At 47.1% G+C, this 143,731-nt stretch overlaps 1 protein-coding gene across 1 annotated transcript; it reads left to right on the top strand.

Moving 5' to 3' along the window:
* The first annotated feature begins 56,348 nt into the window (after positions 1–56,348).
* On the top strand, positions 56,349–131,277 carry ZBTB40 (zinc finger and BTB domain containing 40). The gene is made up of 19 exons (XM_047725137.1): positions 56,349–56,518; positions 79,464–79,552; positions 93,229–93,985; positions 94,791–94,924; positions 103,070–103,262; positions 103,898–104,040; positions 107,917–108,109; positions 109,874–110,010; positions 110,841–111,042; positions 111,398–111,531; positions 113,130–113,298; positions 113,614–114,081; positions 114,849–115,055; positions 118,777–118,941; positions 121,524–121,738; positions 122,898–123,060; positions 123,749–123,835; positions 125,427–125,653; positions 127,328–131,277. Exons 3-19 carry the CDS (start codon positions 93,289–93,291, stop codon positions 127,520–127,522), a joined length of 3,729 nt encoding a protein of 1,242 aa, XP_047581093.1. The 5' UTR covers positions 56,349–56,518; positions 79,464–79,552; positions 93,229–93,288; the 3' UTR covers positions 127,523–131,277.
* The last annotated feature ends 12,454 nt before the right edge of the window (positions 131,278–143,731 follow it).

Genomic DNA, 143,731 nt, shown 5'->3' with positions numbered 1-143,731 from the left:
TCGTTATTACTATTATCTCCTGACATCAGCAGCTGGGATTCTGCTGACTTCATGGTGAGTCCCAGAGACGCCCAGAGAGATGGAGTCACCCCTTTTTTGTACTTCTCCTTCCCTTCCTCCACCCCCCACTACATTCTCTTGGGCCGTTGGATGGAAGGATGAGGACAGGCGATCTGAGTCAGAGTGCTTGTCATCTGGGTGGGGGGAGTGGGGGGGTGGGCCAGGAGCTGGAAGACCTCAGCTAGAGCCAGGGTGTGGCTGGGGAGGTCAGCCCTTGGCCTCACATCTCCACTGTATGGTGCAAAAATGCTGGGGCAGCCTCTCACCTCCAGCGTCGCTGATCTAGGCCTCCCTTGGCCCTCACAGTTGGCGAGGAAGGAGCACCCGACTTTGGCCTTTGCCCCTGTGCACATACGTGACTCTGGGCCCCGAATGCCTCATCTCCCAGACGAGGTTAATTTCTGCCTCGTGCACCTCAAAGGGATGTTATGTAGCTCAGAATAGTCTAGGGCCCGGAGGACTGAGTGGAGATCTGAACAGTGTAGACGATCCAACCAGGAGCTGCAGGAACGCTGGTCTGATCCAAACCCCACTGTGGCCAAGGCTCGGAAAACTCAAGTGGGACCTGAACCACTGCCCACGGGAGCCAAGCAGAACTTTCAGTCTGAACCCAGCCAGGTTATCTGGGTGTTAAAGAAAAACCTCAGTGCTCTCCGAAGATAGCAGCAATTGCAATCAGAATCTATATGGCATAACGTCATGGTGCCCAGAGCGCAATCCAAAATTAGCAACATACTAAGAGCCCTGAACATATGAAGGTTCTGAACCTGATAAAGGACATCTCTGAACAATTTGGGGCTAACGGTGTGCTTCATGGTGAAAGACTGAATGCTTTCTCCTGTGAGCTGTATCTTGCACCAAATAAAAATGAAATAAAAATGGACCATACACCTAAATATAACACATAAAAACATGAAAGTTCTAGAAGAAAAGATAGGAGGAAATTTTGTGATCTTGGGGTAGGGGAGGATTTCTTGGATCCAGTACCAAAAACGCTATCTTTAAAAGAGGAGACGGACGAACTGAACTGTATCGAAATGAAGAACTTACGCTTTTGGAAAGACTCTGTGAAGGCGCAGACTGAGGAAAGCCACTTGCAAATCACGTATCTGTTCAGAGACTTGCATCTGGAAAATATAAAGAATTTTCAAAAACAATAAGAGAACAAGCACCCAATAAAAAGGAAATGGGCAAAAGATTTGAACAGACACCTCACCTTCCCTTTTTGCCATAGGGATGGCAAAAAAGCACATGAAAAATGTTCAAAATAATTAATGACCTGAGAACAAGTCACTGAAACTACAGCGAGATACCATTCACATTGGTTAGAATGGCTAAAATTAGGAAGACTGGCCATACCTGGCCTACCTGGTCATACCTCTGGTGAAGATAAAATTCTCATGATCTACCGGCAGGAACGAGAAATAGTATAACTACTTTGGAAAAGAGCATGGCGGTTTTCATTTAATTAAGCATATACCTATCATTTGACCCAGCCATTCCCTCCCTAGGTACTTGCCCCAGAGAAGGGGAAGTATATGTGTTCCCAAAAACCTGGATGTGAATGTTCTTAGCAGCTTTATTTGGAATAGCTAAAAACCAAGACTAGCCCAAATGTTTATCGACAGATGAATGGACAAACAATGGTACAAGGGACAGCAGCTCACAATGGAATGGAAGACATCGGTGATACACGCAACGAAGCAGAGAAAGAAGTTGGTCAAGAAAGGACACCTGCCATCTGACTCCATATAAAACTTTAGGACGTACAAACAATTTCTAGTGACCAATGCAGATCCATGGTGTCAGGATAAGAAGGAAACGGGCCTTATCCCCATTACAGTGATGGTTTTATGATGCTCTGCATATGTCGAAACAGACCAAAATAGGACACTAAAGATAAGTGTAGGTTACAGCCCTTCAAACTCAATGAAGTTGGGGGATAAAATTCCTAGAGTACCCGAGTTGTACCCTGAGCCATCCAGGCCTCTCATGCCTCTCATTCTGGGATGTACTTCAAGTCACATGTTCAACGCGTGTGCCCTGCGGCCTCCCACAGTTGGCAAGTCGGAGGAAGGGGACGTAAAGCGCTGGCGGTAATGCTACTGTGAATTTAATTTGGACTGTAGGAGAAGTAAAAGCCAAGAGTTATGGGAGCACTGAGGAGGAACAAATCCTCTCCTCACCCAGCCCCATTCCCGCACCCGAAAGCAGAGCCTGAAGCAGAAAGCTCATGTGTTATCACTTTTTCCGGGGATAGAATCCCAGTGAGATGGCTCACTTTATATGCCAATTTAACTGGGTCACGGGATGCCCAGATAGCTAGCTGGTTAAATGCTTCTGGGGATGTCTGTGAGGATGCTTCCAGAAGATATGAACGTTTGGGTTGGCAGACTGATGGAGACGGCCTTCCCCAGTGTGAGCAGGCATCATCCAATCCACTGAGGTCCTCAACAGAACAAAAAGGCAAAGGGAGTTGAATTTTCTCTCTCTCTGACAGCCTGCTTGAGCTAACAAGTTGGTCTTCTGCTCTCGATCTGGGGCTCGCATCACCAGCCTACCTGGTTCTCAGACCTTCGGACCCGGGCTGAAATGATACCACCCACGGAGGGACTTCTCAGCTTCCGTGATTGTGGAGGTTTCCGTATCCAAATCCTTATACTAAATTTCATCCCAAAGGGGCACCTGGGCGGCTCAGTAGGTTAAGCATCTGACTCTTGATTTTTGCTCTGGTCATCATCTCAGGGTTGTGAGACCAAGCCCACGCTGGGCATGGAGCCTACTTAAGATTCTCTCTCCCTCTCCCTCTGCCCCCCGACCACTTGCACACATGCACTGTCTCTCAAAAAAAAATGATAATGATAATCAAAATAAATAAGGAAGTCTCATCCTAGATGTGTAAATGTCTATGAATACCAGTTGCCAATATAGATATCCTCTCTTCCTGATTCTGCTTCCCTGGAGAACGAATGCTGACTCAGATCCCTGGGGTTAGAAGCAGAGGACAAGAGCAAGAAGAGAACAAACAGGGAGGGAAGGGTCACAGATTTCGGGCTCTGCAACCTGTACTTGGAGAAGCTGTAGAAACCCCGTCTTGGGATACTCCTCGGGGTTGAGTGGCTGGGGGAAAAGCAGAAAATGAATCCACTGGCTTTTCTCTACCCCTGGTCAAAGGTACACCCACAGAGCAAGGGATCGACACCCTCTCCAACGCCCGCCCCAACGCCCGCACTCTGGGGTTGTGTGCACCTGGGGACAGGCACACATGTGCCCAGTGAAAGGCAGTTACAGGAAGTTGCAGGGTGGGCAAGGAGCTGTACCTGGGAGAAGCCTGTTGGGCCCAGGGAAAGCTGGAAGGACACATTGTCTGCAGGTGGTGGGGACAAGAGGAGCTAGAGTGGCATACAAGAGGGAGGCATCTGATTAAAAAACTCTGGGGTCACCAGGAAAAGCAGTGGAAGGGACAGGTGTGCTAAATAAAGCCAGGCCTTGGAGGATGAGTAGGAGAGTGTGTAAGCCAGGAAGGCTGTCCCGAATGAGGGAACAGAGTGGCCAAAGCCTGATATTAGTAACGTATTCATGACTCCTGAATCCATATCTCAAATTCATACTGCCATCTGAGCTCCAGGCCACTAGACAGCTCTGCTCCACGGGACCTAGACTGGCGTGTCCACCATCCCACCCCAAACCTCATCCCTGCTCAGCGTCGTCCAAAACTATGGTCAAAGCCCCACCTCCCCCCAGCTGCTTATGCCAGAAACCAGGAAATCTCCCTGGAACCCCTGGATCTCCTCCACATCCGGGCCTCATCAAGTCCTGCTGATTCTAGTTCCTCGGTATGATCTCCAGATCCTTGCTGCTCAAAGTGTGGGTGCAGGGACCAGCAGCATGGGCATCAGATTCTCAGCCCCAACCCAGACCTACAGACGAAAATCTGCGTTTTAACAGCATTGCCGGGTGAATTCATATGAATGTCCAAGGGTGAAAAACCCTACTCTCAAAATTCAAACTTTTGCAGCTTTGGGGGCACAAAAATGTCATCCGAGGGTCTTTAAAAAATACAGATGACGGGCGCCTGGGTGGCTCAGTGGGTTAAAGCCTCTGCCTTCGGCTCAGGTCATGATCCCAGGGTCCTGGCATCCGGCTGTCTGCTCAGCGGGGAGCCTGCTTCCTCCTCTCTCTTCTCTGCCTGCTTGTGATCTATCTGTTAAATAAATAAATAAAATCTTTAAAAAAAAAATACAGATGCCTGGGTTGCACCTCCAGGGATTCTGACTGAATTAGACCAGGCTGTGTCCTGAGTATCAGGGTGCTTAAAACCTCCTGGGCAGTTCTGCCGTCAAGGTTGAGACCCTCTCATCCTGGGCCCCCCACAGCCTCTCATTGACCTGCACCCTGGGCCGGGCCTCCTACAAGGACCATGTTGACAGCTTAGCTTCCAGGCCAGTCCCAGAGTCCAGTCCCCACACCGCAGCCAGAGCGGCCTTCCCCAGCAGGAAAAAACTGACACCCGCTACAAAGACATGTACCAAAAAGTATAGAAATAAATGTTTTTTTTTTCTAAGCGACCCTAACTTCTTGATAGGTCTTATCGTCCTGCTGAAGAAAGGAAAACGAGAGAACTCGAGTTTACCAATGAAAGGAGACTCTCTTTGACTCTCTTTGAGGTTAATAGGGTCTCTCTTCAGGAGATGCTCTTTTCAGGGCATCTTTCCACCTGCCAGCCCGGAGGGAAGCGCATGTCCTCGGGGTGACGCCGGAGTTGCTGCTGTCCACGTGTGTACTCTGACCTGCTTCGCCGGCCTCCGGTGTCCCGACTCACTCATCTCTGAGCTCCAGACTCTGCCTTCCCGTCACCGCTGCTGCTGTCCTTGGTCCCTCTGGCCAGCAGGTGTGTGCTTCTGAGGAACATCTCCTTGATGTCACCTCTCTGGGGTCCCTTTATCCTGAACTTCTCAGCTCCTCCAATGCCGCCTGCTGTGGGAAGCACCCGGGGACTTTGGGGACTCACGTTCAACACCCATGGGCCACAGGGAACCAGCAGGGCTCTTGCCATCTTCCTGGCTGGACACGTCCCGTGGTGTCCGCCTGAGCCAGAAAGGCCAGCGGGGGCAGGAACACTCCCCTCCACACCCCTGAAGAGTGTCTGTCCTCTTCCTCCCCTCAACCAACCCAGCAGAGCTTCTACCCCAGACCGGCCCCGCCCCATCTCCTCCCTCCCCATAGGAAGGACTCCCAGGCATACCCTCTCTAAGGCAGACATTTCTCTCACATCCCATATGGGGTCCCTCCATCTAAGACCCTCAGTAAAGTTCTCTGGTCTGAGTCGCTCAGGCCTGGCTTAGGAAAACAAGGAGCACCGAACATTTTTTTTTTTTTTTTTAGTTTTTATTTTTGCACCGAACATTTTTTAAAAACCCGTTTCTCTTTCTACAAGGCTGACTTTCAAGACTATTACCTCAAGGCAAACTTAAGAAAGCCAGTCTGGCCCCTTTGTTCTAAGGAGTTCTCGCTCTCTGTTTCCCCAGGCAACAAGCCCCTCGGACTGTCCCTCGCGGTGGGAAGGCTGCAAAGCAGCATGCTTTAGGGGGGAATTAAAAGCAACCTTCTTGCAACCTCACTGTCCGTCAATGATGAAAGAGTAACCGCACGGTAAAACCATGCAGCGGAATATTACTGTGTAGTGACAGGGAACCCGCCTTGATGCACAGCCTGGGAAATCTCCAAAGTACTGTGCCAAGCGAAAAAAACCAGACACAGAGGGTTACGTACTGTGTAATTCAATTTCTAAGAACGTCTAGACAAGCCGAACCTACAGATTTTAGATCAGTGGCTGCCTGGGGCTGGGTGGACAGAGGAGAGACTGCAAAGGGTTGAGTGGGAACTTTGGTGGGAGGGGATGAAAATGTTCTCCATCCTGATTGTGGTAGTTAACGACACACTTGGACGCCTTTGTCAAAAATGATTGACAAGTACCCTTAAAATTGGTGAATTTTATTAAAAGGAAATTATTTTTCAGTGCAGTTGATTAAAAAAAAAAACTTGAAAAATACCAGCTTTATATTTTAAAAAGGCAACCTCATTTCGTGTCTAAAATTGGCATCCTTTCATCTGACTCTCCATTCAAACTTTCCGCTGTCCTTGATATAAAGTTTAAAATCTGCCCCACTCTCTCTCTCCCCCTTTATCCACCAACTCAAATTATTCTCAGACACTCTGCTCAAACCTAATGCTGGCCCTTGCTGATCCCCAAGACTGGGCTAGGTCTCCATGCCCTGTGTCCCCACAGCAGCCTTCCCCTCTCCTTCGCACACTTGTGATCATTTAATTATTAGTTTGTTTTCCATGTTTCTCACTCGAGTATACATTTGGTGTCCCCGGGTCCCGGGGCAGTGTCCAGCATAGAGTAGGTCCTCAATAAACGTTTGCTGGGGGACTCTGTAGGCTCTTGGTGAATGTCTGCTGAGTGAGTGAACAGAAGAGTAATGAGCAGTGTGGTGGGTCTGGGGTGCTGTGGGCACAGAAGGGAAGCTGTCGAACAAACACTTGGCAGACATCTAGGGCATAGCGATGGGAACCGGGCTGGACCCTGAAGGATGGAGGGAACGTAGGAAAGAGAAGGGGGTGAAGAGGTTCTGTCTTGGGAGGCCCGCACCAGCAAAGACTGGGATGGACACATCACAGCATGCCAGGGGCTCAAGACAAGATTGGCTGCTCAAACCCAGGCTCAAACATGGTTCATGAGTCTTTCCTGGGGGTGGGTCACACGTCCAGGACCACGGTCCCCGCTCCACATTTCACCACTCCACGCATTAGTCTCTGCCTTGGAAGGATCGATTCTGTATTGACAGTTTCTGTCTGCACCCAAATAGGCAGAAAAAACAACCCCACCAGGGACCTGACAGCAGCTGGATTTATGACCGCGCCTCCGAGAACAGAGGCGGCCAAAGTGCGCCAGCTCTGCCTGGCTTCCAGCGCCAGGATCCAGGAGGACAGGATCTGTCTAGTAAACCTGCATTTACTGACGTCTATACCCTGCCAGCCTCTGAGGCTACAGAGAATAGTAAAACGTCATCTCTGCCATGTTGCCGACCTTAGACCAGCCGACAAGCATGACTCAATACCTTCCATGTGCATTCAATAATGTTTGTTGAGTTTTCGTTATTTAGCAAACACTTACATAGTGCTTACTGAGTGCCAGGAAATGTTCTAAGTATTTTACAAAGATCAACTCAGTGAATTCTCATCTCTTCTGATTCCCATTCTGGCGATGAGAAGATTGAGGCAGAGCCACGCAGCAGCTTCCAGAGGTCCCAGAGCTCTGGAGTTGGGGCTCACACGCCCCACGCCATGCTGCCCAATCTTTGTCGCTCTGGAGCCTCATTCATTCATTTGACAGATACCTTAATGAGCTTCTACTGTGCGTCAGACCCTAGGTAAGACGTTAGGGATACAGACAGTAGCACCTTCTGCTGACATCTAGGGAGCACCTGCTGTATGCCTCAAGGACAGGACCGAGTCTCACTCCCCTCTGCACCAGGCAGAGGGTTTGAGACATAGTCGGGGGCTTGATCATGTTTGTCGAGCGACTCAAAGTGCTGGAAAGAGTGCTGAGCTTGGAGCCTGAGAACTTGGATCCCTCCTGCAGAGAAGGGAAATGTTTTGACAAGCTCATCCATATTCAGGTATGTTATATATCCCCAGGGGCTTATATCGGAAGAATGGAACTGAGATAAGGCAGGAATATCCTCCAAAAGAATGAAGTATTAATGGTGGAATTTCAGGCATCCACAAAGGAGATAATTGGGCGGGTGGGTGGCCCCCATCACACCAGGTCATTGATCGCCTCCTCTAAAGGTCTGGGAATGGGACAAACATCATCCGCTGGAAGGTGCCAAGTGCTCCACGTGGGGCTGTGAGTCACTGGCTGGTCACACTGGAACCTGGCAGGGAGGGGAGAGCACATCCACCCTGCAGACAGCTCTGTCCTCAGGGACAAGGCAGGGTCTGCGGGAGCAGAGCAGGGGCCTGGCCCTCCAAACCATCAGAAGAGGAGGTTGCCAGCAGCCCCAGTCCTGCGCCTGGGCTGGAACTGGCATAGCTTCTCAGAGCCAGGGGAGGGACTCATGGAGGACCTGTGACAGGGGCTGGAGTCTGCTTTCCCTGAAACACCCCCAGGGGCCACTCCAGCCCCACTGGCAGCCAGCCGGGGTAGGAGCTTCCCACGTTGAGTTGGCTCATCTCGGGCTGGGCAGAGCCTGCTAGATGGGCCTCTTTTCCTTAAGAAAGCCACACCCACTGATCGAGAGAGGTGCCCAGTTATCCCCGACCCATGGCGTCTCCTCTGACTTAATTCTAGCCCCCATCTCTATGAGGGGGCTGTTCCTCTCCCCTTTCACAGAGGGAGCAGTGAGACCCAGAGAAGCCAAGGCAGTTGCCCAGGGCAGCTCAGGAGCAGTTAGGCTGCTTCCAAACCTGCTGCTTCTGAGTCTGGAGCCGGGAATAGAACCACAGTGCCATGCTACCACCTGCTGGGGATGGAGGCCGGCCCTCCCCTCCTCGCTGCCCTGCCCATCTGTGCCCTGGGCACCTGACTCTGGCATTCGCAGCGGCATCCACACCAATCCAGGGTGCAGCCATCATCTCTGACACGAAAATCTGCTAAAAGCCATTCTTGGATCAGAACGTTTAAGTGCAGCCCATAACAGACGTCAGTGAACGGGTACCCCCGATGTGCTCGGGGTCCATCCTGCCTTCTCCCCAGCTTCACCCATGCCAGGTGCCCTTCCGTCTACCCTGATCTGCCTTCTTACTCCCCAGCAAGCCGGCCTCACCTTCCCTGAGCTAGGACAGGTGATGCTTGTGGCGCGGACGTCTGCCGTTGGTGGTTCTGATACTTAGAGTTGAGTGTTGTCCCTTCTTGAAATATCCAGCACGTTGTTTTCCCTGCATGCACCTGGTGATAGCATCAGGAACAACCTCGGGGACAGCTTCTGCTCCCCAAGGTCAAGCAGGTCCTAGACAGTGGCCACGAGGGAGCCCCTGAGAGGCTGTGGAGACCAACTCTCTCATGAACAGATGAGGAGACGAAGCCCAGAGAGGGTCAGAGATTCGCCCTTAGTCACACAGCGACATCTACCTAGAATCCAGCTCTGTCCAACCCGCAGCCTGGTGGCCATATCTTAAAGTCAATTTCCCAGAAGTACCAAGAGACCTCTGACGACCTTCAGCACGGATGCCCATCCCTAGGATGCCGTTCCCGTGCCTGGGGTGAGGGTAGCTCCTGACAGCTGCTCCTCCTGTCCTGTCCTGTCCATGGCTGTTCCTGTTCCTGGAAGCCTGCCCCCTCCCCCACTCCTCTCCTCCCAGCCCTGTAACCAAAGCAAACACTTCCCCATACTTCATTTCATCACCAGACAATAGAAGCAGACCTTTTCCCCCTTAATGGGAGTGTTAATTTATTCTCTATCATGCAGCCCAGCCACATGGGGGTGGTGCCGCCGAGCTGAGGAAGCGCGGAAGGCCAGGTGGGCAGCGGCGCTCCGGAGAGTCCAAGGTGTCTCGGCCTTCACGGGGCGGGCCGCACTCCGTCTGCCAAGCGGGCAGGAGAGAAGCAGCTCAAACCACTTCCCCTGCTGGGCCAAAGCCAGCCGGGCCCCTGTCCTGACAGCCCTCTGGCTGGGAGGCCCGGCTTCTCTGTGGGGCTGGGGTGGAGGGCCCGTCCCAAGGCACCAAATTAAGACTGATAAAAAGTTCAAGGTCAGAAAAAAAAAAAAAAAAAAAAAAAACCTAACTAAAAACCTAGAGCACGCCTGGCTGGGCCAGCTGATCCGCATCCAGCTGTCCAGGGGTTGGTTGTCTGTCTTGGGGTTCCATCGTACATGGGCATGTCACAGAAGCATGGATCTCAGCAGAGAACACTCTTGGCTCCGAGAGCCCCCTTTTCAATTTGCCATTTCAATTGCTCTTCGGCTCACCCTGTCCAGCCTGCAATCCAACAGCACCACACCCCGGCCCTGGCTCTACCTTTAAAATACTGACCACTCCTTGGTCTGAGCCACCATCACCTCCCACGTGCATTATGACCACAGCCCCTTCCCAGCCTCTCCACTTGCACTGTTGCTTCCAGTGGTCTACCTTCCGTATAACAGTCAGAAGGGTCCCTTAAGACAGACATCAGATTTCTTTCCTACCCTACTTAAACCCTTCAGTGAAGTACAAGTTCAGGTCCTCAGTGTGGCCTACAAGGTCTTACTCAATCTGGCCACTGCTTGTCACTCGAACCTCATCTCCTATGGGTCTCCCCCTTGCTCATGTCACACCAGCCTCTTTGCCACTCTTCACTCCTGCCCAACACACTCCTGCCTCAGGGTCTTTGCACTTGCTAAGCCCTCAGATATTCCCAGAGCTCATTTACTCTCTTAATTTAAAATATTCCCTCCTCTGAAAGCCCATCTCTGATTCTTTTACCTGAGATAACACTCCTCACCCTGTCATTCTCTGTCTCTATACTTTTATTTCAAGCACTAATCACTTTCTAACATTGCATTTTACCATTTATGTGATGGTCCCCCCCGCCCCAGAATGTCAGTTCTATGAGCTCAGAGACTCTCTCTGTTCTTTTTATATTTTTATTTTTTTTAAGATTTTATTCATTTATTTGACAGAGAAAGATACAACGAGAAAGGGAACACAATCAGGGGGAGTGGGAGAGGAAGAAGCAGTCTTCCTGCTGAGCAGCCAGCCTGATGCGGGGCTCAATCCCGGGACGCTGGGATCATGACCTGAGCCGAAGGCAGACACTTAACGACTGAGCCACCCAGGAGCCCCTCTCTCTGTTCTTTTTCATCTCTGCATCCTCAGTGCCTAGAACAGCACCTAGTGCAGAACAGAGGCTCCGTAAATATTTGTCAAATGAGCCAGTGTTCTGTTTTGCATAGGGCTGTATTTGCACACGCAGCAACACCACCCACCTAGATGATATTCTTAAAGAGGGGAGGCATTCTATACCCCAAAAGCGATTTCCAAAGTGGCATCCAAACTGTCTTGGAGAATAGTTTTTGTTGGCATAACAGGGGAAGCAAGTAACAGTATCCTTGCTTCAATTCTGCCCTCCCACTCCCCTAACAGACATTATTTATGGATCATGGTTCACCAGGTTTTTCCCAAATGCAGGTTTGGAATCTTGGACAGGTGATGTTATGGACTGCAAGTCTGCGTCCCACCAAAGTTCATATGTTGAAATCCTAACCCGAGTGGGATGATATTGAGAGGTGGGGCGTATGGAAGGCAATTAAGTTTAGATGAGGTCCTGAGAGTAGAGCCCTGTCGATGGGATTAGTGCCCTTTTAGAGGAGAAAGAGATTAGAACTGTCTCTGTCCAGCAAGTGGGGACCCAGCCAGGAGGCAGCTGTCTGCAAACCAGGAAGAGGGTCCTTACCAGACACTGGATCTGTTGGCACCTTGATTGTGGACTTCCCAGCCTCCAGAACAGTAAGAAATCAATGTTGTTTAAGGTACCCAGTCTATGGCAATTTGTTAGAGCAGCCGGGGCTGACCAAGACCGGTGAGACACTGCTGGGGTCGCCTCATCACAGAAAGCACCCTGACCTTGAAAGTCTGGATGTTTTCTTTGACGCGACTCACAGCTAGGGGAGACCACAAATGTGGCCGAGGATAGAATGCCCAGAGGGGCCAGACTACCCATTTGAAATTGACATAATGAAAGTCAAGCAAGGTCAATGTTGTCCTTCCTTTAGTTCCCAAACATCAAGCATTGCAATGTCTCCTAAGGGGATCATGTAGAACATAGATTTTTTTGTGTCGAACTGTTTATCATGACCTTTTTTGTCTTAGTGAAAAATTGGAAGCAACTCCATTTCCAATAAGAGGGGGGATTGGATGAGTCAAATCTCATGGATCTACATGAAGGACTACTAGACAGCAGGGCTCTCAGCCTTGACACCTTCAGCTCTTAGGGCCAGAGAATTCTTTATCGTGGGGGCTGGCCTGTGCATTATCTGCGTGTGTGTTAGCCGCCACTAGCAATGCCACCTCTCCCGCCAGCTACGGGAGTCTTGAGACATTGCCAAATGCCTTGTAGGGGGCAAAACTACCCTCAGCTGAGAGCCACTGCTGTACAGTCAAGAAAAACAACCCTTCCTGATACCATGGGAAATGCTCATGTTATGAGGCTGGCTTAAGAAGAAAAAGACGTTATGGGACGCCTGGGTGGCTCAGTGGGTTAAGCCGCTGCCTTCGGCTCGGGTCATGATCCCAGCATCCTGGGATCGAGTCCCACATCAGGCTCCTTGTTCTGTAGGGAGCCTGCTTCTTCCTCTGCCTCTGCCTGCCACTCTGTCTGCCTGTGCTCGCTCTCTCTCTCTCTGACAAATAAATAAATAAATAAATAAATAAATAAGAAGAAAAAGACGTTATTTATGTTTTCAGCTATATTCATACATAAAATAGAAAGCAGTTCGGAAGGAAACCTACCAAGTTGCTAGCAATAATCTCTGAATCATAAAAGCTTTTCTTTAACTCTTTAAACATTCATTCATTCAGTTAATACTTCTCGAGTGCCTACCATACACCATATATTATTTGAGGCTCTGGGAGCAAGCTGTGTATGAGAGAGACACAGGCATGTGTATACAGTGAGCTCTGCCTTCACGAAGGTGAAGTTCTAAGGGGGGGTCTGACATCCAACCCAGAACCTATAAAGAATGATAGTCCAAGATAGTGGAGGGAGTGGTGAGATCCGATAAGAACAAGAGAGAACTGGCCTGGCGCTGTTGTGTTCAATGAATAGTTTTTAAATGAATGAAGAACACTTAGAGGATTTTAAGAAGGGGAGATAAATTATCCGATTTCCATTTAAAAATTAAATAAGTTAGTTTCAAAAGGTTAACACCTGTTTGTTCTTAGGAAAATTCAAACAGCCTCAAGGAAAAGCTATACGGAAAAAATAAAGATCCCGTTGAGGGCAGCAGCAGAGAACAGACCCCGCAAACGTGTTCGTGGCCGTCTTTTCAAGCATCCTTTTCGTTCCCTCTCTCTCTATTCCTGTCTATCTCTGCCTCACTTTATAAGTATATAAAAGCCTTTTTATGCAAGTGGATTCAAACCATTCATGCTGATTTGTAACCTGCTCTTTTCCTGCCCTTTGTAATTTTATGCTCATTGTAAACTTTCCACAGTGGGCATATATTACTTTTATAATCCGGAACATAAAAAAAGCAAAAGACCACAAAAAATAAAGTAAAGCCACAAACACAGGATGAGGGATTGCTGGCTGAGCAATACAGCTGTGAAGAAAGGCTCTGGGGTTTCGCTGACCACAAACTCAGCATGAGTTGACGGCATCATGTGGTTTCTAATTTCAGCTCAGTCCATTTTATCAGACAATCCCCCAGCTCCTAGTATGGGAAAAGCCAAGGGCAGTAGGAACAGGCTTCTTTGGGCTCAGCTCAGGGTAACTCAGTTCCACTCAATCCCCTGCCTTATAGGTTTTGAAACACCTACTATGTGTGAAATCGGGATGTTAATAACAGCTCCTGTTTACTGAGCACTGACCCTGTGCCAGACGTCGTCCTAAGACCTTTCCACATATTAACGCACTTAATCCTCGCAATAGCCCCAAGACATGGGCCTGATTCTTGTTTTCACATTATAGATGAAGAAACTGAAGCCCAAAGAGGTTACCTAAAACTTGCCTGAAGTCACGCAGCTCAGTAAAGTATCATGAGAAACACCAAGAGGACTATGTCATGGGTCTGTCTTCAAGGAGCTGATGGTCAAAAAGACAACTACAATACCCTCACGTTAATTCATTCGGCAAACATTCACAGCCCCAGGGGTCCCACAAACCTAGTCTCTCTCTTGAATACCCACCAAGGGTATTCATTATTCAATAATCCAACAGTTTTACTGAGCACCAACTATGTCCCAGGCACAGCGCTAGGCACTAAGGAAAGAGGAGTGAACAAGACAAAACCCCCACAGTTCAGCTTACAACTGAGTGGGAGAGAGAGACAAATGAGTAAGGACCTGGTCTAATTTAATTCTGTAAGGAAGCAAGTCTGATGAACAAAAAGAAGGCTCGGGCAGGGGCTGGAACCGACAGATGTGGGAGTCTGAGCAGAGAGCCAATGTAGGTCATTTAGAGAAGGCCGTCAGGGACAGCCTCTTAGATAAGGTAGCTTTGGAAAAGTGATCTGAGCAAAGAGAGGTAGCAGACTTGTGAACCTGTGGTCCAGCGCTTTCTGGGCATGAAGAATGGCATGTGCAAAGGCCCTGTGGCATGAACAAACTTAGAAAGGCCAAGAACACCAAGGAGGCTGATGTGTCTGGATCAGAGCAAGTGAGACAGAATTATAGGAAACTGAGAGGCAGTCAGGAGTCAACAACACACAAGTGGAGTTTGGCTGCCAGGTAGGACGGTATTACATCCAGGCCAGGAAGCCCCTGAGAGTTTCTAGCAGGGAAGCACCAAGATCTGATGTCCACTTTAGAAAGGTCACTGGACCACAGGGCAGCGAAGAGGGGAAGCAAGGCTAGTTCAGCAACAGGGACATAAACGGATGGGATAGACTAGGGTACCTATGGGAGTCAAGATTTCTCATTAAATTAGCACTGAGTGCTCCAGTGGCTAGATTGAATGCAGGATGTGAGGGAAATGGAGGAGGCAGGATGACTGTAGGAGTCTGGGCTGAAGCAACCAGGGTTGTCTTTGACCTAGGAGCAGGAGACAAAAGGGAGAGTGGGTTATGGGACCTCCATCTGGTTGTAGATGTGGTGGGCCTCCTCCAAATGGGAAGCTGGATAGAAGAGTCTGGAGATCAAGGGAAAGGCCTGTCCTGGAGCTAGATATTGGGGAGAAGTCAGGGTGTAGAGATTCCATCTACACTGTCAGACTGGATGAGCCTACCCAGGGAGGGGACAGAGAGCCCCGGGCTTCTTCAACATGTACACATTTGGAAGAACAGATAATCCCAGAAAGGAGCCTGAGAAAGAGTGTTGAGGGAAGAAGGAGGAAAACCAAGAAAGTGTGGTGTCCTGGGAGCCAAGGGCTTAAGGCAAGAGACAGAGATTAGCATCCAGAAACCCAGACTTCTTGATTCCCAGCTCCAGCCACGCACCCACCCACAGCCCAGTGACTTCTCGGCCCACACAGGTGTCTGGCAGAGGATTCCAGAAAACCCCAGCTAATATGCTGGCATGGCCCTCCAGACCCCAGCAACACTGACCATCCTCCCCAGAATAGCAGATGCACGCAGGGTGCGATTTCCCAGAGACCAGGAGCTCCCTCCTCCCGATGGCTGTGAGGGTCACAGAGCCTGGGAGGAACCATCGTCAACTCAAACACAAGGTAATGTGTCTGCCATAACAAGTTCTAATCATGGTCATCAGAAACTAACTCATCCTCCAATGCCATCCCCTTCTTTCCATTCCTCCCGGAGGTGACTCACCATCCCCAGAGTTCCCCTACCCCTCTAAGTTAGCCATCTCTTTCAGGGGTCTCTTTGGGCATGCAACTCGGAAAGATAGTAGCAAAAGTGGAGATGATGATGTTGCTGATGATGATGAAGCCTGACGCCCCCCCCCATTTCTCAACGCTGACCCAGTGTGACTTCTCATCTCCTGTCCCTGAAGCCACCGAGGGATGTGCTCTCCAAGTGACAGAGCTGTCCCTGGCACCAGCAGGACACATGCCTACTGTTCATTAGCTAATTCCCACATGCCAGTGTGGGACAGATACCCTCTGCTCACTCCTTCCTTCTGGTCTAACATCAATGGTAGGGGACAAACATTTAACCTTGGCAGGCTGAGTTGTTAAGTAAAAGAATTAATCTTGGATTTGAATTCAAAACTCATGGGGGGGGGACTGAGAGACTCCAGAAAAAAATGTTAAACATTGTATCAGCCTAAGTGCCCAGAGAAATGCAAGTGTGGGGTGTATTGTGTGACAGGGGAGCAGGGAAATGCACAGCCCCGCTTCCCTGGGGGTCCTGCCCAGAGGAAGGGACCCCTGGGTCCATAGCGAGTGAGAAGCACGGGCACCAGAGATGCCAGTGACTTGAGTGGGTCCCATGGGGGATTGTGGCGGTCTTTGCATTTTTGTGGCATGAGGTGGAAATTTGAAACAATAAGGAAAGGGGAGGGAAGAGACAGAAAGGAGAAAGAAAGAAAAAGCAAGGAAACAATAAAATGTTACCATCTTGCAGGCGCCAGCCCGGACGATGAAACCGCTAATGAGCCCAAGGTTCTGCAGAGCCCAGCGTCTAATTCAAACCAGACAGATAACCGCCCCAGACGCCCCTGTCCAAGTGCTGAGATTGTGCCCTCGAAGCAAGGCTGGGTGGGTGTCCCCGCCCCCAACCATGCTGCCCATCCATCCAGCAGCCCAGCCGTGGCCGGTCAGGGTGGAGGAGAGGGGACGAAATGTAGCTGGAAACAAGGTGAGAATACACCCACCTGTCAGGAGCTGTCCTGTTGTCTCCTTGACAAGAAGCATTCTGGAACATAACCCAAGGCCAGCTCTTCCCGCTCCCCATTTCAATCAGCGTTTCATGTTGGGAATGTACATCTTGCTAAACTTCTAGGGAGACTTTCCCCCTGATTGTCTACCTTTGAGTATTGTAATAATTTTTATGTTACTGCGCTTCTTCTCCTCCTCCTTCTCTTTCTTCTTCTCCTTCTTCCTCTTCCTCTTCTTCCTCTTCTCCTTCTTCTTCTTCAAGAGGGGAAGGACAGCAGAGGAGAAAGAATCTTAAGCAGGCTCCATGCTGGGCTTGGAGCCCAATGCAGGGCTCAGTTTCATGACCTGAGATCATGACCTGAGCTGAAATCAAGAGTTGGACAATTAACCGGCTGAGCCACCCAGGCGCCCTTACCTCAGTTTTTCTAAAAGCACTTGCTTATTTGAATAAGCAACTATACTGGTATCTTGATGGCTATACTGGGAGTTTACTCTTTTCCAAGACTTGTGACTACGTTTTAGGTGTCTTAGAAGCACAGTAGTGCAGTGATGCTGGAGTAGGGCTACCTGGGTTTGAGTCACAGCATCACCGGTACTAGCCGTGTGATCTTGGGCAAAGAATTAACCTCTCTGTGCCTCAGTTTCCCATCTTTAAAATGGAGATAGGGAGAGTCTCTACCTCCCACAGTGGTTGTCCAAACCTTAAATGAGAGCATTCAATGAAATGGTATACATGTAAAACACTTGTCACCAAGTACATATTGAGTGAACTGAGCTGTTTTGTCTACTCTGACACATTTTATTTGTTTAAGATTCAGTACTGACTGAGCATTTCCTGGAGCCAGATGCTGGTCTGGGAACTAGGGAGACAATAGTGAACATAACAAACAGGCCCCTGCCTTCACCGTGCTCCCTGTGCAGTAGGAAAGATGGACCAGCAAAGAGATGATTACAACACAGTGTATTAGGAGGGACAGGGCAGAGGGCTATGGCAGAACACAACAAAGGCTCCCAGCCAGCCAAGCAATCAGAGAGGGCTTCCTGGAGGAGGTGACATCCCAGTTAAGACTTAAAGGACATGCAGGCATCAGACAGCATAGAGGGGCTGGGCATCCTGGGTGGTGGGAATAGGGTTTGCAAAGGCTCAGAAGCATACCACACTGGGATGCTCTCGGAAAACAGCAAACAGCGCTGGAAAGTCCAGTAGGTGGACCAGGGAGCTGACCAGGTCATGGAAGGAGGCAGGAGCCAGACCCCAAGGGGCCTCCTAAGCTTCAAATGCTGGTCTAAGGAGCTTAAACACTTTTCTGAGGTTGGTTTGAACCTTATTTTTGAGCTCCTCCTTCCTCATCTATAAAACTGGGGGGTCTCACAAGCATTTGGGTGACATGACGCAAGCACCTTGCCTTGCCCAGGCCTGCCATGTAACCCCAGCATGACCATCCTAGTCTATCAGAATTATCAGGAGGCAAGTGAGATAACGTAGGCAAGATCTCAGCACAGCGTAAGAGAGCATGGTGGGGAGGAGTCCGAGCTCACAGCCAGGCTGCTTGGGCTCCCATCCTGGACCCTCCACCTAAGAGGGGGCGAGTTACCTCACCTCTCCGAGCCTCACCTCCTGGTGCCTTACACTGGGGCATTTACCCCCTCGTGATGTGCGGATGAAGAATGCAGCAGGGCCTGAAGTGTTTCTGGCAGATGACAAGGGCTTGACGAAATTAACAAGCTGGCAATTACAAGCCTTAACTCATCACCACCAGTATCTCCGCATCTTCCCCCCGTTACACACCACCTCTTCAACTTCCGATTGCACACAAGACCCTTTGAACCAATAGCTATTAGCCACCAGGTGTTTTGTTTTGTTTTGTTTTGTTTTAAGATGGTAGGAATAACTCCAACTCTAATTTCACTGCTTTTCCAATTTGGTGAGCCTCACAAACCCCTTAGGTCTTTGCAGAGTTGGCAGGTAACTGAGTACTAGTAATTGGTAGGTAGCTACAGGTTCCCTACTAAATGCTGAGCCCTGGACCTTCACATAAATGGTCCATGTTATTAACAAGGAGCACCCTCCTGGTGCCATACTTTTAACAAAGGACTTTCATATCCCGCACACTTTGAGGTAGGGCAGCGTCCCCACTTTGCTTTAAGGAGATGGAGATTCAGAGAGATCCCTTGGTAACCAGCACTTGGAACCCAAGCCTGTGCCCTGAGTCAGGCTATGATCTCTCCTTGGACAGGAGTGGGTGGGGTCTTAACCTCCTTTACCAGCCTCCCTATCTCCCTGTCCATTATGAAGCTTATCCAAGGCCCAGAATGGAGGAGACCTGTCCAAATCACACCGAAGAAAACAGCTGTCCAGAAGTGTAGCCAGAGCCTTCTGGCTCTGAAGGAGAAGGGCAGAGAACAGATGGGGGGATGGAGGGTAAGGTGAGGTCTCGAAGCTGGGAGGCTAGGGGAAGAGGGAGGCTGGGGAGAGGAAGGAGGCTGGAACTGAAAGGATAGAGGCTGGGGGAAAGGAGGGAGGCTGGAGAGGGGGAGGGGTGGGAGGAAGAGAGAAGCTAGGAGGAGGAGGAATCTTTCCCCTCTGCCCAAGGCAACGCTCCTATTCACTGATGTGTCTCCAGCACCTAGAAGAAGGCCTGGCACATGAAAGGTATTTAATAAATATTTGTTTCAGACCCTGAGGCAAAGGAAAGCCATCTGTTGACCTTTCTGCCCTCGAGCAGAGCAGACCACTGGCTGGCCTTGGGGCTCAGGCACGCTGGGGCTGAGGTTAGAGCTGGGAGCGGATTCAGGCCTGGTTAGGGTTGAGTGTTTGGACGGAGCTGCAATGCATCTGAGGTTAGCCCCAGAGTTGGCTGAACTTGAGCTGAGCTTGAGATAGAGTTGACGTCAGGTTGAACTGTGGACAGGGCTGGGGTGAGGGCAGCCACAGCGGTGCTCAGCGCTGGGTCCCTGATGAGGACAGTGCAGGGTTTTGAAGTGGGTGCTTATGTCCAGTCTGAATTCAGGATGGTCTGGGAATAGCCCTGGGATTTGGGCTAAAGCCAGTTTTGAGGGGCCTAGGAACAGGATCCTTCCCTCCACCGTGCTGGCCCCATGCCTCTCCCCACCAAGCCTGTCCCATGGGTCCTTCCTGGAGTCCTACCTGCAGGCCACTAGGACCCAAGCAAACACCATGTATTGACCTATGGCCTCTGATACAGACACAGACATACCCCAGTGGTGTCAGTCTGGGTCCCAGCTCCACGAGGACAGAACATCCTTATAGCGCCGCCGGACTGGCCCGAGGCAATGGGGCCCAGGACATGTGCTGCTTTTTCACAAATGAAATATACCAAGAGAACCTTTTTTAAGGCAACAGGAAATACATACCAGTGTGTGGCTTCCTTGGCCCCTGATTTATGGGGGACCTGGGCTGTGGGGCAGGGTTCCTAGCAGGGGACGGCCCCAACCCCGAAGGTCATGTGTTAATGGCTTGAGTCCAGTTTCTATGCCTTGGGGCTGGGCAGGGCGGTGCTGATGGGGCCAAGAGCAGCTCAGAACTCTGCCAGCTGGGAAGAGGGAGACCCGCCATCCAAGTCTCAGCTCCTACCTCCGCATATTAGCACAGGCTTTGCAGTCAAGCAAACCTCAGTTTCAGTCTCAGCTCTGGGACCTCTAAATCAGCTACCTCATCTCCCTGAGCCTCAGTTTTCATATCTCTAAAATAGGGGTAATGTCTCCCTCATCGAGCTGTTCAGAGAATATGCCCAGCTGTGTCTGGTCTATGACAAAGGTTTGCTGTCCCTTCTTTCTTACAGAGGTTGGGAGGTTAGGCTAGAGACTCGGACAGACCTGGGTTTAAACCTTGGCTTTGCCACTCATTATCTGGGGCCCCCGAGCCCTTTACCTTTCTGAGCCTCAGTTTCCTCCTCTGTAAAATGGGCAAAATAATAGCATCTATCTCATAGGGATATATTGGTCAGAGCAAATGGTTGCATGCAACAGAACCCAACTCTGTCTCTCATGAGTGCACAGGCGAATTTACTGGAAGCATAGACCTCTAACCGACAAACACCACACACAGAAAGTGGGTAGGAAGCAAGGAATGGTGAGGGGCAGGGCAATAGAGACCAGAGCAAGTGGGAGCAGCCCAGATGCAGGCCACTGTAGCTACGGGGATGACCAGGACTAGTGGTCCCTGGGCCATCCCCTGACTTGCTCAATGTTCATAGCCTAACCTGCATTATACGTCAATGCCCCATTTCTCTGGTTTCCATAGAGGACAGCAGGAATTATCTGGGTGCTCATGAGAGGGGGATTTGGAGGTAACTACAAAGGATCATAAGAGGCAGGGGTCTGTGACAATGAAATAAACACACGTGGTACCCCCCTTTCCAGCATCAAGTAATGCTCCTTGAACAGCGGCCATCAGCTGTCACTGCAGCCGTTCCCAGCACAGCCGCTGCCTCCAGAGACTCCTATATTTAAGTGACAAGTGTGGACAGAGCGAGGAGTTCGGCTCATGTCGACTCCTCAGGCAACTTGATGTGAAGGAAAGAGCACTTTACCAGGAGTCCCACTCGGTTTCTCGTCATCCCTCTGCCTCTAATCAGCAGTGCAGTCTTGACAGGCCCCTCGCCCTCCCTGAGCTCCCAGTTTCTCGGGAAACTGGGAAACACAGCATTACTGCCCCCTGCCCTAGTGGCTAGGGCACTGGAAGTCAGGGGGAGCATGTGTGATAGCCCATGGGAATTTTGTTTCATGTTTTCAAATAACTTTTACATATTTTTAAGTTAATAAATTAACTCATATACTATTAATTCCCCCCTGTTAGAGCATATGCTGCTTGGCATGTTATTATATTCATAAGGTTGTACAGCCATCACTACTAATTCCAGAAAATGTCATCACCCCCAAAGAAACTTTATACTCTAACAGCACCTGGTGACCACTGCTCTACTTTCTGTCTCTATGGATTGGCCTCTTCTGGACAGTTCCTGAAAATGGAATCATGTAATACGTGGTCTGTTGCGTTTGGCTTCTTTCACTCAGCATGGGTTCAAGTTCATCTGTATAGTATCATGTGTCAGTACTTGGTTCCTTTTCATGGCAGAATACTATTCATTGAATGGATATACCACATTCTGTTTACCCATTCATGTAGGGTATTCTTATTCACACTGGCCCACCAATGGGGACTTAGGTGTTCCAGAGGCAGCGGTGGGGTGGGGGTGGGGAGATCAACACAGAATGAGAAGAAGGGGCCACCTCCACATGGGGAGGTGTGTGCAGCCTGAGGAGCTCAGTCTCTGGCCTTATCTGTTCTTAAAGTGCCTCAAGGCATTCCAAAAATTCCCTGGAGTCCAAGCATGGAGAATTATCACTACCTAGAATCTGGGCTTGCTATCACACTTGTCTCAAGCTCCAGGTTGTTGTGAACACCAGCAAGGATTTCCTGGGGAAGGGGAGATAGGTGACACAGGGCCAAACCAGGCACATGGAAAGTGCTTAGCAAATACCTGGATGGATAAATGGATTGATAGAGATATATGGATGGGTGGTTGGATAGATGGGTGGTTGGATGGATGGGTGGATGGATGGATGGATGGATGGATAGATGGTTGGGTGGATGGATGGATGAATGGATGGATGGTTGGATGGTTGGGTGGGCAGGTGGATGGATGGATGGATGGATGGATGGATGGATGGATGGATGGATTGGTGGATAGAGCTGGCTCTACATCTTGCTAACACCTATTTTATGCAGAGGAGAGAGAAAAACTTTTCTACCTAGAAAGAAATCCTAGCCCAAGGCATTCTTGAACCAAAGGACCTATCATTTATGTACTAACTCCTATTCAGGAGTAGGAAGGATTGAATCTCAAGCCTTTGGAATTTCAAATTAAAATTATTTAGGGGAGCCTGCGTGGTTCAGTCAGTTGAACATCTGACTCTTGATCTTAGTTTGGGTCTTGATCTCAGGGTCATGGGTTCAGGCCCCATGTTGGGCTCAATGCTGGACATGAAGCCTACCTAAAAATAATTAAAAAAAAAAAAAAAAGATCTATGGGGCACCTGGGTGGCTCAGTGGGTTAAAACCTCTGCCTTCGGCTCAGGTCATGATCCCAGGGTCCTGGGATCGAACCCCACATCAGGCTCTCTGCCCGGCGGGGAGCCTGCTTCCTCCTCTCTCTCTGCCTGCTTCTCTGCCTACTTGTGATCTCTGTCTGTCAAATAAATAAATAAAATCTTAAAAAAAAAAGATCTAACTGTGCTCTGCTTGGTACATAGTAGGTTCTTCATATATCGTGAGTGAATGAATGATGTAAACAATGGAACAAACCTATTTCCCAACCATTTTATAAATTAGGAAAGTGACACTCATTTATGAATGAGGAAAGTAGCATCTAAGGTCACCTGGAGCCAGAGGCAGAGTGTTGTATGGAATCTAGGCCAACTGGAAGCCCACCATTCTTTCCCCCAAACCAGGCAGTTTTGTGGTTCCTGATCTCAGTGGGGACACGTACAAAGAGAGGAGTCATTTCCAGACCTTGAATTTTGTGTTCTCCTACCTGCAACAAGGAGATCACTGAGCTGACTACACTTCTGTTTGATGTTTGCTTGAGCACAGAGAGAGAGAGTATGCGTGTGTGTGTGTGTGTGTGTGTGTGTGTGTGTGTGTGCACATGCACATGTACACTCAAGAACGGAAAGGAAAATACGTCTTGTCGGCAGCTTCCACCTTTCCATTGCCCAGCTGTGGCATGTCAGGTGTATGGGACACTTGAGATAAGCTGGTTTTGACACACTGCAGATGCCTCCCTACCTCCCAGGGAGGTTGTGACAGCCACATGTGACAGCTACAATGACATTCAACATCTGGGTAGCAGGTTCTATGAGCTAATGACTGCCTGGCACGTGGTGAGTTCTCAGTGGAGGGTGGCAGCTTTCGTTAAATAATCACAGTCCCTCTGGCCCACACAGTCTTATCAGGCTTCATGCTTCTCAGTGCCACTGGACGGGGGATCAGGAGGCCTGGTTCTAATTCCAGCTCTGGCATGTACTTCTTGCGGGACCATGGATCTCTAACCTTCCTGGACCCCCAGTCTTCTCATCTGCAGAATGGAAATAACCATATCCTTCTCACAGGGCTGCTGGGAAGACAATAAGAGAGGCGGGTTATGAGGTTTCTTTGCACGCTGTAGGCTAGGCAAGGGGCAGCAGACTACCATAGGCCAAATCTGGCCCACTACTTGTTTTTGTAAATAAAGTTTTATTGGAACACGGTCACGATCATTCACATGTAAATTGGCTGGGGCTCCTTTTACACTACAACCACGGAGTTGAATAGTTGCCAAGAAGACTGTAAGACCTGCAAGGTCTCAAATATTTATTATCTATTCATTGGCAGATAAAGTTGGCAGACTCCTGCTATTGGGCAATTATTTCCAGGTCTTAGCAGCACTGACCTCCTCTTCTCCCTGGTTGCTTGTTGAAAGTACCACTCCCAGGGTCACCCCAAGTTTCTAATTCAGTAGATCTGGGGTGAGGCTTGGGAATCTCCTTTTTGACAGGTGTTCCTGGTGGTTCTGATAAAGAGAGGTCTCTAACCCAGATCTTGAAACACACCAAATGATAGACAGCCTGGACCAAAACCCCTCCCCCACTCAACTCTCATCTCTCTGAGTCTTGGCATCTCATCTAAAAAGTGAGGACAACAACGCCTGTCCCTTAGGGCTGCTGGGGACATTAAGTGAGAATCTCTATAAAGTGCTCAGGAAGGCCTGGGGACTCAGTACTCGACAGCTCTCTTATGGGACATGCATTCTCCGGTAAGCCCTGGGCAGGCCGCGTCTCCCAGTTCTCTCCAAACCATCCCAGCTGCCCCTTCAGCCTCACGGCAGCTGGCAGGTCCTGCTGCCCCAGCATGTGATTGGAGGCAGCATCGGGGGGCTGGTCCGTTAGAACCTGGAGTCCTCAGCCTGTTTCTGACACCAAAACTGCCACCAGCTCTGTGTTGACACATTTACTCTCATAATATTTGCTTTCCGTGGCCATTATTTGTCCAGGGGCTGATGTCAGATGAAGACAATCCACTCCCCATGAGAGCTTTCAAAGAGCAAGGTCAGCATGTCCCCGTCCCTGTCCACTGCCCCATCCCCTTTCCTTTTCTGTGTTTCCTAAACTGACCGCATTCTGGACAACAAGTGACTTGGCAAAATGTGTGGGTGTAAGACCAGGAGAATAGGCAGCTTCTGGTTCCAGCCTGTCAATGACCTTGGGACTACCTTGGGCAGGTCTGGACATCTCCCTGGGCCTCAGCTGCCTCATCTCAGCCATCTCAGCCAGCACCACGATTCCATGACTCTAGGACTCCAAGAACTCCCCAGCTTGGAGGATTCCAGAGTTCACCTTGCTGTCACTCCCCATCTTCACCCCTCCACCCTTCTCAAGTACAGGAAAGGTAAGGATACAGAGATCAGAAATTATGTAAAGCTATGTAAAACTGTGCAAATAGCACAATCTTTCTCTCCTTAAGCTAGAAAATAAGAACCAAGAAGAACTATAAACCCTTTGATCAGACCATCTTCTGGAGTTGTGTCCCTCTACCACCATAATTACCGTGCAAGCCTGGCCCATTGTGGGGTAAATACTCTGTCTCCCAGGAAGGACCAAGAATCCTGCCCAAGTCCGGGGGGAAGACAAGAAGGCTATCTGAATTCAGAGTCCCCTACCCTATTGAAAGGTACTACCATATCAAGGACATTGGTTTACGGGCAGGACATCGGGAGGGCACCCACACCTCCAAAGGACTAAATAAAGGGCATTCATCTGAAACCTCAGCCTGAGAGACTTTGGTGAGTTGTACCAAATTCCCATCTGCCTTGGCACAAGGTGGTGTGGGGTCGTGTCATGGTTGAAGGGAAGTCTGTGGCGTTAGACCGACTAAGGCCGCCCGGTGGCTGGGTGACTCTGGGCAAGCCAGGTCACCTTTCTGGGCCTTGGTGTTGCCAACTGTGAAATGGGCATGATAGTAATTTGCACCTCATGGGGCCATCGTGAGAATTTAAGGTGATCTAAGGAAAGTTACCAGATGTTATTCTCCTCCCCAGCAGTGGTTATGGAATGACTCTTTGGGGGTAATACTGCAACAAGAAGTACTTAGTTTGGCAGAGACAACATCCAAGTCCTTGCAAGCACTCCCAGGTGATCTGCCCTGGATAGCATTTCTCGCGACAAGCCCATAGACATCACTGTCCCCATTTTACAGCTGCTGAAACAGGCTCAGGGAGGGGAAGCAATTTGCCCAAAGCTTACCATGCATGAGTCAAAGGCAGACTGAAGCCCAGGGCTTCGTCCCCTGGTCAAAGCTCATTGATCTTCCTTCCACAGGGTCACGTCCTACTGGCCCCGCATGGCCTGCGTGCACCCAGCTGTGTCCGGAGGCCCCCCAGGTGCCCGCCCCAAGCCTCCCAAATTCTTTCCTGGCACAAGGGGACAGTCAGGGCCAGGGGAGGGAAGTTCACAGGGAACTGTGGGGACACAGCGCCCTCCAGTGGCTGCTTGCTGCAATGAGGGACACTGGAGTCAGGAAACCTCAATTTCCCAAGGGCGGCAACCCAAAAGAGAGAGGCACAAACCAGATGTACATTCCAGCTCCTACCCTCCAGTCCACTAAGAGCCAGGGTCACTGGCTCCTTTACACCCCAAATAGTGCCTCTGTCCAAGGCTCTTAGAATCACACCATTTTAATCTGGAAAGAAACTGCAACACCTCCTAAGCAAACTGTCTCTTTGCGCAAAGATTATGGAACCCCGGGTGGAGACAGCATGTCCAAGGTCACATAGGGAGTCAGGCAGAGTAGAGACCAGAGCCCGAATTGCTTGCCTCCCACTCCAGCTCCAACAGGAAGCTCAGGGAGGCTGGATCTAATACTGCTGCCCCTGTCCCTTCCCCAGCTTTCCCTCTGTCCCCTCCCCGTCACTGACTGCCAGACACGCCAGGTAGAGTGGGACAGGCTAAGGAGTAAGAGTGATACTCAAACTGTTGATGGCTGTATGACCTTGCACAGGTTACATAACCTCTCTGTGCCCCAGTTTCCTCCTCTTCGAAATGAGAAAAATAATAATACCTGTATTATTTATATTAATTATATTATATTTATATTATTATTATATAAATAATAATATAGGATTGCTGTGAGGACCAAAGAAGCTGCAAAGTAAGGGAGGTTGGGAGATAACAACCAGCCCCCAGACATGGTAACCCTTTTGCTACAGTGATTATTATTTGTGTAGTGTCTTTAATTCACTGGTTCACAAGCCCACTCAAGCACACTCCCTTCCCCTTCTCACATGCCATTTCCTCTCACCAACCCCCAAAGTGGCAAATGAATCCCTAGCCCCTACATGTGTCCCATGTCTATCCTGTCAGAGGACAGGGACTGGAGGGTCAACACCGTAGGCAGAGCCTCCTTGTGGTTCAGCAAGGCCTCTCTGGCCCAGGGTGCACTTGGCGAAGTTTGAGTCTTAGAGAATGGCTGAAACCCAAGAGGGCTTCTCTGGGACCAAGAGAAGAACAGGACGAAAGATGCCGTTAATACCTTCCTAGGCTTCTGGAATGATCCTGAGGGATGATCCTGAGGGTCCAGCTCTAACAGTTGGACATCACTAGGCTCAGGTCTCATGATGGAAACTTTGAAAATCCCTCCATGATTTCTTCTTTCCCACCAGGTTTGGAGCCAGGCAGATGGCCCCGCCACTCCTGAGCTGTGTGACCCCGGGTAAAGATCGGATGTCTCTGAACCTTAGTTTCCTCGTCTGTGAAGTAGGGATGATGATGGGCTTGTACAGAGCTGTTTCCTGGGTTTGCAATGACGTGCACAAAGCAGTGCCTGGAATGTGGCATTTGGGGCTGATTATTCATCAGCAACTCAAAATAAATTCACCATCCTTCTCCCCAGATTCTGCTCTTTCTCCTGGATTCCCTGTCCCAGTAGATGGCAGCATCTGCCCAGCCATCCATGGAAGAGCGGGGCCCCTGTTCTCCCTCGTGGCACCTCAGGAAGTGAGGCGGTCCATCCCATCACACCTGCTCCTCCCCACCCTCCTTCACCCCTGCTCTCGGTCCAGGACTGAGTTACGGCAAATCTATAGCAGTTTCCTCCTTCCGCCGTCCACATGGCTGCTGTGGGGGTCACACCACCCTCTCAACATTCACACACCTCCCTCCAAAACCACCCACTCCGCTGTAGTGTGGAGTCCAAACCGCTCAGCCGAACCAGGACAGCTGAGGCCCTCTGGGCTCTAGGCCCCATCTCCATCCACCTCCCCCGCATCGTCTAGTCCCACCCCTGCATTCTAGCTCTGACCTGTTCCTGTGCTCTGGTCCCCCGACAACACCCTGCTACCTCGTGCCTCCAAGCTTCTGCCCTGTGGCCACAGGCACCCAGAGCATCTCCCTCTGAGACCACATTTGTGAGCCCACTGGCTGCCCTGCCACCACCACCACACCTCCGTCTTCCCTTATGGAGCTGAACACCCCTCCTCTGGGGCCCCTGGTCTCTCTCAGACCACCGTGGGGGCCCTCCTCACCTGTAATTAGCACACATACCTGACCAATGGGTCCCAGAAGACCTGAGACAGCCACAGGTGAGACCAAGGCCTCTGGGGTCGTATCACTGGCTTGGGTTCAAGTCCCTGGGTTTTTGCAATGATTTGCTGAGAGGACATGTATAAAGCCCTCTACCACTGTACCTGTGGCCTAGCAGGTGCTCAATAAATGGAAATCATTCTTTTTAGTATGATTCCCCCACAAGATGATAAATTCCCGGAGGGCAAGAGTCAGACCTTATTCATTTCTGCATCCCCGGCAGCTAACATGGGATCTGACCCACAGGAGAAGTTGAATAGATGGAGGAGAGGGTGTGACTCGGAGGAAGAAGAAAAATGTCAGAGCGGCAGTTTGGCGATGAGGCAGGGACAGAAACACGCGGAGCGCTTTACAAAGTGGTGTCGCTTAATCTTCACTCCATCACAGAGATAAAATCTATTTCCATCCCCATTTCAAGGCAGAGAAACTGGTTCAGGGAGGTGAAGGCACCTGCCAGAGCCCCAGAGTGAGGATGTGGGCGGCAGAGCAGATCATCAAAGTCACTTCTCTCCGATTACAAAACACATGCCAATTCTGTTTTTGTGCACTGCTTCCTTCAGGGGGGTAGTTGGCATCCTAGCCAGCATCTGAAGGAAATAATCATCAGCATTTATTGAGAGTTTGCTAAAATTGCCGCATGTTTCCTACTTATGTCATTTAATCCTCACAAGAAACCAGGCTTCGCTCATCCCCATTATACAGATGAGGAAATCAAGGCATAGGGAGTGGGTGCCTTGCTGACAGACGCTCTTTGCCACCATGTGAGCCCTTCTGCCTCCCAGATGCTGGTGGTGCCTAATGCAGCAGAGAAGGCAGAAGCTGGCGGGGTGCATCCCGGGTCTGAAAGTCAGAGACAAACAGAGGTGAGGAGGCAGAGGTGTCTGCAGACGTTCAGGGCTTAGTATCAGGGTGTCCAGAAAATGTCACTGTTGTTACCATTACTGATAACATACTCTATGATTATAGATATTATATAAGACTATACTATTAAATCACTTACATTGTCAAGGCAATTGACAATTTTCAGAGCACTTTTGCATGCACCGCTAATTCTTCCTCATCAAAGTCCTTCGAGAGATGTGAGACAGGGGTTTTTTATCATAAACTTAAAAAGCAAATAGCTTAGAGGAGTTATGTGAGCCCTTCCAAGGCCCTAAAGCTAGCACGTGGTTCTCCCAGCATCCCAATCTGGGCTTTTCCGACTCCTGATCTGTGCTTTCAGGCACCTGCAGTCTCTCCAAGGACCTGGACAGTAGAGGGCGGGTGGCGGTCAGCAGGTTAGTGTGAGCATTGATGGAGACAGCAGAGATAGAGAAGAGAGGAAGCGGGGTCATTAGGAACTAAGAAGGGAGACTCTGCGGGGACAGGGAACAACTCTGATGGGACAGAGAAAACCCAGGCCTCTCCGGGCATCTCCCTGGGACCCAGCCTCTGCTCAGAGCCACATGCCAGGCTGGTCACCCAGATGCTGGCACAAGATGGCGCCCTTGGCTGGAGAACTGGCAGGGGAGGCGGAGCCTGTCAGAGCTGCTGGGGAGGTCGTGCTGGTTTCCACCTTCCCTCTGGTGACAAAGGGCATCTCAGCATCTCCCCTTGTCTCAGAAGAACCCTTTCAGGCCTCCTCTACTGAAATCCTACACCTGGACTCAAATCCACAGCCCTCGGAGCCACATGGTTAACCGAGGGTTCACAGTTTTTACCAGGCAGGTGCATCCGAACATGGGTGAATGCAGATTTTAACCATAGTCCAGGCCTCCAAAGTATGTCCCCGGGAAATGCAAAGTTGGGGGGTCTTAGGCAGAGATCTTTCTAAAGTTGGCTGAGTCCTTCTGATGGGACAGGCACTCTGCTAATTGCTTCCTCTGCATGTAAGGCTGTCAGATAAAATACAGGACACCCAGTTAACTTTGAATTTCAGACACACAGGGAATAAATTTTTTAGTAAGTATGTCCCAGATATCACGTGGGACATACTTATACTAAAAAAATTATTCCTTGCTTATCTGGAATTCAAAGTTAACTGAGCGTGTGGTATTTCTACTTGCTAAATCTGGCAACCTTCCCTGTACTGTATCATCCTTACAGTCACAGAGAAGGATTTTGAAACTCATCTGCATCTTAACAGGCATCATAAGTGAGGTTCCAAGAGGTGAAGAAACTTGCCGATGTTCAGATGTTCACAGCAGGTGGGCAGCGGGGGCTGCCTTACTCCTGAATCCAACACCCTCACCAGCCTCCTCCCTACCCAGCATGAGTGACTTAGAAAAGAGGCTGAATACCTCTGTTTTCTCAGGGAAGAGCCAGTTAAAACTGGACTGAAGCCATCTCATGTAAATACCTTCTATGTGAGAGTCATAGAGGTCCCACCAAAAATTAGGAACGGTCGGGCGCCTGGGTAGCTTAGTGGGTTAAGCTGCTGCCTTCCACTAGGTCATGATCTCAGGGTCCTGGGATCGAGTCCCACATCAGGCTCTCTGCTCAGCAAGAAGCCTGCTTCCCTCTCTCTCTCTCTCTGCCTGCCTCTCCATCTACTTGTGATCTCTCTCTGTCAAATAAATAAATAAATACATCTTTAAAAAAAAAATAGGAATGGTCTTACCAGTCATCCAGCCGGGAGGCAGCTCAGCTTTGGGGTTCAGAGGTGGGCTCTGGAAACAGGTTGTTGGTTAAAAGTCCCAGCTCCATTTGTCACTAGCTGTGAGACTGGGCAGATTTTGTGTAACCTTCTTGTGCCTCAGTTTCCCCATTGAGACTATGAGGAAAATGCAACCCATGTTGCAGGGTTGTTGTAAAGATTAAATGAGGTCATACATGCCCGGTACTCAGAACAGCACCTGGCACTTGTAAGGACCCCAAATTATATATATTAGCATCATATATGCAGCCGGACCCCTACTTCACGAAGGCAATACCGAAGCCCAGAGGGGAAACTGCCTGGCTCGAGGCCTCATAGTACATGAGTGGCTGAGTAGAGTCTCAATCCCAAGTCTCTGAGGTGAAGTTTGGGATGTCAGCTTGAAAAGAAAAAGAGAAAGGAATCAGTGTCCGTGGCAGGTCCGGTCCCTACTTCTACCACGTCAGTTGGTGCAAAGGAATCCTACTGCTTCTGAGGTCATTTATAGAATTGAGATCTTCTGGTTCCTTTTCTGCAGCACGATACTGTAAATTTCTTTCTTCTTTCCCTCCACAAACATCTCCTGGGGACCTGTCTCATGCCAGGCACTGTATTAGGCACATGGGATGAAAAAGCCAGTAGGTATCAAGAGACAACGGTGTGATTGGCACGAGGAGTGGAGAGACGGGAGCCCTAGAGGGACACCTGGCAAGGTGGTGGGAGTGACAGAGTAGTGATAGTTGATCTGAGCTCTTTGGGATGAGGGTAGTTGACCAGGTTAAGAAGGGGCAGAAAAGGTCTTCCAGGCTGAAAGAACAGTGTGTGTCAAACCCTAGAGGCCAAACAAGAAAATAGACCATCTAACACAGGGCTCATGACGAAGAAATGAGGGTTATATCTGGGTGAACCAAATGCTCCCTCCGACACCCCCAACCTGTGCAGGGTAGCCAGCTCCCTCCAGCAGGATGGCTGCCCCCTGGTCAAGAAGTAGCCAAACCAAAGAGGTGCTTGCATCATAAAGAAACCGCGGCTCGCAGAAACTGCTAAGCAGCACCCCCATCGGTGGCATTTACGGAGAGACTGTCTTGGGTTTGGCCTTCGTCCTGCTGTGAATATGAATTCATCCACCACTGGGTAACTGAACCTGGAATGGAGGCCAGGTGTTACTGCACCCCAAGGATCCCCAGTGTAAAGGCTGGGGTGTCCGCTGAAGGCAGACTTCGGCAAATCTCCATCTGTTTAATCTCGGCGCCCTCAAGGCAGAAGATGAATTCTAATTACTACCAGGCCAGCAAGGCGGGCAGCCATGCACTCTGGAGTCAGGGTGGCTCCAGGCCTGGATTGGACAGTGTCCTCCAACTGGCTTTGTGCTCGCTTGGATCTTCCTCTGAAGGTCATTACCACCAAGGTCATTGGCAGCACTGCATCTCTGGGAGGCCAGAGGTATTTGCTAGCTATTGGATGATATTTCTTCCAGGGTCCTAAGGGAGCCTCGGTTGTGTGAACGCCAGGAAGTCTGAAATGCCTGCATTGCTGAAACTGTTGACATCATCTATGCCCAGCTGCTTCCTCCGCGGCAGGTGCTCTCCCCTCTTCTCCTGGGAGTTATTCCCCACCCTCACCCCCACTCCCTAGAAGAAGATGGAAGCAGATTTAAAGGGGGCTTGAGTTGTTGAGTCAGTGAATTCTGGAATCATGGGAGCCTCCCCAACATCATTCTCATGGGCTTAAGGTCTCACTTCTGGCTGCAGGCAGGTTATAGCCACAAGCTATAAATGGCACCACAACCAGCCAGCTGGAAAAGTCTAAGCTATGGAGACCATCTTTTTTTTTTTTTTTTAAAGATTTTATTTATTTATTTGACAGAGAGAGATCACAAGTAGATGGAGAGGCAGGCAGAGAGAGAGAGAGAGGGAAGCAGGCTTCTTGCTGAGCAGAGAGCCCGATGTGGGACTCGATCCCAGGACCCTGAGATCATGACCTGAGCCGAAGGCAGCGGCTTAACCCACTGAGCCACCCAGGCGCCCCTATGGAGACCATCTTTGCCTCCTGTCCATCCTTCAACGCCCTGGGCTCAAGTCCTAGAGCTTTTCCACTCCCAAGCCCCTCTGTCCACTCTCTCCACCACCCCCCCACCCTGGTCAAATCCATGTCGTCTCAATTTTGGACACTGTTAGCGTACCTAACAGCCGGTCCAACAGCCTATAATCTTATCCTATGTGCTCTGTTTGCAGTTCTACAACTAGAGTGATATTTCTAAAGTTAGAATATGATCTTCCTGGGGCACCTGTGTGGCTCAGTGGGTTAAAGCCCCTGCCTTTGCCTCAGGTCATGATCCCAGGGTCCTGGGATCAAGCCCCGCATGGGGCTCTCTGCTTAGCAGGGAGCCTGCTTCCTCCTCTCTCTCTCTCTCTCTGCCTGCCTCTCTGCCTACTTGTGATCTCTGTCAAATAAATAAATAAAATCTTTAAAAAAAAAAAAGAATATGATCTTCCTGCCCCAAACCCTCCTGTTCATTCATGCATTTAATCAGTGAGTCATTCACTTTATACCATTAGTAAAACAAAGCCCCTGCCCTCATAGCGTTTACCTTCTCATGCATGTGCATCAGGCAATATACAACACAGGGGCACCTGGCTGGCTCAGTTGGTTGAACATCCAGCTCTTGATTTTGGCTCAGGTCATGATCTCAGGGTCTTGGGATCGAGCTCCATGTGGGGCTCCAAACTCGGCATGGACTCTTCTTGTCCATCTCTCCCTGCTCCCACTCACTCTCTCTCTCTCTCCCTCTCAAATAAATAAATGAATAAAATCTTTTTAAATAAAAACATTGAAAAAAAAGAAGCCTACATCTCAACATGTGATAGGAACAACAATAAAGTGGAGGAGATAGAGAATGACGGGGAGGATGGCCATTTTCTAAGTGTCGTAGGGGAAGGGCTCTCAGAGGACCATGTGAGTGGATACCTGAATGTAGTAGGGACCTGGCAGGGCAAAGCTCTGGAATCCTGGAGAACATGGAAAACACTTGCTCTACAGTACATCAAAACTTGTTATAAAGCTCTAGAAACGGAGATAGTGAAGTGTGGGCACAAAGACAGACAAAGAGAAATCTAGGATAGACTAGAGAAGCCAGAAACACGCCCTCACGTGTCTGGAGATTAGATTCTTGGGGAAAATTGAATATCTCTATAGAACCTCCCCCCCCAAAAAAAATCCAAGTGGGTTGTAGAGCTTAATGTGACAGACAAAATAATAAAACTTCCAGAAGACAGTATAGGAATATTTATACTCATGACTTAATGGTAGGAAAAGATCAAATTGCGTCCCCTCTGCTTGGGGACATTCTATCACTCTCTGAGGCCGGGTTTCCTCTTTAGGGGAGGGGGACAATATTACCACCCCGGTTCTTGTGAAGCTTAAAAAAATAGCAAATACTGTGCTTAAGACAGAACTTGAGGCAGAGCTGGAGAACATTACCTCGCTCGCTTCCTGTTACTCTTACTCCACCTTTCATAGCCGCGCCCTCTCTACAAAGGCTTCCCCTATGGAGGGAAATCAGGTGGTGGAATTTCATTACCAGAGCCTTCCAACCGCCATATACCCTCTTTCGCTAAAAAAAAAAAAAAAAAAAAAAAAAAAAATGCATACATACACCAGAGACCCTGGTTCAGATCAGAGGTGATCTGTAGCTTTCCATGTGATTCCAAGGTGAGGTGTCCAGACCAAATTTTGAAAAACACTGTCCTGGAGCTGGAGGGGGCATCGACACCCAGGCAGAGATCAAACTGGATAGCCCAGGAGGAACGAGGTCTCTGTGAGATGCATTCTAAGCAAAGCCTAGGTAAAAAGCACAACAATTTGAGTGCAAAATATCATAGTTAGTGAAACACAATATCCTGTAGGAGACAGTATGAAGTTTTCTGAGTATATAAAACTTAGCAAAAGAGCATAGGCTGGTGACTCGTAGAAAAAGCTAGGTATTTAGAAAAACATGTATTAGTTGTACATCCCTGAGCGACCGACTTAACTACTCTGTTCCTCTGTTTTTTCATCTGTGAAATGGACATCCTACTCTTAATACCTGTTCATCAGGTCGTTGTAAGGACAAAATGAGTTAAGGCGTATAAAGTGCTTTAGCGTGGCTCCTGGTACGTGTCAGCTATGACTGGGATCACCAGCAGCACCTTTTAATGGGACTCATGGACGGATGGATGAAAAACATGTACATGTACACACACGAATCAGCACACAACTTCGGAGGTTCACAGATTCCCTGAAACCCCTCCCTAGTGTGGGGGAGGGGCACATGGGCAGAGCTCAGAAGCCTCCAGCTCCAGATTCAACTAGAGAAGCTCTATGTTCACCTGTGTTACGTACCCACACGTCGTAATTCTATGTGTGACTTCATTTGAAGAAGAGTTCTTTTTCAAATACGAAAAATATGAATATGAAAAATGAAAAATGTTTGTCTTTCCCTTCTCGCTTTGTAGATGAGGACACGGTAGGTCAGAAGGGGGGAAGATACACAGCCCAAGGTCACATAGTAAATTAGAGACAGGCAGGACTAGGGTCTGAATCTCTTGTCTCCCAGGTTCACCACCCCACCCTCAGAGGGAAATATAAAAAGGAAATTGGTAGAGACCTCAATGGGTGCAAATGGTCCCATTGAAGTGGGCAGAGCTCAGTGGATGAGAACATAGCTCTGGCAGACAGGTCTGGGTATAAATCCTGAATCAGCCACTCACTCAAGTTTCTTAACCTCTCTGACCATCAATTTCCTTGTCTCTAAAATGATGTAAAAAAGGCTAAGGTGTATCAAAAGTCCTTTCTTGTGAAAGGGTTGTGTTGAGGGTCGACTGGAAGAGGGGTCTGTGATATAAACAGTTTGGCATCGCTTTCAAATATGCCTTAAAGCCCTCGTGACCCTGCATGTCTGTGTTCCTTCTGGATAAAAGCCTCGAGTGATAAGACAGTTGCTAAACAAATCTGTGAAGTTGAGGGCAAAGGTGTGCTTGATGGGAAAAGAGCATTGGGAGCCCCTGGGGAACAGGTGGGGGGAAGAGCGGGGAGGCTCTGCAGGGGCTCTGCACCTGTTCCACGTAGTTGTGCCCTGGATGCCACTCTCTGCAAGCCTCCATCTGGCTTTGACAAGATAATTCTGTTGTTTTATTTATTGCTCGTAAACCGCATGCTTCCGGGAAAGAAATTTTGAAACACTCTAATAATATCGACTTCGTAGGATCGTGGAGGGTGTAGAGAATTCATTCTGTGCTTAGCATGGAGTAAACTTTTAATATGCGTCTACCAATTTTAGAAAGGTGAGGTCGCTGTCATTGTGAAAGCAGAAAGAAGAATTTGGAGGCTTGGTCTGTTGTCATTTGCTTCAGAACCTCCGGCACTGAGCACAGAACCTGGCGCACAGTGGGAGCTCAATAAACCTCGGTGAATAAAGACAGAGCAGAAAGATGAACAGCGAAAGGGAGACATGCTTTTTGGGTTAATTATAAGAAATGCACTGAGACAAATAGCATCACGGGGAAGGTGTTTTTTTTTTTTTTATAAAGATTTTATTTATTTATTTGACACAGAGAGAGAGAGACATCACAAGTAGGCAGAGAGGCAGGCAGAGAGAGAGGGGGAAGCAGGCTCCCCGCCAAACAGAGAGCCTGATGTGGGGCTCGATCCCAGGACCCTGGGATCATGACCCGAGGCAAAGGCAGAGGTTTTAACCCACTGAGCCACCCAGGCGCCCCAACGGGGAAGTTTTGACAAAAACTTCAGAAAATTCCTCGTTCATGCAGTCCATGCACATTGAGCATGTTCTCTGTTCCAAGCACTTTCCCCAATATGGGGGTAGAGCAATTGAATGACAGAGACAAGGTGTCCTATCTCCTGGGGTTCATGTTCCTGGGGGTGGGGGTGGGGACAGATAATAAATGAATGAACCTTGAATAACCTATGAATAAACAAGGTGATAAAATAAGTCATGAAGAAAAATAAAGAAGAATCAAAAACTAAGGCGTAAGGGAAATGCTGTTATAAACAGTAAAAGCCTCTTGGAGAAAATGACATTTGACCAGACCTATGCGTGAAGCAGGCGGATATATCTGAGGGGAGAGATGGCCACCCTTGGAAACAGTTGAAAAGAGAGCAAATGCATTTCACCCAGTACTTAGGCCTCCTTTTCAATCGACTGAAACAAAATAGACTCTTTGTAGTGCCTCGCCTGAAAGTTGAACAGAAATATACTCAGCATGAAAGGCAAACCTTTAGTTAATCTGTTTTTGTTGTTATTGAAATCTTAAGTACCTCCTTTATCGCAGATGGCTCGAAACCTGCAGGGAAAGAGATACTTTCAAAACACAATTCCAAATGAAAAACAAAAAAGCCCTGCGATGATAATGGCCTCCCAAGAAATAACTTGAAATTGTGAGTGCACGGCTTGATGAGATTAAACAGTTGGAGGCAAATGATGCAAGCCCCAAAGAGGAAAATATTCCTATGAATCATTACACCAATCCCATGTTGTAGCACATCAGACTCAGCGATTTTATGCTTGGGGAAAAGTCATCCATTCATTCAAGAAACATGGCGGGACACCCGATTATTTGTAAAACTGGGTGTTTCGTGGCTTAAAAGATGAATCGAGCCCAGATCTACATGTAAGGAGCTTTCAGCTTATAAATGCATTTGCGTTTTAAATGCATATATGTCTATTTATATGATATATGGTATTGTTACATGTGTATATTTCATGTGCATAAATGATATTGTCATATATCTCATACTGCTTCTTTGAGATCAATTCATGCTGATTAATGGAAATCTAGTCTACTTCTTTTGACTGTTGCATTATATTCCGTTATCTACATGTATTATATTTCGTTAGTAATAGCTTATTGAATATTTAAGCTATTTCCTATTCTGTTATTATAAACTAATGCTGCAACAAACACCCTTGAACATATCGCTTTGTGTATTTCAGCAAGAATTTCTCTGGGGTTTATACATTAGACAGGATTTGCAGTATAAATTGATGAGCATGGGCGCCTGGGTGGCTCAGTTGGTTAAGCGACTGCCTTCGGCTCAGGTCATGATCCTGGAGTCCCGGGATCGAGTCCCGCATCAGGCTCCCAGCTCCATGGGGAGTCTGCTTCTCCCTCTGACCTTCTCCTCGCTCATGCTCTCTCTCACTGTCTCTCTCTCAAATAAATAAATAAAATGTTTAAAAAAAAATTGATGAGCATTTTGTCATTATCACTAAATACCTCCAAATGCAAAATTCTCCAATCTTCCCTCCCCGCAGCAGTGCATGAAAGTTGCATTTCACCCCGCATCTCTGACAGCTTGATATTATCACATGTTTTATCTTCGGATGCAAAGCAATATCTATTTCTCACTTTATTTTGCCTTTCTGTGATTATTAGTAAGGTTAAACATCACTTTATCTGTTTGGTAGCCATTTAGATCTCTGAGTTCCTCTTCTGTGAATTGCTTGCTTTTGTTTCCACATTTGTATATAGAAATCTTGTTTTTTCCCCCTGCTTTGCTGGTTTCAGATACCAATGACAGTCATATAATTTGGAAATATATTCACCCACTTTGTTAACTGCCAGTTAACTCTATGGTGTTTTTTCCGTTTTCATGTTTTTTTGTTTTTTTATTGTATAGCTACTAGCTATCTCCAGTAACTGCTCTCTTTTTCCTTGTTAATTAAAATAGACTAATTTTTAACTGGATACAAGGCTTTCTGGCATTAAGACTGTATTTCCCAGCATACCTTGCAGGGTGTGGCCATGTGACTAAGTTCAGCCAATACGACATAAGAAAAGATATTATGGGAAATTTGCAGGAAATATTCTTTAAAAAAAAAAAAGATTTTATTTATTTATTTGACAGAGAGAGACACAGCGAAAGAGGGAACACAAGCAGGAGGAGTGAGAGAGGAAGAAGCAGGCTTCCTGCGGAGCAGGGAGCCTGATGTGGGGGCTTGATCCCAGGACACTGGGATCATGACCTGAGCCAAAGGCAGACGCTTAACAACTGAGCCACCCAGGCGACCCTGCAGGAAATATTCCCAAGGAGAAACAGCTCCCTTGTTTCCCCCTTTTCTCCTCACTGGTTGGTCTATTGGATCATGAGTTGGGAGCCACGTGTTAAGGATAGGGAAACCATCATAGAAAGACTAGGTGCCTGATGCCAGGCATGGACCACTTATTTCCAGACTGCTTGTGTCTCTCAGAGCCCAACCTAAATCTAACTGATGGGAACAAAAGTGTTTCATTTTGAAATAATCTAATCCTTTTGTTTTCCTCTATAAAAAAATTTTTAACCGATTGCAAAGTCACAATGACATTTGCCAACGTTTTTCCTCTAATAATTTTTGTAGTTTTGCTTTAGGTCTTTCATCCATCTGGAGGTATTTTGACCTATTTTGTGTGTGTGTGTGTGTTTTAACAGCATATGAAAGGAGGCTATGTTAAGTTTTTCTACATAGTGAGTCAATTCTCCCACCACCACTTATTAAATAATTCATTCTTTCCTCACTGAGTTGTGATGCCATCTCTATCATATGCCAGTTCCCAGTATAGGGACATAGGATAGTAGTGGTATTGGGAAGTATACTTGTCTGGTTTCCATAATAACACTTTTTTTTTTTCCCATTATATATGAGGTGTGTTGTAAGTTTTTTTTTTTTAACATTTTATTTATTTATTTGACAGAGAGAGATCACAAGTAGGCAGAGAGGCAGGCAGAGAGAGAGGAAGAAGCAGGCTCTCCACAGAGCAGAAAGCCCGATGCGGGGCTCGATCCCAGAACACTGGGATTATGACCCGAGCCGAAGGCAGAGGCTTTAACCCACTGAGCCACCCAGGCGCCCCCCCTCTTTTTTGTAAGTTTTTAATAGAGGGTTGTTATCAGGCTAAGAATGCTACTTTAATCACAAATTGATCTTTTTCTCATATCTATTGAAATATTGTATTTTTTTCTTTAATCTGAAACACCTTGCTAGATTTATCTGATGCTAAATCATCCTTACATTTCTAAACTAAATCCCACGTGGGGTTGTTTGAATTAGGAATCTTGCATCTATAATTACAAATAAACCAGGCCTAAAATTATCTTTCCTCATACTGTCCCTATATCTACTATAATATCAAGGTTTAACTAGATTCATAAATTGCTTGGGTAAACTTTCCCTCCCCTCTTCTCTGGGAAAACTTGAATAATATAAGAAATAGCTGTCCTATAAAAGTTTGGTAGAATTTACCTGCAAAACGATGCTGGTCTGGTGACTTTTTTTAATTGGCAGGGTGAGGGAGGTAGGGAGGGGAGGTATGGGAGAGTCAGGAAGGGTGAGAGAGGGGGAGTGGTGGTGTTTATTAATCATAAGTACTTAATAATTATTTATGGAATGAACAGATGAATGGATAATTTATACAAATATTTTTCTTCTTATGCCAATTTAGACGTTTCATATTTTTCTAAGCACTTAATGGATTTTGCTTAGGGTTTTCCGAATGTTGTGGCATCAGGCTTTTCATTGCAACAGCAGACGTGCTGACCACAGTCATCTCCCTATACCTCCATTTTTCTCTGCTCAGTCACATACTTCAGGGGACTGTAGCCCCCTGCAGCCTCAGAGAGCCATTTGGACAGTGACCCAGATCTGGTCAATGCCAAACGCAGTGGTTCCCTGTTCCTTGTCAGGGATTAGCTTAGCTGTGAGTAAATGACGCCGTGAGGCAGAAGAGTACCGTTGACCCTTGACCAACACAGGTCTGAATTGCATAGATCCACTGACAGGACTTTTCACAATACGGTACTCTAAATGTATTTTCTCTTCCTTAGAATTTTCCTAATGATATTTTCTTTTTTTTTTTTTTTTTAATCTTTATTTATTTGACAGAGAGAGATCACAAGTAAGCAGAGAGCCAGGCAGAGAGAGAGAGGGGAAGCAGGCTCCCCGGTGAGCAGAGAGCCTGATGTGGGGCTTGATCCCAGGACCCTGAGATCATGACCTGAGCTGAAGGCAGAGGCTTAACCCACTGAGCCACCCAGGCGCCCCCCTAATGATATTTTCTTTTCTGTAGCTTACTTTACTATATAATGCATAGACATACAAAATACGTGTTGATCGATGATTTAGGCTATCAGTAAGGCTTCCTGTCAACAGTGGGTGATTAGTAGTTACATCTTGGGGGGAGTCAAAGTTATACACAGATTTCTGGGAGGCCTGGGGGACTCAGTCGGTTAGGTGGCCAACTCCTGATTTTGGCTCAGGTCATGATCTCAGGGTCGTGAGGTGGACTCCTGCGTCAGGCTCCGTGCTCAGCAAGGAGTCTGCTTGACATTGTCTCTCTCCCTCTGCTTGTCTCCCCCACCTCGTATGCACTCTTTCTCTCTCTAAAATAAACAAGTCTTTTTTTTTTTTTTTAAGATTTTATTTGTTTATTTGACAGAGAGAGAGATCACAAGTAGGCAGAGAGGCAGGCAGAGAGAGAGGGGGACGCAGGTTCCCTGTTGAGCAGAGAGCCTGATGCGGGGCTCGATCCCAGGACCCTGGGATCATGACCTGAGCCGTAAGCAGAAGCTTTAACCCACTGAGTCACCCAGGTACCCCTAAAATAAACAAATCTTAAAAAAAAAAGTATACACAGATTTCTGACTGCAGGGAGCTGGTGTCCTTAATGTCCTCATTGTTGAAGGGATAGGCTTTAACCCACTGAACCACCCAGGTGCCCCTAAAATAAACAAATCTTTGAAAAAAAAGCAGGGGGCGCCTGGGTGGTTCAGTGCGTTAAGCCTCTGCCTTCGGCTCAGGTCATGGTCTCAGGGTCCTGGGATCAAGCCCCACATCGGGCCCTCTGCTCAGCGGGGAGGCTGCTTCCCCTCTCTCTCTGCCTGCCTCTCTGCCTACTTGTGATCTCTCTCTCTGTCAAATAAATAAATAAAATATTTTAAAAAATAAATTTAAAAAAATTTTTAAAAAGTATACACAGATTTCTGACTGCACGGGGCTGCTGTCCTTAATGTCCCTATTGTTGAAGGGTCAACTGTGTACGGTAGAGGATGAGGGGCTTGGGGGAATGATTTTTTTTCTCTGACAAAATGGGAAGCCTGGAACCACTAAGCTATCTTGTGTCTAGGAGGGGAGCTGCTCTGTGGCTGAGTCGGCTGCCAGGATAGAAAAGTAGAAGGATGAAAAGAAACTTGACTTTGATGTCTCGATGAAGGTACAGTTAACCAGTCCCTGAATTATCCTACCTGTGCACTTCCTGTTCTATAAGATAATAAATCTCTTATTCTGAAAATCAGGTTAGATTGATTTCTTTTTCATTATTTGCAGCCCAAAGCATCCTGATACAGCAAAACTCTGTTTTTGTGTATTTTTTTAGTTTTATTTTATTTTATATATTTTTTTAGTATTATTTTGATAGCATCAAATTTAAATGAAAATTTCCATTTCTGCTGTAGCTACACTCATTTGTTCACTTTTATTATGCATTTTGTTTATTTGTTCTGTCTTTGCCAAGGGTTTGTGTATCTTAGTTTTAGGGATTTTTTTCCCCCCTTCAAAAAGCAACTTTTGGTTTTGTTCATTGTCTCCCCCCACCACCATTTCATTGGTACTTGCCCTTTATTATCTACTATTCCCTTTCTTCTTTGGGGAGATTTATTCTGTTATTTATTTTTTTATTTTTTAGCTTCTTTAAGATTAACTTCATTTTAGTTGTACTTTCTTTTTTTTTTCTAAGAAATGTATTCAAAGCTATAATTTTCCCTACAAGAAATGCTTTAGCAACATCTTGCTGATTTTTTAGATACCTTTCACTTTAATGATAAGGATTTCTTAATCTCCCTTATTATCTTTACCTCATGCATTATGTAGAAGTATGACTTGAAATTTTCAGACATATGGAGTTTTTTCAGCTCTCCTGTTTGTTACTGATTTCTACTTCTATTGAATTGGATTTAAGCAACTGACCAGAATGGTGCCAATTCTTAGGAATTTATTAATAATTATGTTGTAGCTTAGCATATGATTCATATTTACCTGTTTCATGTGATTTCGAGAATAGTTTATATTTGGGGTTTGAGGATGTATTCATCTACATTAGCTTATATTCATTCATTGTTCAAATGTTCTATATCCTTGGGGCACCTGGGTGGCTCAGTGGGTTAAAGCCTCTGCCTTCAGCTCAGGTCATGGTCCCAGGGTCCTGGGATCGAGTCCCGCATCGTGCTCTCTGCTCAGGGGGAAGCCTGCTTCCTCCTCTCTCTGCCTGCTTGTGATATCTGTCAAATAAATAAATAAAATTAAAAAAAAAGTTCTATTTCTATATCCTTGCTTTTTTTCCCTGCTTTATTTATTTCTGAGATGGGTGTGCTAATATTTCCAGCCACCCTGTAAATTCAGCTACTTGGCCTCATAATTCTATCCGTAGTTTAATGTATTTTTAAATTGTATTATTAGATGTTTATATGTTTATAATTTTCATATCTCCTTGGTATAACATTCTTTTATTTTAAGAATTTATTTATTTATTTGACAGAGAGAGATCACAAGTAGGTAGAGAGGCAGGCAGAGAGAGAGAGAGAGGAGGAAGGAGGCTTTTATTTATTTATCTGAGAGAGAGAAAGAGACCACAAGCGGGGGGGGGGAGCAGAGAGGGAGGATTGGTGACCAGCAGACACTGTGTTGAGCACAGAGCTGGATTCAGGGCTCAATCCTGGGCCCCAAGATCATGACCTGGCTAAAACCAAGAGTCGGACGGTTAACCCACTGAGCCACCCAAGCACCCCTTAGCTTCTGTCTTGAATTTGTTGAGTAAATCACATGTTTTCATGATCCAAACTCAGAATAATATTTAAAGGTACACAGCGAAAAGTTCTGCTCTTACCCAGTTTCCATCCACCCTGTGCCAGCTCTCATTTCTTCGCCTCTACACGTTAGACTGACTCTACTTCATGTTGCTTTGTGATACTGGAACTAGAGCCTGTAAACAATTGTCCTTTGGCAGATGGCATAATGCTGCCTTATCAGCAGAGGGTGCAGAGGGAAACTGCAAGAGGGAGAGAGACTTGTCTTCCAGTTCTGGAGCTTTGCTTTCTGGCTTCTAGAGTGTGGCAGTTTCCGTATTAGCAGGTGCTTCTCTGTCAAGGGTGTGCAGGGAACTGAGCGGTACGCACACACCAGCATCCCATGGGCTACAGTTGCACCATCTCCAGTGCCGTGCAGCTCTCAGTCTGGGGGGGAGGGGGGGAGGAGGGGCTCTTCCAAGTTTGTTCCTGCTTGGGTATGCTCCCTCCACCTTCGAGCTGGCAGCTTAGTACCCACACCTCTGCCCCTGCGGTAGCCACTAGACAAGTGTGGCTGCTTGAATTTAAATATACATTAAAGTAAGATCAAATAGAAAAATCCAGTTCCTCAGTCACAGTAGTTACATTTCAAGTGTTTAATATACAATGTGGGGCACCCGCATGGCTTAGTCGGTTAAGGGTCTGCCTTCGGCTCAGGTCATGATCCCAAAGTCCTGGGGTTGAGCCCCACATCAGGCTCCCTGCTCAGCAGGGAATCTGCTTCTCCTTCTCCCACTCCCCCTGCTCATGCTGTCTCTTTTTCTCTCACTCTCTCTCCCTTAAATTAATACATAAAATCTTAAAAAAAAAAAGCCAGTGTGGCTCATGACTACTACACTGGGCAGTGAAGGCAGAGGACATATCCAATGTTGCAGAACATTCTGTTGGACTCACTGCTTCAGAGGTCTCTCTATTGCTCTTAGGAGTTAATCTCTAATCAGCTAATAATTCTTTACATTCTACTAGTTAATATTATACTATTATATTACTAGCTAATAATTCTTTTTTTTTTTTATTTAATAAGTAGGTTCCATGCCCAGCACGGAGCCCAATGAGGGGCTTGAGCTCAATGCCCCGAGATCAAGACCTGAGCTGAGACCAAGAATCGGACACTTAACTGACTGAGCCACCCAGGCACTCCACTAGCTAATCATTCTTTATATTAAAGTTTCTCTGTTCAGATTTCTCTGGTTCCCTGTCTCCTCATTGGCCATTAACAGATACACACCCCATTTGTCATATGTATCTTTTCAATGTTTTTTAAGCAAATATAAGTAAATACAAATATATATTCTTATCTACACACACACACACACACAATCACTGACACAAAAGTAACAAACTATACATACAGTGCAGTGGTCTGACGAACTGCCAGCAGGCCAAATCCAGCCCAATCCGGATTGCTTTCCAGCAACAATGACAAGCCAGCAAGTAGAGCAGATCCAACAGAGATGACTTGGCCTGCAAAGCTGAAAATATTTAGTGTCTGGTCCTTCACCAAAAAAAAGCCTTGTTGATCCCTGTTCTAGCTCTTGCTTTTTCAGTTTAGCAGTATATACTGGAATTCTTTCCCTACCAGGATTTTAGAGCTTCCTCACCCTTTTTTTTAAAGCATAATACTCCATCGGATAAATGCATCACAATATACTGAAGCAAGTTTTTTTGGTTTAAATTCCATTTTGTTATTTCATGAATTATTTCAGTAAATAAGTTTGTATATGCATCATTTTGTACACACACAGGCACATATATAAAATAAATATTTAGAAGCAAAATTATTGGGTCAAAGGGAAAATGCATTTTTAAATGGTGATAAATATTGTTAATCTATTTTTTATTTTTTAAAAGATTTTATTTATTTATTTGACAGAGAGAGAGAGAGAGATAACAAGAAGGCAGAGAAGCAAGCAGAAAGAGAGGGGGAGGCAGACTCCCCACTGAGCAGAGAGCCCAGTGGCTCAATCCCAGGACCCTGAGATCATGACCTGAGACAAAGACAGAGGCTTAACCCACTGAGCCACCCAGGTGCCCCAAATATTGTTAATCTACATAGGAACTGTACTAATTTCTATTCCAGCCTGCAGTGTATGAGAGTGTCGTCTGTTTACCATCACACTATCAAATGCCAGAATTTTTCCCAATTTTATGTGTTAAAAAAAGATATTTCAGGGCGGTTTTAATTTGCACTGCTCATAGTATGAATGGGTTGAGCATCTTTTTGTATATTTATGGCCCATGTGTGTGTGATAGGTCTTTTCACGTCTTTGCCCATTTTTCCAAGATTTTCAAGGGAGTTTTGTTCTTGTTCTTATGAAGTTCTAGAAGTTCTTCATGTATTAGGGAAATTAATCCTCTTAATATGAGTTGCAAATATATTTTCCCAGGATGTCTTTTTTTTTTTTTTAAGATTTTATTTATTTATTTGACAGAGAGAGATCACAAGTAGATGGAGAGGCAGGCGGAGAGAGGGAGGGAGAGAGAGGGAAGCAGGCTCCCTGCTGAGCAGAGAGCCCGACGCGGGACTCGATCCAAGGGACCTGAGATCATGACCTGAGCCGAAGGCAGCAGGAGAAGTAGGCTTCCCACTGAGCCAGGAGCCTAATGCAGGGCTGGATTCCAGGACCCTGGGATTATGACCCAAGCCCCAGGCAGACGCTTAACTGACTGAGCCACTCAGTCACTTCTGTTCATGAGTTTTCTTAAAAATGTTAAATTGATCAGTCTTTTCTTATTTGGGTTTTGGATTTTGAGTCAATTAGAAAGAACTTCACCACCTCAAAGTTATAAAGAAATCTGCCCACCATTCCATAGTACTTTAATGTGTACAATTCTTTAGCTTTAAATCTTTGATCTATTTCTAGTTACTCTAACATAAGATGTGGGATATAGATAAAACATCTTTTTCAGGGGCGCCTGGGTGGCTCAGTGGGTTAAGCCGCTGCCTTCGGCTCAGGTCATGATCTCAGGGTCCTGGGATCGAGCCCCACATCGGGATCTCTGCTCAGCAGGGAGCCTGCTTCCTCCTCTCTCTCTGCCTGCCTCTCTGTCTACTTGTGATCTCTCTCTCTGTCAAATAAATAAATAAAATCTTAAAAAAAAAAAAAACAAAAAAAAACATCTTTTTCAAATGATTACCCAGTTATCCCTAAACCACTAATTATAAAATTTACTTTTTCTCTCTTATACTTTTAGCATATACTAAATTTCTATGTGTAATTTTGGTCTATGCTTGGACTTTGTATTTTGTTCCATTGATTTGTTTGTCTTTTCTTGTGCTAGTTGCCCACTATTTTAATTGCTGAGGCTTTAGAATATAGTTTAATATCTGGTAGGGCTGGTTCTCCACATTCTTTGTTGTCTATTTTTCCATTTAAAATTTATAATCAGCTTCTTTGCAGAAGAAAAAAAAACCCTGTTGGTGTGTTTGCTGAGAATTAACATTTTTATGATGTTTAGTTTAGTCTTCTTGCTATTTAAGAAATGGTATGTCTCCCCCGCCCTGCCTTTTTTTTTAAGAGAGCAGAGAGAGAGAGAGAGATGCAGAATCTCAAGCAGGCTCCATGCCCAGCAGGGAGTCTGGCACGGGGCTCAGTCTCACCACCCTGAGATGATGGCCAGAGCCAAAATCAAGAGCCAGACCCTTAACCAATTGCACCACCCACGTGCCCTGGTATATCTTTCTGTTCAGGTTTTCTGTTGTATCCTTCACTGACATTTTAAGTCAATACATTGGTATTTTTTTCTTTTGTTGCTATTGTAAATACAGTCTTTTCTTCCATTAACTCTTCTAACTGGGCTCTGTGTAAAGTTTACACATTGTTGCATTAGTGGTGGTTCTCCAGAGAAAAGGAGCCAATAGCATAGAGATCGAGATTGAGATAGAAATATATAAAAGGAGATGTACTTTGGGAATTGGCTCTCACAATTACAGAGGCTGAGATATGTACTGATAAGCCATCTGTAAGCTGAAGAACCGGGAAAGCTGGTGGTGTAATTCAGTCCAAGGCCAAAGGCCTGAGAACTAGAGGAGCTGATGGTGAGATTCCAAGTTCAAGGCAAGGGCCTTTGTCTTCTAGTTGGTTTCCTTATGTTTGTCTGATACATTACCACCTTACTTTCCCATCTTCTCCTTCCTCTCTCTTCCCACATCCCCTCCAGCTTTATCTCCCTTCTCTCTCATTCTTTTTTTTTTTTTAAGATTTTATTTATTTATTTGACAGACATAGATCACAGGTAGGCAGAGAGGGAGGCAGAGAGAGGAAGGGAAGCAGGCTCCCCGCTGAGGAGAGAGCCTGATGTGGGGCTCGATCCCAGGACCCTGGGATCATGACCTGAGCCGAAGGCAGAGGCTTTAACCCGCTGAGCCACCCAGGCGCCCCTCTTTTTTTTTTTTTTTTAAGATTTATTTATTTATTTGAGAGAGTGTATGTGTCTGTGCAAGGAGGGGGAGGGACAAAGGGAGAGAAAGACTCTCCAGCCGACTACTCTGAACGTGGAGCCAGACATGCAGGGCTGGATCTCCCAACACTGAGATCATGACCTGAGCCAAAGTCAGGAGTCGGGGGCTCAACCCACTGAGCCCCCAAGCACCCCTCTCTTTCTTTTTCTTATCATTGGTTATTCAGGAGATCCTTTAGGGTTTTCCAGGTATATAATCCTATTATCTCTCTTTTCTCTTATCTGATCGTGTTGAGTAATACAACCTACATAATGTTAAAAAAAATTAGGGGTGATGGCAACCTTACTTGTGTTGTTCCTAACTTTTAGAGAGGAATGTACCAGGGTTTCTCCATTAAGCAGATGCACTGTGCTAATAGTTTTCCTCTTTTTTTTTTTAAAGATTTTATTTATTTTTTTGACAGACAGACAGAGAGATCACAAGTAGGCAGAGAGGCAGACAAAGAGAGAGGGGGAAGGAGGCTCCCCACTGAGCAGAGAGCCCAATGTGGGGCTCAATCCCAGGACCTTGAGATCACGAACTGAGTCCAAGGCAGAGGCTTAACCCACTGAGCCACCCAGGTGCCCCTAGTTTTCTCTTAAAAGGAAAAATTGGATTTCATGAAAATTCAAAGCTTCTGCTCTTCAAATGATGCCATCAAAAAAAAAAAAAAATGAAAAGGCAAGGCAAGACCGAAATATTCATAAAGCATAGATCTGATAAAGACTTGTATCCCTGTATCCAAAATATGCAAGGAATTTCTATAACTCAATAATGAGAAAGACAACATGCAAAAGGAAATGAAAATGAAAACCAAAAGCAGATACCCACCTCACACCTATTACAACGACTACATTTATTTTTTTATTTTTTTTTTTTAAGATTTTTAATTTATTTATTTGACAGAGAGAGAGATCACAAGTAGACGGAGAGGCAGGCAGAGAGAGAGAGAGAGAGGGAAGCAGGCTTCTTGCCGAGCAGAGAGCCCGATGTGGGACTCGATCCCAGGACCCTGAGATCACGACCTGAGCCGAAGGCAGCGGCTTAACCCACTGAGCCACCCAGGCGCCCCGACAAGACTACATTTAAAATAACTGACAATACCAAACGTTGACAAGGAGGTGGATGAACTGGAACTCTCAGCATTGATGTTGGGAATATAAACGTCACCAGCGCTTTGGAGAACTCTTTGGTTGTTTCTCATAAAGGTAAATGAACAGCTACTGTATAACCTAGCCATTCCATTCCTAGGTGCATTACCCAGAAGAAATGAAAAACACACATCTGCACAAAGACTTGCACACAAATATTCATAGCAGCATTTTTCATAACACCCTAAAGCTGGAAACACCAAAGTTAACAGGCAAATGAACAGATGCATGGTAATCTATCAATACCAAAGGACCCAGAAATTAGAAAGAATAAAGTACTGATAAACTCGGCAATGTGGGGGCGCCTGGGTGGCTCAGTGGGTTAAAGCTTCTGCCTTCCGCTCAGGTCATGACCCCAGGGTCCTGGGATCAAGCCCCGCATCAGGCTCTCTGCTCGGCGGGGAGCCTGCTTCCTCCTCTCTCTCTGCCTGCCTCTGCCTACTTGTGATCTCTCTCTGTCAAATAAATAGATAAAATCTTTTAAAAAACAAAAACAAAAACAACTTAGCAATGTGGATGAAGCTCAGTGAATCTATGCTGAGTGAAAGAAGCTTGGCACAACATACTCCATGCTACATAATTTTAATATATGCAATTCTAGGATAGACCAGAGTCACTATACTGACAGCAAGTAGATCAGTTGTTGCTCTGGGCGGGAGCTGCAGAAGGGCAGTCGAACAGGAAAGGGGCACAGGGGAACTGCGCACGTTTTCAGGTGATGGACGTGTCTTAGGACTCTGGTTTCTAGTCTAGCATGAAAGAAACTTGGAAATAGCCATTCTGCTCCCAATAAGTAAAAATCTGAATAAACTGAAAATCAGGGGTGCCTGGGTGGCTCAGTGGGGTAAGCCTCTGCCTTTGGCTCAGGTCATGATCTCAGGGTCCTGGGATCAAGCCCTGCATCAGGCTCTCTGCTCAGTGGGGAGCCTGCTTCCCCCACTTTCTCTGCCCACCGCTCTGCCTACTTGTGATCTCTCTCTGTCAAATAAATAAATAAAATCTTAAAAAAAAAAAAAAAAGGAACCAGTGTAGGGACAGGGAAACCTGAACTGTGGTTGACAAGATGTTGGAGGCTCAGTGTGGACAAGTCTGAGAGTTAAAAACTGCAGAAGGGAGGCTAGTCTAGTTAGTTCTCGTTAGTTGTACCTCCTGGAGCTCCATTAATGAGTATCAAGAAAAATCCCTTGCTTTTGTCAGGGGTCGAGGAAAGGAACAATTTTGAAATACACCAGAGCCTTCTATTCTTTTTAAGAATAAGGTCTGCCCTCCTTAGGAAACCATTTAACCAGATTCTAATCTGTTGAGGTTTTATCTGAGCCTAACTGACCTGAGGGAAGGGAAATACCCAATTGTAACCCACTCTAGATATCCTATACCACTTAAGGGGTCAAAGGGATTCCAGAGTTTATATGGAAAGGCAAAAGACCCAGATTAGCCAACTAAATATTGAAGGAGGAAAACAAAGTTGGAGGACTGACAGGACTCGACTTCAGGACTTACTATAAAGCTACAGTAATCAAGTATGTGGTATTGGTAAAAGAATAGATCAATAGAACAGAATAGCCCAGAAAAAAAAACCTATATGAAGTCAACTCATGTTTGAAAAAAGCAGAGGCGATACAATAGAACAAAGATAGCTTCAACAAATGGTGCTGGGAAAACGGAACATCCTCATGCAAAAAAAAAAAAAAGAATGTAGACACAGACCTTATTCTTTATAAAACTAGCTTAAAGTGGATCACAGATCTAAATGGAAAATGCAGAACTATAAAATTCCTAGAAAATAACAGTGGAGAAAAATCTAGATGACCTTGAGTATGGTAATAATTTTTTGGATACAACACCAAAGGCGTGATTTGTGAAAGAAAGAATCAACAAGCTGGGCTCATGAAAATTAAACTTTCTGCTCTGCAAAGACACTTTCAAGAGAATGAGAAGATAAGATACATACTGCGAGAAACTATTTGCAAAAGACATACCTGCAAAAGGATTTTTATCTGACATACACAAAGAACTCTTAATCTCAACAATAAGAAAACAAACAACTTGTTTAAGAAATGGGTCAAAGGCCTTAACAGACACCTCACCGAAGGAGACAGACAGAGAGCAAGTCAGTGTTTCAAGAGATGCTCCCCATCATATGTCATCAGAGAAACACAAATTAAAACAACAATGAGATATCACTATACGCCTATTAAAATGGCCCAAATCGGGGGCGCCTGGGTGGCTCAGTGGGTTAAGCCGCTGCCTTCGGCTCAGGTCATGATCTCAGAGTCCTGGGATCGAGCCCCGCATCGGGCTCTCTGCTCAGCAGGGAGCCTGCTTCCTCCTCTCTCTCTGCCTGCCTCTCTGCCTGCTTGTGATCTCTCTGTCAAATAAATAAATAAAATCTTTAAAATAAAATAAAATAAAATAAAATGGCCCAAATCCAGAGCGATGGCAGCACCAAATGCTAATGAGGTTATGGAGCAGCAAGAAATCTCATTCATTGACGGTAGGCATACAAAATGGTACAGCCACTTCGGAAGACAATTTGGTGATTTCTTACAAAACGACACATCCTCTTACTGAATGCGCCAGTAACTGTGCTCCTTGGTATTTACGCAAATACAGAACTTAGGTCCGCACAAAGGTCTGCACACAGTTGTTTATTACAGTTCTGTTCATAGTTGCCCAAACTTGGAAGCAACCATGATATCCTTCGATAAGTGAATGGGTAAATATACTAAGGTCCATACTGATGATAGAATATTATTCAGTGCTAAAAAGAAATGAGCTGTCAAGCCATGGAAAGGCATGGTGGAAACTCCGATGCATATTACTAAGTGAAAGAAGCCAGTCTGGAAAAAACCACATACTGTATGATTTCCATTATATGACATCTTGGAAAAGACAAAACTATAGAGAGAGTCAAAAAGTCAATGGTTACCAGGGGTTGGAGGGAGGGAGAACGAGTAGGTGGAGCCCAGAAGATCTTGAAAACAGGGACACTCTTCTGTGTGATATTACAATGGTGGATCTATGCCATTCTACATTCGGCCAAACCCATAGAATGCACAGTGAGAAGAGCAAATCCTTACATGAACCGTGGACCTTGAGGGATAATGATGTGTCCACACAGACACATCAACTGCAGGAAATGTATCAGGAAATGGGGATATTGATGGTAGGGGAGGCTATGCATGTGTGTATAGGCAGGGGGAATATTGGAAACCTATGTATCTGCTTCTCAATTTTGCTGTGAATCTAAAGCTGCTCTAAAAAATAAAAATGTTCTGTATCTTGGTATAGTGGTGGTTACACAGGTGTATGTATTTGCTAAAACTCCACTTTAAATGAGTACAGTTTCTTGTACGTATGCTTGTTAAAGTTGATTCAAAGTGACGTGAAAAGCTATGCCGGCTTGCATCTGCAGAACAAAGTAAAGGATAGCAAAAGAGGTTGAAGAATGAGGACAGTATAGTCGGTGAGAGATAAAAGTCAATTGGACTTACATACTCTGCGGAAATGCAGAGTATATATTTAGAGGTAAAATCAGTCAGATTAGGGGACTGACTGAGGGTGAGCCACAGAAATGTCAAGGGCAACTTCCAGGTGTCCAACCTGAGCAACTGGGCAGAGAAGGGCGGGGTGGGTTGTCCTTTCTGGGCTAAGTTGCTGAGGAGGAGAAGCAGGTTTGGCTGGAAAATCTGAGCTTCTGTGGATCTCCATCTCCATGGAGATGTCAATTTCATTTCATCATTCTAAATGCAAAGCGTCTTTTGTTCAGGGGAAACCAAGGCAAGGGATTCATTCACAGTTTATGATACTGGTAGGACCAGACCCACAGAAGGGCTCCAGATTCCACTGGCTGGGCAGCCCCTTTTTCGGGGCAGCAGTCTCCCTCCTGTCATGCCGGATGGATGTGCAGGCAGCTGACCTTTCTGAGTCATTCGGCAAATTCCAACAGCTTTCTCATCTGAGACTCGCTGGTCTCCACTGGGCAAGATCTGAAGACCAAGCTTCATTTGGATTTGAGAAAAGGGTAGTGAAATTTGAACACTTAAAAAGCCAGGAAAAAAGAATGCCAAGGCCCAGATACCTACGCTAACAAATAAAAAGCATTATATGGAGCATCCAGCAAACTTCCCGTCTACAAATACCGCCACCGCCTGAGGGAACAGCAGAGACATTTGACCGGGCAGCAGCTGCGGAGAGGGTGCTATTTAAAGACTCAGCTTTTGCAGCCCAAGGACTCTGGGCTTGGGATTTGATTAGAAGGCGGAGAGGAGACAGCAGAGACTGAGAAAAGAACCAGATTTGGGGAAAAACATCACCGGGTGGTTGGCACCTGATGTGAACCCCAAATATGTGAAATGAGTTCATTTTAATAAAATTATGTCTCTCCGTCTCTCTCTGAGTAAATTAAATGTGTTAATTCATGGACAGCGCTTGGAGCAGTGTCTGGCACATAGTGCAATACTGGAGGGAAACTCATTATTATCATTATTATCCCTCCATCTACCCACCTACATACATATGCCCAGGGATGGAGAAATGCTCAGCTATAATGATATGTTACTGCTAAGTGCTAGGATTTATAGTGATTCTGTTTTAAGATCTCTAGGTTTTTTTTTTTTTTTCTGTAATCCTTGAACTCTTTTTATAATGGACACATATATTTTGTAAAACCCTCAAGTCATTATTCTGAGAGGAAAAAGTGAAGACTCTGGAGTCAAATTTCGCAGGTTTAAACCCCACTCCACTTCTTGGGAGCTGTGTCACCCTCTCTGAACCAGTTTTCTCTTTCATAAAAGAGGGTAATAATGTCATCTACCTCTTCAGAGGGTGATGAGAATCCAATGAGATAATCTATGTAGAGCTTGTCAGAGAATAAGGGCGAGGTAAATGATGCCTGGCTGTTACTAGCACTAGAAGTGGGGGCAGGCTGTGCGATTACTTATGGCAGGAACCATGCTCTACTCACCTCAATGTCCTTGGCATGTAATAATCACTCTAGAAACAACTGGTAGTTTAGCGGGAGCCCCTTAGGCATCAGCCTGGGAACATTCTCTGTCAAGGTACAAGAAAGGGTGAAAAGTTCTCATGTACCTTCCTCCTTTAGGTGAGGGATTGTGTCCTTCTGGCGATTGGGAAGCACAAGTTATTTCTAGAACAATCCTTGAGGCTCTCTAGAGAGAAGTCCTTAGAGGTCCCCATCCCTGTTTTCTTATTCTCCCATGTGATGGCCAGATGGAAGCTGGAGCCACTGTTTCCATGACCCCATGCTGTTCTTCATGAACTATAGGCGAGGCAGTCCTGTGGGAATTTCTAATAATGCAAAACCTCAAGTAAACAGTCATGGAGAAATTGCAGCCATTGACCCATGACTGTGAATGAGTGTGTGTTGAGGGATGGCATTCTTTGTTACAGCTAAAACAGTCCTTCAGAAAGGAAGAGTCCTTCCTATATTTTATAAACATACATTCCTTTTAAAATAAGAAATACAAAATTCAGAAATCCTATTCTTGTAACTGTGGTCCCAGGAATTCACGTATGTGGTAGCCACATTTCTTGTCTTTTCTCCTAATCCCTGTAGGATGCAGAACCTTGTTAAATGGAACACGGAGGACAGATCATGGCTGCAGACTTATTCCTATTGTTTGAGATGTTTGAACCACAAGCCATTCACATTTACATATAGTACATCGGCAATAATACTGTTTTGCAAAAAAAAAAAAAATCCACTAATTTGAGAAATATTTTTTGAGCACCTACTATGTGCCATGTGCCATTCTAGGTATTTGTGGCTTGCTTGCCAAATCTGGCAACCCTGTATGTTGGGGGCTCCTATTAAAGGAGACTGCAGAGATGGTGGAAATGAATTAGGGGGGACAACAGCTGTGGTGTGGCTCTAGTGACTACAAAAGTGACTGGATGTCAGCTGTAGTAAATCTGACCCCGAATGTGACAGTGGCATGAGAGTATAATAGTGAAAGTGACTAATTGGGCAGTAACGAGGACAGCTGTGTACCCAGTAGGGGCCTGCTAAATATTGGCTTCACTATGGGGCAGTGAAAGTAGCTGAATGACAATGACGGTGAAAACAACCGAAAGGGTGACAGCTGGGCACAGAGTCCAATTGCTACTATACTGTACAGAACTGCTTGAAGTTTGTGGTCATTGACAGTGGTCGCCTACTGGACAGTGACAGTAAACAATAATGAACCCAATGACAGCAACAATGCAAGTGACAGTTCTGCCCAGCAGATTGAATTTGTGATTAAAAACGGTGATGGAGTGGGAGTCAGTCTGACAATGACAGCTCTCAGAACGACCGAATATTGACATTGTGGATGTAACAGCTGTAACCACAGAGGGAACTCGGCATTGTACTGAGAGCGCTGGATTTGGGCGGCATGACTGGCAGTGACAGAAAAATTGGCTGTACGTCAGTGACAGAGTGACAGTGTGAGGTTCAGTGGGCCAGCAATGATGTGACTTAATTTGTCTGATACTGTCTGGATCTGACTTAATCTGTTTGGCTATATGAGGGTGGCAAGAGCATCTCCAACGAGGACAGCTCACTGTGCAACTAAGCGTGTTAAAGAGAAACTGAGCAAAAAAGCTATGATCACCGCCCCCCGCTAAACACCACCCTCTACATTCCTGAGGGGATCAGGGACAGGCGGGATCAAGATGTCTTCAAGACACCACAATTGGCTGACATGAACCTGTTAGCCTATCACCGCCGAGCAGTGCCAAGCCTGCCCACCAATGAGGATGCGTCTGGGGACGCGGCTCAGGTCACGTCTCCGCCTTGCACGTGAACATGTTTTGGAAAGATGTAGAGAAATCTTCCGTGTCTACTTATGTGCCATTCTTGAAATAAGATCCTAAGCCTAGAAGTGCCCCAGCAAGAGTCCGTGGAACCCCAGTCAAACTTTCAAAAGAGAGAGTGGGGAGGGGAGAGAGTGGCTAAGGGTCATGGGTCAGGGAACGAGCCTGCATCCCGCCAGCCCCAGCGTCCTAGCATTGGTGGAGGTCGCGGCGCGACGCAGGCCCCGCCCCTTGTGGCCCGCCCCTGGCACGTGACTGTGGCGCGCGGGGCAGGCCGGGCGGCCCCCTCGCCGCTCGTACTCCTTACACGCCGGCCTCAAAATGGCCGCCTTCTGGCGTCTCTGGCGCTGTTGAATGAAGAAAGCTTTATTGTTCCCTTCGGGCAGGAGTGTTCGTGTCCTCTATGGCGCTGTCAATAAAGAACGGCAGTTTGAATCGGTGCTGAACAGGTAACCATAGAAACGGGGCTGGGACTCAGCGTGGAGACCCCTTTAGCTGCTGAGGCCCGAGAGGCGCCCCAAATTAGGGGCGCGCTGAGACCCTTCGGCGTGCGAACTCGGCGGGGCTCTCTGCCAAGTCCCAAACACCTCCTCTCGCTTGGGACGCGGACCCCCGGGGGTGGCTCCCACCCCGAGCGCAGGCTCGGCTGTAAGTCTGCGGTGGGGGACAGGCCGCGGGGCCCCGTCGGGGCACACTCGGCTTGGCCCCAGCTTGGGGCCTGCCCTCGCCCCTTTCCGTCTGCCACTTGGCGCGATCTGAGGCCTCCTCGCCGCTGCTTCTCGAGTCTCCCCCACTCTCTTCTGCCAGGTGCACCAGGCGTCGGGAAACCCCGGTCTTGGGCCAGTCCCTACCCCACCCCGTTTTTGTCTGTCGGGAACAAATAGTGGTTTTTACATTTTTAAATGGCGGGGGTGGGGGGGGGACGGGGAGAAGACTTTCGGGTAATTTGTGAACCGTATATGAAATCAAATACCAGGGTCCACAAGTGAAGTTTTATTGGAGCACATTCGTGTTCATTGTTCTGTATCATCTGTGGCTCCTTTCTTGCTGCAAGGGCTGAGCTGAGTCGTTGCGACAGATACGGGCATAGCCCACAAAGCCGAAAATGCTTAGGCCTTGCCCTTCGCAAAGTGTGCCAGCCCCAGCCCTAGAGACAAACAGACTGGTCAGTGTTGTCCAGCGGTTCTTCTGATCACTTCTCACGGAATGGGAAACTCCAGTTAAAACTATACCGTACACCTAAAGCTCTAGCCTTACTGATCTGTTTGCTATTCAACATGGGGATTGTTTCCCCTATTTTTGTTAACAAAAATACGCCTACAGTAAGTCAGGTGTTTTATTTGTGTTCATGTCCAGAGGGTTTTTTCTTTGTTTGTTTGTTAACAACACTTCATAAGTAAGTGCCCATGTTTCCACCTAAGACAGATTCTGAGGTTAAGCTTCCTTAGGGTGCAGTATAGGTCTGGCAAATGGAGCTCACCCCAGCGAGCCCTCTGCTTGGTAACCCACCTCCTATGGCTTCAACTTCTTTCAAGTCTCAACCTGGGGCTCCTTGGTTCTGGCTTGAAATTGGAGCTGAGTCTGTGTTTGGCTTGTGAAGATATAATTACAACCTCAAAATGAAGTTTTTCTTTACTTAGCGAAATCGTCAAACTTCTGCCATACCCTGCTTTCTAATTTAGATGCCTTTCTTCTCTGGCAGTAGTTCCCAAACCTAGCTATTCATCACTAGTTTAACTAACAAATGATTTCAGAACACCCCATGCCTGCATGCATACTTTCATGAATCATTCAGTATTTATTGAGCACCTGCTATGTACTAGAAATGATTCAAATCCCTGGAAATACAGTGGTGAACAAGATCAACGTGATCTTTAGCCTCACAGAATTTAAATTCAGTAGGGTCTGGGACAGATGGTATATAGGTAAGCAAAGGTAATTTCAACTACAGCTGTCATAGCATCATAGTAAAATTAGTAGTTAATATTTATTAGATGTTTTCTGCATGCTGGTGCACTATGTGCTTTATTTACTTGGATTATCATTCAGTCTTCTCGCCAACACTATGACAAAGGTAGTATTAATATTTCCATTTTAAAGATGAGAGGACACTGAGACTCAGGAGAGATGTCTAGGGTTACATAGCTAATATTCAAGGGAACCTTAGCTGGTCACAGCACCCGGTATTGTCCCATGTGTTTATTATCTTTTCTACTGTCTTGAGATGCTCTCAAGGGCAGGACCACCCCTTCCCTGTTTTTGTATCAGCTGCTAGCCAGTGCCCACAGCCTGTAGTCTCCTAAGTATTAAATAAACAAATTCAGGCCATTGGTTGAGCAAATATTTGAGTTCCTGCTATGTACCAGATACCACTGTGCTAGGCCTTGTGATTACCAGGAGCGAGATGGACCTAACACCTCATATCTAAGACAAATAGTGGCATCTGTGATGAAGGTAGTCAAACAACGCTAACCTGGGAAAACCTGGGAAACCCCTCTTACCAGGATGGCCCAGCAAGCCGCTAGAGAAAGGTAATTTAAGCTGAATCTGAATCTCTCTGAGCGACAAGGGTCCAGTCCAGCAAGAAGGGAGAGGGGAGACAACTGGGAAGGAAGAAATTTTTAATAGGATCAGAGATGGTGAGGTGGCAAGAATTTGGGGTGTTGGAGGATTGGAAGAAGTGAGTAGTGGTGCTGTGATTCAGTCCCATGCTCTGAGTCTCTGGCTCTGAAGCCAGCTTTACTGCTGGGTGGCCTGCCCATGGGCCAGTTACAGATTAATGCTGAAAGGCAGATGATGGTACCTCCTCAAAGGGTTGTTGTATGGATTAAATAAGAGAAAATGTAATAACAGGTTGGGTGTTTTCTTTTTGTTGTTGTTACACATGTTGCTCAATTCCAGTTAGAGAAAGCAAACCACAATTTGGCCCCAAATGGAAATTTATTTGAAGTGCTAAATAATAACAAAAATCCAGGATTATGTTACCAACAGAATTGAGGGTGTATATGTATGTTTCTATCTTTGATGGGGTAGGGGGACAGGAACAGATCTTATTTTTTCTTAATGTTTCTGTTGAGAGAGAAACTCTTCCAAATGGCTTTTAATTTTTTTTTTTTGAACCAAATTATACAACAGTCAGTTCAGAGCACTTTTCATTATTTTAGTGTGTTCCTCCACTGAAGGCATGTGCATTTTCTTTTTCTTTTTTTTTTTTTTTTTTAAGATTTTATTTATTTCTTTGACAGACAGAGATCACAAGTAGGCAGAGAGGCAGGCAGAGAGAGAGAGGGAAGCAGGCTCCCTGCTGAGCAGAGAGCCCGATGCGGGACTCGATCCCAGGACCCTGAGATCATGACCTGAGCCGAAGGCAGCAGCTTAACCCACTGAGCCACCCAGGCGCCCCGGCATGTGCATTTTCTTAAGGCAGTCCAGGAAAATGATAGGTTTCTTCTAGTTGGTGGTCATTTCAAAGTTTGCTCGTAAATGATTTTGGGTTCCCCCCTAAAGTTTTCAAAATAGTGTTGCATACTTTATGCAAGGCATCAGATGCTTTAAAGCAAGTAGCAGACTTTTTGAATTGGTAAAAATCAGAAGGTGTTTGGGTTCATGAATGTGCAAATTGCAGAGGCAGTGAGAAATCCAGCGAACTGTATAAGAAGATCAGCAATGTCAAGTTTTGCTTTAAGCTGTAATGTAATCCGGTCCAGCAAATGGAGCAAAGAACTGGACAGGAGAGTGGCATGTTAATGCGATGTTAACAATAAGCCCTGCATGAAATTGCTATTTTAGGTTTGGGCGGGACCTTCACATTTCAAGTATTCCACTTTTACTCTGTGATTTGGGTCTGGTGGGTTCCAGTAAAGAGAACGTGCTAACACTAGTTTTGCAGGATAATATAAAGCTGCAGGAGGAGCGAGGGCATACGAATTGGTTTTTCAATCTATTTTATTTCAGTTCAAAGCATCATTGCAGACAGGCACTGCAGGAAAACGAGCCACACTTTGGCAACACTCAGCTGCTTTTGGAGATTGAAGGAGACTGAGTAGAACCAAAGTGTGGCTTGTTTTCTTGGGCTCTCTGTCTGCAAAGAAGCTTTGAACTGAAATAAAATAGATTGAAAAACAAATTGGTATGCCCTGTTGCCTTATACTGGGTGTTTACGATCCCCTTCTGGAGTACTGTGTGTACCAGCACCTGGAGGAAGGCAGTGACCCCTCAACCGCTTTCAACTCTTCAGGAGAGTGAGTTCTTTGATTTTCACAAGGAAATTGAATTGGAATTTATGGTTTTCCGGATCTCCAATGGGCTGCCTTCTAAAGCCATCATCCCGATAATGCGAAGAAAGCAAGCTGTGACCATGTAGAGGAAAAGAATTAAATATTAAGGGCACTTAAATTCAGAGATGAGATTGTCACTGTCTTCAAGCCATGGAGGGGGTGCGGTGTGTCATTTGCCAAGACCGTTGCAGTTTTGAGGCTTCTGCAGGCCTCAGCGGAAAGAAGGGTAAGGAAAGAGCGCTGGCTTTCCTTATACTTCCCCAGTGGTGGTGTTAACCCCGAATCCTCAAACTCATGACACCCAAGTATTTCATTACCTTCAATGAAGTAAATACATTATAGCTGATCCTGGCTTGTTAATCTGGGGTAAGTGGTTGAGTATCAGGGGACCCACAAATCCTTTAAATTTGTCTGAGTGTCATTTTTTCTGGGGAGTGAGCCCATTTCTCTAATCAGGTCTCAGAGGGATCCTTGACCTTCAAGGTGCAGAGCTGACAATGAAATGTCACATGTGATACCACTGGCCCAAAATAGTGTTGATCAACCCCCTGAAACCAGTTACTTCTTACCGCTGCATGGTCTTGACTGTAATTTTGAAAGTATCTTTTTGGGCCTTGTTTCCTGTCAAAAGTGGCCAAGTATATGAGTGAGCATGTCTGGTAGAGGTGATTTACCCAACGAGGTACTTTGGAAATGCCTCAGAGGTCATTGTCATGATTTTACAGGAGACAGCCACACTGGCGATGTGTTGCCTTGGCAACCTTGGTGGCAGTTGCCGTATTAGTCTCTTCTGACAGGCGGAAGGAAGAGTGGTTAGCAGCCCAAGACGTTGGCTCTAGGCATCGGCTTCTTGCAGATGGACTCGGTTCCTCAGGACTGTAGGAAAGTAGGGTTAGGAGGGAGAGAGGAGGAGAGGGATGGATTGAGGGAGGCAGAGACAGAGGAGTGATGGAGGGGAGATGCTCTCCCTCCTTTGTCCTGGCATCCCTATGTTGTCTGCGAAGGGAAACGGCTCTTTCTGAAACCAAACTTACCTCACTTACCTAAAAAAAAAAAAAAAAAAGTCAACTCGAAGATACAGTTTCTGGTTTATTAGTACTCAAATGGAAAGAAAAGAACTATCTTCAGGTGTTTATCTCGGAATGTTTGCAAACATGGGACCTCAGTAGAAAACTGCTGTGGGCCACGGTTGTTTGGCCCTTACGGTGTTTATCAGTGAGTGCTTACCTTTACAGAGAGAGATTTTTACGTCTATCTGACCCCTGGGTGTATTGGCATGAGTGACTTCTGCTTTTAGAAGAGTCTCATTTCGGGGCTCTCAATGTTTGATGAAGTAAATTCTTAAGAAGGAAAGGGCCCAAGAAGGATGAGGATGATGAGAAACAAAGGATTACTAGCTTTTGAGGATCTCAATATTGGTTACTTGAAATTTATTAAAATATAAAAACAAAGTGAACGGTATGTGGTTCTGTTTCTGATTTTGAGAAAATATTGCAAGAGGTCATCTAACCTGCTACTTTCATCTGTTTCTCAGCTTTCAAAGACTGCAGTCTGACTGGTGGATTTTTGTCCTTGACTCCTTGTCCCCACTCGCTCTGAAGGATGGTGTCAGGGGCTCCGGCAGCAGTGAACTTGACAGTTTTCTTCCATCTGCTACTTATCTTTGATTCCTAGTCTCAGTGGATGGCACCAGAGAGTTGCAAAAGGCAGAAAGTCCCCCCATGTTCTTCCCCTTCTGTCAACTCCCCACCCGCCTTCCACTCCCCACCCACAAATAGCACACATTTATTTAGGCTACAAGCCTATTGATGTCCCCTTTCTCTTTTGGTTAAAGCTACTATAATCTCTCGTCCTGAATTACTACAATAGCCTCCGAGCTGGCCAGCTGGCTTCTTCCTTTGTTCCTTTCTAATCTATTTTGTACACTGTTGCCAGTGATCTTTATAAAGCACAGCTCACATGTGATTGTTTCCCCCTTGCTTCAAACTCTCAGAGGGCTTGCCTGCACTTCCTTGGCTTGGCCTGTGCTGCCCTCAGCCTCTGTCTCAAGTCTCATCTTAACTCTTTTCCCTCCCTCCTCTCTCACCCTTCTACTTGAGCACCAGTCCGTCTTGCTCAATGGGCCCAGAACTTCATCCTTCCCGGGACAAGTAGGCTGTGCTCTGGGGCTTTGGAGTTTCCTGGCCATGTTACTTACCAGGCCGGTGGCAGTGCCACTCTCTGCACTGACCATTAGATCACTGAATGTTGTTTGAGCTTTTTATGTGGCTCCTTTGTCCCGGGACCATGTGCCGCTTCAAATATGTAGTCAAATACTGTCCCGAGGTCAGTATTTCCCGAGTATTTTCTCTGGTGCTCGTGCCACCAACTTGATAAGCTTTATCAACAGGCTCATTTGTTTTAAACTTTAAGATTTGCTTTTTAAAATCTAATTTTGTTTTTTTAACTATGTAAACCATTTATGTGTTTCCAAAATCAAAACTGTGTAACAAGGTACATTCACAGAAGATTTTATTGCATACCTGATCCTCCTCCTCTGTCTCTCTTGAGTCTTCTGTCAAAATTTTGGGGGTTTTGCCCATTTGTTAGGTCAGAAGTAATTTCAGTATAGTTTCAATTTGTTTTCTCCTTTAATGAGATATGGGATATCTGCCCAATGTCTGTGATATAAATTACAAAAATATTTTTTCCAATTTGTCATATGCCTAAATTTGCATATGTTGTTTTATTGCTGTACAAAAGTTCTTCATCTTTACATATTATATTTATGGCTTGTACAGTGTATTGCTCTAGATTTGGAGTCACAGTTAGGAATTTGCCCTGCTCTTAATTTATGGGGAATTCATTAGTGTTTTCTCTCAGTATATCTATGGTTTCACTCTTTATGTTTTAAACATCTAAGGTTCTTATCCTTTTGGAAGTTATCTTGACATTTGGTTTGAGGAAGGATCCAATTTTATCTTTTCCACAATAGCCAGCCAGGTATTCCAGCATCTCTTATGAAAAATTCTTTTTTTTTTTTTTTAAAGGTTTTATTTGTTTATTTGACAGAGAGAGATCACAAGTAGACAGAGAGGCAAGCAGAGAGAGAGAGGAGGAAGCAGGCTCCCTGCTGAGCAGAGAGCCCGATGCGGGACTCGATCCCAGGACCCTGAGATCATGACCTGAGCCGAAGGCAGCGGCTTAACCCACTGAGCCACCCAGGCGCCCTCTTATGAAAAATTCTTATCAGGGTACCTCCATGGCTCAGACAGTTAAGCACTGGCTCCTGATTTCAACTCAGGTCATGATCTTGGGATCATGAGGTTGGGCTCCACCTAGGCATGAAGCCCACTTAAGACTCTCTTTCTCCTCCTCCCTCCCACCTGCCCCGTTTTCTCTCTCTGAAAAGAAAGGAAGAAAGAAAGAAAAGTTCTTATTTTTTGCCTATTGATTTGAGATGCTGTTTTAATTGGATACTAAACTGTTGTATACATTTGGGTTTCTTACTGGATTTTCTATTTTGTTCCACTGGTTTGATTGTCAATTCACATGCTATTATCTTAACCATCTTAATTTTAGAGGCTTTATAATTTTTTTTAACATCTGGAAGGGCCAGTTTTTCCATATTGCTCTTTTTTAGTGTTTTTCTGGCTGCTTTTGCTTGTTTATTCTGCCATATAAACTTCATAACCAATTTGTTTAGTTTTAGGCAGCAACAAATGGATGGAATTTCTTTTGAGATTATGTTAAATTTATTATTTAGCTTAGAACTGACATCTTTATGATGTTGAGTCTTCTTATCCAAGATCTTGGCCCATCTTTCCATTTGCTCTGGGCTACTTTTGTGACCTTTCAAGAGTGTTTTATGTTTTTTCCTATAAATTTTGTATGCTTCTTGTTAAGTTTGTTACATTTTCAGTCTTAATTTTTTTTTTTTTTTAATAATTCCTTTTGGAATCCCTCCAGAACTACTCGAGGGGTGTTACACACCCATGTACTCAAAACTTTTTGTGTATCATTTCAGATGGTTCATAGATGTACCCCCAGCCCATCCTGTTATATTGTCCCCTCAAAGACCCTTCTCTTGTCTGACCTCCTCCTTTCTCAGTACATAGCTCTGTGTCCTACATACAGTAGGCAGTCTGTGCATATTTGTTGAATGGATGAATAAAGCAGGAAGGGAAAGATGAAAGTGGATAAAAGAGCGAGCCTATAAGACCCATATATGGAAAGATTGTCCTTGTACAGACATCCAGATACTCCTAAGTGTACAGTCTGCGGCTGTTAATTCACTGGTTTCTAGTATGTTGTTCTCCTTGACCTCATCCCGGAACTTTAAAAAATAGCATGTTGATAATGATAGTTACCATTTACTGAATACTACAAAGTTCCAGGCTCTGGCTAGGTATTTTCCATAATTATTTCTGGTAATCCTTACAGCCACTAAGCAATAGATATTAATATCTCCATGAAAATATGGACGTTTCATACACACAAAAGTGTGACTAGCATTGAACTCCCATATACATGTTACCTCCCTTTTACAGTAGAGGAGGCAGGTTTTGAAAAATTAAGTAGCTCAAGGTTGCAAAGTTAAAGTCAGGTTTGGAACCCAACTCTTTTTAGCTCTTTATTAAGGCTATTTTTCAAATTTTAAACTCCCAACTGGCCAGGGAAAAACGGAAACAAGGGAGATGGTCATGAGCCACTCCATTCTAAACTCCAACTCACAGTATCACTTTAGTCGTCCTTTCTAGTATCGCAAAGATTCCCCTTGCTTCCCTTTGCAAACACTAAGCCCTCCCGTCACCCCTCCCTCTTGCTTCCCTTATGCTCTGCTCTCACTTGCCTGCTCTTGGCCTAGTTTTATAAGTGGAGTCCAGTATTAGTTGACTTGTAAAGGCCTGCCAGTGTTTTGAGACCCAGCTCTCAGCATGATATTGGGAACATAGTAGGAACTTATGAATTTAAATAACAGTGAAATTTGCTGCTCTTATTCATTTAGCCCATAGGTTTAGTGTGGTACTGTAACTTGTGAATGATGCTCTGATGGCCTGGCAGTCATTAGATCTGACCCCCCCCCCCCCCCCCCCTAGATACTGGCTGCTCATATAGCCGGTGCTCTGCTGTCAGCGGCCCTCAGTTTCAGGCAGGTTCGAACCTTTTTAAGGTCAAAGTCCGAGACAGCAGAATAATTGGCCCCTGGAGTTCTGGGATTTTTTTCTCAGGCAGTGAAGTGTTGAGGATGAAATTTTCCATGTCTTCCTTTGAACATTTTTGAGCAAATGCTATGGAATCCCATAGTTCTTTCCCAAAGCTAGAAGCAATAGAGAAGTTACCCTCTTTTGCATTTTGTTGTTGTTGTTGTTAGCTCCCCAGGTTAACCCCTTGTTAGCCTCAAGCTAACTCCCTCGTTATAGACAAGAGAAAGCTAGAGATGAAAATTATTCCTGCTTCTTCAAAGACAGAAAACTTTCAGAACTCAAAGGAGAGGAGGCTGGAGCTCATCTGCCCAGTGTGCTCAGAGGTCTAGTGAAGGTTGGGTGAGCTGCATGGTGCCACAGTGCTCCAGTGCTGCTGATACTCAGCTGCTGAGGTGTCAGAAGAGTAGGATTCCAAGCTGAAGGTGATCTGTTCTTGCCTGTGCCATGTGTTCTCTGAGAGCAGGGTTATGCTGAATTTCTTCTCTCTATAAGGACAGCTTTAGTTAAGGGTGTTTGGCCGGGCTCAGTAAAGATTTGCTGGTTGGACAGGGACACACTGTCCCCTGACTAAGGAAATGGGGTCTTAGAGCCCTAGCCCTGCTCATGCTGCATGGGCTCTACCTTCCCCAGCAGCACCATCATGTGCCTCCTGGCCTTGACAAGGGTGGGTGGCACCTTATATAGCACAGAATAAGTAGCCTCTAAATTAATGGCATCTCTTCTTACTTTAAAAACACTTTATTTATGTACACTCTCAATGATGAGCACTGGGTAATGTACAGAATTGTTGAATCTCTATATTGTACACCTTGAAACTGACATAATGTTGTATGTTATTATACTGGAATTAGAAACAAACAAATAGCAGCAACAACACCCCCCCCCCCCCCCCCCCCCCGCTTTCTTTACTATGTATCTCTGCACTGCCTCTGAACAGAGACGTGACCAAAAAAGTAGGAGAAAGAATGAGGGATCAAGAGCTTCACTGCTTTTTCAGTTCCCACGCTTGGGCAGTATCCAGCGGGGAAGGTTCCGGCTCTGGAGTCAGACAGCGTGGGCTCATTTACCGACCCTAGTGCTCCCCAGCTTTGTGATTTGGGGCAAGCCATTTACTTTTGATAGGACTCTACTTTCTCGTTTGAAAGTGGAATTAATAATAGTAACTGCCTCACAGGTTTTGCAAAAATTATGTAAGGCTACCATGCAAAGTGCTTGGCATGGTGCCTGGGTTATAATAAACGTTTGCAAATGTGAGCTCCTATTGTTAGATCCCTACCTTAACCCTTCCGAACTGTGTCTTTTTCCCTTTCCAAAATGTGTTTTTCATTGCTGTCCCCTTGAAGTGGGTACCAAAAACATAGGTAACAGGAAGGGTCTCATTTCTGACCTGGAAGATCTTAAGACACTCGTCAGCACCTCCATTTCCTCATCTACACAATGTGGGAATTGGGCCAGGTGATTTCAGAACTTCCTGTTATCTCCTGCTAATTTTCAGTGAATTTAAGGCTTTCCGTTCTTTCAGATTATAGCCCAGTACTAGGCCGCTATGAGAGGCCTGACCCACCCCATTTCCTTACTGACTGCCATCTCAGACCAGCTGTTTGAAACTAGCAGTGTGGTTGTCTATAAAGTCTGTTCTTTAAAAAAAAAAAAATGCAGTATTTGACATTTGACATATAAGATACATACATAACTTATATAAGTGATATAGCAGAGTGATTTTAAAAAAGTCCATCTGTGAACTAGTTATCCAGCCTACGAACTATAAAATCAAAGTTTGGCAGGTGGATTTTTATGTTTCCTTTTGACATTTAATGAATGTTTACAGTGTTACAGGAGATGTCCTTTAAGTATATGGACTCATATACACACAGGCTTATTAGTGCTTATAAGCCACCCCACCAAAAAGTGCTAATATCCCCATTTTACCCACGAGGAAAGTGAGGCCTAGAGAGTTAGGTCTCTTGCCTAAGTCACACAGCTGTTGAGAGGGACAGAGCCGTGATTCGCCCCCTGGGCTCTCGGGTGGGCTCTCGAGCCTCTGACCCTTAGAGCTGGGCACCAGTCTCTCCAGTCACCAGGGCTGGTTTGGTATTATGTAGTTGCCTGAGCTCACTAATTTCTACATTAAATGGGTATCTCTGAATTTGAACTTTGGTATGGTGTTACTGTGTGTCTGGATTGATTATTCCCAGCTGAGCAAAAGCCTGTTCTCATAATTGAGTTGGTGAAACCTCAGAACTTACCCCCATCTTCAGATCACTGCAAGATGCTTGTAAGTACCAGTGACAAAGCCAAGAGCCTTTTCTTTTTTTTTAAGCACCTAAAAGGTTGGATATAAAAGCATCGGAGTGATGATTGCTTGTTGAGACTCTTGACTGCGGGATGGAGGAGTCGCAGTAGGTGGATGACAGTCGCAGCCCCCAGTCCCTCGCTGGACCACGGTGTTGCTCTAGAGATTTTGCAGTTTGGCCTGTGAAGAGGCATCTGAATCGGAGCAGCACGGCCCTCCCCTCCCGGCCCTCCCCTCCCGGAAAGGCAGGCAAAAGACAGATAAGCCTCTCAAAGCCTCCTTCCATTAGAATAGCCTTGAAAAATCACTTGTTTCTAGGAGTTCTAAGATAAGAGGCCACAAGCAGTTTGTTGTGCTGACCGTTTTGATGTTTTGTCTCACTGGGTTTTATAGAATGTCTCCAAAGAAGAGTTTCATTAGAAATTGAGAGAATCTGGAAAAAGAAATGAGTTTAATATAATGGTTATTATGGGCTTATCAAGAATCAGATGCTGTCAGTTTTGAGATGTGGAAAACCACTTTTCTAGTGGACTTTAGTCCGCTCTCTCTCCACCTCCTTGAGAATATAGTGGTGGGGTGGCAGCGGTGGTAGTGAGGCTAGTGGCTAGCAGCTGATGCATTTATTGAGCACTTACTGTGTCCTCAGTGCATACTGCGGTGCTTTAGGTGTATTAACTCATTTAATCTTCTAACCACCCAGTGAGAGAAGTACGAGTATTTCCCCTATTTTGTAGATGAGGCACCTGCGCCCCTCAAGCACACACTTTGTGATTGGATGTTCAAGCTCTACACCAGGTAGCCTGGCTCCAGCTCCATCCTTTACCACTAAGCTACACTGCCGCTCAGGACAGCCGTGGACCCTCTGCCCCGGGTAGTGTGCAGTTGGACAGCATTGTGTTGAATTTGGAGAACCCATGGACTCTTCTTTCCTTTCTCAGTCCATGAACTCAAGTTTAAACCCCATGCTAGACACGTGTAAATTCCCTGCAGGTAGAGATTCTATCTTACTTAATTTTGCTTGGTACATAGTAGGAACTGAATAAATGTTTAATGAATGACTAGGTTGTTGGAAATGACACTGGCTTTGAAGCCAGCCAGACCTATCTGGGTTTCTATTTTTAAATTTCCTTGTTATAAAAATAATACATGTTTACTCTAGAAAAATTCTGTAATGTATGAAGAAGAAAATAAATCCTCCATCATGACACTACTTAGGAACCCACTGGTAGCATTTTGATATATTTTCTGTCTTTAAATGCAAATGTGTACATGCATGTACATACATTTTCTCTTTTTTAAAAAGATTTTATTTATTTATTCGATAGAGATCACAAGTAGGCAGAGAGGCAGGCAGAGGGAGAGGGGGAAGCAGGCTCCCTGCTGAGCAGAGAGCCTGATGCAGGACTCTATCCCAGGACCCTGAGACCCTGACCTGAGCCTAAGGCTGAGGCTTAACCCACTGAACCACCCAGGCGTCCCATCAGTTTTAAACCAGATAGGAATTATATATACAATTGCATGCTAGTTTTTTTTCCTTTTAGTATATTGAGAGCATTCATCATGTTATTAAAAATCTTTAAGAGCCTTATTAAAAAATTTATTTAGATATAATTCGCATACCATACAGTTCATTGTTTTAACATACACAACTTAAAAGTCTGTGTAACCATCACCACTTTATAATTCTAGAACATTTCCGTCACTCCAGAAGAAAACCCCATACCCATTAGCATTCACTCCCCAACTCCCCCCTCCTGCCAGCCCCTGGCAACCACTAGTCCACTTCCTATCTCTATGGATTTTCCTGTTCTGGACAGTTCATATAAATGAACCCTCCAGTACGTAGCCTTTCGTGACTGACTTCTTTCACAGAGCATAGTGTTTCTAAATCTCACCCCTGTTGTACGTTTTCTATGTTCTATTCCTTTGTATGGCTGAAGAATATTCCATTGTATGGATATACAACATTTTGTTGGTTCATTACTCAGTGGTGGATGTTTGGGTTGTTTCCAGGTTTTGGCTGTTGTGTGTAATGTTCCATGTGTGGATATACATTTTCATTTCATTTGGGTTGGACCTAGAATTGGAATTGCTGGCTCATATAGTATCTGTTTCTTCCACAGTGGCTGTACATTTTCCATTCCCACCAACTGTGTGTGAGGCTTCGAATTTCTCCACATCCTCGTGACACCTGTACTTTCTGCCTGTGTGTGTGTGTTTTGTTAAGCATCCTACTGGGTGTGGGGTGGTAGCTCGCGGCAGTTTCGATGTCCATTTCCCGAACGACAACTGATACCGAACATCTTTTCATGTGCTTAGTGGCCATTTTGTATATCCTCTTTGGAGAGAGATTTATTCCAATCCTTTGCCTGATTTTAACGGGCTTGTCATTTTGCTGGTGAGTTGTAAGAGTTCTGGATACTGTATTCTGATATGCTATATTTATATATTCTGGATACTAGACATTTATCAGGTAAATGAGTTGAGAGTATTTGTTCCCATTCTGGGCTTCTCTTTTTGCTTTCATAACAGTATCCTTTAATACACAAAAGTTTTTGAAGATGATAAAGTCCAATTTGTTTATATATTTATTTATTTTTGGTTGCTTGTGCTATAGGTATCCTATAGAGTACCTAATTTTTACTGACTGCATATTTCATAATATGTCTGTATACCATATTTACTTAAAATCTTCATATGGTACAACTCAGTTTCCAGTTTTTTTTTTACCAGTGGTGCTATTCTTCTGAATTCAGTATACATAAATAATTCATTATATCTCTAATTAATTATTTCCATGTAGATGGGAGTCCTAGAAGTGGGTCTAAAGGTATAAATATTTAAAAAAATTTTCTTCTATTATGGGCTTATCATTTTTTTTCATTTATCTATAATTATACAACTGATATGTAAACATTCTGGTAAAACATTCAGACAGTGCATATAGAGTATATCCTTCCCAACCCCCCCAAATTCTCATGTCTCCCTCCAAAGATACTTTTTATAGCCCTAGATGAGCAGATTACTTACTGTATTACTTCTTGAAGGATTTTTACCAGTTTATACTTTCATTGGCATTGTGTAGGCACCTGTCTCAGTGCTCCCTCCCTTGTGTTATTAATACAAGTATTATTATTTTTTTTTAAAGATTTTTTCATTTATTTGATGGAGAGAGAGAGATCACAAGCAGGCAGAGAGGCAGACAGAGAGAGGGGGGGAGAAGCAGGCTCCCCGCTGAGCAGAGAGCCCGATGCGGGGCTCGATCCCAGGACCCTGAGATCATGACCCGAGCCGAAGGCAGAGAGGCTTAACCCACTGAGCCACCCAGGCGCCCCACAAGTATTATTTTTATAATAATAGCAGCTAACACTGAGCATTTACTGTTGACAGGAACTTTGCTAAAACAATTCAGATGCATTATCCCATTTCTTCTTCACACACACACACACACACACACACACACTGTAAAGATGTTAAGGTCACAGTGATTAAGGTGACTTGCTCAAGGTCACTAAGCGTTTGAGTTAGGCTTTAAATTGAAGTCTGCCAAATCAGAGTGCGTGGTCTAAAACTACTGCTTATCAATTAAATATTATTGTTGCAAAATTTTTCCAATTTGATCGCTTCAGAATAGCATCAGTGTTTTAATTTGCATTTCTTTAATTATTCATAAGGGTGAACTTTTTGAATCAGTTGGACTTTTTTATTTCGTTTGTGAGTTTTCTTTGTCCATTTAAAAAAATTTAAATGTTAATTTGTTTTCTTTATTGATTTGTATGAGCTTTCTATTCTGATATTAGCCACTCATTTTTCACTTCTTATGACACACTTATCATTTATCTTTTAGTTTTGTTGATACTGTTTTTTTGGAGGTTTATATTTTTATGTTATCACATCTTTTGGTTATTTGTGATTTATGTGTAAAAAAGCCTTTTCCATCATGACCTCAGTTACATATTCATTAAATGTATTATCTTTTAAATATCTTAATCACTTTAAAAATGTGGTTTTTCTATTATTTTTGTTAAGTCACAAATCTACCTTATAGTTCTACGAATAACAATGGATTGGGGAATTTGGAATCATATATTCTTTGAGACACTTTTGGGCAGTTTTCTGGCTTGGGGATAATTATTTTCTCATTGAAAGAGCTATCAGGGATTGATATTGAATCAACATCAAAGAAAAGAATAGTAAATGTGCTGTCTCCCACACTTAGTGCTAATGGCCACCAGTCTGTGAGATATGTGGGAAGCCCTCCCTGCTTAGCCCCTCCCCTGTTTTGTATATTTAGGAGTTTGGTATTTTGGCTCAAGTGCTGTCTTGAAAACCCAGAAATCTGGGTCCTGGGTTTGGCCATTATCTAGGTACATGACTTGGCAGGTCACTTAATTTCTATATCTTTTCATCTGTAGAAGGCCTGAATTACATAGTCTCTAAGGATAATTTTAGTTGCAAAATTCCCTGACTTTTATTATCCTTCTGATGAAGAGTCATTTCCCCTGTTTGGTATTGATAAATACTTTTTAAAAAGTTGTCATTAGTGATGTGTGGCAGAGTGGCTGAAGAGAGGCAGAGCGACAGGTGACAGAAGTGCATGGGGGGGGTGAGGGGGTGAGGAGCAGGGGGAAAGGGAGTGAGGACTGAATCTGGTAATAGCCAGGGAGAAGTTAGAGGGTTGCTGAGTTTGAAGTGAGCCTAGAGCTTCAGTGGGTGAAGCTGCTTGCCGGGAAAGTGGTTCTGATCCCATAGATGCTCAGAGCGCACCGAGTGGAAGCCCTGGGGCCGTGGCAACAGGAGCGCACTGCCTGCGTCTGTAGAGGGAGCAAAAACTCAGCACGTGGTCCGAGCTACTAAATACGTGCACAGGGTTACCTCAGAGACAAAGCTGAGTCCTGCTTTTTCAAAAGAGAGATGGGAACCACCGAAGAGTTCAGGCAATAGAAGGGACACGGCAGAGCACTTTGTGGGGCCGTGGTAGTGTACGCTGACGCTCAGGCTGTACCTGCCCGGGCCAAGGCAGATGCCCCCAGTTCCCACTGAATGTTGGTAGCACACAGTCTCTTCTGATGACACTTGACTTCGCTGCTGGAATTTTGTCGCATGTAACTGTAAAGAGTAGGCCTATTTCAATAATACATGAACTAATAAATTCACTTTCTAATTTATACTTCTTTTAGGAGTGAGACTGTGTTATCGAACCTCCAAAGTCCAATTAACTGTGAGACTTATATGGGACCGTGTTTTGTATCTGGAAGGTTGACAATCAGACTAGACCTTTTGGTAAATTAAGTTCAGGCCATCAAGGGAAGTCTCTTGGCAGGGAGAAGCCAACAGCCTGGCTGCTGCAAGGACACTCTTTCCGGATACACCTCTCCGTCCGTCTTTTCAGCAGAGACCGGCAGAAGGAAATAAGGCATCTCAAATTCAAGTGCTCCTGTCAGGCCAGCCTGCAGCACATCTCTGCCTGTGGAGAGGGGTTGAGGAATGCTAACACCCAGCCCAGAAATTCTGTCAAGACTAAGGTAGTAATTAAGAACTGGGGGCCAGCAGATCTGCATTTGAATGGTGCTCAGACTTTTTAGCTGTATGGTCTTGGGCATAACCTGTTAGACATTAGTTTCCTCATCTGTACATTAAGGGTAATAAGGGTATCTACCTCATAGAGATGTTAGGAAAATGAATGGAAAAGTATTTGGACAGCGCTTAGCACAAGGCTGGACGTTATTACCATCATGGAGCAGTTGGTGACCTTGCCAAAGGCCTTCAAGAGATTGAAGCATATGGAAAAGAGCAGAGACCGGGGGATTGGGCAGAAAGGGTGTTTTAATCACTTCTTACTCACCCTGTTGCTGAGGGAGGAATTCCTACCCTAGGGTTATGGGGATGGCTAACACATGACACCAGACACGGGCAGATGAGACTGGCCGCAGCTTTTATTAGTCACATAGACTCACAGCCCCAGAGGAGGACACAGTCTGCTGCTCAGGGCCACACAGGCTTGCCCTCAGGAGCAGAGTGAACCATCAGGGGCTGTGGGAGGTGGGCTTTGCAGGATCTAAAAGGTGGGGTGCCTCCTGGTTTCTGCCAGGGTATGTGATTGGCTTGCTAGAATAATCTTGGGGGCTGATAAGGAACTGAAACCCACTACTCGGGGTAGACAGGAGCTGGACCTTAGTCCCTTTGATAAGGAGGATTGTTTGGCTCAGGGACCTTGTCTACCAGAGCAGAATGGGTAGGAGAATTTGTAGTTAGGTCACTTGAGGCCTTCCTGATTTTACCAATTGTCAGGCGAGCACGTAATATTGAGCCTTGATTTTAGACTTTGTGCCACAAGAGAGAATGCAGGTCTTGAAACGCTGTTCCATACAGCTGTCGGGGAAACCCAGTAGAAGGCTATGGAAGATCAGTAGAGTTGCCTGATTCTGGGGAAGACAAATGGCGTAATGGCTGGAAAGGGAATCCACAGGGGTTCGTACGTAGTGTCATAAGCAGAGATCTCTTCATTGTTTGCAGTTAAGCGTATTCATGGATTGGCTCTACCATCCTAGGCCCTTCTAAGGCCTAACCAGGTTCGGCTGACCACGTTAGATCAGGAGCAGTTTGACTTTTGGTTACTTTGGCAGCAGCCAGGGAAGGAAGCCAGACTAACCGTGGAAGGCCAGACTGCTGAAATGTATTCTGCAGGAGCTAGGGTTGGGGCCAGGCCATAGAGCTATTCGCCTCAGCCGTGGTTATTGGAGTCCTCCACATCTTGTAGGTTTTATTCCCAGAGCTGTTAGGGAGTTTGCTTTTCTGACTGGAGCCAAAGACAAGTGCAAAAGGGAAGGATTTGAAGATGACTTGAGATTTTTTTAGAGGTACTTAAGACATAATAATTTGATATGAAAAAAGTGATTGGAGAACAGGGCTTTACGGTGCTTTGTTCCTCAGAGAGGGTTCTTGGACCGACAGTGTCCGTATCACCTGGAGCTTATTAGAAATGCAGAATTCAGGCCCTACCCCAGAACTTCTGGGTCAGATTCTTCTTTTCTTTGACAGGATCCCAAGTAAGAAGCCCTTTTAGTGGATAGAAGGGCAAGATATTTAGGTCGGGCCGCCTGGATTAAGATCTCAGTTCCTCTTCCGATTTGCTGTATGATCTTGGGCCTGTTCCTGAACCTATTAGGATTTATTGTGAATTGGGTTTACCTATCTTGCTGGATTGTTAGTATTAAAGGAGGGAACATAAGAAGTGCTTAGAAACACAGTAAGGTACTTAATTATTAGTAGCTCTTACTAGTAATTTGGTAAGATCTATAATTTGGCAGAATATGAAAAGAAAGAGCAGGGATATCATTCTGGCTAACTCTGTCATGAGACATGAGTTGATAATTGTGAAAAATACAGTCTCCTGGGCTAATGGGGCAGTGGATGTGGTTGGCTCGCTAACCAGTTCCCTCAGGCTGAGACCGTAAGTGTACTTGTTTAGTAACCAAGTCTCGACAGCTGTACTTCCTGATGGCTGCTGAGCTCTAGGAAGGGAACATTATCTGCAGAAGTGGTAGCTAAGTCTTGGCATCCAGCAAGGCCTTCGCATTATAGAGGACAGAACCGTGGCGTGAGAACAGAGACCCGGGCTTACTTCTGCCCCTTGGTAACTCATGACCCTTAGTGCATTTAATATCTCTGAGCCTTAGTCTTCATCTGTAAAATGAAGATTAATGGGATGAGGTGTAAATCCCAGCACACAAGCAGGTATCATCCCGGTGTCATCCTTGCTTGGTTTCTACCATTACTGCTCACTAGACAGCATCCAAAGCCCCAGAGGAGAAGTTTATCCTTGATGCCGCCAGCCACTTGAGAATCTTCACTCCTAGGCTTTTTCGGAGCTGTTCAGGTTACTTGGATTTCCCAGTGACCAGAACATACCATAGGAAAGCACATAGGCCATTCAGGTATTGCTGTAAGTCTCAAGGACTGAACCGTAGGAGACCAGACTTTGGAATGGAATGATGAGGATGATCATGATAATACCGTTTGTTAGAAACAACAATGGCAATACACAGGACAGGATACTACCATGAGCCCAGGGATGCCAAATACAGAGACCTTACCCCTTACTACATGTTGGTGCCTTTCAGGCCCTCCGTGTAAGACAGGACCAAATGACAGCTGTTTTTGAACTTGAGAAATCTGGGCCCACTAAAAGCTGCAGTCACCCTTTTCTGACCTCACCCATCCACCTTGTATTCTCAGAAATAATTGCTAGTGGTTCTCTTTTAACTTAGCTGATTCCTTAGATACCTTACATTTTAAATCATCTTTTTGTGTGTAGCAAATGCCCCATTTCTTGTCTCTGAATGTGTGATCTTTGCTCTAATTATGTGGAGCGTGCCTGTTACTTCACCTGACTCTGGTTGTTTGTGAGATACTAAATAGCCATGGGGTTAAAGCCGACTCGGATCAAAGAGCAACTCAGCCTCCCAGGACCTCAGTTTCCTCCCTTAAAAAGGGAAGAGATTGGACTAAGGTCATTTGGTCATGCGACAAGAGTACCAAGAGTACGTGATAGATAAAGTAATGAACTTCTGTTTGCTGAAAGCAATGAATAGGGCTCTCCAAGGTCTCTTCCAGCTCTCTGGTTCCAGCAGAGCCCAGGCATCAAGGTAGAAGTAAAGATTTTATTCAGGAGAAAGGGATTATCAACAGCAATGGAACAAAACAAAACAAAAAAGAAACAAACAAACAAAAACTTTAAGCAGATAAGGTTGCATTGAGCCAGACTGTAAGATATGTCTTGGACTGTGAGATAGATAGGCCCAAAGGAGAAGGCAGAATTGTTAGGGCAACCAGAATCGAAGACCCTTGATTAAGTAATAGAATGGCTTTTCTCTCGTGTATGTTGGAACACACAAATCCAGGCAGAAGTGGGCCCAGCTTCTCCATGGAACTCCATAATACAGGATGTCTGAGGCTACAGCCTGTATAGACAACGTAATAGAAGAGGCCTGTTTTTCCTTTCCATTGCCAGGCACTTTCCTTATTAGTCCAGCCCTCCTGTCACTGGGAAAGCTCTGCTTTCATTGTGCTATTCCTGCGTCAGAAGCTCCTCTCAAAGCAGGTGGGGGTTCCTCTGCTCATTTTCTGCCCCCCCCCCCCCCCCCCCGCCCACAACCTCTGTAGCCTTGTGCTCCCCCCATCCTCTTCCACCAGTGGTTTTGGAGACCCACCCTGGCCAGCCCAGTGTCCATAATAATGATGGCAGCTAGTTACTGCATGTCCTTCCAGAGCCGGGTGCACTGCCGGTGTCCTGGACACATACACGATTTCCAGCACACGGGCCAGATGTGCCTCTTCTGGAGCGGAGTTCCTCTTCGTGCCTCTTCTGCCTGCAGCTCTCCACCTTTCACCCTGGCCTGTTGGAGTTGTACCTCACTCGCGTTTCCCAGCTGCCGCTCTTGCCTTTTCGTTGCCACTCATGGGATCTCTCTCTGTTGTCTCTTCTTCCTGTCCTCCTTGTCTTGTACGGATTGAGTCCTTTTAAGAGATCTAGCATCGGATCAGCTTTATTACCAACTCCCTGTGGACAAAGATCTTGTTTTATATTTCCTTTGAATCCTTCACAGCACTTAGCATGTGCTAAGTAAATAACGGGCAAATGACCCATAATGGGGAATTGGATGACCTGTGTGTACAGTATAATAATGAGTGAATGGCAGGTCCAGTTCCTGAGGTACAGAAAAGAGCCTCCTATGCTCTCCAGTAGTGTCAGCAAAGGCCTTTGAGTGCTTTGCTGAGGACATCACCAGCACTTGTGGATTTCAGAACATCTATTGTATTTAAGTAAGCGGTGCACATCAAGAGTAAGGCTTCAGTGTTGTATCCCCCCTTGTTCATTAAAGGGGTTCCATGTTTCTGACCAACTATGACTTAGTTCTCACTTTTGCCTTTTCTGGTTTTTCTCTTGTTTCTTTTTAACTTAAACAATCCTTAAACTTTCAGATCCTTTTTGGAAGTAGACAGAATAAAAATGTAAATGAATAAATAAATAAATATTCTTTGTGCTCCTTTTAGAAAGCTGGCCTAGTTTCCACTTTGTGTTGAATCCCCATTTGTGTTTTGGGTCATTATGCAGCACTTGGTTCAGCCAATTAAGTTTTTTCTTCCTAAGTATCTTTAGTCTATATCAGTATAGTCTTTTCTTGAGGCTTTAATATTGTTCCTTTGAGGAACATCCATCTTTCTGGTGCTCTTTTGTTGCTTAAATGTTCTTCCCTTGGGACCTTTGACAATTTTCCCAAGCCTAGAAATTTCAGTAAGTGCTTAATAACATAATTTAGGTTGCCTCTATACAAGCATCTACAGGACTTCACTTAGAGATTCCAACACACAGCGCTCTAGCCCTGAAAGTTACACTTTCACAACGTTATATCCAGTGCTAAGTTCTCTCTCCTCAGTTTAACTTCCCTACAGAGGGCATTGGGGGAAACAGTAAAGTATGTTAGAAGCTCTAACATTTCAGTTGTGAGATCGGCAAAGTGTAGTTTAGCCTCTATAGTACATTTCAGTAGCCCCCAAATCACCAGTGTATCCCTTATGATTATATATTCGATTTATTTAATAACAGTGTTCTGTACCTGAAAGTGGTCTACAAAGATTATATAGTTTGATTGTTTATTTACAGATAGATACTTCAGCTGTCAAGTCAGATGGCTGGTTGCAAAACTAATGAGGATGATTCATAGTGTCTAGTAATAACTATCACATGTAGTTTCTATGAGCTGGGTACCGCTTTAAGTATAAACTCGCCCACTCACTAATTCTCTTGTAAGTAACAGCTGACTTTTTTTTTTTTTTAAGATTTTTTTATTTATTTACTTGACAGACAGAGACCACAAGTAGGCAGAGAGGCAGGCAGAGAGAGAGAGGAGGAAGCAGGCTCCCTGCTGAGCAGAGAGCCCGATGTGGGGCTCGATCCCAGGATCCTGAGATCATGACCTGAGCTGAAGGCAGCGGCTTTAACCCACTGAGCCACCCAGGTGCCCCGATAGCTGACTTTTTAAAAACCCAGAGAACCTCTCTGCGTTTTAAAGATTTATTTATTTATTTGAGAGAGGGAGAGAGCGTGTGCGTGTGTGTGTGTGCGTGTGTGCGTGCGTGTGTGCGTGTGTGTGCGCGTGTGTGTGCGTGTGTGTGCGAGCTGAACACAAAGCCTGACACAGGACTTGATCATAATCATGACTCTGAGATCCTGCGACCTGAGCTGAGACTAAGAGTCAGACACTTAACTGACTGTGCCACCCAGGGGTCCCATCTCTCCTTGCCTTTTAGCAAGAAGGTCCAATCTGTTTATTATGACTGTAAATACATTTGGACTTATTTCTGCCTTCTTCAGTTGCTTTCTATTTAATGCAATTTTCTTTTGCCTTTCTTTTTTCCTTTTCTCACTTGCTTTTGTATTAATCACATTTTCTTTCTTTTCTTTTGTACCTGAGTTTGCAATACTTGCTTCTATTCCCTTACAAGTGTGTTAACATACACAGTTCATTTAGGCTAAAGACTAAAGTCAGTCATTGTTTTTGTCTTCCTCTCAACTCTTGGGACACCCTGACTCTGGTCTCCTATCATCTTCCATGTTGTTGATTGTTCATTTCAGAGAGGCATTGGATTTCTACAAATACAGACTTTAGAGCCTGGCTGCCGGAGTTTGGACCCCAGCTCTGCCACACATTCGTGTTACCCTAGGTAAGTTATGTTACCTTGCTGTGTGACAGTTTTTTAATCTGTAAAATGTGGATAATAAGAGAACCTACTCCATGGAGTTGTTGAAAGGAGTAAGTGAGTTAATATATGCAGAGCATTTAGAACAGTGCGTGGCACATAGTAAGCTTTCAGTAAGTGCTAGCTACTATAGTTACCATTATTCTGTATTGTTTTTAACCTCTCCTTCCAGTACCCATTTTTAAACAGCCAGTGCATTTTGAGTATACCAACACATTTCTTAATTTCTTTTTTATTGAGGTATAATTAACAACGGAGCTTACATATTATACTTGAAGAGTTTTGACAGATATCTACTCTTCAGGGGCACGTGGGTGGCTCAGTGGATTAAGTCTTTGCCTTTGGCTCAGATCATGATCTTAGGGTCCTGGGATCAAGCCCCGCATGGGTCTCTCTTCTCAGCAGGGAGCCTTCTTCTCCCTCTCTCTCTGCCTGCCTCTCTGTCTACTTGTGATCTCTATCTCTCAAATAAATAAAATCTTAAAAAAAAAAAATCTACTCTTTAAACACCACCCCCCCCCCAAAAAATGTAGAACATGTCCATTCCCCAGGAAGTTCTTTTGTGTCTCTTTCCATTCATTTCCCTTCCCTACAGCATCCCAACAACCTCCACACTACTATCTGATTTTTTCAGATTAGTTTTTTTTTTTTTTAAAGATTTTTATTTATTTATTTGTTCCATCTGGAACACCTTCTCATTCTGTCTTCTGTGTCCTTTAACTTCCCTTTCATATTTCTGTTTTTATAAACTCTGCTACTTTCTGAGTAATTTCCTCAGACTTCTCTTCTTAATCACAAATTTTTCTTTAGCTGTTTTCTCATCTATTATTTAATTTATCAATGGGCGAATGTCAGTGACTTAGTTTTTTTTTTTTTTTTAAAGATTTTATTTATTTGACAGAGAGAAATCACAAGTAAGCAGAGAGGCAGGCAGAGAGAGAGGAGGAAGCAGGCTCCCCGCTGAGCAGAAAGCCCGAAGCGGGGCTCGAACCCAGGACCTGGGATCATGACCTGAGCCGAAGGCAGCGGCTTAACCCACTGAGCCACCCAGGTGCCCCAGTGACTTAGTTTTTTATAGCCAGAAGTTCTTTTTCACATCTGACTATCCTTTTTCCATATTATCTTGTTCTTTGATTCTGACTTCTTTCATTTTGCCTGTTTATTAAAATGAAATACAATTAATTTACAGCATTTTAAATTATATTCTATTGCTTTTATGGTTTTCAAATCTTGGGGCTGCTGTTTGTGCTCCTGCGTTTAATGACTTTCCTTCTTGTGGTTCTTATCTCCTCATGTGACTTTTCAAGTTGTACTTTTTGCCTTTTGGGGGTGGTGCGGGGAGCCCCCTCATCTGTGACACTAGCAGTTCTCTGTCTGAGCAAGTCTCCCCTTGTCTGATTCTGTTTTTCTTTCTCACCTCCTACACCTATTCTCATTCCCCTCCCACACTGTAGGCACCCACTCTAATATATTTGATGAAATATCTTTGGCTACACATGTGGCTTTATCAAGTAGATGGTATTGTTTTGATGGTATGTTTTTAACTTGTAGAAATGCTGTTACGCTCTAGAGCTGACTGTGGTTGTTACTTTTTCCCTCAATACTGGGCATCTATCCGTGTTTCTGTCCTGGTAGCTAGTTAGTTATTCCTTCTTTCTAATGCTCTATTTTCCATAGTATACCTCCTGAACCTTTACTTACACTCTTTTAGTGAGGGACATCTAAATTGCCTCTGATCTTCGTGCTACCAAAAACAGTGCCCCAGTGATCTTTCTCTCCATGCTTCCTTATGGACCCATGTAAGAATTTTTCTAGGATAGGTGTGGAGGATATGATCACTGGGTTATAAACAGATATATATACAGAAATTTTCACTAAATGTTAGCAGAATGTTTTTCAGAACAGCTGTATAATTTATATACCCACTAATGGTGCCCTAGATTCAAACTCAAGTTCTACTGTGTTACTGTGAGATCTTGGAGAAATTACTCAACCTCCTGGGCCTTAGTCTCTTCATCAGTAAAAGGGAATAATTACAACATCTGCCTCGTCAGGTTGTTGAGAGGACAAAATGAATTAGTACATGTAAAGCATATTCCTGAATATAATAAACATTTCCCGAATACAATAATCATCAGATAATTGCTAGCGGCTATTAATTTTTTTAAAGATTTTATTTATTTATTTGAGAGAGAGAGAACATGAGCTAGGCAGAGGGAGAGAAGGAGAAGCAGATTCCCCACTGAACAGGGAGCTCGATACTACGGGCTTGATCATAGGACCCAGGGATCATGACCTGAGCCAAAGGCAGATGCTTAACCCACTGAGTCACCCAGGTGCCCGGATTACTGCTATTATAACAACTACTATTACTCCTTGTTGATTAATTAAAAATAAGTTTTTCCATCTCTGAATTACATCATTTGCTGGTTACATCATTTGCTCCTTTTCCCCCTTGGATTTTAATTTTTTTCTCTAGATTTGCAGAAATTTCTTAAATCTTCTAGGTATTAATTTCGCATTGTCTTTAAACTTTACATAATTATCTCCTGAAAATTACATGTTATCTCCTGAATTTACCGTTTGTCCATTGTCTGTTATTCATGTCTTTGATAGAAACCTTTATTATCACTGCAGTCAGATTCATCATTCCCCTCCCCCCTTTTTTGGCATTTGGGGCATTGTTTAAGAAGTTTCCCTTCCTTGCTTCAAAGACACCTTCTGACATTTTCTACTGTTAGCCAGTATACGTTTACTTTTCATGTTTGTGTCTTCCTCATATGGTTTGTAATAGTGAGCTCTGTTCTATGTTTTTCTTCTTCACTATGTGAGTCCCTGTGCCTTGGGTTGTGGAAGTACTCTGTTTTTTTTCTGCTGCATGTCAGAGATCAGTTTTTATATTAATTTCTCAGCTCAGGATTCCTGTATGATATGAATTTGCATACCTACACATGCCTCTCTGTATCATAGGCCTGCATTTTAGATTTCCTGTGGGTGCTTTCCTGAGCCAGTGAGCAGGGTTTTTTAGACTGCATATCAAGGAAGGATAGGTATTTGAGGCTCTGGGCTTTGTGCAAGGGTCTCAGTTTCAACTTGCCCACCTTCTACCTGCCTGAAGCTGTATTTCTAGTATCCATGTGAGGATTAATGCTTTTCCTCCAAACCTAGAGTCTGTATTGGAGTTTGAAACCCCTGTGGGCCACCATGGTCTCAACACCCACTTAATGTTCCAGTTTTGATTTTTATGTCTCTTTCATTTTAGGTGCCTGAGGATTTCCTTTTTTTTTTTTTTTAAAGCTTGACTATATATTTTAAAAGCATTTTTAAAATGTTTTATCCAGCATTTCTGTATGAAGTGGGAGAAAAGGTCCATTTACATCAGCTTGACATGCCATTTTGCCAAAAGTTTGCTTTTCAATTAGTATTCCTATTAATCTTAGTAAAATTTCAACTTTCAACATTGCCAACTTACATTACATAAGTAGCCCTTGATTACCCTTGAACATCTTCTTCCTTACCTGTATCTCTTTTCTCCCTTTATTGCAAGTTTATAACCGTGTTTTTAATATCTGTGTTTTGGTAAGCCACATAATTTAGTTCAGTTTTTTTGGACCTTGTTCAGTTGCTTATTCTGCTATAGTTATTCAATTATTTCCCCATCTAATTTATTTTTCTTAAAGATTGTATTTATTTATTTCAGAGAGAGAGAGAGAGAGCGCCCACAAGCGTGATCCAGGGGAGGGGCCAAGGGAGTAGCAGACTCCCTGCTGAGCAGGGGGCTCAGCTCAATGCCGGGCTTGATGCGAGGCTCCATCCCAGGACCTGGGATCATGACCTGAGCCGAAGGCAGCCTCTTAACTGACTGAGCCACCCAGGTGCCCCCCACCCCATCTAATTTATTTGTTAACAAAATATGAAATAGTTCTGACCACAAGTTTCTGTAGTTAATGCTCAAAATACCTCTGGATCATTGCTAGATCTTTTTTTTTTTTTTAATCTGATGAAAGACATAGATAACTTCCCCAGAAAAATGACCAAAAAACATCTTAAGCCCGTCCTGAGAATAAAATCCCAATTATTTGTTTCATTTTGTATTATAAAAATATTTAAAAAGATCTAATATATGTCCAGAGAAGTGTTTTTGCTTTATTGAATTCATAAGGCTTATGGCTTCTCTTTGGGGAAAAAAAATCACATTCTGCTGATACAATTCATTCTTTAGAAAAACCTCAGCGCCTGTTGAGAAGTTTATAGTTTGTGGTATTTGCACATTGAATTCTTGTTCTTCTGGTTTTTTTCCTCAGTTATTAAAATAAGTTAATTTACAAATTTTAAGAATTATCTTTTAAAAAAAAAAGATAGTCCCTACTTTTGCCTGTTTTAAATCTTACAGAATCTGTTTTGTTTTGTTTTCCACCAGTACCAGGAGATGGGCATTCCGGTCCTGCCCCTGCCCCTTCTACTAGTAGAGCTAGTTGACTAGCTCCTGGGCTGCAGTTTATTTGTTTTTAAAAAGTACGCGTTGTTATAATGCAGGTATTAAGACAAATTGTATTCAAACAGTAGGGCTAGATGTTCTTAAAGATATTCTGAGTAAACTAAAAATATTACATGAATTCATGAATGTTCCATAATAATAAATATCATGGTACAGATAGGTCTTTGGGTGATTAGAACTGAAAATTTCACATTCATTTTATGAAGTTTTATAAATAACTATTTTTTAGAGCAGTTTTAGGTTTACAAAAAATTGGGAGTACAGAGTACAGTAGAGGGTTTTCCACACCCACCCCACTGTCCCACACCACAGTGATACGTTTGTTACGGTCAGTGAACCTATGTTAACATACCATTATCACTCGAAGTCCATTGTTTTCATTAGGGTCACTTTTGGTATTGTACATTCTGTGGATTTTGAAAAACGTATAACACGTGAATCTACCATTGTGGTGTCATAAAGAATAATTTCGCTGCCCTAAAAATCCTCTGTTCTCACCTGTTTATCCCTGCCTTCCTTTAGCCACTGACAACCACTGATCTTTTGGCTGTCTCCATAGTTTTGCCTTTTCTAGAATGTCATATAGTTGGATTCATTTTATAGCCTTTTCAGATTGGCTTCTTTCACTGAACAATATGCTTTTATGTTTCCTCCATGTCATTCTATGGCTTGTTAGCTCATTTCTTTCTAGTGTAGAATAATATTCTATTATCTGAACGGACCACAGTTTATTTATCCATTTACCTACTGAAAGACATTTTGATTGCTTCCCAGTTTGGGCAGTTATTAGTAGAGCTGCTCTAAATATCTGCGTGTTGTTGTGAAGACAGTTCATTTAGGCAGATATCAAGAGCACAATTGTTGGAGCATATGGTAAGGATATGTTTAGTTTTATAAGAAACTGCTAATCTGTCTTCCAAAGCAGCTGTACCGTTTTGCATTCTCATTAGCAATATATAGGAGATCCTGTTACTATAAATCCTCACCGCATTTGGTATTGTCAGTGTTGTGGATTTTGGCCATTGTAATATGTTGTTTTAATTTGCAATTCTCTTATCACATGTGTTGCACATTTTTTATACTTGCTTTTTATACTTGCTATCTGTATCTCCTCTTTGGTGAGATGTCTGGTAAGGTTTGGCACATTTTTTATCAGATTGTTTGTTTTCTTATTGTTGAGTTTTCAGAATTCTCTGTATATTTTGGATAGTAGTCTTTTAATAGCTGTGTCTTTTGCAAATATTTTATCCCAGTCTGTGGCTTGTTTTCTCATTTTGTTGACATGACCTTTCACAGAACAAAAGTTTTTTAAAATTTTAATGGAATCTAACTTAGCGGTTATTTCATTTAAGGATCATGCCTTTGGTGTTAGACTGAAAAAATGTCATCACTGTACTCAAGTTCATTTGGGTTTTCTCCTATGTTATTTTCTAGTTTTATAATCTAACATTTCACATTTAGGTCTGTGACCCATTTTGAGTGAAATTTGTGAAAGTTTTGAGGTCTGTGTCTAGATTCATACTTTTACATGTGGATGTCCAGTTGTTCCAGCGCCATTTCTTGAAATACTATCTTTGCTGCTTTGTATTGTCTTTGCTTCTTTGTCAAAGATTAATTGACTGTTTTCTTGAGCTAATTTTTATCTATTTTTTCACCAATACCACGTTGTCTTGGTTACTCTAGCTTTGTAGTAAATCTTGAAGTTGAATAGTGTTAGTCCTCCAGCTTTGTTACTCTTCTTCCATACTGAGTTGGCTAACCTGCCTCTCCATAAACACTTTAGAAAGAGTTTCTCTGTATCCACACAATAACTTGCTGGGATTTTTTTTTTTTTTTAAGATTTTATTTATTTATTTGTCAGAGAGAGAGAGGGAGAGAGAGCAAGCACAGGCAGACAGAATGGCAGGCAGAGGCAGAGGGAGAAGCAGGCTCCCTGATGAGCAAGGAGCCCGATGTGGGACTCGATCCCAGGACGCTGGGATCATGACCTGAGCCGAAGGCAGCTGCTTAACCAACTGAGCCACCCAGGCGTCCCAACTTGCTGGGATTTTGATTAGGATTGTGTCGAATCTATAGATCAAGTTGGGAAAAGTTGAAATTTTGACAGTACTGAATCTTCCTATCCATGAATAGGATAGGAACGTCTCACCATTTACTTGATTTTTCTTTGATATTGCTCATCAGAGTTTGGTAGTTTTCCTCATATAACTCTGGTACATATTTTGTTAGACTTATCCATACATATTTTTTATATTTCAATTTTAGGCGCTAATTAAATGCTAATTTTATTTATTTATTTATTTATTTTTTTCCCAAGATTTTTATTTATTTATTTGACAGAGATCACAAGTAGGCAGAGAGGCAGGCAGAGAAAGAGAGGAAGAGAAGCAGGCCTCCTGCTGAGCAGAGAGCCCGATGCGGGGCTCGATTCCAGAACCCTGGGATCATGACCTGAGCCGAAAGCAGTGACTTTTACCCACTGAGCCACCCAGGCGCCCCAAATGCTAATTTTTAAAAGATTATTTATTAGAGAGCGAGAGAGAGAGCATGCAAGTGTGAGGTGTGATGGGGAGGAGTAGAGGGAGAGGGAGAGAAAAAAAAATTTTTTTTTTTAAAGATTTTATTTATTTGATAGAGATTACAAGTATGCAGAGAGGCAGGCAGAGAGAGAGAGGGGAAAGCAGGCTCCCCGCTGAGCAGAGAGCCTGATGCAGGGCTCGATCCCAAGACCCTGAGACCATGACCTGAGCCGAAGGCAGAGGCTTAACCCACTGAGCCACCCAGGTGCCCCGAGGGAGAAAAAAATCTTAAGCAGACTTCATGCTCAGCACAGAGCCCAGTGTGGGGCTCAATCTCATGACCCTGAGATCATGACCTGAGCCGAAACCAAGAGTTGGATATTTAATGATACCACCCAGACTCCCCTTAAATGGTAATGTTTTAATTTCAAGTTCTAGTTCATTGCCGATATGTAGGAAAGTGATTAATGTTTGTATATTTATCTCGTATCCTGCATTCTTGCTGTAATTGCATATTAGGGTTTTTTTGTTGTTGATTCTTTTGGATTTTCTACATAGACAAACATATCATCTGTGAACAAGACCGCCTTATTCTTTTCTTCCCAACCTATATACCTTTTATTTCCTTTTCTTGTTTCATTAATTAGCTAGAAGTTCCAGTATAATATTGCAAAGCTGTGGTAAGAGGGGACATCCTTACATTATTCCTGATTTTAGCAAGAAAGCTTCAAGCTTTTCTCTACCAACTGTAACATTAACTGTTAGGTTTTTTTTTTTTTGTAGCTGTTCTTTATCAAATTGAAGAAGTTTCTCTCTATTCCTAGTTTGCTGAGAGTTTTTTTTAATCATAAATGCCTTTTGAATTTTGTCTAGTGTTTTTTTCTGCATCTGTTAATAAGATAATGTGATTTTTCTTTAGCCCTTTGATGTAATGGATTAACATTTATTGATTTTCAAATGTTGAGTCAGCCTTGGATACCTGGGATAGATCCCACTTGGTCATGGTATGTCATTCTTTGTATACATAGTTGGATTTGGTTTGCTAATATTTTGTTGAAGATCTCTTTATCTTGGTTGATGAGAGATGTTGGTCTGTAGTTTTTTTTGTTTTTTTCTTCTTATATCTGTTTGGTTTTGGTGGTGGTAAAATTTGGTTTCATAGAATGAGTTAGAAGTATCCTCTGTTCTTCTGTCTAATGGAAGAGAGTGTAGATACTTGGTGTAATTTCTTCCTTAAATGTTTGGAAGAATTCACCAGAGAACCCATCCAGCCCTGGTGCTTCCACTATTGGAAAGTTATTAATTGTTGAAATCTCTTTGATAGATTTAGGTCTTTTCAGATTGGTCTGAAATAATAAATTTTTTTTTTTAAGATTTTTATTTATTTATTTGACAGACAGAGATCACAATAGGCAGAGAGGCAGGCAGAGAGAGAGGAGGAAGCAGGCTCCCCGCTGAGTAGAGAGCCCGATGCAGGGCTCGATCTCAGGACCCTGAGATCATGACCTGAGCCGAAGGCAGAGGCTTCAACCCACTGAGCCACCCAGGCGCCCCTGAAATAATAAATTTTTCAAAATTTATTTGACAGGCAGGAATAACAAGTAGGCAGAGAGGCGGGTGGGTGGGGGGAGCAGGCTCCCTGCTGAGCAGAGAGCCAGATGCAGGGCTTGATCTCAGGACCTTGGGAACGTGACCTGAGCCAAAGGCAGAGGCTTTAACCCTCTGAGCCACCCAGGGCGCCCCCATCCCACAAATTTTGATAAGTTGTATTTACATTTTTATTTAGTTTAGAACATATATATTTTTAAATTTCTACACCCAGCATGGGGCTCAAACTCATAACCCTGAAATCAAGAGTCTCATACTCCACTGACTGAACCAGTCGGGCATCCCTTAGTTTTGAATATTTTTAAATTCCTCTTGAGATTTCTTCCTTGACCTGTGTATTATTTAGAAAAATGTGTGTTTAACCTCCACATATTTTCCAGCTATCTTCTTGTCATTTTTTTTTTTTAAGATTTTATTTACTTAGAAATAGAGAGAGAGCACGAGCAGGGGTGTAGGAGCAGAGGGAGAAGGATAAGCAGATTCCTTGCTGAGTGGGGAGCTTGACACGGAGCTCAATGCCAGGACCTCGAGGTTATGACCTGAGCCGAAGTCAGATGCTTAACAGACTCAGCCACCCAGGCACCCTGTCATTGATTTTGAGTTTAAGTCCATTCTTGTCTGAGAGCAAAGATTGTATGATTTCTGTTTTTTTTTTTTTTTTTTTTTAATTTGTTAAGGGTATTTTTGGTTAATTTTGCAAGGTACAGAATTCTAGGTTGGCTGGGCTTCTTTTTTTTTTTTTTTTTTTCCTTCTCAACACTTCAGTTATTTTATTCTACCCTCTTCCTACTTGCGTGGTTTCTGATGTGATTCTTTACTTTGCTCCTTTATAGGTGAAGTTTTTTTTTTTTTCCTCTGACTTCTGAGATTTTTTTTAAACTTTCATTTTTTATAGTTTGAATATGATATGCCTAAGTGTAACGCTTTGGAATTTGTTGTGCTTGGTGTTCTCTGAGCATCCAAGACCTGCGGTTTGGTGTCTGACATTAATTTGGGGAAATGCTCGTCATTATTATTTCAAATACTGCTTCTGTTCCTTTCTCTTCCGTCTCCCAGATATCCCATTTGCATGGATATTTTACCTTTTGTAGTTGTCCCAGAGTTCTTGGATATTCTCTTCTGATGATATCCTCAAACTCAGAGATTCTTTACTCAGCTTTTCCCAGTCTACTAATGAGCACATCAAAGGCATTCATAATTTCTGTTATGTTTTTGACTTAGAGCATTTTTTGCACTTTTTAAATTTCCATCTCTCTTCCATTGTTCATCTGTTCTTGCATGTTGTCTACCTTTTCCATTAATGTCCTTAGCATATTAATCACAGTTTGTAAAAACTCCTGATCTGATAATTCCTGATGTATCTGACTATGGTTCTGATACTCATTCAGTGTCTTCAGACCGTGTTTTTTGCCTTTTAGTATGTCTCATAATTCTTTCTTCAAAGGTAGACATTATGTACTAGATAAAAGGAATTGTGGTACATAAGTGTATAGTGATGGGAAAGTAAGGTGTGGGGAGGAAGTGTTTTATAGAACAATGATTAGGTCTCAGTCTCTTGGTGAGCCTGTACCACAGAGTATGAACTTCACCAATGTTTTTCTGTTCATCCCCTCCCACCCCCTCCACTTAAGTGGTGCAGGATGGCTAGAAGTGGACTGAAAGGTACTTCTAACCTAACCCTTCCAACATAACCCTAGTTAGGTTGGAATCTGGTAAAATAGTTTCTCCTGAAGCTAGGCCTTGTTAAGAACAGAGTGCTCTGGCATGTTTCAAAATGATTGGTTTTCCCCTCCCCCTTCCAGAAGCAGGAGGGAATTTTTCTCCTATATTCACCCCTTAGAGCTCCTAGAGGTAAAACTTATAAAATTATGACTTGGTCCCTCTGGAGTTTTTAACTTAACTCTTGCACCCTGAGCCTCCAGCGTTTTACCAATTTCAGTTTAGTTTTCCTTTTCTGGTACCAGTTCCCATGCATGTATCTGTGGGTGGGTTTCTGCTCTGAGAAGTTAGGATTCTCTGTATTTGCCTTTTTCTCCAGTTTGGGGGACAGCAGTTTGCCCTGAAACCTCAGTTCTCTGACAGATCTAAGAAGAGTTGTTGATCTTTCCATTGTTTAGCTTTTTACTGTTGTCTGGATGGAATGGTCACTTCCTGAGCTGCTTATGTGCCAGACCAGAAACCAGAACTTGGAAATGTTTTTATTTTTTTAAAAGATTTTGTTTGTTTATGGGAGAGAGAAGGAGAGAATGTGAGCATGAGCAGGGGAAGGAGCAGAGTGGGAGGGACAAGCAGATTCATTGCTGAACACAGAGCCAGACACGGGGCTCCATCCCATGACCCTGAGATCATGACTCAAGCCAAAATCAAGAACTGGACGCTGAACCGACTGAGCTGCCCAGGCACCCCTATTTTTATTTTTATCTGGCAGCTTCAAATATGGGAAAATGAATAAATAGTGGTGGAAGGAAAAGGGGATCATCTACAATCTTGCTAACAGAGGCAACCGGTGTTATTTTGACATTTGGCTTTTTGTCAGTGTATTTTCTTTTCTTTACACAAGTAAGATGATAGAATTTGGCTATCATCATAAGATCCTCAAATCCAAAACTGAACTACATGTCTTCTTCCCAAGACAGTTCTCTTGTGTTATCTGGATCATCTCAGCATCCACTCCCACTCACCAGAACAGCGCCCAGGAGCTGTCTTTCTCTTCCTTCGCATCCACTCAGACTTTAAATCATGACAGTTACATTTTCTAAATATTTTTGGATGTCTCTTTCTCTTTCTACTCTTGCCACTTCTCTGGGTCAAAGTCCTCATTGATTTATCTCTGAACTCCTGCAGTAACAGAGCCTGTCTCCAGCATTATCCCCCTCAATTCTGTGCCGATGTCACTTAGATGATCCATTTAAGATGCATCTCTGGCCATGTGACTTCCCTGCTTAAAGCCTTTAAAACCCTTCAGTGGCTCCTCGTTGCCTTTCAGATAAATCCAAGCTCCGAAGCGTGGCCCATGTATCTCTCTGTGGCCACAACCTCTGCCTGCCAGATTTAGCTCCTGATACTGCCTGTCCCCTGCTTATGTTCGAGGATCACTGAATTCCTTGCAGTTCCACCCGCACCCCTTCCTCCCCACCACTGGGGATAGTTGTCTTTCTGCCGTGCAGGCTCCTGCTCCAAGCGCCTGTTGCCTCACTCCCCTCACCTCGTCGGGGCCTCTGCATTTATTCAGGCAGCTCAGCTCCTCCTCCAGACCTTACTCTAACTGCTCCACACCCCTTTTCCCTAAGCTGGGTTTCTGGGCGCAGATCTCTACCATTGCATCTCCTCCCATTCATTTATTCATTCCACCAGCTAATCAGCAACACTTGTGTGAGGGCAGATGATTTTTAAAAGGTCCTTCCCTAATGGAGCTTACATTCCAAGGAAGGGAGATACATGAGAATAAGTAAAAATAGATGTCAGTAGGTGATAACGCTGTGAGGATAAATACAGTAAGAGGGATGGAATGTTCTGAGGTTGGAGAAGAGGCTGCTATTTAAAGGACATGGTCAGGGGAAGCCCTCAATAATGCTGTGGCCTTAGAGCAGAGACCTGCTAGAAGGGAGAGTGAGCCATGCACACGTGCGGAGACACCATAGTAAGCATGTCCAGACTGTTCCGTGATCGGTAAGGAAGGCAGTGTGCGTAGGGCAGAGTGGGTGAGGGGAGAAGGCGGCCTAAAGACTTAGTGCCAGCCAGGTCATGAGGGGAGTGTAGGCCATTAGAAGAACTTCGGCTTTCGCATTTACTCTGAGACCAAGGCCAAGGAGGCATCTGTGCAAAGAAGGGACAGGCTCTGGCTATGTGCTAAAAAGATCCCTCTGACTACCGGGCTAAGGTAGGGTGGCGTAGGGGTGGTGCTAGAACGGGGCAGGGGTGTAGAGACCAGTTAGAGGAGCTTGCTGCAGTAGGCCACATACATGGTGACGGAGGCTTAGACGGACCAGAGCAGAGCCAGTGGAGGCAGCAGGAAGTGATTGGGCTTTTGGATATATTTTGAAGGCAGAACCCCCAGGATTTATAAAGGATTGGATAAGGAGTATAAGAAAAAAAACAGGACTCAAGGATGACTTCCGGGTTTTGGTCTGAACAAAATTGCTGTGGAGTAGGAAGATGGCAGGAGAGTTTGGGATAGAGGTTTAAGCCACCCATCAGTCTTCCGATCGGAGATGCTGAGCAGGGAGCTGGAGGTGTGCATCTGGACTGCAGAGGAGAGGTCCAAGCTCGAGGTGTCAGCCTGCAAACTGTCAGCATTCGTTGATAGTTCAAGGGTGTGGAATCAGATGAGACGGATGACGAAAGGGGAGATGACTGAGTCCTGGAGCATTCCAAACTGTGGAGGCCACCGTGATGCAGAGGGCCCAGCCAAGGATGCTGGGAAGGCATGGCTAGGGAGGTCACGGGAGAACCAGAGAGAGCAGGAGCTAGGAAACATGTGTTTGACGCGGGAGGGAGTGAGACCGGTGTGCAGGGTTGCAGATAGATCACGTGGAGATGAGGACATTGTGCTGTAGATCTGTTTATATAGTTGCCTCCTTCCGCTGGCTGAGAATTCTCTGGAAGCAGGAACGCCTCCAGCAGTGTATTACCTACTGCTTGGAGGTGGGTGATACACACAAGTCATTTAACTCATTTAATGGCTGCTTTGCCTCAGGCCGGTTGTCTCAGTATCTCTAAGCTCCAGTCGCATCTGTGAAATGGGGGAGGGATGGTATCTCTTACACGGAGTCACCGTGAGGCTCCAGTGAGAATGTCCAGGTGAAGCACGAAGCATGAGCCCCTTGATGGCATTAAGCCCGTGACTGCTGTCATCAGCGTCACTGACATAGTGTGCCTAGCGTGGTGCCCCTCCTGGGGAGCAGCAGGGGGGAGTGCGTGAGTGCATTGCCTGTTTGTTTGTGCCACTGTTTCATTCAGGGTCTCTCCCTGTGTGCTTGTGACGTACTAACATGGCACTTCGGGGGTTTCTCTAGGAGACCGCACTGATCCTCACAGAGTGGGTCCGAAAGAAGTCCTGGGGCAGAGCGCAGGCCATGGAGCTCCCCAGCTACGGCCAGCAGCTGCTGCAGCAGCTCTACACTCTGTGCAAGGAGCAACAGTTCTGTGACTGCACCATTTCCATCGGCACCATTTACTTCCGGGCCCACAAGCTGGTCCTGGCCGCCGCCAGCCTCCTGTTCAAGACGCTGCTGGACAACACAGACACCATCTCCATCGATGCGTCTGTGGTGAGCCCCGAGGAGTTTGCCCTCTTGTTAGAAATGATGTACACTGGCAGACTACCCGTGGGCAAGCACAACTTCTCCAAAATCATCTCTCTGGCCGACAGCCTCCAGATGTTCGATGTGGCCGTTAGCTGTAAAAATCTTCTGACCAGCCTTGTGAACTGCTCTGTTCAGGGTCAGGTGGTGAGGGACGGCTCCGTACCATCCTCAGAGGTATTCAGGAAGGAACCGGAGAAGCCTGACATAGAAGTCCTTGCCTCTGAGGGCACTGCAGAACCTCGCCCTTCCCTGGAGGCTTCTGCCCCTCTAGGGGGTCGTGTGAAAGCCGAGGCCGAGGACGCAGTGGATATGGTTGCCGGAGAGATGAGTGCGGGGCCTTCCACTGCCCAGGGGATGCAGGGGAACACAGACACCCCGGGGCAGACTCCGCGTCTATCTGAAGTTTGTTCCCCCTCCCCTGCTGTACAAGCCTTTAGAGAGGCAAAGGAGGCCAGCACAGAGCCAGGTAACCTTCATTTAATAGTTCTTTTGTAATCTGTCCTCCCATTGTCAGTTACTACATCCAGTGTTCTTTATGAATTTTTTTGTTTCAGTGATAATTTTACCAAAAACCACTGCTAGATAGGAAACCAGAATCCAGTCCAATCTCACACAGAATCTGAAACAAAACTGCTACTGGGGGATGGTTTTTTTTTTTTTTTTTATGATTTTATTTTTTTAAAGTCATCTCTATACCCAACATGGAGCTTGAACCCATAACCCTGAGATCAGGTGTTGTATGCTCCCCCAGCTAAGCCCGCCAAGCACCCCGAGGGGGCATTCTTCTTCTTTTAAAATGTCTGTGTTTTTGAGTGATGGAAGTCAGAGGATAAGCTGCAGAGCAGAAGGCAATACTGAAATAACGATGTGCCAAGGGTGTTTTTGTTTTGAGAGAGAGAGAAAGAAAAAGAGGAAGTGCGGGGGGGCAGAGGGAGAGAGAGAATCCCAAGAAGTCTCCATACCCAGTGCAGAGCCCGACTCAGGGATCACAGCCTGCTCCAAAATCACGTCGGACGCTTAACCAACGGAGTCACTTGAGTGCCCCTGATGGACCAGTTTTGATGCTGACCCATTATTCTAACCAGGAGGACGGCACAGAGGAGGCAGCTGGTTAGGGCCATTGTTTTCTGTTATCCACAACTGATGTGCTAGGTGTCAGTTATAAATGCTGCATATAACCCAAAGGTTGTCAGCTTAAACTTTAAAAAAAAATCATCTCAAGTAATGACTCACTGATTTTTGTGTGTGTGTGTGTTTTGTTTTGTACTCAGAGTATGAGAGGAAACAGCATCAGCTGAATTTTCTTCTAGAGAATGAAAGTGTCTTCTCTGATGCACTCTTGGTTACCCAGGATGTTTTAAAAAGACTAGAAGAATGTTCAGAAATTAAAGGTGCACAAGAGGAGGTAAGTACCATGAGTTTTATTTGTTTGCTGATATAGTGTTCTCTGGATACCAGATCAGTTTCCCATATGGGGCAGAACTGTGAAAATACAAAACACTTCAGGGTCTCAGTTTTTTCAAACTGTAATTTTTTTAAAAAGAATTACTTGTCAGAGAGAGAGAAAGAGAGCAAGAGGAGTGTCAGGCAGAGGGAGAAGCAGGCTCCCCTCTGGGCAAGGAGCCTGATAGGGGGACTCGATCCCAGGACCCTGGGATCATGACCTGAGCTGAAGGCAGATGCTTGACCAACTGAGCCACTGAGGTGTCCCTTAAACTTTAATTTTTTTTTTTTTTTTAACATTTGTTCTCTAAAGGGCTGTCTTAGAAAAGTACTAGGCAAGATGGTTTCAAAACTAAGTTATATTCTGATCACCAGACTTACAACCAGTTTTGATCCAGGATACTTAACTAATCAAACCATTTCCACCTGAGTAATCAGGGATAAAATGAGGCAGAAAGTAGTCAGGGACAACCCCAAATCCAGACTAAATGATAAAAACCAAAGTAGAACATTAAGAAATATTTAAGGGGCGCCTGGGTGGCTCAGTGGGTTAAGCCTCTGCCTTCGGCTCTGGTCATGATCTCAGGGTCTTGGGATCGAGCCCCGCATCAGGCTCTCTGCTCAGGAGGGAGCCTGCTTCCCCCTCTCTCTCTGCCTGCCTCTCTGCCTACTTGTGATCTCTCTCTCTCTCTCTCTCTCTCTCTGTCAAATAAATAAATCTTAAAAAAAAAAAAAAAGAAATACTTAAAACCTGGTATGGAAAGGACCTAATATGTATACCTTATGTAGTAAATTGCATCCAGTGTTTAGGACTACAGTGGCCATTTTCCACCGTGAAACCACTAATAGTGAAATTTATTGAATACGTACCATGCTGTGGTTGGCACACGTTATCACATTTAATTCTCACAAAAATCCCCCAGGATGGATACTGTTTTATTGATTTTTAGACCCTGTTTTACAGATGAGAAGAGTGGTCTCATGTATATAACCTGGCCAAGGCCACAGAGCTCGTAGGACTGAGCAGGAATTTAAACGCAAGCATTCTAGCTTTAGAGCGGTGCCCTTGCACACTGGGTTTTACTGCCAGTAGGGGAAAATGCTACACATATGTCACGTATGTTTAAGTGTTTAGGAATGGCCTGACAGAAGACTGCCCAGTGGTTATCATGCTCTTAACTGACCTTTTCCTTCTTTCAGTATCTCATCAAGACGCATCCCCACTGGGGGCTTCCTCACTATCTGACTTCTCATCCCTTGAATGTACAGGATTGCCTCCGCAGCCACTTTAGAACTCCTCTAGCTTCGCCTTTCCCGCAGCCATGCCTCCCATGCTGAGCGGTGCTGGCAGAGCCAGTGGGCACCGTCCCCGCAGGCTTGCTCATCTGCATGGTGGGGAGTGTGTGGGGGAGGCCTCCCGTGTCACTGTAGGCTATTGAGTGTCTGTTAGTTACCTTCATCCAAGCAGTAACTGCTTTCTACTGTACAAGTATTTCCCAGATTCATAGCAAGTTACTTAAAAAAAAAAACAAAACCCAACAATTCAAAGTCAAGTATTTCTTTTAACCTTGGTTAATTGACAGTTGACTGTAAATTACTTTCTTGAGAGAACAGCTTTTTATGACACTGGATTAACCCCAATGGCTCGGTTAGGGAGGTGACAGGTTGTAAAACCTTGATATTCTTTGTACTGATTATGCTGAAGGACATTTTGGTTTTATATTTTTGCATGTGGATGTTCTCTTAACTGTTCAATCTATCATTTTTGTCACAAGTTTGTTGGCGTGATAGCTTAGAGACACACCTCTTCATTTTCCCTTGCAGGACTTCCTCTCCACTTAATTTTGGTGACGGGAGTAGTAGCACTCCTAGATCAGCAATACTCAAATTATTAGGGTTGCCTGCGTACTTACTTGAGCTGTGTTTTAAGCATTTTTTCCTAACACTGGTACCTAAAAGTGTCTGGCACATAACGGGTGCTTGAGAAATTTTTGCTGTACATGGTTTCATCCAACATTTTTTTTCCCTCCCAATTCTTGTCCTAATCTTCTGGTGACAATAACAGTAGTAGTACTTAGAACACTGAATCACTGTTGGGGATCATTATAGGCTTATGTTATTTCTTCCACGGTTTTAGAGGTCAGAGTAAGAGCCCTACAAATCACTTAGTGGCTGTATTTAAAACTGATTCTGTTACATTCCTTAGTACCTTTCAGCTGCAGAAAGAAAAAGAGAAAAAAATACTTGAAGAGCATACGATTCCATTAAATAAAATACAGACTTTGTACTTGGGCCCAGTACTTCTCTTTCTCCTTTAACTTTCTTATAGACACGGTTATTAAAGTATGGTTGACACGCAGCAAGCTGTATGTATTTAAATCGTACAGTTCGGTAAGTTTTAAAACCCGAAGCCATCAACACAAGCAAGAAACTGAACATACCCATCACCCCTAAGTTTCCTTATGCCCTTACTAATCCCTCCCGCCTGCCCCTTTCAACCCACCCATCTCTAGGTGACCCTGACCTGCTCGCTCTCTATAGATGAATGTGCATTTTCCAGAGTATTATGTATAAAGAGAGTCATGTAGTCTATATTCCTTCTCATCTGGCTTCTTGCCATCAGCATAATTCTCCTGAGGCTTATCCATCCTTATTTACTCCTTTTTAGGCCTGAGCAGAGTTCCATTGTGTGGATATACAGTTAGCTGTTCAGCTCTACCATTTGCTAGTGTTGTGACTTCCAACAACTTAATCTGTGTAAGCCTTAATTTCCAAATTTGTAAACTGGGAATGTTGTCACGGACAACTACATCACAGGATCATTGTGAAACTAATGCAGATTACTGATGGAAAACTCACACTAAAATACCAGACACAGAGAAAAAGAGCTCAGTTGGTGGCGCCTACTGTTTGTTTGTTTATGCGTTAACTTAGTATTTTTAGACTTAGTTGACTTTGAAACCCCTTTTTACTTAACGTCTTATAATATCTTAGTGCCACGGTCATTTGCTCTGACACATGAGATGGATTGCTGTTACTTTAAGCCTAATTTGCAAGTCATGCTTTCAAATAGGGACCATTATCCACTTGGAAGTACCTTACTGAACTGCAGGTGTAGTGTCTGGTTCACAGCCATCAGTCTCTAGAACAGTGGTTCAGTGTATATGAAAATCATCCAGTGCACTCGTGAATGTGTACACCTCCAGACCTCATTTCCAGAGAGTCTGATAGTCGTAGAGCTTGGGCATCTACATCTTTAACAAGCTGCCATGTTGCTGTTTTGATATCAGTAAGACACGTTTCTGAGAAGCGCTGCTAGAGAAGTTAATGGCTTGCACAGTTCTTAGTGTATGATGGCAGATGTCACAGTGTCTATGCTGGCACCTCGCTGTTTTGAGGGGCCACCGTGTACACATTTTTCCCAAGTGTTATTCTTTACTTACGCCTTGATTCAGCAAATATTTACTGAGCAGCTGGTGTGTGCCAGGCATTGAGCTCGTTGCTAGGAGGTCACATATAAATAAAACTGGATCCCTATCCCTATAGAGTGTCTTGACAGCAGAGAAATCCTGCCACATATGTAATTATTTTTTTGGAGTCACCAAACTATGGAAATCCCCAAAAGGCCTCAGTACTGAAAGCATTTGCAAACTGCTCACTTGAAACACCAGTCTGCATTTCAGCTCCAATTGTAAAGGCTGGGGGTTTGTTGTTTTTCTGTTTAAAGAGTTTTAGCTCTTAAGGAGCTTTGAAACACTTTTTGTTGTTGTTATTTGGTTAATCGGCATAACATTAAAAAGACAGCTTAACATTAAAAATAATCTGTGCTTAGATGTGAAATCTGGAGGCTTGTGAAGGCCTGTGCGTGTTCTAGTTGACACAGACTAGCCTGTTTCTTTTCTGAAACACAGACACAAGGTGTGCACCTGGCCTGGACTGAGTTTCAGGAGGACACCGTGAACTAGTGTCCTGCTTATTTTGTTTCCTGAGATAAATGATGAAAGGTGGCAAAGCCATTCCCTAAGCAGTGATTGCAACAATGCAGGATGAGGCTGGGCCGCTTGGATTGTGTGAAACCAAAGCCAAAACTGATTAAGGAGAAATCTCTTGGGTGCTGGGATGGGAAAGCGGCTTCTGCCCGTCTTTATCTCGGTGTAATATCCTTACCCATTAGAGAAAGCAGATACTGACCTAACAGGCTTTCTGGCTGAGCTGAGCAAAACCTATGTTTAAAGGCAAGCTTATAATTTTTTTTAGCTTTTATGCAGGAACTTTTAATTGTCTTCTTTCTTTATTCCTAGCCATGTCCCTGCTTTTAATTAAGTGTGTATGTAGCAAAGCGAATCTTTGACTAGAATTAGGAGATAACTTCTACTATTGATTTCCTTGCTGTTTGATCCAGTTTTCACCTGAAGTTCCAGAAAGACTCCCAAAGCTTAAGACCTAGGAGCTTTTTTTTTTCTCTTTCAACTTTGTTTCAAAGGCAAACAAGCCTCCTCTCCTGTATGAATCTGATGTTTCCGACCACGTCACTGCTTTGGAGAGTTGTCACAAAGTGCAGGTCTGTGTTTTGTGGACTGTGTTCACTGACAGGCTAGGGTAACCCTGTTGAGAAGTGAGCTAATAGGGTTCATTTTGTAGGTCTATGGGAAATGGAAGTAAGTTGTTGTTTTTCCATATCTTCTCTCTGCTAATTATGTCATCTAACATATGCAGCCATCGATAGAAAGGCTATTGGTTTTATGGCAAGAGAATTTCGTTCAGTTAAATATTTATGGAGCACCTACCAGGGTACCTGTCTTATGTACAAATCCCCAGGACCAGGAGGAATGGTGTCGATTGTCCAGATAGGACCCAGTGTTCGACATGACGTTGACCGTAGCAGGTCCAGGAGAGTGCAGTGTAAGTGGATTCGGTTACACTCAAAATCTGAGGTGGCAACTAATGAAAGGGGTGCTAAGTCAGTGGAGTAAGCTCTGGGTTTTCTCCCAGGTACGCTGCTTACTGGCCACGAGAGCTCAGGCGAGTTCTCTCACCTCTCTGACTCTCATTTAAGTAGTCATTGTAATGAGCACCTGGGTGGCTCAGTTGGTTGGGCATCTGCCTTCAGCTCAGGTCATGATCCAGGCTCCCAGCATGGCGTCCCGCATCAGGCGCCCTGCTCGATGGTGAGTCTGCTTCTCCCTCTGATCATGCCCCTTCTCATGCTCCCTCTGTCTCTCATATTCTCTCTCTCTCAAATGCATAAATAAAATCTTAAAAAAAAAAAAAGAATAAAAGTAGTCCTGGTAATAATGCCTCCTAGGACCGACGGGAGGAGTTACGTAGATGGCACGTACACAGTGTCTGGGATGGCATTTGGCTCTTCCGGTCTGTGTCATGAGTGCCATTGTCTGGCCCTTGGCATTCAGGGAAGGTGTGAGCGAATAAGAACACAGCATAACTCAAACAAAGCCAAAGGCAGTAGGCAGACAGTTGGGAAAATAAGTAAATTCAAAGACCTTAGTATAAGGCAAAGATTAAATTTTTAAAGGAAAGGAAAATGTCCCATCTTTAAGTATATTGACCTATAGTTCATTCATAAATCAAAGTATGTTGATCACACGTGTGACCATAATTTGGTATGAATTTATTGAAGTACCTTTAACTCTAAGAATCAAAGGAATTCCAAATGTTTGCTTAAAGAGCTGAACTCTGTTTTGGGCTGACGTCTTATGTAGCAGTCAGTGACCCTCAGCCTGCCACAATATGGGACGCCCTCTGTTTAGGCAGATGGGCTATTTCAGAAAAGGGCTCACTGCACGGAGGAGCCCCAGGCAGCTTAGGGGGCTGATGGAATAACACTTAAAACACTGGCTCTGGTGCCAGGTCCCCAGTAGGTTCTGGAAGAAAGAGCAAAGAGCAGGGCTGTCCGGGCAGCTGACTGCCCCCTCCTGGCCCTTTCATCAGCCCACCCCTGCTCCTCTCCCCAGATGGTCACACCCTGGCATCACTGCTGAGCAATGAAGTTAACAAATGTTTTAATTTCACTGCTGAGCAGTTCAGCAGAGGAGGAGACAGCAGAGAGGATAATGAGAAGCGTATCAGACGGCTCTGTTGATGAAAGCGTCCCTTCCCCACCGGCTCAGATGATACTGCCAGACAGATTGGGTCCTGAGAGACGTGGATTCGCGATACTCAGAGCTTCAGGAGAAAGCGCACTGGCGTAGGGCAGATGAAGATGGCGAAGACGGCTAAATGCTGTTATCAGTTAAGATGCATCGAAGAAAAGGAGGAAGGCAAGGAGAAATAAAGAGAGAAAAACCTAATGTTTACTGACCGCATTAGCATCGAGAGGGTCTATATTAGGTATCTCTTGCCGCATAACAATTACTCTTAACATTTAGCAGTTTAAAAGCACACACAGTTTTTACCATCTCTGTGGGTCAGGAACCTAGGCGTCCTTCGCTGAGTCCCTGACAGGTCTGTAGTCAGGGTATATTGGCCAAGGCCACAGACAGCTCAGGACGCGGTGGGGCAGGGCGGGGGATGGCCCCTTCCCAGTGCACTCGTGTGGCTGTTGGCAGGGTTCTGGAGATTCACTTCCAAGCTCGCTCACTGAGTGTTGGCTGAAGACCTCCGTTCCCTGCCACATGGGCTTCTGTGTAGGGCAGCTCACAACATGGCAGCCTGCTTCCAGAGTGAAGGCAGAGAATGCCCCCGTAGACAAGAGGGAAGTCGCGGTGACGGAGCCTCCCAAGTGCCCCCCATGACTCTTGCCATGTTCTTTCCCTGGGAAGCATGACATCAGGTGCAGCCCAAGGGCGTGAATGCCTGGTGGCAGGGTTGTTACGGGGCATTTAGAGGGTGCCTAACACAGGTCCCTGCCACTGTCCGGGCAAAGGCGCTCCTTAACGAGATTTTAGGCCGACTAACAGCGTGGAAGGTTCAATAAAGGCCACTGAAAGCCATTCAACTGAGCATTCAGCAGAGTTGGTATTTCATTGGTTCATTATTTTCCAAACTGGAGACAAGATGAGTTACTCAGGTTCATGGAAGTTACTTAATACAGATTCCTGAACTGGCCTTTATCTGAATTTATTTTTGTACATGACTAAAAATCATAGGAAGCTTTTTTTTTTTTTTTTTTTATGTTTACCTTGGCTTTATATGTCATGTCCATTCTGCGATCAGGAAGCACGCTCAAGCAAAGCCAAGAAACACAGTCTAACTCGTTCCTAATTCCTGTTGATTTGGGAGGAGGAGAGAAAGATAAAAATCTCTCTGAACAAAAATTTTAAACCTGTAATTACTACCAGAATTGATAAGAACTGCCTAGCTGAACTTTGCAAGTATAGATATTCATGAGATACTTTCATGTTTTGTGTGTGTGTGTGTATGTGCAGAAAAGCATAACTTTTTGCTTTCTTGTGAGGAAACTTTTATTTTACAGTATTGACACTAAAAAACATCAAAGGTAGGTTGTAGTTTTGCCAAGTAGAAATATAAAGGCTGTGCACATGAAATTAACTTTTGGTTCTAGATTTTTTCTAAAAATAAATTCATTATTGCTAAAACAGAAATTTTGACCCTTCCTTCCAGTAGGCCTTCTTCCCACTAATTTTATTTATTTCACCACTGGAGTGGCTGGTATTTTAGTACTTCCAGGTTGAAGGAGTCCAGATGGCGGCATGTGGTGCCAAGACCTCTGGAGGATAAGGCATTTCTAGTAGAAACTGTGTGGCTCTAGATTTAAATAGAAAGCTGAAGATTAGGGAGCTAGTTTTCAGGGTTATTGGCCTAGAGGTGATATGAAAGCTGCATATGTAAGGGCTTTTCCAAAGGGAGAGCATACAGGAGAACAAAGTTGGAACCAGTTTTTGGGACTGCTTATGGGTAGGGATTTGGAAGGAGAATCTGTGAGAAAGGCCGAGCGGGGGGGATCAGAAAGGCGGGTGCTTATCCATCTCGAATGCTTCAGTGTTCTGAAGCCAGAGGAGCCGTGATACAGAAGCCGTCAGGATGCCAAATACCAGGAAAGGCCAAAGAGGGCTTCACTCGCTAGATCCAAGGAGCACGGGGTTCTTGTAGCTGGCTGATCTCTCTTTCCGGTTACCTGTGTCCCCAGACTATAATGGGATGTCTTGAGGGTGAAGAAGGACACTCAGCATTCCAGAGAATCCTGGATAAAGTCAGAGATGAGAGCCTGGACGTTCAGACTGTTGTGTCACTGTTGAAGCTGTACCAAGATTCCAATCCTGCAGTAAAGAGAGCGTTGTTAGACGGAAAGGCGAAAGGTGTGGATGCAGTGCGGCCAGAAGGTAGGAGAAAACCCCGTCCACCTGAGTGGCTTGAGTTTTATTCTGGAAAGATGCTGTCAGGTTTGCTCCAGTGATACATTTCCTCAGCGGCTTAGTTATCGTTCAGTGATTTTCACATCAGTTCTACACATAATTCCAGAAGCTGGTGGTGACAAGTACACAGCCTGAATTTGAGTCTCCATTTCAGTCCCCTAGTTAACTAGTCTAACACCTTGAAGTTGGAGAAGACCATCAGTGTTCTCCTGCCCTTCACAAGCCACACATCCCAGTCAGTGTTTTGAGTGCCCAGGGTAGACTGGTTTGCCGGCAGCACCAACGGCTGCAATTTCTCTCATGTGGGTTAGGTACAAAGCAGTGGCCTTGCCAAGCAGAAGTTAACCTCTGGCTGGCTCTGTGGCTTTGTGTTTCGACAGATAAATGAAACATTTTTTCCTTTCATAGAGTTTAAACAGAATAATAAAGTATTTTCCTCTCCAAAAAGAGATTCTGCATTCGGGTGCTCAAAATAGGCTGAGAATCACTTTACTATTCTGTTAGATCTCTCTTGACAGACCATGCTGTCATTTTCTTCAAATTGACTAGCTTCTCCTATGCGTCTCTCTCTCTCTCCACCCCCCCCCCCCCCCCCGCCCCAGGGAGCACAGAGGAGGGAACGACCTTGTCTGCTCTGTTACTAGAACACAAAGAGGACCTGATCCAGGGTGTCACACAGCTGAGACCTATCCTGGAGTTCCTGGAAACAGCCACGGAGGAATTCCTGCCTGACACTGAGAAAAGGGTAACTGGGATCGAGCACCTCTTCCTCCCTCCTGAGTTTATGTAGCCCTTTTTTTAACCTCTTTTGTGGCACATAGCACTTTTTCCCTTGCAGTGTTTTTGTACCTACTGCATGGCAAGCACCCAGAAATTCACATTCTTGAACATGTCTCTTTGTGCCCCGGGCAGCAGCTGGCTGAGGGACTCACACACTGCCCTGCGATGAAATGTTTGGATACGTGGATGGGTATCTAATCCACGTATCCACGTATTTGGGTACGTGGATAGTCCTGCTCCCACCTGGTGGGCTGCTAATAGGAAACTGTTGCCCCCAGAGTGAAAATGTGTAGACACAGTTGTAATTATAATTTTGACTCTTTTCTTCTTTATAGAAATGATACACTGTTCACCTGTAGGAAAAATTGGGGAAGTGAGCAAAAAGAAAAACAATTAAAATCCCTCACCATCTCACCACTCAGAGATGATCACAGCTAACAGTTTGGAGCACATGCTCCCACTTTTTCTCATTTGAGTCATCCTAGGATAGGCTTATACAGAGTACCTTTGGGTTTGTAATTTAATGCATTGTGGATACATTTCCATACTATGATATGGATTTTGGTAGCTGCGTTGTATTTTATGTAGCGAACACACCAGAATTCGTTGATCGTTGCACACGTGTTTCCAGTTTTTTGCCGTGGTAAATGGTGTAGAGCACATCCTTGCACACAGATCTTTGCATACTTCTCAAACTCTTTCCTTCGAGTAATTTTCTAAGAAGTAGAATTTTGGAATAGAGTATGAAATTTTTCAAGTGTTTGCTATATATTGCCAAATTGCCCTTCAGAAAGGTTGTACCAGTTTACTCTCCCACCAGCCAGCTACTAAAATCCTCATAAAACTGCTGGCATGACTTCTCAAGTCAACTAGATAACGGTATTGATTTCAACTTTGTGCTAAAAATATTTTTATATCTGGAAGGAAGGAATAGGGACAGAGAACTTCTGTGGCATCAATTCTTAAAACTCTGGGAAGTGGCTTACATGTCTGGGAAGAGAAAATGTTTAGAAAGCAGTGGTAGGATGGCTAAGCATGGATCAGTAGTGAAGACTGGATTCTGAATTCCTTTTTTTCTCAGTGGTCATAAACTGTAGTTTTTTCATATAAAATGGGAACAATCCTTAATCTTAAAATTATACTTTATAAATTACGTGTTCCCAAAATTATAACTCCTTTGAATTTCCTTAGGGAAAGATAATATACAAAATAAGATTAAGCTTCCTTCACCTTAAGACTGAATTTAATTTTAGGCACTCAGTTTAAGTAAGTTGCTTATAGCTCTAGAAGTACCTGATTCCCTGTTTAGGGATTTCATTCGATTACTCATTCAAACCTTTTCCTTATTAGCTAGATTGAATGTGTCCTTTGAACTATTTCATTATCTTGGTAAAACAGCATTTATAGGAAGAGCCCAGACTCAGCCTCATTCTCTGCACCAAGACAGACCATACACTGTCATTTTCCTCTGTCACTTTCAGTTTACTTGACAGAAAGGACTAAAGCAGAAGAACGTAAATTAGTTATAAATCACAGAAACACCTCTTGGAATTGGGGTTCGACCAGAGCTTCATTAGCTATTTCTTGTGAAAATTGAAGCCAAACAATAAAGCAGGAACATAGAGGTGAATGTTGATCAAGTGGCCACAGTGTGTGGGCATCAGGTGGAACGTACACTTGGGCCTTTTATTTATTTTATTTTCATTTTTATTTTTTAAGAGTTTATTTATTTATTTGACAGAGAGAGATATAGTAAGAGAGGGAACACAAGCAGGGGGAGTGGGAGAGGGAGAAGCAGGCTCCCCCCACAGCAGGGAGCCCACTGTGGGACTCAACCCCAGGACCCCAGGATTATGACCTGAGCTAAAGACAGACACTGAACGACTGAGCCCAGGCACCCCGCACTTGGGCCTTTTAGAACTCTCTCCTATTACAGGATGATGCTAATCGAGGCACCACGGCCCCTGTGTTTACATACCTGGGTTCTGTAAGAAATGGTAAATAGATGTGTCTTTACTTCAGGATTGGAAACTTACAACAATAGCAATTGCGACAGTCGTTAATTTACTGCTTACTGTGTGCTGAGCAGTGTGCTGAGGACCTTTTAAACATTATTAATTTCTGCCCTGACATCAGCTTGATGAAGGCACAGATAGTACCCTCATTTTAAAGATGAGGATACAGACCCTTAGGAAGGTGAAGCAGCTTACCCAAAGACGCAGCTGCTGGGCGCCCGTGCTAGAGCTCAGACGTGGACACACGGCACGTTCTCTTACCGCTGTGCATACAGCTGCCTAAGGATATCAGTACCCGCTGTCATTTAAAGATCACGATGTCCTAGACATTATGTCAGGCTCTACAAATAGCAGCTTCACTTTAGAGACTCCGAATAACAAGTGTGCAAGCGTTGGTATTGTTCTCTGCTTTCGCAGATGAGGAAGATACAGTTCAAAGAACAGAAGAACTCACCCAAGGTCAAGCCGGCTGTACATTTTAGGACTGGGTTTCCTACTAGGCCTGTCTGGCTTTAAGGCCCCTACCCACTGTTGACAGTACATGGCTGCCTCATTGTGTTATCAGGTCATTGCTTAGGAGCAAAGAGCACTGAAATCAGAGTGGTTTTCAGATACAGGCACTTGAATTTTAAATTATGATTCATTTAATAGGAATCTAGTTATATTAGACATTAAACAAAGAGAATGACTGTGTTCTGTACTGTTGAATATGATAGTTTAATATATAATGTATATGTTCCTTTCATATATGTAATATAGATATTCCTTTCATATGCATAAAACTAATTTGGTTTTATAGCTAAATTTATTTTTAAATGGGAGTTAATTTGATAATGGCATCCTCTGGCATGCTTCTGGGACTGATCTGCTTGACTGCTCCTGAAAGCGGGTATTTTTCTGAAGGAAAGCTCAAAATTTGGTTACTAGGAGTCTGTAGATTATGTGTGTTGAAATAATCTCGCATGTTATCGGCTCCATAAGAGCCAGGTTACACATAGTGAGTTGTAGTCCATTAGGAAATAGTTCTGCTGTAACAGGAAAATCTCTTTAAAATAACAGTCATGGGTGTTATCCTTCACCCTCTTGCTGGAGCCCTGTGCCCTTCTGACTCCAGCACACCAAGGAAGAACAAGGGGGGGTGGGAGTGGGGGATGGTGACTGGAGCCGTGTATATGGCACTGATGAGAGAGATCGAAGATACAGAATCTCAAGAAAAATTAATCCAGACATGCACTTTAAATCTGTTATTTTGGTGGCCATGGACTAATGTGTAAATTACCTGGGCATTCAAATTGCTATGAAAAGGTTTGAATGAGTAGAAGGAAGTAAAATAACGGGATTGCCCTGCAGTGGTAACCTCTTAACCACTATCACGTAGTTATCGAACAGGCTAAAACCACTGTAGCTGTACTCGTTAGTTGCCTGCCTGTTTCTCAGTCTCCGTGTCTAAACAAACCCAGTCTGAAGACCCCGGTGAGAGGTGGGCTCCCCGCGCTGCCATGCGGGCTTCGGGCTTCGTGTAGGAATCTTCTCACTAAATGCAAACGGTGGGGGTGGGGGGCGGGGGGACAAGGAGTCTACAAGGAGTCTACGACCTCCAGTTGAGGAGGAGGGATTTTCACAGAGCTGTTCGGTTTGGAGAAAACTTGGACCTTTTACCGACACAGCACAAGGTAGTGACTCTGGGCACAGCAGTGCTGGAGACTGCAGAGGAGGACCCGGGGACAGGCGCCTCGTGCTGCCGTCTTGCTGGGTTCGCCGGCGGCGTGTCAGATGCACTTGGAAGTGCCAGTAACTGCTGTCTGCCTGATTGCTCGCCGCTGCAGGTGATCCTGAATTGCTGCGAGGGCGGAACACCCAAGGAGACGATGGAAAAGCTGCTGCACAGAATGTCTGAAGACAGGACTGTGACTGCAGAGAGTTTGGTAAAGCTCCTTCAGGCTGTGAAACCGACGTCCCCAAACTTGGGCCTCCTGCTGGAGAATTTGCAGAGATTAGCCACCTCGCAGGGCACCGCAGGTATCCCTTAATTGTCGGCTCTCTGGATTGGAACCTCTCCCACAGAAAATGAGAGCTTAAACACCCTTTGGGCACCATGCTGGGGAGATGAGGTGATGCTTAGAGATGCCCTAGTGCCACAGAAACCAGTGATTGTCCGTAGTTCTGGAGTTGAGATTGGAGATCTGAGCACGGCTCTTGCTGGTCAGGCATCCTCATGATGTTCCTATGGTTCAGGGTTTGTGAAGGTGTGGCTGTCCCACGGCTGGCCCCCGGCCCCCCAGGAATGCTGAGGGAGCAGGCCGGCTCACAGAGCACGTGGCTTGGACACATTGTTAAATCCAAGCAGCATAGACGCCAGTCTTTATTTTCCCACTTCCGTGTGAGGACTGGCTGGTTCTGGCAGGCCCCAGAATTACACACCTCTCGTGTGTATTCAGTCCGGGGCCGTGAGTCCCTGTCCCAGTCCTTAGAGAAATGTGCCAAGTCTAGCCAGTTCTCCCTTATCCCAGAGCCCTTAAGACCAATGTGGTTTTCAGAAAAGGGGTAGTTGGAAAAGGAAACAACTTTCTTCTAGCTTGTAGAAACAATGAATATCTATACAAACTTGAACAGTTTACAAAATAAAGAAGAAAACAACCTCCAACTTTCCCACTTGATTATGTCCGTGCTGGGGCATTAACATATTTATCACATTATTTTTACAATGTTGAGATATTCTACTGTATTTTATAATTTTATAATTTCCTCCATTTAACAGTATAACATAAACATTCCGCCCCACATTTCAGAAAACGCTCTATAATCCTATATTTTGAAGGCTCTGTAGTTTTCCATCACAAGGGCACATACTGTATATGACTCCTGCCCTGTTTAGGGGTACATGAGGTGTAACGCTTAGGCTATCAAGACTACCTGGGTTTGTATCCTGATTATTTTGTAGATGTGTGACCCTGAGCCAAGGGACCCTAACCCTTCCGAACTTCATTTTTTCCTGCGATGGGAGTGAGAATGGCATCCATCACATTCATTCTTGTGGCTCCTGGGAGACAATATATGTACAACAGTTAGCAAATTATAGGTCCTCAGTAAACATTAGGTGTTCTCTCCCTCCTCATCATCACAGGTAACTCAGTGGCAAATACCTTCACACACAGATTTTTTTGCCTCCGGAGCATTTCGTAAGGCCTGATTCCCAGAAGCAGGGTGAACTGGGCCAAAGAGGAGAATACATTTTTAAATATTTGTAAAACTAAAGGAAATGCATGATAGTTTCTATTTTTCATCCTTTGAAATTAAATATGACTTTTTAAAAGAGAGTCCCTAACAGATCAACTCAAAGGGCATGAAGAACGACAGGTCAGTCTCACTACTGGAGTCTCAACTGAACGTCTGCTAGTATTTTGGATTGCCACATGGGTCCTTAACCTCAGGCTTGAGGAGTAACACCCCTTGAATCTGTGTGTCTGAGTCTCTTACAAGCACGCCTTCTAATTACCTCCCTGTTGAGCTATCGCTGGCTTCTACCGCTGGGCACTGGCTTTCAAAGTATTAGAGGTTTTGCGACCCTGAAGCACCAAGTAATTAAGGGTAGACCAGAGGATATCTGAACACACATGTATGAGGCCCCAAGCCGGGAGCCGAACCTGCCTTCCAGAGGAGACAGAGCTCTTGTGTGATAATCCTTTTCCTCTGTCATTGGTAACTCCCCTACTCCTCTGTAGCAGAACCCCGTAAGGACATTTTGTTATAGCAAACATTATTGTTTTGCTAATATCCTTGCAGTCCAAGCAAGCCCTGATGATTATGGGACCGAGCTGTTGAGACGGTATCATGAAAACCTCTCGGAGATTTTCACAGACAACCAGATATTACTAAAAACGATCTCACACGTGAAGGGTTTAGCCTGTGGAGAAAGAGAGGTAAGAGAAAAAGGGGGCGGGGACGGGGGTTGGGTAAAATGGGAAAAGGAAAAAAGATGGACATATATACATACTTTAAAACTATACCTAGGGGGGTTGCCTGGGTGGCTTAGTGGGTTAAAGCCTCTGTCTTCAGCTCGGGTCATGATCCCAGGGTCCTGGGATCGAGCCCTGCATCAGGCTCTCTGCTCAGCAGGGAACTTGCCTCCCCCTTCTCTCTCTGCCTGCCTCTCTGCCTACTTGTGATCTCCGTCTATCAAATAAATAAATAAAATCTTTAAAAACAAAACAAAAAAACTATACCTAGGGGCGCCTGGGTGGCTCAGTGGGTTAAAGCCTCTGCCTTCGGCTCAGGTCGTGATCCCAGGGTCCTGGGATCGAGCCCTATATCGGGCTCTCTGCTCAGCAGGGATCCTGCTTCTCTTTCTCTCTGCCTGCCTCTCTGCCTACCTGTGGTCCCTGTCTGTCAAATAAATAAATAAAACCTTAAAAAAAAAAAAAAAACTATACCTCTATTTTACATAAATATACACACGCAGCCATGTTGAAAAATGCTAAGAGGTCCATAGAGAAGGAAGAACAAGGTGATTTGCTTTCTAGGGCAGAGTCGTGAGTCGGAGGTTGTAATTTCTGCAGTAATAAGAAAGGCATTCAAAGGACAGTGTGAAGAGCTTTGGCGGGTACAAAAGTCTCCGGTTGAGAGGTGAAGGGTACTGAGAAACCCCTCCCCAGAAGTATGTCCACTGTGGCCCAGAACTCAGGCTCACAGCTCTGCAGCTGGGCTGGCAGCTAGAGGGTCCTTATGTGTGTTTTTGTGCCACATCTTGAAGGTCATGGAGAAGCTCGTGAAACGTGACTCTGGCTCGGGTGGTTTCAGTTCTCTGATGTCAGCAGTTCTAGAAAAGCAGACTCTCTCTGCAACGGCCATTTGGCAAGTGCTGCTGGTGGCTCAGGAGACCAAGACCTGCCCGCTGAACCTGCTCATGGAGGAAATACGGAGGGAGCCTGGCGCCGATGCCTTCTTCCGGGCAGGTAGGCCACCCGGTCTCTTGTCAGAGCCTTGTCCCTGCTGGAGAGTAGCACCAGTCTTGCCAGAAAATAGCAGGAGCTCTCATGGTCATTTTCCACATCCCTACCACTGCAAGTAAGGGCTGGCAGTTTTGTTTGAGGACATGGGAGTTTGTGAACCTCGTAAAATAAAATACGCAGTAACTATTCTAAGCTGATATTAATTACATTCTAAGTACAGCACTGTTTGCCGTTTTCCCCACTCCCAGCCCCGGGAAGGATCGGTGAAGTGTATTCTCACTCTTCACAGTCAGAAAAGGTGAAGGAAAAATGGTGCTCATGGTTTCACTCATGAGTTTTCAATCCCCCTTTCTTTCAGTGGCCAGCCCAGAAAGTGCAGCTTTGGAAGCCATCCTGAGGCATCGCAGACTGATCCTAGAGGCCATCCAGCAAGGGACGGGACTCAAGGGCTTTACCGTGGAGGAGGAGCTGCTGGCAGAGGCTGTGAAGGAGGTGCGGTGGGGGAAAAGCCTGTTGTTCTGGAGAGTTCTACCAGGCTCATGCCTGGGATGGTCTCATTCCTGAGGGAGGCACTGAATTCTGCAGAGTGCCTCTTGCACGCTGAACCCCGTGCTGAGCCAACATTTCTTTGTTGTTTAATTCTCTCAGCCCTGCGTGGCAGGGGATGTCATCCACAGTTTACAGAATAGGTACTCAGGCTCTAAGGGGTCTGGTAACAGGTCTGGGATGCTCCAGCTGGTCAGAGCGGAAGCCAGGGTTTGAACCCAGGCTCATGTGGCTCAAACCTAGATGTATTTCATTTACCTGAACCTAGGTAAACTCAAAGAGAACCATGATAACTGTTCCCTAACATGTTTTATGGAGCAACTGCTTTCAGAGGAAGAAAAGTAAAATTGGTCCGGCATCTAGGAAGAGCCAAGACAAACATAGCTAGAACAAAGCTTTTGCCCATATGGGGTATCACATAGTGCCAGCTCATTTTCTGTAAGGCTTCTCAGTGTGGCCAGCATCCCAGAAAAACCAGGTGGGGACTTGGGGGGATTCATGTATGTCCAGCCCAGGATCATGGGCATCTCGAGTGGGGAAGAATTATAAGGGGATTAAACTACAGGTTCCCCCATAGTGCCTTTTAATCCAGGTAGGCGTGGAAGGTGTGCCAAAGGGCGGGTTTCTAGCACTGTCCACACAAGTGACAGCCTCACCGTGGTCTGACTCTCGGATGGGAAGATGGTGGCACAGATTTCTGCGGGCCTTCCGAGCCGGACGCATCTGCGAGACTCCGGCACGCCTCGCGCTTCAGAGACGGAGCTCTCGCAGTTGATGAGTTTGAGCCTCGCTAATGAGCCTCGGGCCTACCTCCAGGGACATCAGGTTTATTTAGATAGACTTGAAAAGAGCAGAAATAAAATGTCTTCCCAAACGAAACTTCCATTTGGCCATCTGTGGATGGTTTCGCTTTATTTTCTCAGTGTACGGACTCTTTCTGCTGATCGCTCTAACATTCGGAAAGAGGATGGCTTTGAAATAAAATTCTTGGCCTCTTTAAAGCCCCTATTTGAACCTTCTTTAAAAAGCCGAGTTTTTTTTTTCATGAAAGAAAATGTTTAAAAGGGTACATCTAAGTGTCTAAAAATGTGAAGCCACTGATCATACAGAATTACTTCCAGACACTGTGACGATTACATATTATGAGAAATTATCTTGATCTTCAGGACAGAGCCACCGACTACCAAATCCTATAGCTTTCCAAGCTTTTAATACCGAGATCTAGAAAAGTTCTTTTGGAGACTCCTGGCTTCTGAGAAGATGCTTCTTGTAGAAAATGCCCAGCGTTTCCTTGCTCTGGTACCTTTGTTTTTGCACGTTTGTCTTGACACGGGTCTCCCTTTTCTCCTTTTCCTTTCTTAATTTGCCAGTTTCGCTGTTCTCTGGAAATGAGGGTTCTCCCTTACATTCATCACAAGAAGTGTAAACCTGTTATAAACGGAGCGGTGCCTTCCTCAAATTATCTTTCTTTACTCCCTAGTTGAGAACCATGGAGAAAACTGCTGATATTAACCACAAACCTTTGTCTCCTGGTGTTCATTTAGATTCTGAGCATTTCCTCGGAGATGGCGAGCCCTGAAGCTTCCCTGAAAGTAGTGCTGACCAGAGCCATGGAAAAATCCGTCTCGGCCATTGAAATATGTCACCTCCTGTGCACCGTGCACAGATCTTTCCCAGACCTGCAGCCTATCATGCACGAGTTAGCACACACTGGTAAGGAACAGAGCGGGGGCTGGGGGTCCTGTCAGGCCCACAGGTTGTGTCCATCCTGCAGAGAAGAGGAAGTAGTTCGTAGACGGCTTCGTCCATCGCTGCCTCACTACTTTGAAATACTCTCAGTACCTGCACAGGTCACAGACCTCGATCTAAGCCGATGCTGTGGGTGTGTATTGGAAAGTGAAGGTGACGTTGGTATCATTCCAGAGTTTTAGAGGGTCCCGCCCTAGTCTGCAGCCTTCTCTAGGAAAGATTAGGAAGCAAAGCAGAAACGCAGAATTTCCAGAGCCGTGTGATTTCTCTCGTCTGCAGGCTTCCTTACTCAGGAAAGTGGGGGGAAGGAGAGGTGGAAGGTGAGCGGTAAGTTTCGCCGTGAAGCCGACAGCAGAACAGACGAGAAGGTGGCCGAGCCGGCGGAGGAAGGCTGCCAGTCTGGGAAACAGAGCAGTCCAGGAGAGACTGGTTCCTTGCCAGAGAGACAAGAGAAAGACACGTCTGCCTCCTCCGACGCTGCCAAGAAGAGCTTCGTGTGTAAGGCCTGTGACAAAAGCTTCCACTTCTACTGCCGCCTGAAGGTGCACGTGAAGCGTTGCCGGGCGGCCAAGAGCCAGCAGGTGCAGTGCAAGGAGTGCAGCGAGACCAAGAGTTCCAAGAAGGAGCTGGAGAAGCATCAGCTGGAGGCCCATGGTGCAGGAGGAGATCCCGATGTCCCGAAGAAGAAGAAGAAGAGGCTGCCGGTGACATGTGACCTCTGTGGGAGAGAGTTTGCCCACGCCTCAGGTACTTCCAGGAAGGCAGAGTGATTTCAGAGGGCAGGCCTTCCGGGTATGGTGGTGTGGACTCCAGGCCTTGCCTCCGGTTGTGTGCAGTGAGGGCTACGGGTGGGCCTGGGAAACAGAGGGCTCCCTCAGAGGCGGGTGATGTTTTGAGGAAAGCAGGAGCTGTGGACTCAGCTCCCCAAGCTTTCCTTTCCCCATCTGTTAAGCAGGCACCCTGACAGCACCCACTTTCTGGAATTGTTGTGAAGAGTTCACATAGTTAAACCCCTACCTACAGCAGTAGAGTTTGTAAGTGGCGGTGGCTGTTACTGATAGCAATAACCAGCTAGTCCACAGCTGACTCAGGCTTCCACGTACCACTTGCTTCTTGTTAACAAATAGGTCACACACTCTGGGACGGATAGTCAGAATTGTTTACCCTCGTCCCAGATGTTGGCTAAACCTAATGAAACATAAAAGCGAGTTTTGTTTCACTGTCTCTTGGTGGTGGGTCCTATTTAAGAGAGAGAGGGGAGGGGAGGGGAAGAATACACCCGGAACACTCCATGCCTGATGCAGACAGGAGAGGGACCGAGGTGACTTTCGGAGTGCGGGCCAGTGGGCGGATGAGCAGCAGGGCTGAGTCTGGGCTGAGTGCGGGCCGAGTGCGGGTGGCCTACTGTGCCACCTCGTGGGGCCTGGCCCCCGGCAGTGCTGTTACGTGTCCTCACGCTGGCGTCGTCACGTTGATGACGGGTATCCCTCTGGCCCCTGGTGTGGCTTCCCTAGGCATGCAGTACCACAAACTGACAGAGCACTTTGACGAGAAGCCTTTCTCCTGTGAAGAGTGTGGGGCCAAGTTCGCGGCCAATTCTACCCTGAAGAACCACCTTCGCCTTCACACGGGGGACCGCCCGTTCATGTGCAAGCACTGCCTCATGACCTTCACCCAGGCTTCCGCCCTGGCCTACCACACCAAGAAGAAGCACTCGGAAGGTAGGGTGCCGAGAGTGTCTTCATTCTTTCTGCCAACTCTCAGTGGGTCGCCTGCCCAAAAACCCATTTGGAACGAGGCATGACGTGTCTCTCAAGTAGATTAGAAACAAAAAACGGTGCACACTCTGCCTAGAGTGATGACCAGGAGCACACAGGTACACGGGCACGTAAAATGCTTATGGTAAGAGTTGGTAAAGAGAGGCTAACTAATGTAGGATTGTGACCTTATAGTTACAGAATTGGCAGAAAGCCAGGAGTTCCTCGGGCTTCGAGGTAGAGTTCACGCATGAGACAAACCCTGGCTGAGCACGTGCCGTGGGTCAGACCATGGCCAAGTGACGGTGCGGGAGCTGCTGGGCCCCCAGAGCTCACGGCCAGGGGCTTCTCTGCCGTAGAGACCGAGGCAGTGCAGAGCTACGGACGCTGGGATAGGGGATAACCCCAGCAAGGTGGAAGGACGGGGAAGGGGTTTCTAGTCTGCTCAGAGCCAGGGAGACGCATGCTCAGAGAGGGCCTCTCAGAGGACTCCCTGCCTTGTTTGGCACGTTGATGTGTAAGAAAGAATCCCACCATCGGATGCCTGGGGGAGCTCAGTTGGTGATGAAACATCTGCCTTCAGCTCAGGTCAGGATCCCACAGTCCTGGGATCCTGCTCAGCACGGAGCCTGCTTCTCCCTCTCCCTTTATGTGCGCACATGTGCTCTCTCTCTCTCTCTCAAGTAAATAAATAAAATCTTAAAAAAAAAAAAAAAAAAAATCCCGCCATCATCTCACCTGGATCGTAGTAGGAGCCACCTATCCCTTGCTCTCATCCTCTCCCTAGATGGTGCTCTCGGGACACAGGCCCCAGTGGTACTTTCGGTGCTAACCCATATCCTGTCACTTCTCTGCTCAAAACCTTTTTGCAAAAGCTCTTCACCTCATTCTGTGTAAAATCTGAAGGCCTAACACTAGCCTGCCAGGCTCCCTGTGACCGGGTCTCCTAAGACCTCCCCTCTTACTCCCCTCCCTCGCCCTCACCCTGTTCTCTCCGACTGCAGCCTCCTTGCAAGGCTCTGGCCCGGGAGGACACCTGCCGGCCCTGCGTTCTTGCCCTTCCCTCCACTCGAAGGCTTTCTTGTCATCCCTCCTCACCTCCTTCAAGTCTTTGTTCCAGCTCTTCCCCGCGAGTCCTTTCCTGGCCACCCCGTGTAAAATCTCAGCCCCAGCTCCAGTTCCCCTGCATCGTTCTCCTCCGTAGGGCTTGTTGCAGGAAATGTTACCTACTTAATTTCTCGTGTTTCTAGTCAGTCTCCCCCGTTAGAATGCAGGCTCCACCAGGTAGAGCTCTTAGTTCCCCACGCCCCCCCCCCAACTGCTGCATCACTGGAATAGTACTTAGCAAGACTCGTCCCTCAGTAAACGTTCAGCGAGTAAATGAATTTCTACAGCACTCTTCCAGGCACTGGGAGTGTGTATACGCACCGAGGTGCCATGGAGTTCACTTCCAGTGATAAGAGAGACCATAAATAAATGCATAGTGTAAGTTCAGATAGTAGTCATTGCTAGGAAGAAAAATAAAGCAGGGTCATCAGCAGGGGAATGGCAGGGTTTGCCATCATCAGAGAAGGCCTCAGAGACGTGAGGCTTGTGTAGGCGAGTGACGTGAGAGCTGGAACCAGTGGAAGATCTTGAAGAGCATCCCAAGTGCAGAGACCCTGCCCTCTGCAACTGGAATGAGCAGGACCTATTTAAGACACCACAAGAGAACTAGAAGAAGCTGAAACAGAGCAGACACGGAAAGAGCGGTGGGAGAGAAGGCCAGAGAGCTCACCAGAGGCCAGGTGTAGGGCCATAGAGGCCAGGGTCAGGACTTTTTATTGTTGTTTTAGTTTGTTCTGTTTTTAGGACTTGGGTTTTTATGCAGAGTGGGCTAGTTTCTGTTGCTGCCGTAATGAATTACCAGACACAGCAGCTAAAATCAAGGCAAATGTATTACCTTGCTACTTCGGAGGTTAAAGAGCCAAAAGAGGTTCTAACAAAGGAAGAGTCAAAGTTTTGGTGAGTGTGTTCCTTCTGGAAGGTCTGGGGGAGAACTTGTTCCTCGTTTTCCCAGCTTCTAGAGGTTGTGTGGCTTCCGCAGCTCATGCCATGTCCTTCTTTCCCCCATTGGGCCTCCTCCTCTGACCCTCTTGCTCTCTCTTCCAAAGAAGCTGTGATGACATTGGGCCTGCTGGTATAATCCAGGATAGTCTTCCCATCTCAAGACCCTTAACTTAATCATATCTGCAGAGCCCCTTTTGCCACATGAAGGAACATGTTCCCAAGTTTCGGGGCGTTAGGACATGGGCACCCTTAGGGGCCATGATTCTACAGCAGGAAGCCATGGGCCAGCTATGAGCAGAGGAGCAGCAGGTGACTTCTTTGGAGTTAATTTGGAGTTAATTCTGGCCACTCTCAGCAGTCTGCTTTAATAAGAGAAGAGTCATGTTCACAGAGAGGCAGGGCCAGCCAGTTGTCCGGTGTGGAGGTGTCGGGGCTCTCAGCTAGGGCGTGCTGGGGGCAGTCATCAAACATTCAAGTTGAGGGTGGTGTTGAAGCAGAAGTGATAGGACCCATGGTGGGCTGCCTGCTTAAGGATGGCTGTGGGGTTTCTGGATGAGCAGCCAGGTATGTGGCCCTGCCCTTCCCTGCAGTGGACGGAACTGGAGTGCTTAGGGGCTGGTGGCAGGTCATGGGGGTGCCGGGGACGGAGCCCCAGGAGCTCTGTCTGAGGGATAGGTGTGAGCTCCACGCAGAGAAGGACAGAAGAGGTTGGATGTGTAAGTCGCGGTTACAGGGGAAGCTGGGAGCCAGAGCTAGGACTGTGGGCATTCTCAGGGTACAGATGGTATCTGAGCTCTGAGCTAAGGTCATCTACAAAGGGAGGATAAAGCAGGCGGCCAAGGGCTGAGTCCTGGGCTTCTCAATAATTTCAACTCTTGATCGAAGAAACCCTTTTTTTCCTAACAAAATCTTATTTCAAAGCCCAGCATGTGAAAAATGCAAACAACGTTGATTGCTCTAGCTGAAGTAGACCTCGGATTTGAGGGATTTGGACTCTCACCTCACTGATTTCTCCACTTCTCTGCTGGCCCAGAAGGGACCCTGGAGGCACAGCTGGTCTGGTGGTTTCTTACAAATGCCAGTTTCCCAGCCTTGCTCTTTACCTCTATTTCCCAACAGTCTTTGGCAGTCTGTTCATTGTATTCCCATTATGTGTGTGAGGGAACAGAGAAGCCAGATGATTTATAATAACTTCATAGCAAGTCAGCAGGGGAAGGCTTCCCTTCTCTCAATCCCCGTCTGTCACCTCCATGTGCAGTCGCAGTTCCACACGGTGCGTGTGGCCAGGGATCCAGACCCGGGAGTTTCTGGGCAGGAGGATACGTCTGTTTTCTGGGAGCGGAATGAGCTCTTCCATAACTTAGAGGGGCCTGGTTAACAGATGGGTGGTCTTGTGTGGTGAGAACTCTGTTCTTATCTCGCAGGGGAGGGAGGCCACACTGTCATCGGCTCCGTGCGAGGTGCCATCCGATAGAAGGGCCCAGACCTCTCACTGAGGGTGTTACAAATTGCGTGTGGTTTTGACGCCATCTCCCAGATTGTATTCCCCGACACGTGCCTTACCGTGTGATCTTGTGTTTAGGGATGCCTTCCGTGTTTGGTGCTATTTCTAATAAGCACTTGTGCATGTTTCCAGGGAAAATGTACGCTTGCCAGTACTGTGATGCTGTGTTCGCCCAGTCCATTGAGCTGTCCCGTCACGTGAGGACCCACACTGGGGACAAGCCTTATGTCTGCAGGGACTGTGGCAAGGGCTTCCGGCAAGCCAACGGCCTGTCCATCCACCTGCACACCTTTCACAGTACGTACTGGGATGGCGGCTGTCAGGCATTCGGCGCCCGGCCTGGCTCTAAGAAGGCGTGTAACGATCATGACAGAAGTTGTCACTCCACCAGAGCCAGGCCCCACTTGGTGTCTTCCCCTCCCCTGTTCTCCTACAAAACCAAGTCCCTCGTTCCTATTTCAAGAAAAATCCCATTTTTAACATGTCATTGTATAATGTCTGAGCTGTTTCCTTGTCTCCTTTTTAGCCCACCTGGCACTGCTTGCCTGACAAAGGCAAATTATGCTTGAAGGAGAGCCTCAGTAACAGACAGGCTGCAGAGCTCCAGTATATTCCCATTAGTCCACTGAGCTGCTCTTTGCTTGCCCCCTCCCTCCCCAACTCATCTTGTAGTCCTACCCGCCTTTCCCCGAGGAGTAGCCGGACGCTGTCTGAGTTAATATCTACCGTCGTGAGTGGTCCCTGCTCTCGCCCCCCTCCCGACCTGGGAAGCCTACTGCCCGACATTCCCTCCCCTGTGCCCCTGGAGCCACTCAGGTAGTGGGGTCTGCCCCCACCTTTCTCCACTTCTACCGGAACTGGTACAGACAAAACATACTTCTATTCAACACACGCACAGGAAGGCAAAGAAAACTCTGTGCATCCTCATCCCAGCCTCGGGAAGTGGCCAGTGTGGCGTCTGCAGCCATGTCCCATCTCCCCCAGCAGACTCGTTGCAGTGGGAGTGAGCAGCACAGCGTAGCAGGGGGGGTTAGGAGCTTGGGCTCCAACTCCACAAGGGCCTGGAACTGGACCTTGACCCTGCCATTCACTTCCTTGAGACCTTAAACAGATTTCTTTACCTTTCCAATCCCCCGTGCCCCTTTTGTCCATGAGGAAAAGTAATAATGCCACCGCCTTGGATTGCTGTGAGAATTAATAAGGTGTCTGTCCCGTGTGAAGCGTGAACCTCTCTGCCTGACACACAGAAGATGCTCAGTAAACACCAGATAGTAGTATTGGTGGTAAAAGCAACCGTCTCAGGTGCCATTTGTCGCCATCAAAGCCTGTCTTTCTGGCGTGCCATGTACCCTACATATCCTCCTCCCCTTCTTCCTTCCCTACCCCTGTTTTCCACACACCAGTTTCTAGCTATCTGCAAAAACAGTGCCTCACAAACATGGCCTTTATGTCAACACATTCAGATATATTATCAGCCAGCCAACAAAGGATGTTGTCAGGACTCCTGTGTCCCTGACGTGGGGCTGGACCCTGGGTGATGCTGGACATACGTACCGTGCAGCCCCTTCCCCTGGGGAGTTCACAAGTCCCCGAATCCAGCTGCAGTAGACGCCCAGATGAGAGGTCTATCTTGGATCTAGTGCCATGATTACGATGTCCTTTCGACCTTTTCAAAGGACGTTCTGCTCTGGATGCTCTGCTCTGGTCTCCTCTTCCTGGTAGCATTACCTAGGAGCCAGGAGATGGTGGGGCTGATCAGTTGTGAGGACGAAGAGGAGCCCAAAGACCTCCGTGTCCTGGGAAAGGTCATTGGCAGCAGGCCAGCGGCCAGGGCCCTCTCCTAGGCCGCTGCTTGCCTGTTTCCCAGGCCCGCGTCGTAGCATATGGAGAACTGCTTCACCCCGTGTCTTTGGAGACAGTGTAGACTGAGATTTCGGAGCTCATGTCCACAGGGACACCAGTTAATGATACCGAGTGCTGCCGTGTGTCCAAATTCTGGAATTAATTGGAGCCCGTCCACGCGTAAGATTGGCTGGTAGGCAAAGGGTTTTATTATTAAAAGGCGCTGCTTCCTGTTGCTTTCAGAAAAACTGAAATCTCTTGCCACAGGGATGGCAGATGTATCCTTCCTCAGTGCTAGTTCTTACTTCTGAGGCCTCCCTGAAGAGTCGGCGTGTCTAGTTGAGCAGGCGGCTCAGAGCACAGCCTTGGGAGTGAGAGCAGCGACTGTCACCCGGTTGAGTCATTTCCCACTTGTGTCACCGGGTGCCCTCGAAGCCTTGCTTTTCCTAACCTCTGAAACAGGGTGATAGATCCCACGTGTGGGGTTATTGGAAGGTTAGAGCGAGTTCATATTTGTAAGGCACTTGGAATATGGTGTCATGCAGTACTCATTAAACATTGAGAATGTTTTTATTGTTGAATCCAAGGTGAGGAGCAAGGAAGCATCCTTCCCGTCAGTCAGACGCTGACAACAGAGCAAACAGTGAGGCTCTGGGGAGTGTGTTGGAAATCTCTGCAGAACATGAGAACACTCAGAAAGGCCCAGCACAGGCAGGGGAAGAGCAAGGGCAGTCCTCCCTGCAAAGTAGTTAAATGGAATTGAACTTGTAGGTTGTAACGTGAGGAATGGGGATGAACTACTTGGTGCTGCAGAGGGGGTTCGTACAGAAGCCTCAGAGGCATCCCCCCAACCCCGGACGAAGGTAGGGGGGGTGGTCAGGCGATCGCCACACTCACTGCTGGTCCTCGGAGCGTGCGGCCATGCCTGACCTCCGAACAGCCTCGCACCCGGAACCGCACCCAGCTGCCGCGCCTCCCTGACGGCCGCCCGTGGTGTTTTTCCCTCCCTCTCTCCCTGCGGATGTCCGTGAAACCAGACATCGAGGATCCGTACGACTGCAAGAAATGCAGGATGAGCTTCCCCACGCTGCAGGACCACCGCAGGCACATCCACGAGGTGCACTCCAAGGAGTACCACCCCTGCCCCACGTGCGGGAAGATCTTCAGCGCCCCCTCCATGCTGGAGCGGCACATGGTGACCCACGTTGGCGGGAAGCCCTTCAGCTGCGGGATCTGCAACAAGGCCTACCAGGTGACCGCGCGCTCGGCTCGGAGCGCCTCCCCCGTCCCCGGCCTGCCCTCCCTTGCATCTGCCCGGAGTCCCAGAGCGGACGAGGTGGCTGCCGCTCAGGAAGGATGCAGCTTGTAACCGCTGAGATTCTCTAAGGTGATCTGGTCAGAGTGATGCAGCTGGGAGCTTTAATTGGAGCCGAGAATTCCTACAGCTCTTCTCTTGGATTTCAGCCCTGTCACGAGCTGAATGCTGCTTTTCCCCTTGGACACTCACACTCCGTGCAGCCCGTTGAGCCCGTGTGCCAGGGGATGTGAGAGTGACAATGGGCCGTGTAACACTGCCTGCAGTGACCTTGTTTAGCACGATGACTGGGTTGTTGTCGCTGGTTTTAAACTCCTGGGGAAGGGGTCTGCTTTTTCACCGTAGAATTCGGTATGTAATTAAAGGGAAACCCCATATGGAACTAAAAAGAAACCACATAAGAGAAACTCAACTCTAAAACTGCAGAGAAAAAATGGTTCTTGTGACGTCTGTAAGATTTGGATGTAGGGAGAGAAACACCGCGGCTAATGCAGCTCCGCAGACATGGAGAGCTCACTTTGGACCACACCTGGTGCTATGACCTCAGGGTTACAGAGCTGAGTAAGGCATCAGCTTGGTCACTGGGAAAGCCGGGAACTATGGGGTGAGAGTGTCTCCGGGCTGCTCTGGAACCTGGGAAGGAGCAGGGACCACGCATGCTTCTGCTCCAGCAGGCTTCTCTGCTGCCTCCCTGGGCCTCTGGGAGGCGGTGAGATACAGCTCACATGCTCCGGTGGGAAGGCCGGGGTTTGAATTCTGGCCCTGCTGTTTACTGATAGGACCTTGGGCAAGTCATTTAACCGCTGTGTGCCTCAGCTCACCTCGCTAGAAAGATTCTGATGCCTCTCTCATAGGCTTATTGTGAAGGGTGAGAGTTTCTGAAGGACCGGGCTGTACCCTGCCCCGTAGTGGTCTCTCAGTAAATACACAGGAGCCTGGTTCCCCAGCCACCAGCCTTTCCTCTCACGTGAGCACTCAGTGTGATGGGTGAGAGTGTGATTCTAGATCCATAAGCTCATTTGTCTCACGAGGGCCTTGGGACCTCTCCAGCTTGCTGGAACCTTCTAAGACTTAACATTCGCCATGTTCCTTGCAGCAATTGTCTGGGTTGTGGTACCACAATCGGACCCACCACCCTGATGTGTTTGCCGCTCAGAACCATCGATCTTCCAAATTCTCATCACTGCAATGCAGCTCCTGTGACAAAACCTTTTCCAACACCATTGAACACAAGAAGCACATCAAGGCAGAGCACGCAGGTGAAGTTGGGGTGCCTGAGACCGCCATTGTGAGCTGATGAGTGGGAGTGGCTCGATGACAGCATCCTGGGCTCCAGCCAAAAATCCCAACTTCTGGTTCTGTACTGTGGTGTGTGTGGCAGTGGCCTTTGTTCTGTCCCAGCACACCTGAAGGAGGCCACGCTGGCCCATCAGGAGCAGTGAAGAGTAGCTTGAGTGGCAGTGGTTCTCAAACCTGGGGGCCTCGAGCACTGTGAGCTCCTCCCAGCACTGAGGGACGCTGGTACACGGTGGGACCTGGGACAGGTAGTTGTAGTGGCAGACAGGCTCGGGCAGAAAGCCTGACTCCCACATGGAGCAGCTGCATGACCTTGGCAAGTGACCTCTCTTGCCTGAGCCGGTTTCCTTCTCTTCAGAAAGTTAATACCCCTGGGCTAATCACCACAGTCGTGAAGCATGTCCTGTGTGCAAGGCGTATGCTGAGCATTGGTGGCGCTCCTACTCCATTCGTATAGCAGCCCTCCTTCCATCCGGGCAGCCTGGCTCCGATCTGGCGTCCTTTACACCAGATTGTTCTGCAAGCTCATAGCTGTGAGGTTCCTGGCACTTGGTAGATGCTTGCTAAGTATTGGCCATCACCGCCCTCTGCAGCCCGAGAGAGCCGTCCTCTGGTTGGTTCCCACCATTTCTTTCCTTGTGTGCTTCACAGATATGAAGTTCCACGAATGTGAGCAGTGTAAGGAGCTCTTCCCCACGCCAGCCTTGCTACAAGTTCACATCAAGTGCCAGCATTCAGGTCAGTGCCCCTTGCGAGATGCTCCTGGCCTGGACTGCCCTGGTGTGTCTTGTCTCCACCAGCCACAGCCATGCAGGCCAGACCAAGTAACCGAACGTACTTGTGCCTCCGTTTCCTTATCTATAAAACGGGGACAGTTAGAGTGCTTCCTTCCTTGCAGGGTAACTGCAATTTGAAATACGTTAGTACCCAGAAAGCGTGTAAGGCCTGGCACCCGCGAGCATCCCTCCAGTGTGACCTGGGATTATCCTTGTTGCTGCCATGTCTCCTCAAATCTAAAATGCTAGTCTTGTATGAACCATTAAGAAAGATAAACTGGGGGGCGCCTGGGTGGCTCAGTGGGTTAAAGCCTCTGCCTTCAGCTCAGGTCATGATCCCAGGATCCTGGGATCGAGCCCCGCATCGGGCTCTCTGCTCAGCCAGAAGCCTGCTTCCTCCTCTCTCTCTGCCTGCCTCTCTGCCTACTTGTGATCTCTGTCTGTCTAATAAATAAATAAAATCTTTAAAAAAAAAAAAAAGAAAGATAAACTGGTTCAGTGGGTTAAGCCCCTGCCTTCGGGTCAGGTCATGATCTCAGGGTCCTGGGATCGAGCCCCGCATCGGGCTCTTTGCTCGGCGAAGAGCTTGCTTCCCCCTCTCTCTCTCTCTGCCTGCCTCTCTGCCTGCTTGTGCTCTATCAAATAAATAAATAAAATCTTAAAAAAAAAAAATAAAGGAAAATCTGCCAATTAAACTACATTGTCACTTAGAATTTGCAGGTGATTCTGCATGCTGTTCTGGGCTTAATTTGGCAGATTTTACATATTCTTGGTACATCAGAAGGAAAATATGAGAAATAAATCATGGCGAGGCATCCCGCCTCTCAGAGCAGCTTTCACTTCTGTCGGTTGAGGCGCATGTGCTTGCACGTGGCGTGTGCTCCACCACCAGCAGCACCACCGGTGGGGCACAGCAGGCCGTTAGTTTCGGTCCCTCAAGCATGATGTAAAACTGGTCTACTCTTGCTGCTTTAGGGATGTAGCTGAACATCTGCCCCTTACTCATCTCTCGTAAACTATTTGGTTCTTGGGAGTTAAAAACGTGCACCACTCCTGTCTCAGGGATGTTCTTGGAAGCCACGGACACACACTCCGCAGGTCTTGGTGCTGCCACCATAGCCGTCCGTGTGCGCATGGTCATTGGTGATTTTACATCCCACTGCTGCATGGCCTATAGCCGTCATAAGATGCCCTTGAACCCGGGTCAGAGATGTCAGAGCATGCCTCATGGACTTGATGAGGTATGGTGTCCTCAGCGTCCTGGTCCACAGTTGAGTGAAGACTGGCCTTGAGCTGAGGCAGAGACATTCTGGAGCTAATGCTGGCGAAGTGTGGCTGCGGAGCCCCTCGCTTGCGTGGGACCTAGTCCTGTATTTATCATGTTGCCTTATCTTTCCTGAAGAGGATCCCCCAGATCGTAGAAGCTTCGGGTCCCACCGAACCCGAATCTGCCTCTGCACCTCGATCCTGGTTGCTCCTTCCTCTCCCCTCACCTGCTCTTGCTGGTCTCAGGCATTCCACCCGCAGCCCATCCTTTCTGCCCCCTCTTCCAGGGTCCCAGCCATTCCGGTGCTTGTACTGTGCAGCCACCTTCCGTTTCCCGGGAGCACTGCAGCACCACGTCACCACGGAGCACTTCAAGCAGTCCGAGAGCACCTTCCCCTGCGAGCTCTGCGGGGAGCTCTTCACCTCCCAGGCCCAGCTGGATGGTCACTTGGAATCCGAACACCCCAAGGTGATGGGCTCTGAACCCCAAGCGGCAGCTTCCCAGGTGGTACAGGTGATTCTGGGGCCACCCGCCACGAGGGTGCTGACATGGGGGTCCCAAGGCTTCTCTGAAGGCAGCTCTGTCACACCACCCAGCCGTTCTCTCGGGGGCTCCCGGAGGATCCCATACGTAATAACATAGACTAAGAGGGCCTGATGGAAGCATCTCTCTGGGCCCCTTACCAAACAGAACAGAACACTCTAGTCTCCTGGCGAGCCCCTGGGTAGAGGGAGAATTTCCAAAAGCAGAACACCCTTGCTTTGTCCTAATTCACACACTTCCCCACCTTCTGCAAAACACCGTGGGGTGTGGCAGGAGCGACAGGAAATCTCAGAGAAAGAGGGGTGAGCTGTTGGGACTCCCCTGCTGCTGAAACACTTCAATAGCTCCTCTAGGCTGGGCCCAGGACACCGGGTATGTTCGAGTTCCTCGCCTTTACCTGGGGGAGAAGCTTGTCTCTTCCTGTCTTCTCTGGAGAGGGTGGGCAGACAAAGAAACGCAATTCTGTGGATCGTCTGTGGACGGACAGGAGCAGCGCTGTTAACTGATTGGACCTTCCCACTGTCCAGCCCCACAGAGGGGTTCTCGATGAACCCAGTCCTCACGGCCTCTCCTCGAGCAGAGGGCGGGTCAGGTGGGCGGGCTGCAACAGAATTCCTGCCGCCATGTCACCCAGAATGTCTCTGCTTTGATCTTTTTTTATATATTAGGATTCTTGGTAAGATGTCCTTTGAGGAAAAAGAGGGGGAAAAAAAAAAAGGCTCCCATTCCTAAAGAAAAGAAAACCCGTTTGAAAACTACTGTCCTAGATGATTTTTGATTAAACACCATAATCCATCTTCTCACCCCCCACGACACAGACATGGGGGCTGAGCTTGGCTTCCCCCTTCTGCCCACTCAGGCCTAGCACTCTGCTCCCCACTCGTGACTAGTTCTTGAGGGCCAGGGTGGCTATGCCCACAGAGGCTCTCTGGTTTGAAAATATCAGGGGGCACCAAGCTGCCCCAAGTCCCCACAGGTCACAAGCATCAGTTTGGAGGTTGGGATGGGAACGGGGTGTGCTTCACCACAGACTGGGTCTCCCTGACCCCCCTTGAACAGGTGACAGCTGTGGAAGAGGCCTGCGTGGGGCTCCCAGTAGGGGGCTGGTGGGTGGCAAATGAGGGAGTTGCTGAAAGCCACATTTCCTCCACTCGTTCCTGCTCCTGAGTTCTGGAAGCCACCAAGGAAGTTTCTTCACCTGAGGGCCAGACACTACCTTTGGCCAGCCAAGGCTTCTGATAATTCCTTCCATTTCCGGGGTCAAGCCTGAGACTAAGCACTTGAAGTAGCATTCCTTTCACTTGGCCCTTACCTCCGCAGTGTGATCCTCGAGACAGGAAAACCCAGTGTAGGAAACTGAACCGGTATTCACCAGTGTGTAATCATAGAGTCTGGGCACCCTGAGATGGCGTACTGAGCTAAATTATAGCAATTTAGCACACAGAGTTATTTAAATTGTTTGCCTGCCTTCTCTTTTGCATCGCTGGTGTGTTAGACTTGCCTCTTCCCATTAGGCGCATGTAATTGCTCTCCTCAGGTGAAAACATAAATATCATCATTACAGTGTGAGACAAAAACCATGTAAATTCTGGGGAGCTCCCTGTAGACACTGCCCAGAGCAGCCTCACGGTCTTTCCCTTTCAGGTGATCCAGGCCCCGGAGCCGGCGGCCCCGACGGAGCAGGTGATCACTTTGGAGGAGACCCAGCTTGCTGGGTCACAGGTGTTTGTGACATTGCCAGATTCGCAGACCTCTCAGACCAGCTCTGAGCTTGTGGCAGTGACCGTGGAGGATTTGCTCGATGGTACTGTGACCCTGATCTGTGGCGAGGCCAAGTGAGTGGCCGCTCATCCCATGGAGGGTCCTGCATTTGCAGCAGAGAGAACGTTCTGCGGCCTGCCGTTTGCCCTCTGTCCCTGGCTGTCCCGAGTAGTGAGCATCGTAGCCTGCACCAACCGGAGCGCACTCACTCTGTTCTCAGAGAACCAGCGGTGTTGGTGTCCTTGGCTCGGACACTGCCGCCCTCCCCAGGGAACAGGCCTACTTCCCACAGGCCTACCGCTGTGGCCTCTGTGGTGAGCAGTGGGGTGGGAGTGGTGACCAGGCCATCAGAGAGGTGCCGCGCGCCGGCCGCCTTCGCTGTGCAGAATGGCAGGCAGCCGTGGTGGGCCTACGGTCCACACACTGGGGCTGTCAATGCTGCTGGGGCCTCCTGGCCGTTTAGAAATGAGAGAAAAGCACCAACACACCATACAGAGACCGCCGCCCCCCACCCCCGGCTGGAGCACACCGGGATCCTTCCTCACTTCGTCATCCTCCCATCCGCTTGGGTGGCCGGGCCTCTCCTGGTGGCAGGAGAACAGGAAGCAGCTCATTAACACAGGCCGAGTCCCACCTCATCAGTACAGTTAGCCCTTCCCCAAACCAAGCCCTGCAGGGTTTCTGCCATACGCTCCGTGTGGGGCCATCCAGCTGCAGAGACAAGCCCTGCCCTTCTGGGATCTTCTCCGCGGTGTTCTGTACCCGAGGGCTGTCCCTGCGGCCTTCCGTGTTCTCCTCAAAGCCGAGACTGTCGGCCACTTGCTCTGGAGCCTGGGGCATGGCCCATGAACCGGTGCCGGGTGCCGGGGCGCTCTGGCTCCTCCTCCTGCCACGTTCTCTATTCCTTGGGAGTGGCCTGCTGGCCACCTCTTCCAGGCGGCCGCTGTTACTGCAGGCTGGTGATCCTTCGGAGTCTGAATTTCACAAAGCTTTTTTATCTTCAGTTCCTAAAATATAATCTGATAATTAATGGTTTGTGGAATCCATTATGAAGTGCAATTAGATGGATGTAGGTTCCCGCCGTTCGGAGGGAATGACTAGCATTTATCTTCCTTTCCCCGGTGCCAGAAGGTTGCAGTCTGCTCGCGAGTGGCGTGTTTACACACCAAGCAGGGCTGCCTGCCCCCTCGCACGGCTTCTCCCTCGGCAGGGGTGGTGCACATTTCATCACTCACACTCCGACTGGAGGCTGGCAGAGGACAGGCCCGCACTGTCTTTCCGAGCACATTTCACGTCCCCAGGTACAAGCAGGGACCAGGGGTCAGTTTGGGACATGGTCAGGACTTTGCCGGCCTCTGCACGCCGCTGGTAGGACTAAAGGCAGAGCCCCGCCACCACCCCGCGTGGCCACTGAGGCCGTCGTCCACCTGTGCGCCTGGGCCGAGTTCTAGCTCAGGCCCGCACGTTGGGCAGCTCCCTCCTCCCGCCTCCACTTGTGTTCTCATCTTGATCTGCACGTCAACTTGAGCTTGTCAGCTCAGGGATCTTCCCATTCTGGAGCAAATGAGGTTTTCAAAGGCAAGTCCTCAGAAGCCGGAACCTGACCAGAAGATGGTGCTCAAACCTTGAAGACGTGGCCTCCGTGCGCAGCCCTTGCTGCTCCTGCCACCACTGGCTTCTCTTCAGGTGGTGCGGTCCGGGAGAGCTCATGACCGCCAAGGGGCAGAGTGGCGCTGGGTCTCCCCCTGGCACCAGAGGAAACCCTCTGGAAGGGACCAGTGTGGCCCGGCCCCGCGGACTAGGTGAGGCTCCGCGGCGGTGGGCTGGGACTGCATCCTCAGAATTGCTTGCAGCCAAAAAGCAGATAAAAACTTAATTGCTAAGGGCCCATAGGGGAAAGTGATTTTTCTTTTTAAAAAGTCTTGTGATGAAAGAAAGCTGTAAGTTTTAAAACCAAGTTTCAGATCCTTTCAAGTCCCGAGAACTCCTTGCTCGGGTGTCCGATGGAGCCCCCGATGGTGGCAGGGCACGCGTTTGCTGCGGAATTGAGGGACTAGCAGCTCCCGAGCTGGGGGCACACAGAGAGGTGGCAGTTGCCGCCTGACACGCCTCACCGACCCCGCCGCCCGCCTGGCAGGAGGCACAGACCCTGTGCTGCTTCCAGGGAGGAAGGAGGAAAGGTGCATCCTGAATTTAGTCTTTACTCCAAGTGGACCTCTGCGGGGCACTGCACTGGTGGCGATTTTATAGTGTCACTCCCGAGAGGTGCCCAAGCGCGGGTTGTATTGTAGGAAGACTTGTTCTAGCTTCACTTGGCCATTTTGTTCTTTTCCTCCCACTGCTGCCCGAGAGACCTCCGGAATGTCTGCACAGAGGACATTGTCCTCGTGCTCCCCTTGGTCCCCCTCACTTGCTTTCTCATGGCAGAGGGGTCTCTGCCTTGTTGCCATGGGTGCATCCTGGTGGCCTCCAGGCTGAATCCTGGGGGTATTTGTGGTTGTGTGGAGGAGGCTGTGGACCTCTTGGAACCCCTGCCCGAATATGTCCATTGGGGCCCTGGACTATATCTCTGCTTCCAGAGCTTCTGAGGCAGCTGGCAAGGAGGGACAGGCAGGCAGATGCCCAGCTGGAGTCTGATTCTGTGGGAGTAACGGGGATCACTTAGGGAACAGAATTTGCCATCCCAGGTAAGTGAGGCGACAGGAGATGGAAGAGCAGGGGTGCCAGAGGAGGATGGCGCTGTCCCAAGGACGTGAGCAGCACCTGGCCACAGGGGCAGCAGAGAGGCAAAGGCAAAGCTCTTTATTCGTTTAGGTAAGAAAGCCCGTCTCTTCTGTCTCAAAAGCTTTGTGTTTAGAAACTTGGAGCCCAGTAAATAGCAAGGACTGTGCTGTGAATGCTGGGTTCCCCCCGATGATCCAGACCTTCTCTGTGGAAGTGCTCTGACTCCCCTCCCACTGACCACCAGCATCAGCCTCATCCCTCGGGGAGGAGCTCTGCTGGTCGGGTGCGGAGGGACAAAATGGGGTCGAGTCTGATAGGTGAATGGGGGGAAGGTCCCCTTCTCTGTTCATGGTTTAAATAAGTCAGGGATACTCTCAGAATCAAGAAGAAAGATGAGGTGGCCCCTAAGAGTTTCTCACCCCAGGTGATGTCAGTAACCACACGCTGATGACACAGCAGGGCTGTGCCTTTAAGTCTCATGGGTCTGAGATCTGGGAATTGCCTAAGGGATGGAAGAAACTGCTGACCTCACATAGAAAGGTTCTAGGGGATAAGGAGTGTTTGTATTAAATTGGGGCTAGAAAGCGGGAGGGTGATGGAGAAGTGGCTAGGACACTTTAATTATTACTCCCAAAGAATAGCAGCCTCAGCCCTCCCCACTTGGTGCACTGTTTCCCAGGGACCCTTGGGAGGTAGGGAAAAAACAGGAGTAACAGTAAGATTTGGGGTTGGAGAGGGTATCAGAGGCAAGCTGATGATTGTTTTGTTGCCATGGAAAACCTTGGGGCTGGTAGGACCTGGGCCAGAAGCTCAAAGCACAGCCAGAGCTCAGAAACTTCCTCTGTGTACAGCAGTGCCTATAAGGACAAGAGAAGCTGCCTGTGCTCTGGGATCACGCTGTTGAGAAAAATTATCCCCTGGGCTCATTTACATTGTGTCCAAATCATGGAAATGTTCATCGGTCGTTTCTTTATCCAAGGCCAGCCACACCTCCCACCACAGTCAGGACAGCCAGCCAGGACTTGATGCTGTGTAACTTAGATATAAACCATTATTTTCATTTAACTTGCACTATTCTATATAAATAAAATATGTACTTTGAAAAACTTGCGCTGCGTGAGTTTCAAACGGACTATAATGAGACCTGTTTCCTCTCCGGTTCTGGCCAGCTGTCGCATGGGCCCAGGCTTGACAGGGAGTTCTAGGGGCTCTTGTACCTTCGGGCCTTGCCCGCATGGTGGGGGGAGGGGAGACTGTCCCATCAGGTGGAGGCTGTTCCCCAGAGCCCTCTTTGCCGGAGATGGAGCGTGGTGCGGGGTCTCAGAGGCCGGTGTGCACGTGCAGCCAGGGTACATCCACACTGTGCCACTTGCTCACTGCGTGACCTCGGGGGGGACACCCTCTCAGTCCTCTCCTCGCAGCTCCCATCTGTAAGGGGGGCAGTGCCGCACAGAACCAGGGAATTCCAAGGCTGGCTTTAAAGAACTTAGTGTTGAGACTAATTGTTAGCTAAGTCTTGCCTGTGGCGCTCAGCCCAGCCGTTCGCCTGGATTGCCGGCGCTGAGTGGTGTCCATTCCCGCACCTTCAAGTTTCTCTTCTCCCTTCCTCCCCCCTCGCTCCCCCTCCCTCGCTGCCCCCCCAATCCTCGGGAGACCTTATAACACCCACCACTTTTCATTTATCTCTTGAATCTCAACTGCCCCAAAGCACAAAGTGCTGAGCAGATGAGTATAAAATAAGCAGAAACCTTTTGTGGAAAATAGCTGGAAATGTCAGGTTGCTGGCGGCCCACGAGGACACAGGCAGCGCGCGGACAGGATGTGCAGCATTTCTGCAGGAAGATGCCGCATGAAAGGCAAGGGGAGGCACGCCCCATCTTTTCCATCTGTCCTGTCCTGCCTGCTAGTCCTCGAAGGTCAGGTCAGCCCAGAAGCCGGGGAAAGCAGGGGTGAGGTGGCTCTGTGCTCGTGTCTCCTGAGACAGTCCGGGAGTGGCACGAGCGGATCCTTGTCCAGAGCCCACAGGGCCTTTTTGAAGGAGTACCCCTGCCTACCCAGTGCCTGCAGATAGGCTGGAGCTTTCTGTAGTATCGGGAGCAATAATCCTTACAGCGTCCTAGGCAGCTCTGGATAATTGTAACACACTGCGGGGCTCCAGCCATGAAGGTGAAAGTGTGAAGAGGTAGGAAATGGGCCGAGTGATCCCTTGGCAGTCCCATTATCTTAGCGCTGGGCCTGGGAGGCTGCTGCAGGAGGCTAGATGGCACGGCGGGAAGGGCATGGACTAACTGGATGGATGACCTTGGGCAAAGCCTTCCCAAACTCCTAACGGCATGTAGACGCTTTGGAAATGATGTCTGTTACAATGTCCAGTACTTCTAAAGAGCCTGGGGGAGGAGGGCAGAGAAGGGCAAGACGGAGTAGGCCCAGCACATCCCTAAGATGGAGGGCATGGAACAGAGTGCCGGGTGCCTGAGACCAAGGTAAGCCTCACCTCTCTGAGCCGTACTGTATAATCCCAGGGCCTCTGTCCCAGACCCAAGTGAACAGGGACAAGAGGGGGACCGGACGTCCTGGCTTGGACCAGCACAGCCAAGGGGTCTTGTCTGAGTACAGGGCCAGCCTCTGAATGTCCGGTCGGGGCACAGGCAGTGAGACCCAAGGAGTGGAATCGCGGCGTGCAGAATGGTGTCTGGCCTTCCCACCCCGCCTCTGGAGCACTGTCTTCAGTGTCTGTCTTATGTTCCCTGTATGCTCAGGGATGTGTCTGGGTGAAAAGAAAAACGTAGCTTCTGGCTGCCTTCACGGGAACTTATCCTAGACCAAGGGGCCGCACACTTTTCATTGGTAAATAGCCCAGTACTCAGGGCTTCACTAGAAGGGGGGGTCTAGGTTCATTGCTTCTTGGGAACGTCCTTGAGGCTTTATTCTTGTGCAACTGTTCCGTCTTCTGCCCTGTCACCCGGTGCTACCAGAGCATAGGTCCGATGACTGCCAAGACACTCATACCTGCTCCGCGAGCTCAGCGCACTGGGCAGCGCGCTCGGTGCTTAGTAGACGCTGACGCTGCTCGTCTCACTTGTCTTCCCGTCCCCCAGGGAGAAACCAACGTCCCCATCTCACCCCGCTAGCGAGGCTGTTCCCCAGGCTACCTGGGGGCTGGTCTAGCAGAACATCCCCCTTCCTGTGTCCTCCGAGGAGAGATTAGCAGAAGGTGAAGAGCAGCTAGCCCAGCCCAGAGCTCCCCAGCTGCCCTGATCAAACACCACCCTGCCGGCTGCTCTTGCATCGGTTCCCCCAGCGCAGGCCAGAAACAGCTGATCAAACGTCAGGACAAGGTCAGTCCAGGGACCCACCGTTCCCTCCAGGAGAGATCTCCTAGACCTGCCATCAGGAGGGTCCAATAAAAATGGGCAGGGGGTGGGGAAGGGGGCCCACGGGGCTGGCAAAGGACCAAATGGCTTTTCATTCGTTTTAAGGTTGAAACCTCTGTGGTCCGCACGGGGTCCAGAGCAAAACCAGCACGCACAGGGGGGCCAGGCCTAGCACGCCTGTGAGCCCGGGGACCTGGGGTAAAGCGAGGAACGGAGTAGCCTACACACACGCAGGACAGGGTGAGGGATGTCAGGCAGGAGCCAGTGTCGTTTCGGGAGCATGGGATTACTAGATTGTCACAGGGTGACTTAAGATCCTCCCTCACGAAACCGTCACCCCTTCAAGGGCAAGGGCTGTTTTGTGTCCTCCTTTCCATTAACACACAGTGAGCCAGGCACGTCAGGTTCTGATTGCCCAGGTCTGTTCTCCCTGAAAGTTCTGGAGTCTCGGCGCTCCTGCTGTGGGCCCAGTCCTGTGCCAGGTGCTGTAGACGTTGGGTTGTGCGTGGCTGAAACAGCGTGTGGTTCCTGCTCCCGGGGACTGATCACCTTGTTGGCCAGACAGAGATTATTTATGAGAAGTAAGAACCGAAAACATCCATGCAGGTCCAGACCAAGACCTAAATGCTATTTCTCTCTCTCTCTCTCTCTCATTGTCTTTTTCATCAGGATGACTAATATTTTTTAGAGATAGTCTCATAGTAAGTAATGCCTGTCAGGTGCTTGGTGTTTTTTGCACATGGGACGGAGATCTTTGTGTACTTTTGCCTTCACCGGCACCGTGACGATGTAGCTGCTGTTGTCCTGGGTTACAGACGAGGGGACCCACAGCAGGGAAGCCCCGTGACGAGTGACTGCCCATGAGCTGGGATTCAAACACGGGCAGTCTGACTTCACAGTGTGCTCTTAGTACCCAGTCAGCTAGAAGAGATCTAGTCCATCGTAGTTCCCAGTCCTTAGCAGCCTGGTCTGTCACATCTGGACGGTCGTCACAGGACCCAGCAAGGCTCCCTGCCTGCGCTGTCCTTTCCCTTCCCCTGCATCCGTCCTGCCTGAGACAGCCAGTCAGGCCTAAACCTCTGCTGCTTTCTGCTAGAGATGAGGTGTCCTGGAGCAACAATCATGTCCTCTTGCCTTGGCTTCGGGACTAGATGGTTTGTTCACCAGTCCTCAGTCCAGACTCTTCCCCAGAGAGCAGAAGGACGGCTACCGGAGCTGCTCCAGCCCCCGCAGGGCTGGCAGAGGTCCGCCGCACAGCCTGATGCGAGCGTGCGAGCGTGGTTCCTCCACGCACACGGCTCTGGAAAGCAACCAAAGCTGGATGGCAGCCCTGGATGGCAGCTGGATGGGCCTCTCGGACTTGCCCACCTCTCCCATCATTGGCCTCCTAAAAGGAAAATATTTTCCAGACAGCAGCTGTGTTACCGGAGAGGATCTGATTAGAAGCCAAGATAAGAGGCGGCAGATCAGAGCCACCCTTTCGAGTTCTTCAGATCCGAATTCAAATCCCTGCCCTGTCCCTTGTTAGATGTGTGACTTTGGGCACATTAAGCTTCTCTTTACCTTGATCCTTCGTCTGTAAACGGAGGTAATAAAAGCTCTCACAGTAATTGTGGAGATTAAAGGTGATGCATGTAAGACCTTGGTACAGGTCATGGCAGGTAGCAAGTGGTTGATGGAAAATACCAGTCATGCCCAAAGGGGGCCCAGAGCTCTGGGGTGGTCCGTGCCCCAGTGCAGAGACCCCATGGGTCCCTCTGAAGCTCAAGTAAGATGGGCTTCTGGGTGGGGGAGACTGATGAAAAACAGGCCAAGCTGGACAGAGTCCCAGGAAAGCAGGGTCTCCTCCGCAGCCGCCTCTCTGTGTCCCATATTTCTGGTGTCCGGTGCGTGGCTGGTGCTCAGGAAACACCTGTTGTATGATTCTGAGCCGCAAAACCAGAGTTAGCGCTGGGGTCCGAGGATGGCCCGGAGCCTCGCTCCTTAGGCTGCGTCCTACTGCTCGCAGCGCCACCTAGAGGAAGGTCCTGGCCGTGCGGCCCCAGTGGATCTTGTGGCATCCACAGAGCAGGCTGTCTTGGTCCGTTTGATGCCTCCATTTCTGCCCCAACCTGGTGTGCTGGCTCAGAGCAGGAGGGCTCTCAGGCAGGCGGAGCACGGACGAGACAAGGTGACAAATGGTTGGCCCAGCTTGGCCTCCCTCTTGTTTGTATGGGCAACAGGGTAATCCCATAATGCCTTACTTACTCTTGAAAAGCGCTCGGCTATTTTCAGGTCATTACTGAGCCTCACGGCAACATGAAAGTTTAGGTGTCTTCATTATTAGCCCTTTTACTGCATAGGAACTGAGACGTGGCCACCTCTGTGGGCGGAAGGGTCCTCAGCTAGTGAGAGGCTGAACTGCACTCTGGTTGTCTGACACCAGAGGTAGGCTTTTCCCACTCCGCCGTGCTCTCCGTTTGTCACTAGGGTCCTCATATTTCCGAGCATTTTGAATCATTTACTTCCAGCAATGCTCTGAGGCTAAAAGAGCTTGAATTATTATTTTGCCAATGAAGAAATTGAGGTTCCAGGAGACGACATCACTTGGTCACCCAGTTAAGTCAGTAGCAGACCCGCAATCAGAGCATTGGACCCAGCATTACATCCACTTTGCAAGAAAAAGCACTACTCGAGCCCAGCGAGGAAGGGGACCTGGGGCTCCGCCACAATCCTCGTGGCAGGGGCGGGCCTAGCCCTCCCATTTGTTGGCCTTGGCCTCAGGCCAGGCCATGTGCACCATCCCTGGCACGGGCATCACACGTCCGTCCAGGTGAGCAGACGAGCGCTGCCCAGTGGGATTCTCAGCGGTGCAGGGAATGGCCTGTTCTGCACTGCCCGACGTAGGAACCACTAGTCAGATGTGGCTTCGAGCACTTGAAATGTGGCTAGTGTGACCGAGATACAGAATTTCAACTTAAATAGTCACCCGTGGCTAATGACGATCGTGCTGGGTGAGAGTCCTACAGGGAGTGCTGCTCCCAGATTCAGGCCCAACCCTGTCAGTCCCTGAAGCCTGTGACGTTCCACGGGTGCCCAATGCAGGGGGGTGGGGGTGGGGACAGGGACTCAAGTGATACACGGCCCCGGCAAGGTGGAGGGCGCCTGCTCTCACTCACTACAGCTAGCCCACGCCCTATGTTCTGCCATGAGCGCCAGCCCTGCCCCACGCCGCCTCCACTTTTGCCCCCATCGTCGTCCACACCAGTGGCTTTTGAAACTCTACAGTGACAGCCCTTCTAGTCCATTTTATAGGTGATTACATTGGAGCTCAGCAGGGCTAAGGAGCTTGTCCACGATGACCCAGCGAGAAAGGTCTCATTGCCTGAACACAAGATGCCTAGTTCTAGTTCGTATCTGTCACCAGCTCCAGACCAGTGCTGACCTGAAACAGAAGGGGCCGCAGGGCAGCCAGGAAAGCCTCTCCTTTCCGCATCTTTGAGAGGACACCATGACACGGAGAGTGCTGCCCCGGACACCAGCCTTGTCCTCATAGAGCGAGTGTCCGGAGCTGGGCATATGCCCGGGCCGGGCTCACCTTGCTGTGTCTGTGGCATTCCGATGACTAGTGGGGTAGGAGGTGCTCGCCTCAATGAAACATTTTTTTTCCTAAGCACGCCATAAATTTACATGCGACTTTTGTTTATCTTGGAACTAACAAGATTTGTGGTGACGCATCAGCACATTTATAACGGAAGCCGTAGGAAGACTAAATGCGTTGTCACCCGTGAGCCGCGTGACATTGGACAAGTCTCTCCAGCACCCTGCCCCGTGACTGGATTAGACACCATCTGAGCGCCCCTCTCCAGTAGTCTGACTCCCTCCCTAGCACTGGCCGTAGAGAGCCCCCTGTGGCAGCTTCTGTCCAGGACAGCCCGCCTTCTGTCCCCTCAATGAGGCTGAGGGGACTGTTCCCACCCCTGGCACAGCTGGGAGGAGCTGGCAGGGACCAAGGACAAAAGCATCCAGGCCTGGAAGAAGGAAGCTTTCCAGAGCTGGGGGGAGGGTCTGCCCTAGGAGGAGAGTGGGACACAGGGACAGTGGCTCTGCCTTTCTTTCGAGCCCTGGTCTGAAGCAAGCCTAGAGCTCATGGTAGCCCCCGGCCCGGGTGTCAGAGGGTCAAATGCCAGCCTGAGTGTTCCGGCTTTGGGCAGGCTGCCTGGCCCCCCGAGCCGCCTTTTCCTTCCCTGTGAAATGGGGAGGGTAATAGTACTTGCCTTTCCCTGGGGATTGTAAAATAATACTCCTGAGCCTTATGTGATGCCAGGCCCAGAGGGCACTCAGTGAGTGGTTAGTCCTCGCTTCCTGGGCCTGACCCTAGAAAGGGCAGCTGTGGTGGGGCAGTGGGGGGAGGTTCTGCTCTGTAGCCTGGACTATGACGCCGGCAGGGCGACAGCGAGGAGGTAGTCCAGGCTTCGTGCTCTACCCTGACTTTCCTGACCCTGTGGCCTCACTACTAACAGGAAGAGTCAAGGCCTGAGGCCTGGTATTTCTGTGCCCTAAGTCTTCCAGGTCAGGCCTACCTGGCAGGGGAAAAATCCCAGAACCCTGGCTTCGTGGGGGCGTCCTCAACCCTCCACTCGGCAGGCCTGAGGAGATAGGATTCCCTGGATACCATGAGCTGCCCCCTATTTCCTCATCAGAAGCTTCCCCTCAGCCTTTCTGGAGGCTCAGATCCACGCTGGCACGGGGAGGTGACAGGGCTTCTAGGTTCCCAATGTGGGGCCGCCGTACCCCAGCCAGGCACACATACACGGGGCCAAACTAGGCTCCTGGCCTTCCTCTACTCACCCCCTCACCACGTCCTCTGCCAGACTTTTCCCACCCACCTTCTCCCCATCCTTCAAGGCCCATCCCAAATATCTCCCACTCCAGAAAGTTGCCCCCAGTCACTCTAGCCAAAATGTCTTTTGGACTTCTCAGGGTTGTATAATCCACAATACTGAGCATGTGGTAATCTCAGTTCTTTTTTTTTTTTTTTTTTTTTTTGCCCTTTTTTGTACTACAGTATCCATAAGAAAAAAGTGTTCCATTTTAGTTACTTTTAAGTGTAAATTTCCATGACATTGAGTACATTCACACTATTGTGCCACCATTGCCACCACCCATCTCCAGAACTTTCTCTTCATTTCATACTGAAACTCTACCCACCAAACAGGATCATCATCCCTAAAGGAAGCCGCAAATCTGTTAGCATCGCTCCCATCTCCCCCCTCCTCCCAGGTCCTGGAAACCACTCTACTCCCCCTCACTATGAATCCGTCTGGGTTCCTCCCAGAAGTGGGTGTCCCAGAGCGCTGGGCCTCTGCTGAGTGACTGAGGAAAAAGAGCTCACGAAGAGGCCAAAGAACAAAGATCATGCCATGCCTAAGGCTTCCCGGGCCAGGCGTGGCCCCTGCCACACTGCTCCCACATCCCCAGACCAGAAGTCATTCATTCATTCACTCGACAGGTATCAATCGAACATTTATTAAGGGCTAGACAGCATGATGGGATGGATGAGAGACACCTCAGTGAACAGTACAGAGAGACATCCCTGCTCTCATATTTTAATATGGAAGACAGACTATAAGTAAGCTATGTGGAATGCTAGATAACATCGAGTGTCAAGGAGAATATTGGCAATGTTGCAATGTTGGAGTCTCAGGTGGGGTGACCAGGAAAGGCCTGGCTCAGCAAATGACTTCAGCAAAGACCTGATGGCTTGAGGGATTGACCGCATGAGTGTCCAGGGGAGAGACACCCCTCCCCCAACCAGCAGAGAGAACAACCAGTGCAAAGGCCCTGAGGCAGGAGTACACATGGCCTGTTTAAGGAAGAGGCCCTGTAGCCAGAGCAGAGTGGGCAAGGGAGAGAGCAGTGGGACAGGAAGCTAGGGGGACAAATCAGGGTCCAGAGGATGTAAGACCCTTGAGGTCACATTAAGGATCCAGCCACTGGCAGGTTTCAGGTGCGGTGCTGTAACTGTGGGTAGAGAATAAATATGGGGAGAAGGGTGAATGGTGGGGGATTGCTTAAAGGCCATTGTCATATCACAGCAAAATTACTTGAAATTCTAAAATGAAGATGAGACTGTGACCCAAGTCAGTTTCTGAGTGGCTCATTTGTTAGCCAAGTAAGGAAAGGGATGACAGCTTGTACTGGGGTCATGGGGAGGCGTGGTCAGATGCCAGTAGAGCCAATAGAATCTGCTGGTGGACTGGATGTGGGATCCAAGGGGAAGACAGAAAAGCCAAAGGTGACACCCAAGATTTCTGGTCTGAAAGTTGCCATGTGCTTTGGTGGGGAGAGCCACAGGAGGGTGAGTCTTGGAGGGAAGATGAGGAGTTGACTTTGGGGCTTGCTAGGTTTGAGAGGTCTGTTAAATGCCGAAGTAGAGAGATGTAGGGTGGGCGGTTGAAGCATGAGTCTGCAGTCGGGGCATTAGAGATCACTCTGCCAGCGTTCCTATTCTGTTTCTGAGGCCCACCTGGCATCACCAGAGCTTTCTAGAGACCTGGGCTGCAATTTGGACCCTCAGTGTGCGGAAAAGACTGGGCATCGGTCTGCTCTTCCTTTGTCCATCCGTCCGTCCATCCATTCTTCCATCCGTCATGTGTTCATCCATCCATCTGTCCATCTATCCACCACGCCCAGCACATCGAATCCCAGCCAGACAGAGTGTCAGGCACAATGTCAGGCACCAGGGGGAGAGGGGGGGAATACGGGAATGAGTAGCATAGCCTCCCCTCAACAGACTCACAGTCTGGTTACAGAGTCTCTAACGCTGGCGCCCCCACATGCCTTCTTTGGCCTCAATCTCTCCATCAGTAAAATCAGTCTGGACCAGACAGTCTTTAAAAGCCTCACCAACGGAGACCTCCCGGAACCCCAGTGAGGCCAGCCTGCCCTTGCCCTCCTCGGAGCTGGGCCCCCACCACTTGGGCGGAGCTTCCTGCCCCCAGAACACCCATCCAGACAGCACATGGGCCCTGACATCCGTATTGCCCTCTGCATGTCCCACCAAGAAGTGATCAACTGTGGTGAAGCCACGAAGGCCACCTAGCAGCCGCCCACAGGCCGCACAGGTGACTTGGGTTAAGGCTTGCCTTCTCGAAGGGGATGATGATCGCCTGCTGGAGGGTGGAAAAAATCACACTCCTTACGTGTACAGTACATACACCATCAGTATGTCTGCACAAGATTTTCATGGGGGTGGAGATGAGGGGATGAAACGTCTCCCAAGACTCCACAGGGAGCAACACCGAAATAAAAGGATACAAAACCATAGGTTAAGGGAAGGAGAGGAGGGTCGGGGCTTAGAGCACACACTCATTTGACTACGCAATAATAGAGGGCTCAGTTCTGGTGCTGGGGACAGAGGGCACCACGCTAAGGGACAGTGCCCTTGAGCCCAGAATCTAGTGCAGGGCAGACAAGAAAATAGGCCATTATTATAACCAATGACAAGAGCCATGCTGGGGCAGGGTGTGGAGGTGGGGCCCTAGCATCAGGAACTTTCCAGAGGCTAAGCCAAGCCGGACTCCAGCAGGCTGCATAGACAGTTCTGGGCAAGGCCAGTGAGGATCCCAGCTCCCTGTGTAGGGACAGAGAAAGCAGACGTCTACATAGAATGATTCCTTTGGGTAGGCGGGGTCCTGAGTGGGTTTGTGGGGAGACAATATCCTTCTGTCGTGTCCTCAGCTCAGAATGGCCTTGGGCTACTGGAAGTTGCTTGGAAGCCCCGCAGTAGAGCTTCAGCCCTCAACCTGAGATACTGCTTTTGAAGCAATCTGATAGAGCGGAAAGAGTTCTAGACCAGGTGCCAAGATGGGACCCGAGTCCTGGTCCCAGCTGTGCCCCTGATGGTGCTGCGTGAGTGTCTTTGGACAGACCACCTGCCTTCAGTCTCAGCCCCCCTGACTCTCAGATGGGAGATAAGCACAATCTCTTCCCCTCCCTGCTTCACATGGTGCTGGACGGAGACACACAGAAGCCTTCGGTCATGGCTTCTAGATACCGCAGCTTACACACTCAGACACACACACACACACACACACACACACACAATGAGAAGATTCCTCCCCATTTTATAGGAGGGGGACTGAGGGTCCCCCAAAGCCACACAGGGAGTAAGTGGGGGAGCTGGGGTTTGAACACACCGGCTGAAAGCAGACATGGGTGGGGTAAGAAGACTCAGGTAGGGGTGGGTTTAGGGAGGCAGAGGCACAGGCCCTAACAGGTGCTCTGTGCTTGGCTTCAGCTCTGGCCGTCCACTTGAGAGCCAGTCTCTGATTTCCAGGTACAGGGCGTGCTGAGGGGATGGGAGGGGGCAGCCGGAGGCCCTGGAGACCTAGAGCCGGAGAAGGGAAGGCCCAAAAGAGCGGTCTTCACAGACCTTTCAACCGTCAGAGGGGTCTGACTTGGTTGTGCCCTGGTTCCACCCCCCACGGTGCCCAAGATGAAGTCCTAGCGGCCTTGTCAGTCAGGCGGGGCCCTCCATGATCTGACCCCCGCCAGCCTCTCCTCTGCTGGCCTCCCCAGCCTCCTCATCGCTCACCACTCCCTCGTACCTCACTCTCCGGGTTCTCAAATGGCCCATAGCCCCTGCCACACACTGCGTGTCCAGCCCCACTGCGGGGGCAAGAAGGAGGAGCGGCTCCCTCTCCCCCCAGACCCGGGCCAGGATGCCCGCCTGTCCTCCTCCATGCTCCGCTCCACCTTCTCCTTTCCCCGATCCTGGGACTGGCAGCTGTCACCATGGCTGCCCTGCTTGCCTGGCCAGAGGGGCGTCAGGGAGTGAACTGAGCAAGGGGCCCTCACCAGGAGCCTGCGCAGCCTCGTTGGTGCTCCTATCCCCATCATACTGGTGAAGAAATAGGGTCTTGGGAAAGTAAAGAACTTGCCCAAAGTCACACAGCCGCTGGCAGGTGGACCTGGGATGGAACCCTGGAAGCCCCATGTCAGAGCCTCTCAGCTGTTCAGGGAGAGCCTGCCTGGAGTTGGGGGGGGGCGGAGATGGGGGGTCCCTGTCCACACTGCAAAGAGCCGTCACGAGCCACCGTCTACCCCCCGCCTTCCTTCGGTTTTCTGATAGCGCTTATTGCGATCTAAACTTTCGTAAATTACCCATTGGTCTCTCTCCTCACCTACAGCAGTCGCCCTGCAGGGGTGGGGACCTGGCCTGCCTTGTTCACTGCAGGATTCCCAGCGCAGGTGCCCTGCCATTGTTCGCTGAGCGAACGGGTACTCGCGGTGCCGGCGGGGGCTGAGCGCTGCCCGGCCGTCGTCTGCCCATCCTCCCAGCAATCCTTTGAGGTAGGAGTTAGGCATACTTTTCAGATGAAGAATGGGGGCCCTAGAGAGGCGAAGTGACCAGCTTGGGGTCATCGGTAAGTGGCAGAGCCGGTGGCTGCATTCATCTGGTTCTAAAGCCTGAGCTCTTAGACCCAGGCTGCAAAGGAGGAAGCTGGCGCCCAGAGAGGCTCATGGCCTGGCCCGGGGTCACCCAGCCAGCTTCTGCTGAGGATGATGGCTTTGTTCTTCACACAGCCCTCTGCCGGGTTCCCCGAGGGTCTTCGTCCAGGAACAGGTCATGTTCTCAGGGATCCCGTCTGTCTTTTAGGAAAACTGTAAGGACTGCAGCCTTCATAATCCCCCACCATTCAGCTACGCCTTGCCTCCCTTCGTAAATGAGCACCCTCCTCCGTGGTGACGTCAGTGATTCTCCGGCCTGGGTCCTTCGGGAGGACCCCGCGTGGGGATCCTGTACCAGCCCCAGTAGGAGCCTATCCAAGCTCCTCACCCTCGTGCACCTGTTGGAACTGTCGAGAGCTGTGGCTTCTCACTCCCTGCTGGCGAGCTGGTGGCCGGCGAACATCAGAGACCGGTGTTTGTCTCTGCAGCTCTGCTCCCGATGGCTAAGTATGACTCTCCCAGATGCCCCTCCCCAGCAAGTCCCCTTCCTTCTGCGCCTCAGCAACACCCCCCCCACCCACCAGTAAAATGGAACCTTGGAGTCTCGGATGCCTAGACGTTCCAGAACAGTGCAGTCCTATAGAAAGATAATATGAACTATATGGAATTTTGAATTTTCTTATACCCACATTAAAAGAGTAAAGAGTGTGCTCACTTAGGCAGCACATACACTAAAAGAGTAACGAGGGACAGG

Source organism: Lutra lutra, chromosome 4 (assembly GCF_902655055.1).
Source record: "Lutra lutra chromosome 4, mLutLut1.2, whole genome shotgun sequence".
Taxonomy (NCBI): domain Eukaryota; kingdom Metazoa; phylum Chordata; class Mammalia; order Carnivora; family Mustelidae; genus Lutra; species Lutra lutra.
The sequence above is the reverse complement of the archived record's forward strand: the minus strand, read 5'-3'. Positions and strand labels throughout refer to the sequence as shown.

Excerpts from the sequence above, each read along its gene's own strand:
- ZBTB40 (XM_047725137.1), top strand. The coding sequence starts at position 93,289 with ATGGAGCTCCCCAGCTACGGCCAGCAGCTGCTGCAGCAGCTCTACACT. Across the intron at positions 113,299-113,613 it reads GCACGAGTTAGCACACACTG|GCTTCCTTACTCAGGAAAGT; the intron begins GTAAGGAACAGA and ends TCTCGTCTGCAG. Across the intron at positions 123,836-125,426 it reads CATCAAGTGCCAGCATTCAG|GGTCCCAGCCATTCCGGTGC; the intron begins GTCAGTGCCCCT and ends CCCCTCTTCCAG.